Raw genomic sequence first — 143,492 nt, 5'->3', positions numbered from 1 at the left:
TTTCCCTCCCTCAATAGTCTTTCCAAAAATATAAAACCTCAATGGCAAACTTGGACATCACCATCACCATTTTTACAAAGGGCCATCCTTTATTGGGTTATAGATTGGTTTCTCTGAGTGTGATTTAGATTCTTCTCACATAAAGTTGAACTCGTTGTTGCTGTTGCTGCTTACATGTGCCATTTTTGATGTTTCTAAAATAATAAAGCTGTTGCTGTTCCTTTCTTGCTCCTCCTCTCCACCCCCGAAATTAAGGGCCTCTCAATTTTTGCTGTTTGTTTCCAAATGTGTACCCTCCTCCCAATTATCCATTAGAACCATTACAGTGTGGGTTTACAATCCCATGGTTCTCTCTCAAACTGCTCCTAAATTGTATGGTTTTACATGGAGGAGAACAAAGTAGCTCCTTTCTTCAAACCCAGGTACATATTTTTGATCAGCAACTCTGCTTCATGATTGTAATATCATATTGAAAAAATATGAAACACCACCCATAAGTTTGTTTATTGTCATTGTGGTGAGACTGGAAAATGGTTTTAAACCCAGAACTTTGGTTTTCTTTTTTGGAACAGGGCACTGATTTGGGAAGCAGGGGAGGCCAGAACCAGAAGTGGGTGATAGGAATTGAATTCCCAGGTCTTGCTTCTGTTGAATTTCAAGGTTGCTGTAGAAGACGTCTGATCTTTTTATTTTTTTATTTCTTTGACTTGCTTTGAACAAATGATGACTATTGTTCATCAAAAATGCAAATTTTGATCTGGGCTTTTTCTGGAAAGAAGAGAAAGTTTTCTTGAATCATCAAGTACAATTAGGTTGTATTCATATACATATATATATATAGAGAGAGAGAGAGAGGGGAAGAGATTTCTATAGCTGATTCTCAATGGAGGCAGAGACACCAAAATCTGAGCAGTCGCCGCCGGAGCAGCCACCGGCAGGGCAGCGAAGCTTGCCAAGGAAGAAAATGACAAAGCAGTTAACCGGAAAGCGCGATGATACACCTTTGCATTCTGCTGCGAGGTCAGGGAATATGGCTGTGGTGAAAGATATCCTTGAGAATACAGGAGAGGAAGAGTTGAAGGAATTATTGGCCAAGCAAAATTCTTCTGCTGAGACACCCTTGTATGTTGCTTCGGAATATGGTTATGTCGATTTGGTTAGAGAGATGATTAAATACTATGATCTTGCTACCGCTGGAGTCAAAGCGCGAAATGGGTTTGATGCATTGCACATTGCTGCCAAACAAGGGGATATGGGTGTGTGTTTATGGCAAACCTTTCTGTATTTGGTGTTACTTTGTTTTACGGGGTAAATGAATGTCTTTTCCTTGTTGCAGATGTGTTGAAAATCCTTATGGATGCTCATCCAGAATTGACTATGACCGTGGATCTCTCAAACACCACGGCTTTGCACACGGCTGCAAACCAAGGGCATATTGAGGTTGTGAACTTTCTATTGGAAGCAGGGAGCAGCCTGGCAACCATTGCTCGAAGCAATGGCAAAACCGCGCTGCATTCTGCAGCAAGAAATGGTCATTTGGAGGTTATGAAAGCGCTTCTCGAAAAGGAGCCTGGTATTGCAACTCGTACCGATAAGAAGGGGCAGACTGCACTTCATATGGCAGCAAAGGGGCAGAATCTTGAGGTGGTGGAGTTGTTGATTAATGCGGATTCTGCATTGATAAATATGTGTGATAATAAAGAAAACACAGCATTGCATATAGCAACTCGAAAGGGTAGAATTGAGGTAAATTACCTTGAACTATTTATAGATTTGCTATCATAAAATTGTTTCGCAGACATGGTAGTGGTGGTTTCATAATTTGTTAATCCAGTTGAATGCATCATAGCGAGTTATTAGCAACTTAAAATAATGACATTTCTGGATTCCAATTAATTTAAATGATACGTGATTAAGGTTGTTTCTCATCATCAAGAAACAGGGATTAGGCTGAGGTTTCTGTACAATTAGTTAAATTCTTTTTCCAATATTCGTTGAATTTCTGATAGCAGTCTTGTATACGCCCACTTTCACTTCGGCATCTTCATTGCTTCTCTATGACATTCTTGGTGTACTCCACCAGATTTGATTTTCTCCCCCAAAATGTTATGAAATCTAGGTTTAGTGGATTCACCAGGCTTCGTACCTTTTAATGTTTCTTTAGATGGATTTGAAGCTGGCATAATAACCTTTTCTTGTTGTATGTGTGCAGATTGTTAAGATGCTTCTCCAACACAGTGAAACAGAGGTAAAAACAATTAACAAGTCCGCAGAAACTGCCCTTGACACTGCAGAGAAAACCGGGAACTCTGATATCAAAGCCCTTCTGCAGGAGCATGGTGTCCAGAGTGCTAAAGATCTCAGGCCACAACCAAAAAACCCAGCTCGAGAGCTGAAACAAACCGTGAGTGACATAAAACACGAAGTCCACCACCAGCTAGAACACACTCGTCAAACGAGAAGACGCGTCCAAGGCATTGCCAAACGCCTTCACAAAATGCACACAGAAGGCCTCAACAATGCCATAAACTCCAACACTGTAGTTGCTGTCCTCATTGCCACCGTCACCTTTGCAGGCATTTTCCAGATCCCTGGCCAGTGGATTGATGACCCCAAAGAAATTCCTGACGGGATGTCACTTGGTGAAGCCAAAATTGCTAACCAAACCGCCTTTAAAGTCTTCTTCGTCTTCAATGCAATTGCCCTTTTCATCTCTCTGGCTGTTGTGGTGGTGCAAACTTCAGTTGTGGTAATCGAGAGCAAAGCAAAGAGGCACATGATGGCAATCATTAACAAGCTAATGTGGTTCGCTTGTGTGAATCTCTCCGTGGCATTCTTAGCACTCTCTTTTGTTGTGGTAGGAGCAGATGAAAAGTGGCTTGCAATTGGCGTAACCATTATTGGAACGGTAATAATGATTGGAACTTTGGGGACTATGTGTTTCTGGATAGTTAGGCATCGGATGGAGGCCAAAAGTTCGAGAACGGTACGAAGAAATTCGATAGGAAGCCAGCAGTCAAAATCATGGTCTTTGTCTGCAGTTATGTCTGAATCTGAGCTCCTGAACAACGAGTTTAAGAAGATGTATGCAGTTTGAAACTTCTACGTATACTGCGCCTTCCAGATTATTTTTTAAGCATTGGGGCGTCAAAACTGTGGTCTATATCATCCTATATGTATATTCTCCAAAGGAGTTGATCATAGTTTCTTGCTCCTGTAGAAATTTTTGGCTTTTGTTATTGGCTTATAACAGATGAGTAATATGAATAATGTACGCCTTTTAACTAAAAGCACTACCACCATATTTGAGGACTCAGAAGAGCACTGCAGCTCAATTTTAGTCGCTGCTGATTTATCGAGCTATGCTAAGATTTTAAAATTGCGTACATCGATCTTCTAAAAACTTTAGTAGCGTGTCAGATTTGAGATTGACGTTCTTTGATTTTTAGACATGAAAATGAAGGAGGCGTAATTATTGGTGAAGGTGAAGGAGGCGTGCAAATTTCCAAAATAATGATGAGATTTGACAGTCTGACAACTCAGGGATCAGAAACAATCACAGCAGCCGATCAATAATTGGGAAATTGTTCATGGGAATGGAAATGTGATGGGAACACATCTGACAATGCCAATAGTCACTGTCGATGGGGCTGCTATTTACAATGGTCTTGACTCTTGAGTATGGGCTAGGATCATTCAGTTGCAAAAATGTCGGGAATGTCTTCGGTGCTCCGAGCTCTCCATGCTCGTTTTGTTTGTCCCAGACACGTGATATGCACGTGTAAATTTATTGAGAGGAATTAGAGACGGGAAAGGCTTAGCCTGTTCCCGGTTGGTGCAAGTTGAATCTCGAGTAGTCGGGTTAATTGGGTGAAGTTAGGCCATCTCCAATGAAGGAGGTCAGGGCTATAATTTAGCCCTCAGAAATGTTATTCTTTATTCATGAACAAATGAACCATCTCCAATAAAGGAGGGCTAAATTTTAGCCCTATCAAGTATTTTATGATTTTACATTATATTTTTTAATTTTTATGATTTTATTTTATTTTAATAATATTTTAATTTAGACTAAAATTAATTTATGAGTAAAAAAATAATTTTTAAGGTGTATATTTGGATGTGGTATTGTTGATAACATGTTATTAATTTTTTTAGGAATACATATATACTATTCCAAAAAAAAAAATATTATGAAGCCAACGGCTAGTTGCTCATGTGTATAATTATATTCCTTAATTATGAGCCATTGGATTCAATTGTTTGCATGATTATGAGACATTGGATTAATGTATTGCATCACAAAGAGTAAGATTGGGCTGATTTTCCGTGGGTTCCACCAAGGGCTAAAGGGCTAGCCATAGGGCTAAATTTAGCCCTCTCCACCCACCTCTCCACCTCTAGCCCTTTGGACCTTCCCTTGTTGGAGTCCATTTTTTAGCAAAAATGGCTTAAGGTCACATGTAGCCCTCCTTATTGGAGATGGCCTTAGATTTACGGAGCCTCCCCCTTGTCATGTAGCACAGACGAGATCACGAGAACGGAGAATCCCACTTATGGGGTTATTCCAGACCGGAGCGAATTCATTTATCTCGGTACTAGCTTGGATCGAGTCACCATCCCAACACATTCTATCTATTTCTTGAAACTCATTTTCGTTTCAACTCGAGACTTTAGCCGGGATTTGATCGTCTGAATCATTGAGATCTTGAATTTCCAAATGAAATTGAATTCCAATACTTTGGCCTGCAAATCGAATATGGAACAAACAGAATTAGACGAAATAGCCAACCTCAACTATGAATTTTGGTGGAAAAGATTTTCAACAGAGACGAAATTGGGAAAACGAACGTGTTGAGCTTCTTCATCAATTGCATAGTCTGCATGCAATACCGAAATTCTGCAAAATCTCATGAATCCTTTTGAAATTCTCAATACCCAAATTCGTACTTGCATTTTCACCTAAAATTTGAAGGAGAGATTGGAATAGAGAGTAGTTATGTTTGTTTGCCTATTCAAGACGGAAAAAAGATGGGCTATTTTATACTTTGCAGCAAGAAGAGTTACTTGCAGTTGCAGAGGAAGAAAGAATTTTCGGTTCCTGAAGCAGATGGAGGAGAGAAGACCAGAAGATCAATCTTTTCTACTGTTATATACCAACGAAAATGTTCACCTGGTCAGTTGTTGACTAAGAAAATGATGCTCAATCACCCTTAGATGTAAATCTAATGACAGAGAGAATTATTATTAAGTTGAGGTGTTTTGTTTTCCACCTTTGGATGTAAATCTAAGGGTTATTGAGCATAAATTCTTTAGTCAGCAATTGACCAAGTGAACACTACTGTATATACCAAATGAAGAAAAATGCATCACCAATGTTGGAGCATGGTGGTGAAGCCACATACTAGTTGTGGTGGAATGCGGGCTCGAGCCCAAGTAGAAGTTTATTGTGTATTTGTTTTTATTTTCTGCCGAAAGCTTTTTTTATTTTTTTTGTTGGACTGCACTTTAATCATAATAAATTTTCAGAAAAGGAAAAGCAATGTTCGGCTTCGTTTTTTTTATTATTATTATTTTTTTTATAATAAACACTAAAATGTGTAAGAAAAAAATTGATGAAATAAGAAACCTAAGTGTGCATATTAATTTCAATTTAAAGCAAACTTTTTTCTCATTTTCTATTATTTTGTTGGAATGAATTATAAGCTTCAATTAAGTTACTATCAATTGCAGAGGGTTGAATTTGGCAATGGTTGAAATGGGAGGGGGATGCTTTGAATATTTTTGATTCTCTCCACTTTATTGCTCTTGATCTTACTTCTTTAAGCCATTTGTTATATTTGTAGAATTTAGATTAAAAATATGGTATTGCTTCGCTTTTTTTAAAAAAATAACTTTTGTCTAAAATGTTAGATTCTATCGTGTTTAGTAAATAAATAAAAAGCAGCTTTAATTGATCAATTTTTAATTTCGATTATTTGAATCGCACAAAATCCTTATATGTATACTAATGTTGTCTAACTTATTTATTAGATGTATCAAATAGTACACATTCCAACTATTTTCAAAATAGACCGTTGGATGTTATCATGATAAGAATATATGAATATGGTCAAAATTTCAACTATTTTCGTCATTGTTTGGGTCTCAATCTACTAGGTCAACCATAAACCCTAAGTACCGCATAAAACTAATTTGTTCATTATCGCTCATTCGCAACTAATATTTTTGATCTGTCAGCTCTCACACTCTCGTGGGTATGAGCTATATCAACTAATGTAAAAATTTTGGGAAGTTCATCTCTTCGTGGTTTAGCTCCCCTTAGAGAAGTAGAAGCATATAAAGAGTTGACCGCTTTATTTAATGTCGAAATGACGGCAAATCGGGTTAATTTTTTATACAGTGCTTATTAATACTCTATAAATAGATGGGTAGTGTCAAATTTATGGTTCCAATTTCAATTATTTGGATCGCACAAAATCCTTACACCATCTCCAATGGATGTGTTAAATCCACGTGGAGATCTCTACCGGTAACAAAAGACATACCAAATTCCTTCAACCCATATGTCTTATCCTACGTATAAATAACCTATGGACTTGGTCTGTCAAATTTGACAGAGGCAGAGAAACTGTCATTTTGTTTTTTTATTGTTTCTCTCTCCTTCTTCTTCTCTCCCTCTCTTCTTCTCTTCACTCTCTTTCTTCCAAATCGAAGCACCCCTTTCTCCTTCTCTTCTTCCTCTTCACTCTCTTTCTTTCTATCAGAACCCATACCAAAACGCAGCTACTGCAGCTGCCCAGAAATTCATGGATTTAGAAACAAAAGCTCACGAATTCGACTGAATTAGATCAAGCCCAAGAATAAATCGATGGAGAAGATTCTTACCTTGGTGATGGGTTGTTGGTGTTGGTTTGTGTTGAGATAAAGCTTATTGTGTTGACTGAAAAAGAAGCGGAAGAAGATGAAGAGCTGGAATATGGAGGACTTTAGTTGTCATGGGTTGTTGGATCTGTTCTTGGAATGGGCATTGATGTTTCTGGTAAAAAACCAAATGGAGAGTTGAGAAGGAGAAATTATTTAGAAATTAAGGATTCAATTGTGGCATTTGATGATTTTTCTGGGCATCTGATATTTCTCGTCAAAGAACCAAAAACAAAACCCAGAAGGAGAGGATAATTAAGGAATTAAGAAGGAGAAGTGGTGAAGGAGATGAAGAACAGAAGGAGAAGAAGTCGAGAAGGAGGAGGAGAGAGAAAAAAGGGATAAAAGAAGGTTAATTATTTGTAGATAAAATAATTTTAAAAATAAATAAAATATTGATATTATTTGACATATCTATTGGAGAAGAAGTTGAACAAAAATAACATTGCCACATCATCCTTCAAATTCAATTTTGACACACTTCAATTGACTATACTATTGGAGATGCTCTTATATGTCTACTAATGTGGTCATGTTTATTAGCTGTATCAAATAGTGTACATTCCATGAGGAACAATGTAGAGAAAATATATTTTATCAAAATTGACCGTTGGATGTTATCACGATAAGAATATATGAATATGGTCAAAATTTTAGCTATTTTTGTCATTATTTAGGTCTCAATCTACTAGGCTAACCCTAAACTCTAAGTACGAGATAAAACTAATATGCTCATAACCGCTCATTCGCAAATTATTTTTTCAATCCGTCAGCTCTTACACTTTTGTGGGTATGAGCTATATCAACTAATGTAAAAATTTTAGGAACTTTATCTCTTTGTGGTTTAGCTCCCCTTAAGGAAGTAGAAGCATATAAAGAGTTTACCGCTTTATTTAAGATAAAAAAATATACCTTCCATAAGCAACAAGGTGGAGGAAATATAATTTATCAAAATTGACCGTAGAATGTTATCATGATAAGAAGAAATGGTTATGGTCAAAATCAATTGTTTAGATCGCACAAAATCCTCATATGTCTACTAATGTGATATAACTTGTTTATTAGCTATATCAAATACGATACCTTCCATGAGAAACAATGTGAAGGAAATAGACTTTATCAAAATCGACCGTAGGATGTTATCATGATAAGAAGATATAGTTATGGTCAAATTTTCAACTATTTTCGTCGTCGTTTGGGTCTCGATCTAGTAGATCAATCCTAAACATTAAATACCACATAAAACTAATATGCTCATAACCGCTCATTCACAACTTATTTTTTTCAATCTATCGGCTCTCACGCTCTCGTGGGTTGGAGCTATATCAACCAATGTGAAAATTTTGGGAATTTAATCTCCTTAAGGGTCAGCTCCCCTTAGGGAAGTAGAAACTTTTAAAGGGTTGACCGGTTTATTTCATGTCGATATGACGGCGGATGTGAGACCCGAAAAAAAGTATCGAGCTTAGTGGAGATCGTACGAGAAAATTTAACGATCTCAATATATGTCAAAGTGCTCGAGAATATTTTTAGAAATTTTCATAAAGTGAAATCCTCGATTTAAGGATTGAATTATAAAGTACACGACACAACAAGTTCGTGAAAATTTTTGGGATACCCGAGCTATTTATCGTGATTTTCCAAAGTTATGAGATTTTAGAAAATTAACGGTGCGATCATGGCATTCAATTCCACCACCGCTTCATCCTAGCCATTGAAATAGATTGAACTTGGGGTTATAAATACCCTTGATCAGATCAAGGATCGAGATCATGTCCAGAGGCTTCAAGGTCTCCTGACTCGAAACCGAGAGCCAGCGACCCGATCCCCTAACCCGACCGGCGCTCCACCGTCAGGCCGCCTCCGGCCGGCGTACGAGCACCATCCTCTTCGTCTCGATGTCGCCTACATTAATGTGGCCTCGGATCATACATGCAGTGACTGTGAACGGAGAATCGACGATCCAAAACTTGAAGAACCTGCGGCGAGTTTCAAGAATTACGGCGACTCCGGCCACCGTTTGGGGTGCATGTGGTATAAAAATCACTCCTCTCATCATGCTCTACACGTTGGTGTACTTAGTTTTCGAATTAGATTAAGTTCTGATGATTTTCATTTGTGGGTTACTCTCGGCTCCAACATCGTTCTCCGACATCTGTGGTTTTCCGGCACTTCTTAGCTGGGTTTCTGGTTCGACTGCATCTATAGGCGAGGACTGACCTTGATTGAAGTTAAAGTCTGGAAATTTCGAGTTGGTGACTGTCAGATCGTACTTCATCACTAGTTGAGCTTCGTCGAGTGTCCGGAAAACGTTGAGGATCAAAATAAGGTTAGTTGAGTTACTCTCGGCTTTGGTGAATTGTGATTGTTGTTACATTGTTGATGGGTGTTATTTTGGTGGAGTTATAAATTCAGAAACTTTGAGTTGTAGACGTTGAGGCTTGGATTGCCAGTTCATCACGGGGTTCTTAGAGAGCTGTTGCAGATTGTCATTCAAATTGGAGAATCATCTCTCAAGATTGGATTGCAGCTTCTTCAGACTTGAAATGAGTTTCTGTCAATTTCTTCTTGGGTGTTTTGGGTTTGTATGAAGATGGAAAATAATAAAAGTTGGAGTTGTTGCTGGGTTTCGGTAGCAAAGGAAAAGGAAAAAGGAGATGACAAAATAAAAAATAAAAAATTTCAGGTGGCTTTCTTCTGTGAGCTGGGCAAATGTCCAAGCAAATTTGTATCCATGGAGAGCTGGTCACCCAGTTAGCATTTTCAACCATTAGATTTCAGATTTGATATCCAACAGTCCATATTATGCTGACGTGCCCAAGCATGGCAAGCTCGGAGCATTGTAGAATTTTCGAAAAATGTCCCCATAATTTTGTTTTGTTTTATATTTCAGGGACAATGCCATTTGTATTGCCTGTCTTATGTTTAGGATTCAGACTCTAATTAGGATTACTTACCATGTATCTATAAACAATTGTACACCAACATGTATAAATACCGGACAAATGTCTAGTTGACTTGCCTTGTGTAGGGACAAGTGTGCATTTATAGGTTTTCAGTAGCAATAATAATCCTCTTAATAAAACGCCAAATTAGGCCCAAAATTGATTACATGGTATCTTTAAAAGCTTTTTAGACTCAGATACTCCGTGTCAGGGATTATGTCAGAAAGTTTTTCCTCTTGGCCACCAATAATAGATTGAGATTTAACTCCAATAAGCGTCAATGAGATTCAAATCCAGGTGTATGTCATGTGCTCTCTGAATTTTAATGCGATAACCGAAATGCTATGGGCTTCGGCTGGACGACTGTTCCGGTCCATATGGAAGCCCAAGTTCATAGGAGCCCAAAAACCCGTTTCTTGGACTTTGATGTATGAGTCGGGTCGAAACGTCAAAACGGAGAGGAGAGAAGGCGAAGCCAAACCGATCCGTCACTCTCCCAGAGAGTCTCAAAACAGTGATCGGAAAAACAAAAAATGGACGACGAATTGGTGGAATTGCAGAAGCAATTCGAGTCGGCACAGCAAGCGAAATCGAGCATCAGATTGTCCGATCGAAACGTCGTCGAATTGGTCCAAAAGCTTCACGAGCTCCACATCATCGACTTCGACCTCCTCCACACCGTCTCCGGCAAAGAATACATCACTCCGGTAAAGCATTCTTCTCTCTGTTTTGTTTCGGAAGAAATTAGAAATGCTTTGGTCTATGGAAAGTTAAATACTAAGAGATTAGAACACGGAAAAATTCGTGTAATGCGCTTCGGTAATTTTTTTCCGGTGACTGTTTGGCATTTTAGTTCGAATTTCAGCCCAAAAATTTCTTTTATGTGTTTCTTTTATTGTCAATTTTAGTATTAATGTTGTTTTTCTTTTAAATTTAGAAGAAATTCTTGGCATTTTGGTACTGTGATTGTGTGAAATTGATTGTTTTGTATTTGATGATGGTGTGGGTTAATATAGGATCAATTGAGGCATGAAATACTGGTGGAGGTCAAGAGGTTGGGCCGTATATCACTGATTGACCTTGCAGATGCTATTGGGGTTGATTTGTACCATGTTGAGAAGCAAGCTCAACATGTGGTTTCTGATGATCCGGGGCTTATGTTGATTCAAGGGGAAATAATATCACAGTCCTATTGGGATTCCGTCGCTGAAGAAATCAATGAGAGGCTTCAAGAATGTAGCCAAGTTGCTTTGGCAGAACTTGCCGCGCAGTTACATGTCAGTTCTGAAATGGTGACATCTGTGTTGGAGCCGCGCCTTGGGACTACGGTAAATTGCTTTCCTTCTTTTGAGTGATAGTGGGGTGAAGAAAGGAGATTTGTGACTCCAGTGTTTGGATTCAGGTGAAAGGTAGGCTTGAAGCTGGGCAATTGTATACCCCTGCTTATGTTGCACGTGTCACTGCCATGGTTCGTGGTGCTGCTAGGGCTATCACAGTTCCCACAAACTTATCAGTCTTGTGGAGTTCTTTACAGCAGTTGCTGCAAGAAATGGAGGGAGCCAGTGGTGTAGCTGTAGAAGGTTCATTTTTCCAATCCCTTTTTAACGGGCTTGTAAAGGAAGGCGAGATTCTTGGATCACTTCGTGCAGGAGTTCATTGGACACCAAATGTATGTGTCATAATCTGGCTTCATTGGTTGGTGTGCTTTTTAATTGCCTAGAATGAATAAATTGAGAGTTTCATAATTTCATTAACATGGGCTTGGAAACTGTTATTGTGCACCTATGCAGAAAAAGCACTTTAGCTTGGTTATTATAGAATTACTTGAAGTTTGTATTTGAAAATATCTTAACTAAAGATGACTATACCTTAACAATATTTTTGATTTTAATGCAGGTTTTTGCCATTGCTCAGAAGGAATCAATTGATTCTTTCTTCTCACAGGTACCCTTTTCTCCTATCTACCTGCAATGATGTCGAGTCCAGTAACCTACCCAGATGTAATCTTAACTTCAAATTTTGGCAACTTTTTTGTTGAATCTAATTGCATGTGGAGTTATAGAGTTTAGTTTCCACCGCTGCATTTGGCCTTTTAACCTTCTTTTACTTTCTTAGATCTCTTCGGTCACCATCCAAACTGGCGCAACTCGACAACTGTAGTTTGATTGATATTAAACTGATATGTCAACTTGGCATGTCCACCTGTAGCATCAAGCCACTGTTTAGCAAGAATTTATGTTTTAAGAAGTTCAAATATTTGGGTTACTTATTTTCTAGATACCCATAAGTCTAAGGGATTTTATGTTTGTTCTACCGTTGAACATTTTTTTCTTTCAGGAATGGGGAAGAATATTCTGAAACGTTGATATCTCGTTTTCCTGATTTAATCATTTCTGTGCTGCAGAACTCTTTCATTAGCTATGATGTTCTGCAGAAGCTTAGAATTCCCCAGCCTGATCAGTTCTTGCAGGTACTTAATTTTTTTCATGTTGATGCTCTGATTCTGGAGCTCATAAAATATATATGTGAAGTGAACATTCTCTTCTCCTGTTTTCCATGTAATTAAAGTTTGTGGTTCTGCATTCCAATTTAGTCCAGATATCCTGAATGCATACCTTTGGTTACTACATTTATTCACCCATCAATGATTGAGATGCTTGATGCTGCTATAGAAGATGCTCTTGAGCATGGGAGCTGGTAAGAAAACACCCTAGACTATTCTATGGATTACTTTACATACTGTATCTTATCTCTTCAACTCAGTCTTATCACCTTTTACAACTTGCATATGAGTGTAGAGTAAAACTTTTTTTTTTTTTTTTCTATTGTAGTGTAAAAGTTGATCACTTGATACTGCCCTGTTTATCTGATTCCTTGGGCCCCATATAAGATTGTTACCATGGATAGAAAATTTCACCATCTTATTATTGTCATTGTGTGGGACTTATGCAATTGGAGGTCCTTTTCTTGTGGCCAATGGAGGTCATTTAATATGTTGTTTCAATGATTTTATTGTGTTTGAAACAATCCTTAAAACGTATTAAGATCCTTATTGTATATTATACGCACCTACAAAGATTTTTGATGTGTTCTTGTATGTATTTCTGTTGTACTGAGTTATTTGAAAGTATCACTTCCATTACTTTTTTTTTTTTTTTTTTTTTTGAGACTAGGGTATCCGAGTCTTTGACCCGACTAATCCCTAGGTCCCCGCCTGACCCCACAACATTTGGGGAACTGGAAACTCTAGCAATTGCTAGGTGGGTACCTTGGGAGAGGGTCGAACCCCAGACCACTTGGGAGCAAACCAAGGGCCTGACCGCTAGACCAACAACTCATTCATTCCTGGTATGACTGGATGTTAATGTAGGATGGATTCTCTTTCTATACTGCCAATGTCCTTTGGATCTCAAGATGCATCCAAACTTTTGTCCCTTTGTCCTTCCATTCAGCAGGGCCTCAAGGTAGCTATCTGATACCAAATCTGCTTCTTTTCTTAAACACCTTATCTGTTGACTCTATTCTGCATCCTGTTTTGCAGTCTGATAAGGCAATAATCTTCGGGGAATCCTTTGTATTTAGCAGTGCCTTTATCAAGGTATGCAGTTGTGAATTGATTTTATCATTTAAAATCTATTGGCTTTTAACTTTCAAATACAGTTGAAGTAAAAAAGTTTCAGTGACTAATATACCTAAAAACAACAATAATTATGAACATGTGTTGACATTCTGTAAAACAATTATAAACTTCATAACTTTCTTTTGCGGATAGCTCATTTTTTTGACCTGAAACCAATGAGCTGTTCAGCAATATTTGAAACAATTCTACTTTTTATTTTTTTGGCAATCATATAAAATCTAATGCTTTCAGTAATGTGTTTATGACTAGGATGTGTATGATCGCCTGGAGAAAGAAATGGAAACCTTTATAGTTTCGAGTACTTCTGGTACTATGGTGTCAGATGATTTGCAGGAGACAAAAGTTGGTCATGAAACAAGCAGGTTCACCGAATCAAATGAAACGGTTAGTGACAGCAGCAGTAATAAACAGACCATGGAGAAAGGATCAAAGAAGAAAAAGGGTCGAGTGGCCGGAAATATGGGAGCAGGTGCGGCCGATGGTGATCCGGAAAACCAGGACTCTGTTCCTACAAAATCTAAGAAAAACCAAAGGAAAGGCAAGAATTCCTCCTCCGCACAAGTTGCTGACTCAAAAGCATCTGCTAAGTTGGTAAAATCTAAAGAGGAAAATCTGAACATTCCTTCAGAAGATTGGATGATGAACAAGATTGCAACACTGGTTCCTGAATTCGAAGAACAAGGTTTCTGGGTTCTGACTCTAGCTATTTTGTCCATTTTAGTTTTAAATACCATTACCCATGCATTTGGTACTAAGTTTTGACAGAGCAATGGACAAATTTGGTAGGTCTTGATGATCCACAAACAATTATTAGACCTTTGGCAAACTATGTGAGACCTATGCTAATAAACTCTTGGAAGGAGAGAAGAAAAGCATTGTTTACTGAAAATGCAGAGAGAATGAAGCACTTGCTTGATAATTTGCAAAAGAAACTTGATGAGGTTAGTGCTCTCACTATGGCTGTTTTGACTGCAATAATTATTTCAGTTGTCCAATTCCTTGGTTCTTGCACTGGGTAATTTTCTCAAGATTTAAGAAGTCTCTGTTTGTAGTGTGCTTTTGCGTACCTATTAGTCTGGACTCTTCCGTATATTAAACTGCCTGTTCTTCCCTGCAGTCTTTCTTAAACATGCAGCTTTACGAAAAAGCTTTAGATTTGTTTGAAGATGACCCATCAACTTCAGTAAGTTTTACCTCTAGTGATGTGTATTAAGTTGTTGCAGTTAGTGATAATGAGGACTAAACAAGGCTCGTGTGTGATCCATAGGTCATTTTGCACCGGCATTTGTTAAGAACAACAGCTACTACTATTGTGGATATGCTTCTTCTTAATTTGGTAAGTTTCATGGCTTGTAATGTTCTGTTACAACATGTGACATGCGTGGAGAGACAGCATATATACAATAAATATATGTATCTTCGTATGTACTTCAATAAAATCTGCATGTAGCTGATTTATGTCATCTGATGTAGGACATGCACAACAAATTGAAGAATGGAGTTGAAGTTGAGGACACTCAGATTTCAGAATCTTCTTCACTTAACCCAGGAGAAAGAACTTCTATTGTATGAATAATTCTCTACCCAATTTTACTTCAGTTTGGAATACCAATGAGACTGCTGAAGCACATTATCCAATAAGAGATCCCAAGGTGGTCTAACTTTTATTATCTGCTTTTGAGGTTTTCAGGCGAAGAATTTTCCTGGATCTCTCTCAAAGAAGGCTCTTGTTGTTGTTGAAGCTTTAGAAGGAAAGGTCGGTTCTTGTTTGTGTTTTCTGTTTTAGGGATGTATTGCAATTTATTAATCGTGAACTCTTTTCAATTGATACTTGGAAGTTGATTGTGTTTTGTGGAGTGATTATTTCATCTCTTAACTAATATAGGCTGCAGCTTTAATAAGTACTTTGTCCATTTCAGAGTTCGGATTATTAATATTTTAGTTTTGATATTTGACGCAAGTCAAGTAGTAGTGTAGACGTGTAGTACACCCGTTCAGTTTCTAGATTAGTATTTTTCTCTCTGGAAGCTAACAACAAATAAAATAGTTCTTTCTGATCTTAAAAAAGAAAGAAAGAAATAATGTAGTTTAAAGTTTAGTTTCTCTTTTAAGAATATTCTTATTTTCTTTAATTCAACCTTTTAATTTGCATTTCTGCCTGTATCACTATTTTACTTTACATGAAATAAATAAAAAATTGTTTTCTTGTGTTCTGTTACTTCTGACATGAACTTACTGTAATGGTTTCAAATGTATAATTTTCTATGTGGCAGCGGGTGGAAACATTCATGACTGCTTTAAGAGACATAGCTGAAGAAAGGTACTTATGCGCTTATTTTATTGTGTTCCATTAAGCATTTTTTTTGGGTTAGAAGTTAATCAACATGCCTGGGGTTCATTTTCTAGTGGTTTACTCCTGAAAAAGCTTGACAAGAAGTTGGAAAGAACACTTCTGCATTCGTATCAAAAGGTAACCTCCTTTTGTAAAAGAAATTACTCTACTTACTATTCACAAATTCCTAGAATTGCAATTTGATTTTATGGAGACACACATTACAGTTTTTGGGGTTAAGTTTGTTTGGGAGTTTCTGGCTTATGTAGTTATGTCTTCTGTACCTATGTCATCTTCAGGATTTGGCGTCTCAAGTTTCTGCTGAAATGGATCCAGTCTCTGTTTTGGCCGAAGTTGTTTCCCTGCTATATGTACAGGTAAGTAAATTTTTTGCTATGTGCCTTGTGCATTCCAGATTCCTGTTTCTGTGCCCAATATAATAACATGAATTTAATCGAGTAGATTCACCATAAAGCTCTCCAAGCACCTGGAAGGGCCATCGCTGTTGCTGTTTCTCGGCTGAAGGTGTGTTTTTCCACAAAAATTAGTTACTCGGTCAAGTGCCTAGACCTTGAGAATCAATGTCATATAATGTTGAGTTTATATGATTAACTTAGCAGTCTAACAAGGTATAACTAGTTCAAGAGAAAATAATTCCCTTATTTGGAGAAGAAATGGGGGATAGTAGTTCTTTCTTGATTAGGAGTGTTTGAAGGAGTGAAGGGATTTGGATTAATGTAATTGGCTCACTTTTATTTTGTCTTTTCTATTCTTACATTTTCCCTGCGATTCCAAAATCCGGATGGATAATAGAACGGAAAATTTTATATGATTCATTTGACTAATATAAGCTTTAGGTTCCTTGGGTTTCACTGACAAATTTAACTTGCAAAGATTAAGATCTATAATCATGACCTCATCTAACATAAACTCCATTTAGACTTAAAATGTGCGTATTGAAAAGTAAGCTTTTTCAACATGTAACAGGTGGTGATTATTTTTACTTTTTGTGAATACGGTCCATTAGACTGTAAAAAAGGCTTACAGTTATTCCAATGTTAATTTTGTTCAAGTAAACTTTTAAAGAGAACATACGCTATTAGAGTTCTAACTTCGATTAGGTGGTGATTTAACAGTTGATCCAGTAAGATAAGAAAACAGACCAAAATTATTGTTATTATTTGAAGTTTTTGTGAATGTGATTTGTTTTTTTCTTTTGATATATTATTCTTTCAAATATGTTTTTTTTTATAAAAAAGTCCAATATTTTATTTCATAGAAGAATGTGTGATTTTTTAAAAGTGGAAAATAAGGAATTGTACCCTTGAGTATTTTCTTTTTCCAAATAGTTTAGGAGAGTTCCTAAGTTTGCTGTTGGGTTAATGGTGACTTGACAGCTGGTTCAGTTAGATAACAAAGAGGCACATGAAAAAAGGCAACTGTGGAGATTAATTTTGGTTTATTGGGAACATGATCCATGAGTCCTTTAAACAACATATACATTCCAAAATCTTCTTTATATTAAGATTTAAAGTTAACAAGGAGCTGTATTTTTGCCTTTTCCTAAATATCCTTGTGAGAGTTCCATTGTTTGATCTTTCATTTCAATACATTAAGTTCACTCTCCTTTCCCTTTTGATCCCTTTAACATCCAAAAAGGCAATAGAAAACATGTTCCCCTCTTTTGTGTCTTGAATGGAATAGCATGTGCTCTCTTCTCTTATTTTCCAAAGGATGGGTTCATTTTCTTTTCCTTATACGCTATATGTAAAATGGTAAAGACCCAGTTGCAGCTCTCATAATTGTTTCAGAGTCCATGCTATCAATGATGCGGTTGAGTGATTCTAATATTTCTGATCCCAAATTAATATCGTTATGAAAATTTCAGGATAAACTAGATGAATCAGCTTTCAAGATCCTGACAGAATATCAAACTGCAACAGTAACCCTCTTAGCACTAATATCCGCTGCAAGTGGAGATGTGAGTATACATTTTACACTTTGCTTGTCAGATAATTTGTTATGTATCGTAAGTACAATTGATCCATTAAGTCTCAGCTCTGAGCAGATGATATTGCTAAGTTTCAAGGTTTACGGGCAACTTAATATTAGAGTTTTAGAATGGCAATTGGTCTATGTTCTGCTAATTGGTTAAGCTACCAACGGCACAATTCGCATTATTTTACTTGGCTAAAATTCTTTATTATGTGGACGGATTATTCAACGTAAGCAATCTCCTTTGCATCAGGAAGAAGACTGTACATCTGATAGAATATTGAGCAAAAGGGAGCTCCTGGAAAATCAAATGCCTGCACTGAAAGGCCTGGTTTTGCGCACTGGCACCTCACAATCTTGACTAGGCATGAGATGAAGCTCCTGAATCTCACATGGACCTGTGAGGCTAAAATGCTTATTTTCCTTCAAAATGTGAAGTTGTGGGTTCCAGACTTACTGGTTAGTGCTCCCAAATCACAAATCAGAGGATATAGTTTTCATTTTAGATGAAGGCAGTGCCTATTTGTCCATCAATTTGTTGAGATTAGAGTATACCGTTGAAACATATCACTGCAGTTATATCTTGTAAAAGAAGTTATAAAGAAAAGGTATACAAATGTACCCTTGATGGGGTCATTTACCTTCAATCTGGTCTGGCTGTTAACTTAGTCGATGCAGTTGCTAATATTTTTAGCCAACTTTAATAACAGCCGCCTTACTAAGCTTAGCTTTCTATGAGTGGTTGTTGAGTAGCCAAGAGTGTTTTTTAATTATATTTTTTTTTAATAGTCTGAATTGTTGTTTTAGAAAAATAAAATGCTGGAAACTGAACCTAAAATTGAAATTTGAAAGAATTTTGGGTCATCGAGCAACCACAGTCGGTCCTAGGTTTTAGCTTACAACCTCCAACCCAATGAGCCTTAATAAGGTTTATAAGTAAATAAAAAACACGATGAGGATGAGGAATTATTCGTCCACAAGAGTCTCCTATAAGTAAATAAAATAAAGACATTCAGATGCCGACGAAATTAATGTTGTTAAAATACTCAAATAAAAAGGGACACAAAATGCCGACGAATTTGGAATTGCTGATGAAATGTCGTCGGAAAATAGAGAATTGCCAATGAAATTTTGTTGTCCCAATACTCGCAAACTGTTTGTCGGCAAGATGGGAATAGCCGACGAAACTCCTTAAAAGCCACGGATATAGAAAAAAGAGAGAAATACCGACGAAAGGATTCGTAGGCACATAAAGTCGCATACAATTGCCAATGAGATTAGTAGTCAAAATTCTCACATGGAAAATATAATAGAAAGGGATGCATCTTTTTTTACCAAAGTAATTCGTGGTTAAAAGACTTTCATAAAAAAATAATTATAATAAAAGAGACAAACTGTCGGCAGTCGCCATTCTCCACATAGGGTGCAATACTCCACTGCTTTGCCTATATATTCCTACAAATGTATTTAAATGGTATTGCCATATCGTAAAGAAGGAGAAAGGGCCTTTCAGCTTGGGACCACTCAAAGACAGGTAAGGTAAGGTCAAGAAAGGTGAGGGATTTCACGACTCCAAATTCAGGGAAGGTCAGATTCTATTCCATTAATTAAGAAGAAAGGTGAGGGATTTCACGACTCCAAATTCTCAACCGATCAAATGCCTCCTGTGTCTGTAGCATGAACTGTTGCAAAATCTGTTTTGTTAATTTCATTTAAGAGATTCACTAGTTCATAGTACAAATATTCATTTAACAAAACCAATCAAATAAGGACCCAGTGCTTGGACAGCAAAAGCACCCCCCAGAAACCTCCACAACCCCCACCAATAACCTGTGGCATGTTTGCCCACCAACGTGACTTTGAGGAATGTTTGCCCATTGCCTACCAAGAGGTGACTTGAAGCTTTAAAGCTATAGTCCCACACCTCCAGAATCAAATGTCAAGATTTCCAACAAAAAATGAATGACCCTTCATAAATCTCAGCCATTATCTGACAAATAAGAAACAACTTCATCTCCGATGACGTCCTTTTGGCACATAGTTATACTCACAGCTACTTTTGACAACAGTTGCCACCCTGGCAGTTCAATTGGTTGGTGTTGTGCCACAATTTAGTAAAAAAATACAAAAAAAGGTAAATTACTTAAATTGGCTGATCACTGCTACAGCCTAGAAGACTGGTAAAACAATTGCTTATAATTGCCAAATTGAAGGAACATCCTGATTAAGTTCTAATCAATGAAAACCATAAACTAAAACTTTACATTCTAAATAGAAAATATCAGTCAATGCTGCGGTAAGGACGGTCTCTTATCCAGTACATCATAATGCACAACAAAATTTTCCTGCAACCAAAATATACAATAAACTCAGGGGACTGAATTTGTCAAAAAGGTTCCATTATAGACAAACAACACCACAAGATGTGGAATGTGTATCAATCAGTTCTAACCTTTCGAACTATTTCAAATGTGTTGGGATCAAAGCAGTGATAAGACCCTCTCTCATATGTGTTTGTCTTGACAAGTGGCTCCATGTTGGGGACTCTTGCAATCCATAGATGGTGCTCCTTGTGATATAACCAGCCCTTGTTATAACTGTCAAAAATAGATCTCATACTGGCTTAGCATAGACCATTCTGCCTTGTAAACTTACATTACAGAATCCACAATGCTTTACACTACAATTTCAAACAAAGATCAGAAGGGATCTTTTACATGATTTAGTGGTTTTGTAAAAGGAGGGAGGGAGAACAAAAAAAAAACGAAAGAAAAAGAAAAAGAAGAGGTAATCCATACCAGAAGGGCGAAATATATATATAAAGCACATATACATATATAACATATACATATACATATTTATATAATGAAAAAACAGAAAGCTTACAGTTCATTTGCAGCATGTAATTGAGCTTCATCTTTAGGCATGCTGCAAAATATAAGATAATAGTAATGAGTGAATACTGTAAATTCATATTTAAAGACTACATGAAAAAGATGTGACAGAGGCCCAACAATTAGCACCTGTAAAATATGTAAAATAATGTTTCCACCGAGAACTTTGAAAAATATCCTTGCTGCAGGCAACAAAGATGAGATTAGAGTAGAAAGAATATACAAGATGAAAATCTAAATCTAAGAACACCTTTTTTCCAGTAAAAAGAAAAAGTAGCTCACATGTAGTGCAGGTGGTTGTTTAGCATAATAACATTGGGGAACACTAAACTCTGGATCACCCTTAGCTGGCTCGTCAGACCATGGGGAACCAAAAGTCTTGTGCAGATTTTCTGTTGAATTCAAGTTTAAGCCAAGCGTTGTCAAATCAATTCCAAGTGCAAGAGATGTTAAATCAGGATCACTCATCCTTATGACACTTAACAAACCAAGCAAACCAAATGGGTCCGGAGCAGATTGCGAGGTCTGCATCGACTTAATTCCCTGATCCCTAAATGATTGATTGACTGGTGACATCTGTTGCAGACGAAACTGTGACTGATTTTGGTGTTGTTGATACTGCTGGATAAGCTGGTCATAAGAACCCATGCCAGAAACTGTATTGGCTGAATTTAAAGGTCTCAATCCAATGCCAGGAGGTCCACTTGTCTAAACAAAAATGTGTACATATTAGATCCTACAATTACACAAATATAAGCAAATGCCCACAACTTGGTACTTTCCTGCTGATGTAAGAATATAAAAGAATTCATCTTTTATACATTACTAAAGCTGACTAATTCAAACTAGCAAACGATATCAAATCTGTTAATTCAAGGAAACATATTGAACCACTTGGAATGGCCTATATCCCTCGGTCTATGATCATATTTGAAAATCCAATATAAAAATAATATATAAAAAAGAAAACCAGACAAACCAGACTCCAGTATTGCCCAAACAGAAATCAAAGCAAAACTGCATATGGCAAGAAACCAGCATACCTGTGAATGATAGGTTGAATGCGATGATGGGAACATATCTGAGCCATGCAAATGGAGAAGATCCTGATTGTTTACTTGAGAAAATGAGACACCACTATTGCTGACTGATGGAGCATGTTGTTGTTGCTGCTGTGGACGATGAGATGAATAAGTCCCTCCCAAGTTAAATCCGGCAGATCTTCCCATCTGAAAACCAATATATGAAAATTTAAGGGTTAACCAATGACACATAAGACCCAAGTTAAAAAAAAAAAAAAAAAATAAAAAATAAATAATAATAAAAATAAAAACTGGGAAAGAATTTTGTATAAGTGAAGCTTTGAACCCACTGAGAAGTGCTGAGATTGCATCATTGACACGGTATTGTCATGGAGTTGTTCTTTCTGGTGCATATCCATTGGATAATCAGAATTACCACCTGCAAAAGATCTAATAGCAAGGTCAATAACTGTGGAATCAACCAAACAATAGACGTCCAATCTAGAGTTTGTTTGCCAACTGCAACAGGTATGTGTGAACATCCGCAATAATCAAGTTATGAAAATATTAAATTTTGATAGAGAACCAAACCCATATACCACTCATAAACAGTACATTTACTTTGATTCCCCGTCTAGCATAAAGCATATGTGCACACTGATCTGATAGATATGCACGCATTTGCACTTGAAACAAACTTGACTAAAAGCTACAAGTATATCTTTAAATTGCTACTATTAAGTCATGTAAAAAGTCAAAGTCATACAACTACAAATCGCTCACACCATCTTTTTGGCCCTCATAGTTTTGATTGGTGATTTCAGAACAGTAAAATGGGCCCTCGTAAGTCAAATTAACAATTACCATCGTAAATGATATGCTATAAGCCAAAATGAAATATCGCACCTTTAAATCCAGGCAAAGCCGGAAAATCTTCATTTTGGATGCTGAACTCTTGGTTTTGTTGAACAATAGGACTAACACCAAGACCTTGTTTTCGCAATGAACCTGCAATTTTGCATTATATTATAATCCAATTATATGAGAGAGGATACCATGCAATACATGCGAGCAAAACTAAATCTTACTCACCCAATTGCCCTTGAGGGCCTCCTGCAGAACTTGGCCGGCTTGTTAATTGAGGGAAATCATTCATGTCAAAAGGAGAACTGTCATTAGAATTTACATCATTCAACATTCCCATAGAGCTCAAATTATTCACTTGGACATGGCTTTGAGAAAGTGGACCTCCAGCACTTGGATAAGAATTTCCCAACATTGAAATAACCTGCGGGGACCCTGAAACCAGAAAATGTCATCTATGAAGGGGAAGATTTTTCAAGTGAAAGGTGATGAAAAATCAAGCAAGTAAATCCATGTCATCAACCAGCAGTACTGCAAATGCATGTGCCATATAACCAATACACCTCAGATAAGACTTCTTTTTCAGACTGGTATTTGAACCTTGTTAATGACTACATGCTACAACAATTTGCCACACAAGTTCTAAAACCTATGGAAACATTCCAACAATTACCAAACTAATGAGCAAAAACAGAACATTGTGAATGTTCTAAGGTAAATCACTGGTATACACATTTTTCACTAGAGCCTTTTCCATATACGGTAAATCAAAGTAATATACCTTGTGGAAGCACACCACCCATCAAGCGATTCTGCCCTTGGACAGTTAAGCTACCAGATCCACTATTTCCACTTAAATTTAGACGGGAAGTAAGACCAGGCACCGACAAGCCTCCACCAGAACTAATACTCCTCCCAATGTTGCCCCCACCAACCATGTTTCCCATGGAACTTGTAATCCGTGGACCTGCATTTCCCAAAATTTGGCCTACACCCAATCCGGGAACAGCATTACGGTTACCAATTGCAGCAGAGGTAGGGAGAATCCCAGGAATAGAACCGCCAATTCCATTTGTGCTACTACTAAATCCAGGGTTTCCAACTACACTTATACCTCCTCTATTAGTGACTCCTGAATGTCCATGAGAGCTTCCATGAGATAACTGCAAAACAAGTTTTTTGTTTTTGAAGGAAAAAGAAAAAAGCAATTAGTCAGGGGGGAGAGAGAGAGAGAGAGAGAGAGAGAGAGAGAGCAAGGGGGAGTGTCATGAATTAAGTCATACCTGAGACAGAGCAACAGGAAGATTATTTGATGAAAATCGTCCACCAGAAAGGCTTCCAGTTGGTTGTTGGACTCCACCAGAAGGAACATTAGTTAATGTTGAGTTTCTTGAAGTTAATGTACCAGGCATGTTCGGAACATTGAAGCTCCCATGAAGGTTATGCAATCCTTGAATAGATCCTGCAGAATGAAACTTGCTTCAATAACTTATGAAATTTACATAAGATAGTCAAGCAATAATATCCCACCTGCGTGATGAAATACAGGAGAGGCAGCACCCGATTGACCAGAGAAAGATGTGGCAAAACGTCCACTACTATCTGGAAGATTTGAGGCTGATCCGTTTAGAGAAGACTACAACCAAAAAGCATGACATGATTTAAATATTAGAACACACCAATTATTCATTACATACATAGCACGAGGCACGTAAAATGACATTTTTAGACCCGTAGAGACTGCTAAGTCCTGTCTTACTCCTAGCTGCATAAATAACTTTACTGATGATGGCATGTTATTTCTAAACAAGAGACATGTATGAAATGACCCAATCATTGACCAACACAAAAGGTAACAGTAATCAAATAAGAACCCAACCATTCACCACATGCAAGGAAAATGCAAACATCCAAAATAATATCACCAAAATCAGAGCTATATAAACTTCAAAGATACAAAAGAGACTAATAACAACTGCTTCAAAAGCTACAAGAAGACAAATAAACCACATATCTTTAACAAAATCCCCAGTGCAATCACTAAACAGTCCAAAACACCACAATTAAAAGATATGTTGAATAAAGATGACATATTAAATCAAGGACACATTGTCATAACCTCAAGGAAGTTATGTAGAGAAAAGACGATACATTAAGTAATCCCGACATTGCATGAGCATCAAAAAGTCATGCAAAAGATCATTCCTTGCTCAGAAATATCCCTTGTGTGAACAACTTGATAAAGCGTTTCTCTGTGAACAAACAACGTATGGCCTGAAAAAGACAACGTGACTGTGAGAGATAAGACCAAAGACCAGGAAGATAAGTAAACTAATAGAAACACTAAAAGTGAATGAAATAAACCCACTTTCCATAACCATTACAAATGCACGGTACTTAATAACCATGACGAAGAACTTTATTACAAACAATTAAAGATCACAGAGCCAGCACCCATACACATGAAAAGATGATTTTGAATTAACACTAGAATTGTACTAAATATCTTAGTGTAGTTTTCAGGTTCTTTTGTTACCTTAAAACCCATCAGCCTAGGTTTGACTAACTAAATCAGCAATGCAAAAACCCAAGATCTTCTTCTCTTTTCCCCTTTTTGACAAAACCCCATACGTACATAACTTCATAATGCAACTTCACCGGCAGCAAAAGTGCACCAAATTTTAATTTGCACTATGCAGTTTTCTCAAGAAATAAAAATTAGAGGATCCCGAATACAACTAAAATAACATATCAAATAACCGGACACATCATATGTAATGGTGTTTTCAATATGCATCAAGTTCAACAAAGTGGGAAGATAAGCTAAAGACAAAAAACAATATTATAAAAACCAACATCCAGAAGCTGCAAACATTTTTCCAAATGATGCCCGAAAACTTCACCATACTTTTACATTTTAAAATTGAATTGCTCATGACCAAAAAAGAAAAATTACAACAGAAACACCATTTCAATCACAAAACACAGTACATCAAAGCAGTGTTATTTACTTCACCAAATAAACTAATCTAAAATTCAAAAAAATTGGCCATAAATTTTCAGTTACTAAATGAAGAGAGATTCAACAACAACTAAGTTGTCCAATTTTTTTTTTTTTTCCTGACACATAAACAACTAGCAAATTCAAAACTTAGAGAAGGCTACAAATCTTAGCGAACCAAAATAGACGCACAGCCCATGAGTTGTACTACTTTTCCGGTTTCCATATTCTGTCCAGATTATCTCACCAACCAAAGCAAAATGCACAACCCGCAGTCTCAGTCGTTTCGACATTCGAATCTCGAAAACGAAGAATCTCTCTGAAAAAACCCTAGGAGAGAGAAAAGAACATCGGAACGGACCGGAAACCTAAAATTGGAATCACAGTGACAAGGGACGACGATCCAGAAAAGAAGAGCGAGCGGAGTGGGAGGAATAAGAGATCGAACTCGTTGGGAGTGAGGATCGAGTCAAAGAGGGAGAGGGAGAGAGTACCTGAGGAGCAGATCAGCGAAAGCGAGGGTTTGGGTCTCCGAGTCAAAGCGCGAGTTTGATTGCCCTAATATCACATAAAAAGGAGAAGGAGAGAGAGAGTCGCAGAGGATTTTTGATGATTATAGAGTTGTAATTGTAGGGGAGGAGGGGACGGATTTGGTGCGGCGTCATGTAGGTGTTACTAGAGTGGGCCCCTTTGTGCGACCTGTGATTGGCTCGGGCTAATTGCGTGTGGTTTTTGTTTGGGCCCTTAGTAGCTTGATAAAACTTAAAAGGTGTTTGGAATCTTTTTGTCCTACTGCTAAAAACAATTGTTTCTTGTTATTCAAAAAAAAAACAATTGTTTCTTGAAAAATAAACAATCTTCATCGAAAAAAAAAAATACTAAACAAAAATTTGTTTTTTTTTTTATTCCAAATAAGAATTTAATTAAGGGAGTGTCCCAAATATAATTATTAATTGTACAAATTCTTAGGAAAAAATGTATTCAATGATTTAGAAAAAAAAAAAAAATCAAAATTATATATGACACTTTTTCTTATTTAGAATGGTAAAAATGATGAATTAGTTTTTAAACATCATATCATTAGGTTGTTTAATAACCAAATGAAATTAGAACATAAAAAAGTCTTTGCTAATTAGTGTTTATTATAATACATTTCATTAGTTGAGACTCTTATTATTATCTCGAGATGTTTACCTTTTTTTTTTTTTTTTTTTTGATAAACCTTGACGAAACGAGGCTAATTTATTGAAAATAAATAAATAAATAAATACAGAGAGGGGGAACTATACCAAACCGCTTTACAACATCAACAGAAACGGAAATTAGGATGACTCATTTGGTCTCGGTTACAAAAACTATGAAGGATAGGCGGAGCCAAATCCCACCAAACTAAACCTAAGGAAGTAGTTCCAAAATTTGCTAGTGCGTCTGTAGCTTGATTCCCTTCACGAAATATATGAGTAGAACGAAATTGCATTTGAGAAATACCAATGTTCTAAAAAACGGCCTAGGCGCTAGGCGGCAAGGAACCGCTCCGATTTTGGCCTAGGCGTTTCCCTTAGGCGCTGGGCTACTAGGCGGGGACTAGGCGGTGCTAGGTGGGGACTAGGCGGGCTAGGCGGTTCTAGGCGGTCATAAACCCTAATTTATTCTATATTTTGACTATTTTTATATTTATAATTAATTTTTAGATTTTAAATATTGTCATTTATATTATTATATGTCATTAAAATAATTTAAAAATTTTATAAAAAAAAACCGCCTAGGCCCCTAGGCGCTAGTCCCTGGGTCACCGCCCGACTAGCGCCTAGCGTTTTTTAGAACCTTGAGAAATACTATGCAAACAATTACCCCATTCCACATGAAGTTGCCAAGGTACAAGATGAGGAGATTGTAGAAAATTGAGAACAAGTGTAGAGTCTACTTCCAACCATATGAATTTCCAATCTCGGACCCATGCTAATTCTATTGCTTTAATAACCGCCATGACCTCGGCTGCAACAGAATTAGGCATATCTAAATTGGAGCAAAAAGCACCCAAAACAACACCTTTATAATCCCGAAACAAGCCACCATAACGTGCTTTCCCCAAGTCACTTTTCCATGCTCCATCTGTGTTTATCTTGATCCAACCAAACAACGGAGGATGCCAATTAACTTCAATGATGCGAGGAGTCTTCCGCTGCCTACAAGGGGCATTAAACCTCTTCAAAATACATAGGTAATGAGTGGTATTATGCATGTGACCAGTGGCAATATGACTATAACCACAAATTAGATTCCGGAAAATCTTCGGAAAATAAATACGAATTTCCGGGGCATCACATTCCACCCCCCTTAAAGAAATTTAATCCCGAAATTTAAACGTACTAAACTAACAAGTACGAATAAACTCATCCCCAAAAACCCAATTCTCATTCCTCAACAATCTGTTCTTGTCTCACTGTACAACATACATAGATCAACAATAGATATAGGTACCCTACCTAGTATCACAACTCTAGGAATCCTTACCACACCATTTAGTGGTAACCCAATCATTTCATGGATCTCATCCTCGTACACTACCCAACAAAGACTCTGTGACTGCAGCACTACACACAGATCACACAAGAGTCCAGAATCTTGTTATCACAACAGTATCTGCATCATTTCGTCGATAATGCAACCCTTGCATTACAAGAATTGAAAATGAAACCTTCACTTCAACTCAATTCAACAACAGCTCACGCATCACAACCCACTAAGTGTCTACCCAACTTGAGACACAAAAACAAGCTAAGGTCTGGCCCCGCTTGACCCACACACAAATCATCATCTGTCATTGAAATCAAAATCAAAGTGGTATAGAACCTCTACTACCATAACAATGACGGATGCATCACACCACATGCCACAGTCAAAAGTCTAACTATAGACAACAGAAAAAACTCAACACAACACACCACATGGAAAGAAGTACACAACTATCACACATCATTCTAGCACACAAGCAAAATTAGATAAGGTACCTTCTTATCCTCACACAGAGCACCATTATCAAACTGATCATTACACAGATTTCACTGGTCATCACATAGATAGCGATCATCACACAGATTTCACCGGTCATCGCACAGATAGCGATCATCACAAAGATTTCACCGGTCATCGCACAGATAGCGATCATCACACAGATTTCGCTGGTCATCACTCAATTAGTGATTATCACACAGATTTCACCGGTCATCGCGCAAATAGCGATCATCACACATATTCCACCGGTCATTGCACAAATAGCAATCATCACACAGATTTCACCAGTCATCGCACAGATAGCGACCATCACACAGATTCCACCAGTCATCGCACAGATAGCGATCAACACACAGATTCATAGATTCATCACACAGATATTCCTGCACAAGCTTTACATGACAATCATCACACAGATTCCACCAGTCATCGCACAGATATCGATCATCACACAGATTTATAGATTCATCACACAGATATTCCTGCACAAGCTTTACATGACAATCATCACAAAGATTCATCATACTGATGTCATCGATTCATCATACAGATATTCCTACACAAGCTTTACATGACAATCATCACAAAGATTCATCATACTGATGTCATCGATTCATCCACAAATATTCCTACACAAGCTTTACATGACAATCATCACAAAGATTCATCATACTGATGTCATCGATTCATCACACAGATATTCCTATACAAGCTACCATATCTTAAATCTCACTTAAGATGGTCATATTATACCCATGGTATCTCAACACATGAAATTCTACAATCACAACTCAATACACAATTTCACCATTCTCGAGCAATAATGAACTCATTCCGATTATTGCTCACATCACAACAAAACCACCAATACATATAGTATTCTTCGGCCTTGTGCAACCCCTGGAAGTCTGGCCCATCTCACCTCAATTGAAACATCTCAAGGGTGCCACCTGCCCCACAGGTGCAGCCTTAACAGGCACAACTACTTCCCTAGCTGGCGCCTGTTGATGAGTCATGCGCCTCTTCCAGAACTCACCCTCATAATCCCTCACACTCTTAGTCCTTAGACTAACGAGATGAATTCCCTTTCCAACTGCTCTCAGCCTCGAAATCTCCTCAATAGGAGAGATCCTGCCCCTACCTCGGGCTCTACCCTTGCCCCTGGGTCTACCTCGACCCCTTGCTCTGCCTCCTTGTGAATCCATCACCCAAGGAACATAGCACCCTTGATTAATACTTGTAAAATCTTCAAACACAAGAATAAGTCAACGCTATGACTCGATTAACCACAACACTACGTCAGAAGATACAATTTTATCCCCTACATGAACCAGAGTTAAATCTAAAGGTCCTCATTCCTCAAAAGTCTTTAACTCATAGAAGCTACACCTATCTCCTACACTTAAGTTCACAACTTCACTAACAGCGCAGACCAATGCTCTGACGATTCTACATTCTAACTCACAACTAGCACTCCTACATACCCAGTGATTATATCAATACTTAAGAGCATCAGATGAGGATCCGCGGCAGATGGGCCATCACTCGAGTAGTACTGATTATCACCAAATATGTATCTTACGCTCTGATACCAAGCTATCACTCCCTTGATTTTTAACACAATTAAAAACCAATATATAATCTCATAATTATACATGCGTGATCGTTCAGCCATCAATACAAAATACCTAGAATTTTTTTCTTCTTTAAACCAAGTACATACTGATGCCATGAACCCTCAAACTTAATATACACTCGCTCATCACAGAGTTATATATTACACAAACTTACAAATTAATTTGCCAATAACAAAATAAAACGTAAATGCTCCTCATAGTTCACCACAAGCGGAAGTCTTAATAACGGTAAAGTCACAAAAATGGCTTCCTACCTTAAAGCTGCAAATGGTGCTACCCCAGCATCAACCACGATTATCCTGACCTGCAAAATTAACCTCTACACCATTTGAATAGTGCACCGGGTTGGCACACAACAAACCCGGTAAGTTTTTGCAAGCCCGTATGAGTAACTCAAACACACACGCACAACTCACCCAACAAGGAATCCCATCAACTTGTGAGTAAGGATCACACACTCTGTTTTCCCAACACAACACATTCTTTTCCCAAAAGAAAACAACACGAGTCACCCCGTGACCCAAATCATAATCGTTAACCTAACAATTCAATATGATAAATCGATCCAACCTGGATACAACAACAAATCGGTCAAACCTGGACAAAACATCAACACACATCAATCATATCTATTGTTAATCTAACAAATAGAATATGATACACACGTCCTCCCCGGACATTTAAAAGAAAGAATCCCCGAAACTCCCTTTTAAAACACATTCTCAAATCAACACAAGTCACCCCGTGACAAAATCATAATAATTGAAACTCTGACAATTAAATATGATACACACGTTCTCCCCGAATATTTAAAAGAAATAATCCCCGAAACTCCCTTTTAAAAACACGTACTCATGAGCATCAGATAGCTCCCCGCTACCCCTCATGATGTTCAATCCCCGCTACCCCTCATGATGTTCAATGGCAACAGACTAAAGTTCTAACTGATAGTAACCACTCGCCCCACCAAAGGTGTGATTCCCGCTTCCTTGTCTTGGTCACCATCTGTAACATATGATTTTAGACCCTGTATGGTCTTAAAATCAAACGTTAAGGTCACCATCTGCAACCTATCACCATTTGTGGCATCTGAACAGACCCATCTGGTCTTCAGACCCCGATCTTCACAGATCAAAACATCTCAAAGAAGTCGCGCTGGACTTAAAAGCGTTACAGCGATTACAATCACCATTTGTGACCTTATCCCAGTCACCATCTGTGACTCAATCTCCATCACCATCTGTGACCCTTGGTACTAAGACCAATACATTTAAAATAAGTCACGCTTGACTCAAATGTTAACATACCACTCAATACTTTTCAAACAATCGAAAACATCTTTTTGCACAATATGGTCTCATGAAAAGTCACCTTCAACAATAATATGAACACCATCATGCATATTATTCATCACACATCACTCACAAGAATATATATATTTCACGTAAATAAATAAATAAATATATATATATATATATATATATATATATAGATACACACACACGTAGTCATTCGCTCAGGAATGCCTACCAATACCAACTATAGTTTGCAGTTAACACACACACGTAGTCATTCGCTCAGTAATGTCTACCAATACCATACACACACACACACACACGTAGTCATTTGCTCAGGAATGCCTACCAATACCAACAATAGTTTGCAGTTAAATAAATAACGCCAAAACAATAATGGTAACTCCGTTCGTAAATGAATATTGTGAGATTACTCACCTCAAAACTCCCGTTGCGTCTTCAATACAGAACAAAGCAGCCAAACCACAAAACAACTGTCTAAAAATACTTCATCAAGTACGTGGAGTTCAAGCCAACTCGCCCTAGATAGCTGCCTATCGCCGCCCTGAACTGTTCACCTTGAGTTGATCCAATTCCAATGTGAATCGATCAAAACAAACACCACAGATCTATCAGGGAGGCTCCTAAGAACTCAACCAAGAAAACTTGAAGCAGTGACGTCGCCGAAGCAAGGATTTCCGATCGGGTCTCACTGCATCAAGTTTCATCGTCTTCCAGCGCCGCACACAATGAGAACCGACGCTAGAGAATACCACAGGGAGGACCGCACGGAGGAGGCGAACTGATCTGGGCTCGTCTGGTGGTCTGCCGTCGCCGGAGCTCGCAGGAAAAGCTGAGTCGGATCGTCCGGATCTGGGTCGGGTCAGTCGCAAAGAAGAGAGAGAACGGAGAGTTCAGAGTTTCCGGAAAAGGAAAGTGGAAAAATGAAAATAGTAAGTTTTCAAAAATGGAAACTATTATTTATAGAACTTTCCCAAACTTCCACAGACCATAACTGTCTCATACGAGCTCCGAATTCTACGTTCTACATATCCACAAACTCGTACCGACACGCTCTACAACTTTTGTGAAGGAAGTTTTCGGAGAATCCCAACGAATAAAAATTCAACCCTTGCGCCCCCCTAAAATGACGCTTCCTGAATAATTATTCGGCCGAAACACTTCCGCTCCATCCACGAGCCACGAAACCGTCCTATAACCACAAATTAGATTCCGAAAAATCCTCGGAAAATAAATACGAATTTCCGGGGCATCACACCCCAATCCAATGAAGGAGCACGGGGGCGTAAAAACTTGAAAGCTTCCTTAGTAGTAAGAGTACGTTCCTGATGCAGAAGGAGACCATATTAACTTATCAGTTGTTTGATTTGTAATAGTTATGGGTACCGTGTTCACAATCTCACACAAAGCGGGAAAGTGTAATGTGAGAAGAGGTGGAAGATCCCAGGCACCATCTTTGACATAATCTGCAACCATCCCTGTCATATAATTAGTCGCACCATGTGGAAGACCAAAGAAATTTGATAATGGAAGAACTACAAAATTGTCATGCCAGAAAGACACTCGACTCCCATCACTAATAAGCCATCTTCTGCTCTCTAAAACTTGTGGCCAAAATCTCTTTAATCCTGGCCAAATAGATGAGCTTGCATATGACCGTCTCAAGTTACCATTCCTCCAGAACCGAGCTCTCAAGAAACCAAACCTTTCAAATGAGAAGGAGAAAACCTCCTAGCTCTTTGTCAAAAGAAAAGACTTGTTAACTATCAAAAGTTGCTTAAATCCTAGTCCACCTTCTTCCAATGGAGAACAACAAATACGCCATGCTAGCAATGGAATACCTCGTTTTTCAATTGAGCCTGACCATAAGAAATTCCGACACCAAGTCTCCACCCACCTTAATAAAGTTATCGGCCATTCATAAACTTGAAAGCGCGCTATATACCAACATGCTAGAAATAACAAATTTAATTAACTGTAACCTTCCAGCCATGGATAACAGAGAGCCCTTCCAACTAGAAAATATGAGCCAAATCTTATCAATGATGGGCTGAAAATAAGATGTCAGAGGTTTACCACGAAAAATAGGAACTCCCAAATAGGTAAACGGTGTTGAGCCCAAAGACACACCCAATGAAGAAATTAAATCTCGTGATGTTTACTTAATGTTTATTATATTTTGGAGTTTAGGCATAATGTCCTCCCTCCTTGTATTTTGCAGTTTCATGATTTCATCAATGATTAAGGCTTGAGAGTAGGGCTGTCAATGAGTCATGCTGGGTTGGGTTCGTGTCAAGTCAAGGTATATGTCGTGTAACAAGAGACAAACCCAAACCCAACTCATTTATTAATCGTGTCAAAAATTTAAACTCAAACCCAACCTTTAAACGGGTTACCCGTTTCCAACCCACTTAACCTATTTAATAAATAGGTCGTGTCGTGTTGAACAAAATGACATATTTAATGATTAACACTGTGACCCATTTAACTAAAAAAATGCATAAATTGATTAAATTCACTAAAAACTTCATAAGACGAAGAATATAAATAATTAAATCTAATAATGATGAAGCAAAATATTTCAAATTGTCCAATCTTAGGATCAAATACTTCCAACATCCAAAATTTCAAGAAGAAGTATAACATAATCGGGTTATACGGGTTCACTTCGTGTTGACTGGTTGACCAGTGGCTGACCCGTTTATTAAATGGATCATGACGGGTTGACCCGCTGCCGACCCGCTTTTTAATCGTGCGGGTTCAACCCGCTTTATTTCGTGCGGGTTTCGAGTCTTATTATTGGGTCGTGTCGAAATTGACAGCTCTACTTGAGAGCAGCCGGATTGGCTCTACTTAAAAATAAAAATAAAAAAGGTTTTTGTCCATTTACCCCATTTTTAGAGATTTTTCTCCCACTTACCTCATTAAGTTTTTTTAATTCTTTCTTATCCAAAACACTCTAAGGAGGTCTTCTCTAATACCCATTAAGATTTTTTTTTTTTTTGATTTTTTTATTACCATTTTACCCTCACCCCTTTGTTACTTAGAGAGAGAGAGAGAGAAAGAGAGAAACCATAGGAGACTTTGCCGGAGCTCGATCACCGGCCGCCGGAATCAGGCCAACTTTGGCTTGATTCCGGTCACCGGCAGCTGGATTTCCGTCACTGGCCTCCAAAATCCCGTCACCAACTGCCGCCCACCATAATTTGCTGAAAATCTCACAAGAAAGGTTTTTTTTGCCCTCAATAGACATCTATTGCCCACTAATAAGAGTTTATTGGCCCAATAATCTATTGCCCCCTAATAGACCCCCAATAGATGACTATCAGTCATGTATTGCCCTCCAATAGACATCTATTGCCCCCCAATAGGACTTTCAGTCGCCAGAATGGGATCCAATCTCCCTAAATTTAGACAAATAAAACTTTGATTACAGAAAAAAAAAACAAGGAGATTACATCAATTCAAAACGTCTATTGCCCTCTAGTAGACATTCAAATTTTTTTTTCTTTCCTTCTGTCCCATTACTTAAAAAAAATAAAAAAAGATTTGGACACCCAGAAAAAGCTCTGGGCACCCACGTCTCTTCTGTTCTTCAGCGGTTGTTGACAGTCCCTAACTCTTGCATCATTGACGACCGGAGATCTCACTTCTCATCCAAATTCCAGTGTTCGTCGACCTCAACCATCGAGAACGACGAGTTTGCGCTATGACTGGCTGGTTTGGGTGAGTTCCAATCGGATTTATCCTCAGCTCCAACGAGTTCCAATCAGATTTATCCTCCAGCTCCGGAGCTTCCATGGCAGAGAGAGAGAAACCGGAGGGCAAGGACCCAGGGGAGGTAGAAGCCTTCAATTCGTCGCCGATGAGGTCGTTCTGGACCGCCGAGGAGGTCAATCTCGACCATCACTCACATCCTCGCCTTCTTCACCAGCTCTGACGGTATCGTTCTCGATAATCTCACCGCGTGGAAAAACCGAATGTAGCTTGTGCCGGTGTGCTGGGGAGGGAGGGAGAGAGAGAGAGAGAGAGAGAGAGAGAGAGAGAGAGAGAGAGAGAGAGAGAGAGAGAGACGAGTTGTGGCACAATGTTATTTATTAATTTGGCTGAGGGTAGGATAGTTATTTTCTTTTAAATTGGGTTGGTGGGAATAAAAATTTGTTGTTGGAGTAAGTGAGATCATTTTAGTTTATTTTGGTGCTTTGGGTCAAGGACCCAAAAAAGTAATAACAATAAATAATGGTTTTTATCAGTACCATTCACTAATTCTTATGATCGAATGGGAGTGAAAACTAAGGCCCCGTGTAGGATTGCTTCGCTTTAAAAAAAATAAGCTTTTGTTCAAAATTTTAGATTTTATTGTGTTTGGTAAATAAATAAAAAGAAGCTTTAATTGAAAGTTATAGGTCACTGGCAGCAGATTTTAGAAGCAGTCTAGAGTGTGCTTTTAGAAGCGGTTGTTGATCAAAACACACTCTGCAGTTGTTTTATGTACTAACAGCACTTTTAAAAATATTATTTACCAAACACGAAACTGTTTTAATTCACAGTTGATTATTCTCATAACACAGCAGCAACAGTTTTTTTTTAAAAGTCATCAGCAATCCCAAGCTAGCCATAAATTTTATAACTACAATTATGGATAAATTGGAATTATCGTGTAGTGATAGTGATTTTTAAGTGGTGGGGGTGATAAAAGGTGTGTGTAGGCGGCAATGGTGGTGGCAACAATGATAAGGGTTGTGGTGGGTATAAACCTAACCACAGTATTTGAACATGACTGATCTTTGTTCATGTTGACAAATCCATGCCAATTTTCAATGGCTCCGAGTATATGCACTCACTGCACTTCATAATAATTTTCTCTTTCCAAACTCCATTGGCAAACACATGCACCTTCCAATGTGTCATTCTTCATAAGCTTTATTAATTTGATCTTCACGACTTCACCTACTCGTGATGGAGAGCAACTGGGAGGAGGTTTGCTTTGTTTAAAAGACATTGAATCATTGTAAGCAATTGATCATATTCCCAGAGTGAATAATTTAATTCATTGATAGCATCATTCCTCCCAGTTGATGTAATACATGCATTTCATGAACATATCAAGAATTCACTTGAGCATTTCGTAAAGATCCTGTTAGTATATCATGTTTGGCATTCCTCACATTATCAAAACATTTCTACCCGAGAGTTAGAAGCCCAAGCCCATAATTGTTTAAATACAATTGTTGTGGTTGTCTTGCTGTCAAAAACTCACTTGAAGATCAGTTTGCTGCCTTGCTGTCAGCTTCCCTATCTTGGCATAATAGTTTAATTGCAACTTGGTTCTTCTTCTCTTTTGTGTGGCTGCCTTGCTCTCGAAAGCCAAAGGCCAAGTTTGAAGAATTAGTTCAATTACAACTTGCAACCTCATCTCAGTTTGCTGCCTTGTTGTCGTGGTTCCCAATCCCATCTCATCTTGCTATCTTGTCCAAAATCAAGCTTCAAACTTGAAGATAAAAAAAAGACCCCTCTTCATCATGGCTCAAGTAAGCTCATACATGACATCTCTTTCAAAAAGTCAATGGTTTTTCATGGGTCCCCTTCCTATGTCAGTTTTGATTATGGAGCTTGAGTGTTTTGGGTTCTTGAATTGGTTTCCCAATTGAAATTAGGAGCATGGGTTTACATGGGCAATCTGAAATTATGGGTATGGGTTTACCTTCTCCAATTGAGTTTAAGGGTTCTTTGAGTGAACTTTCCTTTCTCTTCCTCCTATATATATATGGGTTCTCTGTTCATTCTCAGGCATTGAAAATACTTTTGTGTTTCAGTCCCTTTGTTTATCAAGAGTTTATCTCTTTGATTTTCTGTTTTTCAAAATGACTTGTTCCATGTTGAAAACAATTTGAAAAACACAAAACCATTCATGCATATTCATCTCTTGTATCCCATGAGTTCAGTTGGGAATTGTAAGCTTCAAAGGTGAAATCTCCAAGTCGAACTTGCTGCGTTCATAACTTGTGTCATAGTTGAGATTTCTGAGTTGTTCACTTGTGTAAACAATTAGCAAGGAGTGATTACAACAGTCTAGTGAGTTAGTCTAGAAGGATTGCCGCGTCAGTGCAATCCCAGTGTTGTAAACTTGTAATCTGTTTTTCATTAGTGATTTGGTTTTGGTCTTTCAAGTGTAAAGGCCACGCAGATGTTTTCCCTTGATAGGGTTTTACTGCGTCAACAAAAATCTGTGTTCTTTAATGCTTTAGTTGGTTTGCTTGATTGTTCAATATATTTTGTTCAATATCAGCACTCAGGATTGATCACCCAGTTGCAATCCCTGAGAAAGTTTTGAAAAAAAATTGGTTGTGAGCCTATTCACCCCCCTCTAGGCTCCTTAGGATCTTCAGATCCATTACGTACCATGCTATTTAAATCCCACACGTCCTAGATACTAGTGATTGAATCAATAAATATAAACAAATGAGTATAGTATAGCTTAGCTACAAGTCTTATGCCAAGAAGATTAAAAACATATATAAATGGGATTTGGCTCTTCTTTGGTTCTTGTTACATGGTGGCAATTAATCTGCAGCTGTTGACCTCTTCTCGACATTAATGTATCTCTGCATAAAACTGTCAATGGAGTTCTAGTTTCAACTGCACATTGCCGAGCGAAACCAATATAGATGACAAGCGAGTGCAGAGATGACAAGCGAGTGCAGAGAAGATGATCGTAGTTTGGCAATGAGGTCTTATTCACTCAGCAGGAACAAAATTGGGCCGAATAAGCAAAATAAGGTGTATTAAATTGTTAGCACCGCATAAAAACATTCCTCCTAGAGTAGCTGTTAATACGAATAATAGAAACTCTGTTATAGCCATTTCTGTGGGTTTGAAAAGGAGAGAAGATGGCAAAAATCGCAAAACAAAAATATTCGATTCGAGGCGAAAAAGCAATTATGGAATGTAGTTAGTCTTAGATGAGGTGCATATAGCGGTAGCCTTTCCAATTTCAAACTTTATATTAAGTATCGAGATCAACTTCCTCATCCAACCTAACAGAATTGGAATCCAAGCCTTTTGAGTTAAGTAGTTGGAACATCGAAGTTAGAAGAAGCTAGCGTAATGGAATGTTTCATCAAGCGCAATGTGGACTTCGAGCTAATTAAGGTACTTGGTCAGTTACATGAAGTAGACAAAGCTTTTCAGCTAATTGGCTTCACAACTAGTCGTGCATGGGTTCACAAATAATATATATTCGAGTGCTCTCAACTACTTTACACAAAATTAGTTAAGAAATTTCAAGCACTACGTACTAAAAAATACAACTTCGGTCTTCGGCTTTAAAAACCTCATAAACAAAGGCTGAAGATGAGTGACTCAATAATGCAATCGCCTATCGTCTTGATCTTGTACATGTTCTGGGGTTACTTGTTGCTGATAATCTGGGGTTGCCTGCTCCTCAACGTTGACCTCGTACTGGTTCATCACAGCTTCTCCTAATTTACCAGCCATTTGCCCGTCCATTTGCACCCCTTGTTGAGCGCCATTAGGCATGTTGGCCACACCAATTTGTCCTAAAATGCACACAAACAATGTGTCACAGCTTTCAGAGCCAATTACGAATTTAGTTAGAAACACGGTAAAAATGTTAAAGATCATCGATCGCTCGTCCACACGGAAGAAGGGTGCGGTTTATGTATGTGGATCATATAAGGGCTGCCTTGAGATTTTTTAGGGGCTCGAGACAAGCTAATGGAATAAAACCCTTGTGCATATATTCAAAAGAAGAGTTCTAATTTTTTAGGTCAATTGTTAGGGTAATAAGGTTGTCTCAATATACCCCCTTCAAGTTTTCATTCACTTTCTTTTAATAAACTGGTTTTAGCTAGTACTTATTGTTAAGGCATACGTGAGGTTGTTTCAAGTACTATTTAAGGCACTGTAGTAAAAAGGATCATGCATGCGCTCAGGGCGAAGGTGCAAGCTAACCTGTGCCGATTGCTCCGACGGCTGCTTTTCTTCTCTTATTTGAAGTTACTACACAAACACACACTACCACAATAACCCAGAACGCCGCAAAAGCTGGAATTGCTATTCCAATAATTAATGGTAGTTTGCTGCTTTTCTTCTTAGTGCCACTGCTGCCTGATGAAGAGGGGCTATCATTTCTAGCAATTGTCTTACAGGACTCGCCAGAGGCACATAGATTAGGATTGCCAGAATCCCTTTATCACAAAAAAGAGAGAAAAACGTTGAGCCAAAGATCAAAGAATTAGGAGAAAAGTAAACATATATATGAACCCAGTAATTTATACTTACTCTAACTTCAGCTTGGTATTCTTTGAAATTGTGGAGGGTACTGGTCCACTCAGTTTATTGTCTCCTAAGTTCCTAGAATCATAGGAAATAAAATTCGGGGTCAATTAAATAGAAAATAGAGTATAAAACGTATTACCATATGTTAGCTAGGAGAGAGCCTAGCTTACAGTTCTTTTAGATTGGGCAAGGTGCCAAGAAAACTAGGAATTGCTCCACTCAGGCTGTTGTTGTGCATGTCTCTGCAATATTTCAAAGGAAATTATGAATGTGAAATTGTTAGATTAACACTATGTATTCAATTTTTTTTCTTTTTCTTTTCCTATACAACTTACATTGTGACAAGAGCATCCATGGAACTGAAGTCTGGAAGTTGCCCAGATAGATCATAGCCATTCAAATACCTGATAATTTCAACAATGAAATATTACAAACTAATCTATTAATATACAAAAATGTATAAGAAGAAAGTTTACTGAGTAAAAGAAAATTACAGTGCTGTTACTCGCGGTGTGTCATCAGTAGTACAATTGACCCAGTCCCATGTATATGGAGATGGGAGGCAAGGGTCTCCAGTCCATTCCTGTAGAATACTGAACTTTCCTTGCAATGCAGCCAACCCTTCAACTGAAAATTTACCATATAATAGGACTTCATTAAACATCTTCGCTATTTGTTCAATGTAGTATATATGTGTGCATATATCATCTGTATAGCAAAAAACGAGGACCTAATTAGTTACTTACCATCTTTGCTATTTGTTCCCTCTGTTAGTGGCCCTAGAAGGTAGTAAACTTCCATGGCATTGATCAGAGGAGGCAGCGTCGAATCAGTGGTGGCCACCAGAGAAATTGAGGTCTTCGAAGAGCCGGTCCTGTTTGCAATGTACATTTCTGTCACACCTCCATAGATGGGAATGATGGGATCTGAAGGATTCTTGTCATCAATGAAAATCTGAAAGGATCTGACATCAGTCGACGAATCAAGTAGATTCACTTCAGAGAAGAACATGGTGATGTAAATGGGGACTTCAGCACTTGGAAGACCATTGCCAATTATACCCAATGGTTGTGATGTTTTTGAGGTGGTTATTGCAGTTTGCATAGCTAGTTTTGGAGGCTGATCTTCCACAATGCCATCAATTCCTAGTGCATCACTTGTGACCTTCAGTATGCCGGTGACATCCCCTGATGGATCCCAATAACGATCATAACCATCATCTGGATACCTGAAAACCCCACATAGAGAGATAATTACAGTCGATGAATTTGTCACAAGAAATAAATTCAAGGGTATTGATAGTGTACGTAACATAAGATCTTTTCACAATGTAAAGCAATATAGTCAAACTCGGTTACGTCCGTTTCACTTAATTTTTGGATATTTAAGATCGAACATTGCTAGAAGCCTAGAGCCACCAAATTTATTTATCAATGATGTATTAATGCATATGCACATTCAACATACCTTATAGATTTAGTTGCACCAAAAGCAACCCTCCTTGTATTTACCATCATATAGTTCGACTCAAAATGAGAGTACATTGTTGGATCCAGGCCCCGGATCTCAATCGCGGATATAAATGGAAACTGGTTAGGCTTAGATTGAGCAAGACATAGCTGTATAGAGCCGCTTCTTGCGACATATATAGCTTCAAAATAAATAACATCCTCAGCTGTAGTCTGAATTGTGTCAAAAAAATTCCCATCCAAAAGAACATCAAAGGAAGGAGGAGCTGATTTTTTGTCATAGTTTCCGTAGTAGAAACTTCCACGCACAAGAAACTGAGCTCCCTTTTCTGCATCAATGGAGTAACAGTTTTTCTTCCTGGTTGTAAACACTCTCAAAGTGCTCATTTCTTGAGAGACTCCATTGGGGATCTGCACCACTTGAGACTTGCCGTTCTGAACAAAGGCGTCGTCTCCAACCCAGTTGATCAAATTTTTATCGGTGTAGGAATCAGATGACCCGCAATCTATGCTCAGAACTACAAATTCATGCAAGAAGAAATTCAAATCAGTTCCATACAAAAACTGATGAATGAAATAAAAAAGGACAAGGAGTACTAATGACTAAATGTGAGATACTTGATTAGTAAATATGATACAAGTAATGTATCAATAAATATGATTCAAATAATGTACTAACATAATGTCTTACTGATCACATTTTTCTCTGAGTGATTATTTTAAATAGATGAACTTTATATAGGTCTCTGTATCTATAACAGATATAATCAGTAAATGTGACTGAAAGATTGACTCACAATTATCGGCTGCCAATGCAGATAATAGAGCTAGAGCTAAAAGTGGGAAGAGTAAGACTACTATGGAGCTACTAGCCATGGTGAGCTATGCACTTGGGGATGCCATGCGATTGAGATAAGACTTGCTATATATAGACTACAGAGTGAGGGTGCTGACCCTTACATAACGGGGTTTGACTTGCGAAATTTCGCTGGCCAATGCTTCTAGTGCATGTGGCTTGATTTTAGGAGTTGAAATGTCTTCTCCTTTGTAGTTGTGATCAAGTAAGTACGAGTTCATTTTAAAGACTGGTACTACACCAATAGGAATACAACGTTGTCTGTTCAAGGTTTTGAGGACTGATTCTAATTGGTTCCAGAGCTTAAGCTCCTCGACCCTGGACTGATCAGATTGGGGCTTTGTTGACCTTGACTATAGTTAGAGCTCTCATTGATATGTATCCAGGAATCTCATGGGAAGAGTCGACTATCAGAACCAAGGAAGTAGTCAATATCAACGGCTGTCAAGAAATTTGGAATATCTGCCAGGGGAAGAGAGCTGACTTTGTGAGCTATATACTATGCTTGTACAGAGTGAAGACCAAGCTTCATGGAGATCAATGGGCTTGATCTTCTTATAATCACTGCTTAGGTAAAGAGTTGACAAAAGAATGATATACGTGCACCAATATGGAGACGAAATTTTAAGAATGCATTCACACAAGAGAGAAGCGGGATCGAAATGGTAGAAATACATGTCTTGCCACTAGACTAAATGTAAGAGAAGAATATAGGTAGGTGATATTGCTGAGTATGTTGATTTTGACTCAATTTGATCTTTTGCTCCTTTGCTGCTTGTTTTGTTAGAATCAACATGGATTTGTCACACATTAACATATAGTAAATTGATAATTAGCTTAATGTCAAAACTAGTTCAACATGGACACAAACTATAAATCAATACTAGTAGTTTAATGAAGCAGTGTATCAATTCATTAAGGATAGTAATCCATTGCTTAGTCTACAAGAAAGGCTACAAGATGTGATACATTAAGAATCTAACTAGGAAACCTAATCCGATAAGGAATGCTTTAATGGGAAGCTCCTTGAGGGTTAAGTCACCTATATATATATGGATGAATTGGTCCCTGTTACTACCGACGTTTTGCATAAGTTCTGTCCATTGAGAAGCAAGTTGGTAAGTAACAGAAAGCCTAGGCCTGGCATTTAAACCCGCAAACCCCCCGCACTCTAAAAACCCGCACAAACTCGCCCGTTTATTAATCCGGGCTAAAAAAAGCCCGCACCCAAAAAACCCCCAAATTAACGGGTTTTGCGGGCTAAACCCGTTGGAACCCATTGAAACCCGTTAACTCAAAATCATTTCCAAAAACCCATTTCCCATTAACCATATGGGTTCCCCATTTTTTTTTTTTTTAATTATTTTTTCAACCAGGCATTTTAATAATTTTTCTTATTCCGCATGAGGATCTGACAGTTGGATCTTCGTATAATTGTGAAAAGACGATTCAAAAGGAGATCAGTGAGGATTCGACCGTTGGATCGTCGTATAATTTTGTGAGGATGATTCTAAAAGCGATCTGGGACTATCCAACCGTTGGATCTCCGTATAGTTGTGCAAAGATGATTCAAAAGGCGATCCATGCGGATCCCACCGTTGGATCGTCATATAATTTTGTGAGGATGATTCTAAGGGCGATCCGGAACGATCCAACAGTTGGATCTTCGTATAATTTTGAGAGGATGAACCTAAGGGCGATCCGTGAGGATCTGACCGTTGGATCATCGTATAAATCGGTAAAGATGATCATCTAGGTGATATGTGAGGATCTGACCGTTGGATCATCGTATAAATCGGTAAAGATGATCATCTAGGTGATCCGTGAGGATCTGACAGTTGGATCGTAGTATAATTTTGAGAGGATGAAACTAAGGGCGATCCGTGAGGATCTGACCGTTGGATCATCGTATAAATCGGTAAAAATGATCCTCTAGGTGATCCGACCGTTGGATTATCGTATAAATCGATAAAGATGATCCTCTAGGTGAACTGTGAGGGTCCGACTGTTGGATCGTCGTATAATTGTAATTTGTGAATTATTTTTTGTCAAAAAAGGAAAGGAAAAAAAATCTAGAAAGATAGAAAATAAAAAATAAAAAATAGAAAACCAAAAAAGCTCATATAGAGAAAATGGCAAATGAGGGGTTATATACATAAGTCTTAATTGGTTTTAATTGCTTTGATAAAAAGTTAAAAAAAAAAAAAATGTTTACAGGTCTTAACGGGTTCTAACAGAAAACCCGCAAACCCGCCGGGTTTGGCCCGCGAAACCCATTAAGCTAACGGGTTTTTACCGGGTGGACCCGTTAAGAACTCAGCCCGTTAAGAACCCGCACCGTACCCGCACTATACCAGCACTTTGCCAGGCCTGAAGGCCATATTCAGTGATCGAGTTTAGCAGCTGCATAAGATGGAATCCATGCCAGTGATTTGTAGGTAAGCCTTGATCCCTTTTATGATTGTGTGCATATGTTGTGAGCATGTATATGGTTTTTACATGTTTTGCATTGATTTTTGTTCTTCTCAAACTTCAATTTTTCCATATTGGCACACAGATATATCAACACACTTGAATGAAATCTCAAAGAAAATTCTATATATCATCTGAAAATGGAAAATAAAAATGCATTTTAATAAATAAAGTTGGAAAGTGAAATGAGGAAAAGAGTGTTGGAATAGGGAGAATATCTCCGCTGTTTAACTTGATTCAAATAGAATCTAAATAGTTCATTTAAACAGATTCCTAGTCCTCAAATATCACTATGTAACTGTGAAAATATGTTCACAACTGGCAAAGAATACTTGCTGCCGATGCATGTATTCTCAATCAAGCACCTGTATATTTTAACATCACTTGTCATATGCCCAAGCAAGAAGGTAGACACTTGAAAAATACTTTGGAAGCAGAAGCTGCAAAGCAACGTTAAGGAAAAACAAATGACAGAAAAACTGAAGGTACGTAGAGGTCATCTCAAAAAAAAAAAACCATCAATCCATCCTCTCCAAATCCACATCACCAAACTTTCAAGCTGTGTCTTTTTTAACCAAAGAGTTCCTCCTGTCCGTGCAAATTTCTGTAAGACACTTACGTATGGACTCAATGACATTTATCTAAGTGATTGTGATTAGTTCAGTGACTAGGTGATTAAGTTATAAGAGTTTGTGATGAGTTCCACTTTTGTGTCGATATTGAGATTAATATCTGATCTTATATTGATAAGTACTTGATTAATTATTTGCTTATCTACATAGGCAAGTAAGAGATAAATACTGATGATGATATAGAGGATCAATCATAGTAAAACAGGGTCTCTCTTATGGGTAGAACTCTGTTGATGACACCTCTATATAAATGAGGTCCCTGTGAACTCTAATACACAAGTCTTCATCGTCTTGCCCCATAGAGAGACTCTTGGACTTTAGAGCTTCGCAGAAGATCTCGTTTGCACTATCTCTATTCCTGATCCATGGCTGCTCCAGGTACGTGACCATTAACTCCAATATGTACATGTTTCATAACTACTACAAACACTTGAACATAACTGTGTCTAAACTATTTGTTGGTGATCTTGGATGTTTGAATATAACTACACATGTATCTGCAGTAAAACTTGATTGTGTTTATATTCTGTGTTTAATCTTTCAATTGGTATCAGAGCCTGCCACAAAAATGTTTAGATCGTTTTGTGTGTTTGTACTTTAGATTTTGGGGTTTTTCAATAAATAAATAAAATGATGTAAAAATTGTTCCAGTGCCGAGGATATAAGGGCCTGCTTTAGTTTTCTGGTTCAAAACAACGTATGCGGGTTCTAGGGCCCAAAACCCATTTTATGAAAAACTATTAAATGAATTATGAACGGTTTTTGCCGACTGCAATTTTTTCTGGGTTTTGAGTCCTATTACGCTGAGCAAAATGTTTTTGGGGGTTCGCTTCTCAAATCGATTCAGATTAAAAGGTTTTGTTGTTTTGGATTGGAATGGTTGAAATAGCATGCTGCGTCAATGAATTATGCTTCCGCTAACGAAACTATATATGCAGTTTTTGATGCAGCTAGCTAAGGTATGTACTCATGATTCTTTTGAAAAATCTTCATGCTGGTTTTTGATTGAAAAGCATATAGGTGAAATGCCTAAACCTTGTTTTTGATCATGTGATATGAGTATGAATTGATTGTACTAAACTTGTTAAAATTGATTCGTATTCTTTTGACTTCAGAAAATTTTTTCAATTGAATGATGTTGCTTAATTGATAATATTACTCCCAGTATTGTCATATATGTGAATTCATATGCAACGAAATGGTTGTTTTCATAACATGTGAGAACCTTAATAAAACCAACTATGATTTGTAATTGTTTGAGGATTTTGACAGACATGGTGCACACAGCATTTTCTATTGAAGTTTTCAGATAATTCTTTGGCTTAACAGATCATGAAATTGTGTCTTTGCATTTTAGAGTTATGACTGTTTTCTTCCACAGAAGGGTAATGATCTTTACATAATTTTAAGATGCAAAACAGCACACAACAAGTTTGACAAATGCATATTAAGATACGTAGATTTTCTTCTGCCACACAGGTGATGAACTATCTATGGATAACATGTTTTTGTTAAAAATTTGGTTGTGTGATTCAGTACTTTTGTTAATGTTATGTCTACTGCCATACAGGTGTTGCTAACATTGTGTTGTAGTAAATAACTACAGCTGGGGTATCTCTGATATATATAGATATATATACTGATTGTATGTATATCCTTCTTGTTAAATTTTGGCTGGTAGTTTTCCTGTGTTTGTTCTTGTTTTTGGCTTTTTAAAGCTTCTCCCTATAAAAACCTAGGCAATCCAGAGGTACTCATCATGCTTCTAACCATATTCAATAGTGTTCTATTCTTCCTCTCAGCCACACCATTCTGTTCAGGAGTTCCAGGTGTAGTATACTGTGCTTTTATGCCGTGTTGCTCAAGATATAGTGCGAAAGGTCCTTTCTGCTGTCCTGCCTCAGTGTATGTACATACCTCCAACAATATGGAGTATTTACTACATCACCAAGCATAAGTAACACCTACTTTGGGACATCCACAAGACATGGCAAGGCCCAACCGAGACATGCATCGTGTAGCCCTATGTTCAGGCTACGCGGCGGTATCCGGAAGTCGCAAATCCGCCACCGGGAAGCCACCTTTCCGCCCTTGCCAAGATGCCCCCATAAACATAGCTTTCTACATGTTAAATAGACTAGAATAGTAACTTTGCTTGTCCCACATCGAAGAACAAGTAAATGAGAAGCATTCCTTCATCTGTAAAAGGAATGCCTCCTCCCACAACTCAACACATTCATTACATCTCTTGTAATCTTGTTAGGCCGCAAGGCTCGACACACTAGTATAAGCTTTCAAGTGGACGTAGTCTCCCGCTAAGGCGGGAGGTGAACCACTATACTTCGCTTGTGTCACTCTCTCTCTCTCTCTCTCTAAAGCTAACTAGAGATCCCGCTCAATCTCTAACGTTAACATTGGCGCCGTCTGTGGGAAGCCAACACAAAGGCTTCGTCACCTACCACGAACTTTGACCCGAAAATGTCGAGACAACACTCATTCAACATCAAATTGGGGTTGGTCAACGCCCGACGGGGTTGGTCAACGCCCAACATGGCTGGTCAACGCCCGGCGGGGTCGGTCAACTCCCAGGATGGCTGGTCAACGCCCGGCGGAGTCGGTCAACGCCCAGCGGGGTTGGTCAACGCCCGGCGGAGGCGGTCAACTCCCATACGGTCCGGTCAACGCCCGTCAACATTTGGTCAACGCCAACTCAAGAAAGTCAACGTTGCACTATTCAAAAAAAAAAAAAAAAAAGGGCGGCAAAAATTTCTTTGGACACCCAAGAATTTGTTCTCCACACCCACGTGCAGCGCTCTCCTTCTACCGCTCCGCCCAGCTTCTTCTTCTGCTGCAATTTCCTGCTGCACGTCTCCGCTAGCCACACCAGCCAGCGACTGCAGCTCTGCAACATCACCTCTGCGCGCCCAACCTCAGCGCCGTGCAACCACTCTGCTGGTTCCAACCGCTCCGCTAGCCGGCACGAATCTTCCGCCGGCCTCCAAGTCTGCCACGACAGTCCGCCAGGGGACCCCGCCGGCTTCCTCCTCCGCCGAGCTCCTGTTTCCCTACACCGAGCTCCTGTTCGCCGAACGTCCGCCAGGGGACCCCGCCGGCTTCCTCCTCCCCCGTCCGCTGCCCAGTTCCACCGGATAGCCTCCGCTGGCATCACCTCAAGCCCAGCTACGCCGAACTCTTGAGTCTCCGCTGGACTGTTCACCAAGGCTCCACCACTGAGCTCTCCTCCGCTGAACTTCAGCGCCGAGCTTCACCGAGGAGCCAAGCTTCACCACCTTCCGAGCATCACCGCTCCGCCGACCAAACACCGCCGGCACTGGGCATCTCCGCTGAGACCCTCCCACCCTCTTCGGTCCAGCTGCAAAACTTCTTCCATAATCTCCCATGATCAGCGTCAAGTGCTCCGCCCAACTTCCATCTCCGCCGAACTGGTTCCCCGCCAAACGGCCCAGCGCCAGTCCAAACATCCCTACCGGACAGTAACTCACCCCCGCTGGGAATCACCGGCAACGGCTCCGCCAGCCACCACTGGCTCCAACCATCGCCGCTGGGCTTCCTCCGCCGATCGGACACCGCCGGAAGGGCTCCACCGCCACACTTCTTCAGCGGCATCTTCCGCCCCACTCCATCAGCGGCAAAGCTCCATCATCACCGTTGAACAATGCTCTTTTCATCACCACGCCTGCATCTTCACTCGATCCGAGTTAGACCCATTGCTTGGATATCAATTGCAGCGGCCTCCGAGCGTTCAAACAATTGATCAACGTTGTCTGCACGGCAAAGCTGAGTGTTCCTCCATATATAATTGAAGCACCACGTGCTTCTGCTTTCTCTCACAATTTATGGCCACATACACTTCTGCCGCATGGAACACTAAACATCCAGATAAGTTTCTTATCTCTTATTTGGGACACACGTGCCTGTGCCTTCACACAGGTCAACAAAAGCATGATTAGCAATATATGCTTGGGCCATATGAATTATGCTTATCTTCTGTGCACACATATAATACACTTATATATGCCTTGATATATTCAATTATTATCATGCATGCATGTATCTGTTAGCCAATAACTTGACAAACCTGTCTACCCATGCACACATATATACTTTGTGCAATCACATTAATTTTGTGCCACATGCCAGTATATAGGTTCTCAACTACACCTTGCTTACGTACACTATCTTGCCTATTGATAAGTGGGTTACTCAATAATGGAAGCATACGTGTAACTTTTCTGTGAAACATTACTAAGTGACCGCACATGCTGAACTCTATCACACAAAGACTAGCTGGTCATGCTTTCATTTATTTGCTTGTTTAAACTTCAATGCTTTGAAGTTTATCAAAGTGAGCTTACAATTTGTACACTTTGCTTACAATTTTATCAACGTACACGTGCAAGTTATAGGTGTCGATTTTACAAATCCGCATATTAATCATCTATTTTGTTTCAAGGAAATTCAACTATTTCTATTGAGCATTCCACCGCGACTACGAGTTGGCGGACATTATCGGACTACTTTATCCGCCACAATGCAATGGAGCGTCACGCTCGGCCAAACTCCGCTAGCCTCCAAATTGGCACGAGATAAGTCACTTTATCTTATCTTTTACGCTCTTTCAATTTGAGCTACCGCCATGCCAATACCATGCTTTTACTAATTCTAAGCATGCTTATAGAATATCACACTTGATATGCTTTTACATGCTTCCGTAAACTTTTGAGCATGCCAACAACATTTCGTAGATTTGGCAACACTTTCTAGACCTCACATGCTAGATATGCCATGCTTCACATACCGATCTCAATGACCCGTTAGCATATCTACAAAAAATGCAAAAATGATATTAGCATCCACATTACAAGTACATGCTATACACATATGCCATGCTTCTATTTTAATTGCAAAATTAAATAAGTATGGGACACTCAAACAAAATTTTATTACTTACTCTATGTGTTTATCATTTTTTCATTCAAACCGCCAAGCGGTAAGGCAACGCCTCATCATGACAATGACCGCTACGCGGCATTGCAGTCAAGTTTCTCTTCCGAGAAAACAGCTAGGGACTAGTTAACACAGCCCACGGCAGCCATTGATCCGGCAGTTAACCCCGACGCTTGGGTATCTAAGATTGGGCTCGCTACCCAACACCCTCTGCTCCGCGCAGCTCCCCTCATCAAACAATTTTCCGACCATACGGAGGTCTATAGCCAGGAGTGGGGGACTCCCTGGCGGGCCTAGCAGGGGCCCACCCGAAAGGGCAAAAGCGTTCGCTCCAACCAATTCTAGATGGACGACGCACTCGCACTAATTATGCTTGATATACGGCACAAAGCTACGCTTTGGTATCAACCCGCAAGAACACCCTCCTTGACTGGGGACTTCGGGGACTTGTACATACAGCCTAGCATAATTAGCAACGGTCACGCTCATGCCTCAGGGCATCACCTTCGAGCTACCCGTTAAAGCCTCAGCGGCACCGCCACGATTTCGCGCTCGTGCCTCAGCGGCACCGCCACGCTTTCGCGCCCGTGCTTCAGCGGCACCGCCGAGCTTCCGCTCACGCCTTCGCGGCACCCTTGAGCTTCCGCCCACGAGCTTACCGCTCACGCCTTCGCGGCACCCTTGAGCTTCCGCTCACGAGCTTACCGCTCACGCCTTCCCGGCAACCCACGAGCTTACCGCTCACGCCTTCGCGGCACCCTTGAGCTTCCGCTCACGCCTTCGCGGCACCCTTGAGCTTCCGCTCACGAGCTTCCGCTCATGCCTTCCCGGCACCCCGAGCTTCCGCTCATGCCTTCCCGGCACCCCGAGCTTCCGCTCATGCCTTCCCGGCACCCCGAGCTGCCGCTCATGCCTTCCCGGCACCCCGAGCTTCCGCTCATGCCTCCCCGGCAACCCTTGAGCTTCCGCTCACGAGCTTCCCGCTCATGCCTTCCCGGCACCCCGAGCTTCCGCTCATGCCTTCCCGGCACCCACGAGCTTCCCGCTCATGCCTCCCCGGCAACCTTTGACCCTTGAGCTTCCGCTCACGAGCTTCCCGCTCATGCCTTCCCGGCACCCCGAGCTTCCGCTCATGCCTCCCCGGCAACCTTTGAGCTTCCGCTCACGAGCTTCCCGCTCACGCCTTCGCGGCACCCTTGAGCTTCCGCTCACGAGCTTCCCGCTCATGCCTTCCCGGCACCCCGAGCTTCCGCTCATGCCTCCCCGGCAACCCACGAGCTTTCCGCTCATGCCTTCCCGGCACCCCCGAGCTTACCGCTCATGCCTTCCCGGCAATCCTCGAACTTTACACATGTCTACTCGACACACCACACGTTAATGGAACATTGAATTCTTCTACCATTTGTCGCCCGTGACAAATTGAATTCTTTTCGCGTTCCATTAATATGAGCGACAACCAAACAAACTTAAGCGTTCACGTATTCATCATTCACGAATTACAAACGTTTACCTTCGCAGCGCTCATACAACTTACATTTATCATATGCAATCCATATGCTCACACGACCATACGCGCTCTCGAGTTTGTACGTCATATTTGATCGTACTCGGCGCCATACATCAACATGTATCACGCACCCCATACGTTCATATATGCCAACGCATATCATTGCAACTCACATTTGTTGCCCAATGCAACGAGCATTCTACATATGCCTGTTTTTTGTCTTTGTTGTGCAGGTTAACGAGTCCCTTCTTGCTTACGGAGTTCGGGGACTTGTAGGGGCTTCGTGCCGCCCGGTTACTTATGCTTGATGACTTCGTGGTTATAACTCCCCAACCAAGAAGCTCCTCTTACTCGGGGACTTCGGGGACTTGTACATACCTCCAACAATATGGAGTATTTACTACATCACCAAGCATAAGTAACACCTACTTTGGGACATCCACAAGACATGGCAAGGCCCAACCGAGACATGCATCGTGTAGCCCTATGTTCAGGCTACGCGGCGGTATCCGGAAGTCGCAAATCCACCACCGGGAAGCCACCTTTCCGCCCTTGCCAAGATGCCCCCATAAACATAGCTTTCTACATGTTAAATAGACTAGAATAGTAACTTTGCTTGTCCCACATCGAAGAACAAGTAAATGAGAAGCATTCCTTCATCTGTAAAAGGAATGCCTCCTCCCACAACTCAACACATTCATTACATCTCTTGTAATCTTGTTAGGCCGCAAGGCTCGACACACTAGTATAAGCTTTCAAGTGGACGTAGTCTCCCGCTAAGGCGGGAGGTGAACCACTATACTTCGCTTGTGTCACTCTCTCTCTCTCTCTCTCTAAAGCTAACTAGAGATCCCGCTCAATCTCTAACGTTAACAGTGTATTTTCCATAAAACTCTCCCCCTCTATCTGATCTCACCATCTTTATCTGCTTACCAAGCTGTTTTTCCACTTCCTTATGAAAGACTGTGAAGGTTTCAAGAGATTGGGATTTCTCAGAGATGAGGTAAACATAGCAGTACCTAGTGTAGTCGTCTATGAAGGTTATGAAGTATTTGTTCCCACAAATGGTTCTAGTTTTGAAGGGTCCACATATATCCGTGTGTATGAGTTCTAGTGGTTCAAGACTTCTAGTGGCATTTTTCTTCCTAGAATTTGTGAGTTTTCCCTTAATACACTCCAGACAATCACCAAGGTCATCAAAGTTTAGGCTCGGGAGTATATTCTGTTTAATTAGAATTGACAGTCTCTCTTTCGAGATATGTCCTAGTCTTCTATGCCAAAGGTATGCTGATTTTTCATTTACCTTTGCTCTTTTAACACCTATTACAGTGTTATGGTTATTATGATTATCAACATTGTTATTAACATATAAAATTTCTTTTGTAGGTAAAGAACAATGTAACTGTAAATAATCATCAACAAAAGAACCAGATGCAAATGGTAGGGAATTTCGGGATACTTTTATTCCAAAACTATCTATATAAAAACAGCAACCAAGTTTTGTCAATAATGACAAACTTAACAAATTCCTTCTTAAGGAAGGTACATAAAAGACATTGTCTAATTCCAGAAAATTTCCTAGGCCTAAATCCAAACTAAGAGTTCCTACAGCCTTGACAGCAACCCGCATCCCATTTCCTACACAAAGCTGAAGCTCCTCACGCCTTGGTGCTCTCCTGTTTGTTAACCCCTGTAAGGAATTGGTGATGTGTAAGGGTGAGCCACTATCTATCCAATAAGAATGAGTTTTGGAATGAACTAAATTAATTTCAATGGAAAAGGAAGGTCTAAGGTTCAATTCTAAGTTACCTCGTTTTGTTAGCCAATCCTTGAAACCCTGACAGTCTTTCTTGAAGTGTCCTGGTTTCCTACAGAAGAAGCACTTGGCCTGATAGGTCTTGTTGGCCTTATGTGCAGTAGGTGCAGGAGTTTTGGTAACTACAGCCATAGGACTCTTCTTAGTTTTCAGCTTGGATTTCTTCCATTTCTTGGTAATCAGGTTCACAGGTTTACAAGGGATTGTTGTTTCAGCCCTAAGTCTGGCATTTGATTTTATCAATAAAACCTTCTTTTGGTGATCTACTGATCTTATTGTTCTCAGAAGCTTATTTTGCAATTGTATTATTTATATTTGCTTCTGTGATTATTTTTCAGTCAATAGCTATTCTTTGGACTTTGCATGAATGGAGTTGTACTTGCTGCAACAATGTTTTGAGGAAACACATACAGAAATCATTCATGCAGGTATGCATTGTGTTTCAAGATTTTGAAAGTCAAAATCCTTCAGTAGGACCATACTCTATATGCTTTCAGTTAGCAGATATATCAAGCATGAGTATATATATATATATATATTTATTTCTGTTATGACTTCTGTGGTCTGCAAGGAATTGTATGGTGGTTTTGGTGTGGTGTATCTTTTAAGGTACATTTTTCTCTTAGCCCTGTATTAATCCTTGTTGCATTGACTGAGTCGGAATCAAGTCTGGAAACATCACTCTACTCACGTGCACACTTCAGTTGTAACTCTATCAATTTCATTGTCTTATTACAAATTAAATGACATTGGTCCAAGTGGGAGAATGTAAGACACTTACGTATGGACTCAATGACATTTATCTAAGTGATTGTGATTAGTTCAGTGACTAGGTGATTAAGTTATAAGAGTTTGTGATGAGTTCCACTTTTGTGTCGATATTGAGATTAATATCTGATCTTATATTGATAAGTACTTGATTAATTATTTGCTTATCTACATAGGCAAGTAAGAGATAAATACTGATGATGATATAGAGGATCAGTCATAGTAAAACAGGGTCTCTCTTATGGGTAGAACTCTGTTGATGACACCTCTATATAAATGAGGCCCCTGTGAACTCTAATACACAAGTCTTCATCGTCTTGCCCCATAGAGAGACTCTTGGACTTTAGAGCTTCGCAGAAGATCTCGTTTGCACTATCTCTATTCCTGATCCATGGCTGCTCCAGGTACGTGACCATTAACTCCAATATGTACATGTTTCATAACTACTACAAACACTTGAACATAACTGTGTCTAAACTATTTGTTGGTGATCTTGGATGTTTGAATATAACTACACATGTATCTGCAGTAAAACTTGATTGTGTTTATATTCTGTGTTTAATCTTTCAATTTCATCTTCAACCAGAACAATGTTGATGATTTATAGAAATGGTTGTGCAAAACCTTATAGTTCATTTGTATCCATTCTCCGGAAGCCTCAAAGATGATGTAACATCAAGTGCAACAGCGAACGAGCTTATTTACCAGCAAAACTTAACTGCCAACTCTTGGATTATCTCTCCAAACCTGAATCCCACTTGCTTCAACACTTTCTTCCCATCAGTACTATTACTGATGATGCCATGGATGTTTTTCTGCTTTTTCACCTCATGGTGTTTAACTGCAGAGGAATTGCAATTGCGATCTCTCTATCACACATGATTGTTTTTGCATCAGCTTTGTCCACATTTGTCCGTAGCTGGACTGCCATGACTTGTGACAAGTATGATCACAATCAAATAGTGCTTCCAGAGTTCATTAGACCGTCTTAGCTGCCATTTCAGATATGTTGATCATTAACTCCCCTGCAACTCAAACTCTCACCACAAGGTGGTTTGTGTTCAGCGCCTCAGAGATGGCCAGACTCAAAGGAGTAATAAGTGTCTTAATGGTGGAACTAGAATCTGCAGTTTTGTTGAGATGTGCTAGTTCTGCTTCTGAATCTACGTCAGAAAGATCATTATCAAGCCCGTCCGTACAGCTTCAAGCAATGAACCTGCAGAAAACGATGGACCTTCCACTACCTAGCAATTCTGTAGGCAACCTGATTTGGAAAGACCAAGGTCCTTTCAAGAAAAATGATATGTAATTAGAAGTATTGTCAAGATTACAAGACTTCTGAACAGAAAATACAAGAGGTGGCTGTATAAATCAAAATTTGACAAAACTATTCATTTACATTTATCTTCAGTTTCCTATACAACTTGCATTATCTCAAGAATAGCAATGGGGCAGAAGTCTGGAAGTTGACAAAGGAGACCGAAGCCACCCAGAAACCTCAAAACTTAAAAGCTTGCATTGCAAAATTACCAATGTTACAATGGAATCTGAGCTATCAATCCAAACATCTTACTGAACAGACAGTCCTCAAAAGAGTTGAAAAGTTTGAATAATGGGGGAAATAACTGAAATATGGTGGGATATAAAAATCATAACACAAATTTTGTCATCATGAAAATAGACAGACATATGCAAGAGACAAATAGAGTAATGACATCATTATAGCCAAGCTAGAAAAATCTTCATCTAACTTCTAAGACAAATTACACATACATGATGGATTAAATATATATCGGTTACCTAAGCTTCAACAGTTTCAAAGTTCAACGTGACAGTGAGAATGATCAGTTTGAAAATTCAAAGATGTTAAAAAAACTTCATAATGATCTTTTTGTCAATGGCAACAAAGCTGGATCTACTTTATCTCTAGACAATAAATCAATTATCATCTCCATTGTTGATGCATCCGCGGAGAAACCCTGCTGCACCATTTGATGAATAAGACCCATTGCCTTTGATGTCTCACTGTTATTGATAAGCCCTCGAATAAACGTGTTGTAGCTAACACCGTTTGGAGAACAGCCTCTCTCTTCCATTTCTCTGAGCAACTTTTCTGCTTCACGAACTAGGCCTCCCTTGCAAAATCCACGAATCATTAAATTAAATGTCTTAACATCGGGGTGAAGTCCCTTTGATGATAAAGAGCAAAATAGATCCCTTGCAGCTTCAACTTTTCCAGCTTTGAAAAAATAATCCATAAGAACATTGCAAATTATAATATTTGGATGCAACTTCTTGCCTTCCATCTCTCTCAGCAATTCTAATGCCACAGAAAGTTGTTGGTTTTTGCAAAGCCCATCCAATAAAATAGCATACGTTAGAGAATTGGGAAGTTGGCCACAAGCTTGCATCCTAATGAACAACTTCTGTGCATTTTTTTTCTCCCAAATTTGCAGAAGCCATCCATAAGCGTGTTATATGTAACAATATCTGAAACCAGTCCCGTACGAGACATTTCCTGAAAAAGAGTCACAGCCTCTTTGATCTTGTTATGCTTGCAATACCCGTTTATCAATATGTTTTAACTAAAAGCATCGACCATTGAGCCCTTGGTAGTTGGTACCCATTAGATCGAAGACTTCTCTTGCCTCCTCCATCTCTCCTCTCAAACAGTAACCATCCATAAGCGAGTTATTTGTAACTGTATTAGGTTCAGGATCTCTTTGAATCATCATTTCAACTATGGTTTTTGCTTCCACAACCATTCCCTCTTTGCAAAATGCATCTACTGACACATTGAAGGTGCACACATCTGGATAGATATTTTGACTTGCCATTTCACTCAACAACCTCGTAGCTTGTTTCCACTGGCCTAATTGGCAAACTCTATGGATGAGAGTGTTATAGATAATAACGTCTGGGGCGGTACCCTTACTGATCATTTCTGACAAGAGGTTGAATGCATCAGCAATTAGTGTATCCTGACAATGGTTGTCAATGACGGTGTTATAAGCAACTAAATTACGATTACGATCTGGAGATAGTTCCATCCTCCTGAGCAGTTGAATAGCTGCAGTATTGTTGCCCTTGATGCAGAAGCCCTTTTATTAATGTGCCGAAAGTAACCACATCGGGCTTACAAGTACCTCCGCCCATCATTTTTCTGAAAATTTGTGTAGCCTCGGGTAGGCCTGGCATTTAAACCCGTAACTTGCAAACCCGCACTCTAAAAACCAGCATAAACCCGCCCGTTTATTAATCCAGGCTAAAAAAAGCCCGCATGCAAAAACCCGCAAATTAACGGGTTTTGCGGGCTAAACCCGTTGGAACCCCATTGGAACCCGTTAACTCAAAATCCTTCCCAAAAACCCATTTCCCATTACCCATACGGGTTCCCCATTTTTATTTTTGTATTTTTTTTTTCAACCAGGGCATTTTTATAATTTTTCTTATTCTGCAGGAGGATCTGACAGTTGGATATTTGTATAATTGTGAAAAGACGATTCAAAAGCAGATCAGTCGGGATCCGACCGTTGGATTGTCATATAATTTTGTGACGATGATTCTAAGGGCGATCCGGGACGATCTAACCGTTGGATCTTCGTATAATTTTGAGAGGATGAACCTAAGGGCGATCCGTGAGGATCTGACCGTTGGATCATCGTATAAATCGGTAAAGATGATCATCTAGGTGATCTGTGAGGATCTGACTGTTGGATCGTTGTATAATTTTGAGAGGATCAACCTAAGGGCAATCCGTGAGGATCTAACCGTTGGATCATCGTATAAATCGGTAAAGATGATCATCTAGGTGATCCGTGAGGATCTGACAGGTGGATCGTAGTATAATTTTGAGAGGATGAAACTAAGGGCTATTCGTCAGGATCTGACCGTTGGATCATCGTATAAATCTGTAAAAATGATCCTCTAGGTGATCCGACTGTTGGATCTTCTTATAATTTTGAGAGGATGAACCTAAGGGCGATCCGTGAGGATCCAACCGTTGGATCATCGTATAAATCGATAAAGATGATCCTCTAGGTGATCTGTGAGGGTCCGACTGATGGATCGTTGTATAATTGTGATTTGTGAATTATTTTTTGTCAAAAAAGGAAAGGAAAAAAAATCTAGAAAGATTAAAAATAAAAAATTTCAAAATAGAAAACCAAAAAAGTTCATATAGAGAAAATGGCAAATGAGGGGTTATATACATAAGTCTTAATTGGTTTTAATTGCTTTGATAAAAAGTTTTTTAAAAAAAATTGTTTACGGGTCTTAACGGGTTCCAACGGAAAACCCGCAAACCCGGCGAAACCTGTTAAGCTAACGGGTTTTTACCTGGTCGACCCATTAAGAACCCGCACCGTACCCGCACTATACCCGCACGTTGCCAGACCTAGCCTCGGGCAACTCTATCGCGGAGAAGGAAGCCATTGGTCAAAGTGGTGAAGATGGTGACATTTGGTTCAAGTCCAGATTTGAAGAATTGACCCAAGACAGACAAACTGAAGCCCATTTGGTTCAAATGACAATAGCAGTTAATGATGATAGTTAGAGTATAAACATCAGGGATGGATTCTCCTCAAACCCATTTGTTTGTGCAAAGATATGGTTTCCGAATTATGCTTCATTTTCACGAGTTGACCCAGCACTTGGGTGAAACGGATAACCGAAGGCAGAGGACGCCTTTGAAGCATTTCATGGAAGACCTTCAGGGCATCCTCAATATTACTCACTACTTGGGGCTTTGAAGATGGGTCTCTCACTCTCTCAACATGGGTGTTCCTAGATTTACATGGATTTGAGGAGCGAGAATGAACACTGTTGAGGAACACATCAAGTGTAGAAGTAGAGTGAAGGAGAAAAGGCATACCTCTTCTTCTTCGTTGTGAGCCGCTGCAACAGTAGGAATAACAAGAAGAAAAAGCAGTTGCCTTCATCATCTTCGATCAGATAAAAGCAGTTGGGCTCAAATGGCTTTCTTTCACATTTCTCAATTCTGAAAAACAAAGAGAGACAAGTGAATGACGCAACTCTTCTTGTATACAGAGGACAGTATCAATTAAAATAGCCCTTAAAATTCTCTCATCTAATGGCGCAACTCTTCTTGCAAAAACCAGTCATAAGAGTGGTATAAGTGACAGTGTTTGGAAAGAATCCCTCACAATACATTTCCTGAAAAAGCATCACGGCCTTGTTGATACTTTTGTGCTTACAATAACCGTTTATCAATATGGTATATAACTACGAGCATTCACCATTATTCCCTTTCTAACCATTAGATCAGAGACTTTCTTTGCCAGCTGGTCCATCTCTCCTCTCACACAGTAACCATCCATAAGTGAGTTGTATGTAACTGTATTAGGTTCAATATCTCTTTGAACCATCATTTCAATCACGCCTTTTGCTTCCACTGCCATCCCCACCTTACAGAGTGTATCTACCAAGACATTGAAGGTGCGCACATCATGCTGCGGCTAATTGGAGTTTTGGTTTTTGGGTGTTCGATTGTTATCTTTTCACGTGGCCCCGTTAGGTTTGGGCTTCTCTTGGACATTGTCATTTTGTCAAGTTTTCCACGCCCTCCCCATGAAAATTTCAATAATTATCTCTCCTTCTTTTTTGATTTTCTCTCTCTCTCTCTCTCTCTTTATCAAAGGCCCAAGGAAACAATAGGAAGAAAGATATTAACCCAAACAACCTGGCACAAATATAGCAACTTTATGACATGTATAGTCATAAAAAATAATAATAATAATAAATAAACTTTATGACATGTATTAATAACAAAAGAAAAAATAGTTCCATTCTTTTTTCTTTGTTGTTTGAAAATTCAGTTTCATATAATATAAAGTAATGTTAGATGAACTATATTTTTGAGTAATACACTAATACCAGCATCCTAACTTATGTGACAACAGATGCAGCACAAAATCTAGTCTATTAGAGAATTTTATAAAATTAACTGTCATATAAGGAAGAATGTATGTGAGATAACTAAAAAAAATTTCATCTAATTTTGTTTTATACTTAAAGCTCTGAAAGAACATTTGTTCTCAAAATTATGCTCGTCTGAAATTGAAACTATGTCTCGAGGTACCTCATCCTACATCACTAGGTTCTGTTTAGAGCTAAGAGATATCGGACGAGACCACGGCCGTCGGAGGCTAGTTTCATCTTCTCCAATAATGCCGGTTGCCGCGGCCCCAAGGCTCCTCTCCCACGTTATGTTTTCAAGTTTCGTGTGCTTGTGCGTCTCTTCTTGCCGTTTTGCACACGGCTGAATATTTTAAGCTGCTAGTAGTAGCTGTCTTCTTCTTCGCAGAGCCTTCTGGGTTTCCTCATGTATTATAGTAAGCAGTAGGTTTCCATTTGCCAACCAAAAAGAGGAGGCACCGCCGCTACTAAACTAGGCCTACTGAATTATTCCTCTAATTTCGTTTGGGTCAATGCGATTAAGACACTAAGACGTGGTGAAACTGACAGCAAACAAGAGTTGTCAAACATTAAAATAGGTGGTTGATCAGTTTATTTGATTTGTTTTATTTTTTTTGCTAATTTTTTTATGTCCTATTTGTTTTTGGTTAATGATTTAGAACACCCACTTTGCATTAATTATTGTATTATTACTTCCTTTGTTTTGGAAAATAGATAGATAGCAAATGGATGGATTTTCACACCCTTTCTTTTTTTATGAATCGAGTAAAACCGTAAATAGAATTGGGCATTCTGGTTGGTTAAGTGTCATTTTCTCTAAACTTGGTGTGAATAGCATTAAACAAAAGAAAGTATTTAAAGCTTGCTTTCCTCATAAACGATTAAAAAACAAAATGAATGATGTTAGTTTCCATTTTCTTGTTACATTTGCTTTGGTTGTGCAACTATTTTAAGAAATTGAGCAGTTATTACGTATTAATCCATATAGGTGACCCATAATTAAGCATTTGTGTATGTAAGTTGGAATTTAGGTACTGGATGTGCTTTCCCAATCCTTTGCAAAATGTTGATAACATTAAATAAAAAACACTAAATTAATCTCCAATACGTGATTTATATGCATGAGTAACACAGATTGAAAGAAATATGCAAGAATGTTAAATTGATGATACTTCTATGACAGATCGAGTTCTAATTTTTCGACAATTAAACTCAATAAAGAAAATATATAATGATAAAAAAGATCCAAAATAGGACATATTTCAAAATACATAAGAACTTTTTTTCATGGAATAACAAATTGTGTGCAATTGCTCATATTTTCTTTATAAGGATGGTAAGTCTGCATACGTGCATATTCGTAAAAATAAGTTCATCGTGTTGGTTATTTAGAATTGCTAACAATGTGGAGGTTACAAATTCAAACCTCACTAACATAATGAGACAAGAGGTAAAATTAAATTCATCGTGTCGGTTATTTAGAAAAACTAACAGTGTAGAGGTTACAAATTCCAATCTCACTGATATTATGAGCTGAGCTTCGAGGGATGTAGGTAATAATTGTCATTTCTACTTAACAAAAAAAAGAATATCAGAAAAATTTAAGTGTGTAGACAACTTTCCATGTAAATATCTGTTTTTTTTTATTTTTTGGTCAAAAGCCAATGTAAATATCTATATGTAATGCAACTGTTCAGTTCTAACTCATAGGTCATGACTCATTTACTGTTTACTCTCTTCCTTCTTGGAGTTGCCTTCCCCGTATTTATTACTGGTAAGTTACTTTTTTAATTGAACCGCTCATCAGAATTCATCAATTCTGCTTTCACTCTCCCAAGTCCCAACAAGATCTCAGCTCTCTCTCTCAAACCTGGCCAGTTTTCCTCTTTCTTCACTCACCTACCTCAACAATTTTGACCCCCATTCCATTTGTTTTCTTTTTATTAGTTTTATGCAATAAAAAAGAATTAAAGCTTTGAACCTGTCAGTATCCATCTGGGGTTGCCATCTAGTTCCTACCAGCTAGCTTGTGCTCTGCAAGATTTGAGCCGAAATTAACTGTTCTCCTCTCATTCTCACCATAAAGAAACAAAACCGCTCTTGGACTCTAAAAGGGTCTCTCAGATTTGCTTTGCTTTGTGCTCTGGGATTCACACATATCTCACTCTACTGGAGTTCATTTGATCTCCAAAGGTCACATCTTTTCACTTATTCAATCATTTCTCTTGCTGGGTTTTTGCTTAAACTTTGTTTCTGATTGATAAGTAGAAACTCTGTGTTCCTTTTTCTGCATAAAAAAAACCCAGATTTCAGTCCTCTATAAGCTCAAACAAACCCGTCTCAATAAATTTCCCATCTTTTTGATGATGGGTTATAGAAAATTTGATCTGTGCATCTGGGTTTTGTCAATCTTGAGTTTTGGTTGCTTCTGTAGTGGGTTTACTCCTGTAGACAATTACTTGATAGATTGTGGTTCACTGGCCAATACTTCAGTGGGTAACCGTGTTTATCTAGCTGATAAGTTGGCTTCAAATTTCCTTTCAACCCCAAAAGATGTTCTTGCCAGTAGTCCATTGAAATCAATCACTTCCTTTGATGATTCTCCGCTGTATCAAACAGCTAGAATCTTTACCGGGTCTTCAAAATACACTTTTTCAATAAGCCTGACTGGTAGGCACTGGATCCGCCTCTATTTCTATCCATTTGTTTCGGGTAGTTATGATCTGAGCAAGGCCAAATTCTCTGTTTCCACCCAAAACTATGGCCTGCTTAGTGATTTCAGTGTTCAGAACTCTTCTGTGATGAAAGAGTTTTCGGTGAATGTGAATTCGGGTAGCCTTGTTGTCACTTTCACCCCTTCTAGTGGTTCATTTGCATTCTTGAATGCCATTGAAGTTGTTTCAGTCCCCGACACACTCATTACCGATGATGCCACCACCACCACTCCTGGTAAATTCCAGGGTTTGATGAGTCAGGCTCTGGAGACAACTTGGAGGGTGAATATGGGTGGACCATTCGTGTCTTTCGAGAATGATACCCTGTGGCGAACTTGGGTTCCTGATCGAGATTATCTAGTGAGCAAGAACTTGGCCAAAGATGTCTCAAATGTTGCGGCTGTTGAATATGGCGAAGGTTTGGCAACTGCAGATAGTGCTCCCAGAACGGTTTACGGTACTCTCACAGAGATGAACTCAGCTGGTGATCCCAACACCAATTACAATGTGACCTGGGAGTTCAAAGTGGATTCAGGATTTCAATACCTTCTTCGCTTTCACTTTTGCGACATAGTAAGTAAAGGTCTAAATCAGCTTTACTTCAATGTGTATTTTGACTCTTGGATTGTTGCTCAAGATCTTGATCTGAGTACTATAGCAGTTAACAAGTTAGCTACACCATATTACTTGGATTATGTTACAACATCAGTTGTCAGCGATACAATTCGTATCAGTATTGGTCCTTCCTCTCTGAATAATGCTTATCCCAATGCCATTCTAAATGGGCTTGAGATTATGAAAATGAACAACTCAGATGGCCACCTCGGTGGAGCAAGCGGTGCGGTTAATTCAAATTCAAGTTCAAAAAGTAATGTCGGAGTTATAGTGGGTGCCACTGTTGGATCGCTTATTGCAGTGGTGTTGGCTGCTATTCTCTTTATTCTGTGCAGAAGAAGGAAGGATAAGGCAAATCAGGGTCATTCTAAGACATGGGCTCCTTTCTCCATGAATGGAACCAATTCTCACACCATGGGAAGCAAGTACTCATATGGAACAACTGCTAGTGCTGCTTCGAACTACCAGTATCGCTTTCCTTTTGGGGTAGTTCAAGAGGCTACAAACAACTTTGACGAGAGTTGGGTTATCGGAATTGGTGGTTTTGGGAAGGTTTACAAAGGAGAATTTAATGATGGAACTAAAGTAGCTGTCAAGAGGGGAAACCCACGGTCTCAACAGGGGCTTGCAGAGTTCAGGACCGAAATTGAGATGCTTTCTCAATTCCGTCATCGCCATCTTGTGTCATTGATTGGGTATTGTGATGACAAGAGTGAGATGATTCTGATATACGAATATATGGAGAATGGGACCTTGAAGAGTCATCTCTATGGCTCTGGTCTACCCAGCTTAAGCTGGAAGGCAAGGCTTGAAATATGCATTGGATCAGCTAGAGGACTTCACTACCTTCACACTGGTGATGCAAAAGCAGTTATTCATCGCGATGTGAAGTCTGCGAATATCTTGCTTGATGAGAACCTCATGGCCAAGGTTGCTGATTTTGGGCTTTCCAAGACTGGTCCAGAACTTGATCAGACCCATGTGAGTACTGCAGTGAAAGGGAGTTTCGGATACCTTGACCCTGAATATTTTAGAAGGCAACAACTGACAGAGAAATCAGATGTGTATTCATTCGGGGTGGTTTTGTTTGAGGTTCTTTGTGCAAGACCTGTCATAGATCCATCCCTGCCAAGGGAAATGGTGAACTTGGCTGAGTGGGCGATGAAATGGCAGAAGAAAGGGCAGTTGGAGCAAATCATAGATCCTACACTAGCGGGAAAAATACGACCAGATTCCCTCAGAAAATTTGCAGAAACTGCGGAGAAATGCTTGGCTGACTATGGTGTTGACAGGCCCTCAATGGGAGATGTCTTGTGGAATCTGGAGTATGCCCTTCAACTTCAAGAGGCAGTAATTCAAGATCCTGAAGACAACAGTACCAATGTGATCGGCGAGCTATCTCCACAAGTCAACAATTTCAATCACATTGACACAACTGGTTCTCCTGGACAGTTTGAAGTCTCAAGTGTGGATGATCTTTCAGGTGTTTCCATGAGTAGAGTATTCTCACAGCTGGTAAAGTCTGAGGGTAGGTAACTGTTCTTCTCAGATAGACTGTATACCACGGGTTTTAGCTTCTCTTCTGATAAACTTTCATGGATTAAACCTCATGAAGCATTCTGAGTTCTCTTTTGTACAGAAGGAGTGGTGGTTTGAGTGTGCTTTTGGCCAAATTCATACGGATTTTGTATTTCTTATTAACTTTGCAAACCATGTGAAGCGAACATTCTAGAGTGGGATAGTTCCATACACTTTCTTCTCTCAACTATGCTGCTTCTTGTTTGTGGGGTGATTGCGAGAGGAAGATATTTCCAGTCCGATGAAGTCTTTTGTACGAGAACCTGGTACAATAGGGTACAAGGTTACTCTTTCGTTTGCTGGTATCTTTCATTAGTAGCTTCAAGATTTTTACTTCAGTAGACACTAGACACGCTCTGCATAAGAGTGCAAGATTTGTATTAATTCGACAGTTATTATTTTTCTGGCTTGAACCTACCTACGAAATCAAAATTTTAAATTTTCCCTTGGAAGTCCTAGTGTTTTTGGTTTTTTTTTTTCAAAAGAAACGTATATAGCAAAGAATTTTAGAATTAAAATTATAATTTTCTGTTGAATTTCCCATCAGTATATTTATTCAAAACATAAAAAAAAGTATATAGCGAAGACTTTTTAGAAATAGAATTTTCTGTTAAATTTCACAATTGGCATAAAAAAAATGGCCCATACAGGTCTCGAACCTGTGACCTTCGCGTTATTAGCACGACGCTCTAACCAGCTGAGCTAATGGGCCATTGTTGTGATGTGAAAGAAGATTTACTTATTGTTTCAAAGCATTAGAATTGGACATCTGTAACATAATTATGGAAGTGATAATTATATCTTTCAAAGTCTTTCAGTGAATGATTTTAACTGGGTCGTGATCACGCAAAATCTAGTTAACTATATCAGTTAAACTTCTATCATCTCTTGTGATATTGCCATATATAGTAAACTTCTATCAGTTCCCATATCATCTCTTATGATCAGTGATCACACAAAATCTAGAGAAAAAAGGAAAATGTCTGCCGCCGTTAGTAGGACGGAATCTTCCATGGAAGACCAGGGTACTCATGGAGTTCGGATCCCCCCTCTTCCGCGCCGCAATGCGACCCAACATGACCCTCAACCGCCGCCTCTTGACTCTGTTCGAACCTAAAACCGCCGCTTCTTCCAAACCCAAAAACGGCGTCGTCTCCTTCGACGCCGCCGTCGACCCATCCCGCAACGTCTGCTTCCGCCTCTTCACCACCAACACCTCCGCCAAGCTCCCGTCATCTTCTTCATCCACGGCAGCGCCAACGTCTTCGGCCGCCGCCTCGCACGCCAGCTCTCCGCCGCCGTCGTCTCCGTCAACTACCGCCTCGCCACGGAGCACAAGTTCCCCTCCCAGCTCCGCGACGCCCTCGACCGCTTGAAATACCTCGACGATCACCACAGTGACGACGCTTTCAGCTGTGCTGACGTCAGCCGGTGCTTCGTTTGAAAACCATGTGAAGCAAAAATTCTAGAGTGGGATAGTTCCATGCACTTTCTTCTCTCAACTATGTCGCTTGTTGTTTGCGGGGTGATTGCGAGAGGAAGATATTTCCAGTCTGATGAAGACTTTTGTACGAGAACCTAGCTGGTACAATAGGGTACAAGGTTACTCTTTCTGTTGAATTTTCCCATCAGTATATTTATTAAAAAAAAAAAAGTATATAGTGAAGAATTTAATTTTACATCGGCATAAAAAAATGGCCCATACAGGTCTCGAACCTGTGACCTTCGCGTTATTAGCACGACGCTCTAACCAGCTGAGCTAATAGGCCGTTGTTGTTATGTGAAAGAAAATTTACTTACTGTTTCAAAGCATTAGAATTGGACATCTGTAACATAACTAGCATAGGTGCCCGCAGCAACACATAACTAGCATAGGTGCCCGAGCGTTGCTGCGGGTGTTCAAACAAAATCTGCTAGTTTGGATGGCTAGAGACTTATGTTTGCAACAAACATTACCATGAATGTTCTGATAATGTGCAAATATACAATACAACTGCTGTTAACACATCTTGTCAAAAATATACTGTTCTACTTATAGGCTAAAATATATTGTCAAAAACATATGATTTGTCTGCTGAAAAGAGGCGTTGATGTTTGTCACCACATATCAACGGAGGTTCTTCAAAATGCTGCTTCCTGCAGTTACATTTACATTTATACCAAAAGTGACAGCAGTTGTTGAAGAGTTGTTAGCCTAGCCAAAAAGGTGCTAATTAGTTGTGGAGGTTGTTCAAAAAGGTGTTTACTCGATCTATTTGTATTTACACGAAAAGCGACATGACACTTCAATCTATTTTTTCTTTGTTCAGAGTGTCTGGTGTTAAGGCTGCTGATTCAATGCTTGTCTCTGTATCACTGTGAAAGCAAGAAGTTATAAAAGGTGTGGAAGAATTTATGAATGGAACAATGGAGTTGAAATGTTTGTAGTTGTTACCAGCGGGGTTTTTTCTCTGGATTGGTAGCAAACAACTGTTTCTTGCTTCTATCAACCATTTTTTTTTTTCATACAGTGGATGAGCTGGTGTGCTGGTATTTGATTGATGATCTGTGTCTGGAAAGATTCCTTTTACTATTCAGTGATTTGGATTTGGAAAACATGGATCTGCCCGTGTTTGTAATATCTCTAGTGGCAGTGTTTCTTGTGGTGCATAGGGGCACTTGTTCAAGAGTTCTTTGCAAGTTATTCCGAATAATTGTTTAGTTGGTTTGGCTACAAATGCATATTCAAATCTAAATACCATAAACAACAATGAAAAATTAAAGTGGAAAAAAACAAAATAATGAGCAGACCATATCACTGGCAGACCACTTCATCTTTTTGGTTGTCATTCATCTGCTGCTCAAAACAATTGCCTACATATCCAGAAGAAGAAATAATCAGCATAGATTATAAAAAGGAAAACAGACAAATAAGAACAAATGGAACATTACTTTTATTATTTATGTCCTATTCATTACCTATTTCATCTCTTTTCCCAGTTTCCTGATTACTGTAAAATAATAGTAATTTCAGATCTTCCTTCTTGCTGTACCCAAATTTTCCTGCAAAACAGTAAAAGGATTAGACATCTCAGATGAACCAATCTTACAACAATTAATCAAATCATATTGATTATCTTATCAAGCTTTCTTCACATGTCATTAAAATTGGTTTGCAGATTGTGAACAAACTCATTCAATAATAATTAGCATCACTCTTTAAATTTTATTAGCAACATCATTTAAACATTCGTACCTGAATTCAAAATACTTGCACATTTTGATAGCTCACTGTTCTCGATACCTACAAAACAAAAGAAGACCACTCATTACAACTACTAATACTTTCTTTGTATGAGAGTTTTAATTATGTGTAAAATCCGGCCAAATATGATTGAAGTCTTTTTGAAATGAAGGTTATTTTCTAAACAGGTTGAAAAAGATTTGCAATGCAAATGCAACACAACCTTTGTCAATTACAGATCATTATATTGCCACTTAATTTCATGTGTAGTCATCTCACCAGCAACATGCACCATCGTCTTTATCATTTTACTTTCAGGTACAGGGATTCTTAACCTGTGAAAATGAACTATTTCAATGTTGGTTTTTGGTGTACAGCCTCAAGATGTCTTCATTTTTTAACTGCTGAAGGTTCTGTTTTATCATACCAATGAAAGTTGAGAAAGGAAGAGCTGTATTACAAAATCAAACAAAGGATAATCTTACTCTAAGTTGAAGAAGAAACTGACGACGGAAGACAAAATAAATAAGGAAAGTAAGTAAGTTGAAGATTTTGATTCAGAGGAAGATTTTGATATGCTAGATATAGACGCATTAGATGTTTCTACCAAATTAAGAAGAATTGTGAGTATGCTGGGAGGTGGGATATTTGAAGAGAAAAAGGCGAAGACCATGGAAGATTTTGTTCAGAGGCTTTCTCAATTCTCAGGACCATCTGATCATAAGAAAAAAAAATCAACTTTTTTTTTTTTTTTTTCCATAAACTAACGAGGATTAGGCGATATTAGCTCCTCTACAATGATCTGAAAGGGGTGCCTAAGCACCCACACAACCCCGAAGGGAACCACTACAACTGGGGGCCCACCGCCCTTCCCTCGCTAGGAATCTTATTAATAACAGGTAGCCGAAAGGCCAAAGTACATGAGGAGGGGGACTAGGCCAAAACCACCTCAAAAAAGAAAAGCTACAAATATGAAGGTACTGCACTAGGGGACTCGCTAACTTGAACAAGAAAGTAACAACCCGTTTAAGCAAACCGGTAATCTGTTCTAGTAGTAAAATCATGACCAAAAGAACTAATTAAAAATTGAGAAATTATGCTCCACCAATGTGTACCAATATTCAGGGCACCGTAATTTGCAAGCTCATCAGCAACACGATTTCCTTCCCTATATGTATGAGAGATATGAACCTGCTGTTGGTCAAAAGAGTTCATTGGTACGTCTAAAAGATGCACAACTTAAACCTTGCACTCAAATATCATCTTTGGTAATATAGTGATCAAGCAAGGGTCATTATCCGCTGAAGATTGTTCCTAAACTGCTAAACAAATGTCACAAACTACTCTAAACCATGCTACTGAACAGTTAACGAAAATAAATTATTTAACTAATCTAGACTCGATATAATTTTCTATAAATTTTACAGGACACTAAAGACACATTTATTAACACGAATACAAAATTTCAGAACAATCGGAGTTGATTTGATATATGAAATAATTCACGTAAAACTGAACACAGTAAGATAACAAAGCAGAAACAGATTTTATAACTTTAAAACTATTGACAGAAACAAAGCTAAGAACTCATTCTCCACCACCAAACACACTCAATCATATTAAAGCTCAGTTATGGAATCCTAATTCTCAATTGAATTTACCTGAAGTTAACTCACAAGCTCGAATTAACCCATTACCCTTTCTTAGTTCCTCGTTAAGTGAATACAAGCTCACCACTTAATCTATTTCCGATTATGCAACCTAGACACAAGCTCGCTAAGTTTAACATATCAAAATCATTAAGCAAGAAAAGGGTTTGGATAAATCTAGGGTCACAAGTACATTGGTAGTCTTGCTAAACCTAGGGTTTGAGTCACATGTAATTCAAGAAAACATTTTCTACTCAATTGGAATCAACACACGACATATACGAATCTAGTGTTACTCATAGCATTAGAACCCTAACCTATTCATTTAGTTGCGCACCTAAACAAACAAGCAAAGATTCATCTTGTAGACACGGTGAAACAAACACTCAATTGATAATATAGAAAACCAAAAACTGAATTGTCATCAATATGAATTGAACATGTTCGGGGCTTTGAAATCGCCCCTACCTACAAAAGTATTTAGCTAGACATAGTCATGAAGAAAACAAAAACTAGAAGAAAGGAAGAGGAAGAGATGGCGGCTAGTTGATGGCAGAAGATGTCGTTCTTTCTTTCTCTTGTGCAGCCCTCCCCGTCCAAACTGATCACGTCCCTCTTTTATTGCTTAGGTTAGGAGATTTTCACTTCTTTTCCTTTTAGGAATCAAGTAGCTTCTCCTTTAAGATTCCTAATAATTTTCCCCCATAAAAATATGCCATATATCTCTAATAAACAGAGATATTCAGTTAATACTCGTCGGTGGGCTTCTAAAAGGAATTCGGGCCTCAAATCATGGATTTCCATCAAAGTGTCAGATTCTCAGACTGCTCGACCTTGCTGTACTAAATCGGACATAACTTTTTGTAGAAAAATGATATGAATGAACCGTTAAAAGTTCTGGAAACTAGACATCCGAAGCTTTCGAAGCATATAAAGCTCACTGTCTAGTTCATTCTGAACTGATCTCAGTTTCATGTTGAAATTGACTGATATGCACAGGCAGATTTACTGATTTAGCTTCCTTTCCTCTACTTTGCTCCATAACACCTACAAAACATAAAAATAAAGTAAATGACTCAAATAGATGGAAAACTAGCTAAGAAAACATGAAGAAATCAATACAAAATTACGTACATTTATGAGCTTATCATTCATGAAATTCTTCCAACGGGTGCGGAGACGCCAAGGGACCATGCTATGATGCCTGAAATAATGCAAAACCAACATGGAATCTGTCTCAATCCACAAAGGAAACCAGTTCCTCCCACGAGCCACCTTAATTACCTCAATAACTGCCAGTATCTCAGCATCAATAGCCCAAGAGACAGATGATTTACAAGAGAAGGCACCCAAGAATGTTGCATCGCTGTTTCTAAAAACTCCACCATATCCAGCATGGTCAGTATCATGAAAGGAACCATCTAAGTTCGCTTTGAACCAGCCTACTGGTGGAGGGTTCCAGACCACTGGGATGTACCTAGGCGCAGAAGATAGCAAAGGAGATAGGCCCAAGAAAGAAAAAATGGGCAGTACTGATGAGGTGGTGGAAGAAGATGCAAAAGCCAAGCCTGTAGATTCTCTTAGAGATAATACAAAGAATTGCTTTCATTTGACAAGACTGATTTCTCCATTGTCAAACTTCCTTTTATTCTTTTCATGCCAGAGGCACCATAGCAAGTTACACCCCGACATGTACCACAGTAATTTTGAGGAACTATTAAGAGAAAGAAAAAAAAATCAACTTAAACAAACCAATTATTGAAAGCACAAGCTGCAGAAAAAGTATTAGAGGTTACTGCTGAGACAATCATGGCTGTGGGGAAAGGCTCGAGGCCCTGAGCCCTCTCTCCTTTGAACATTGCCACTGCTCTTCATCGAGTTGCTAAGAATATGGAGAAAGTTTTGATGCTAGAGACTCGTAGGTTGGCTTTTGTTGATCATGATTTTTGAGAATAAAATGCAGACATGAAGGGCAAAAAATGCTAGAGAAAGGTTAGATCACTTTGTTGATCATGATCTTTCAGCGTGGTAAGTTAATTAATTAAGTATGTTACCAAATTGTAGATTACTATTGCTATGTGAGGAAATAAATGCATATACATGTACATTAGCCTAGATATCTTTAACAATTAGAGAATGTAATGCACTCTAATGATTACATAAAATGCAGATCGACATGAACGGCAAAAAATCATACTTATTTTTCCTAAGTATCAAAGTAAATGTATAAAGTTTATGAAGTTAATAAAAATGTAACAAAAGTAAGTTGTTACCGGTGGAGTTGGAGGACAACCACTTATAACATGCAAGAATTAAAGAAATACAATAAAAATAATAATCAGTAACCATCAAAGAGCATTGGATTCTCTAATCAGAAAAGACAAATTTTATTAGAATCTCTATCAAAACTTGAGTTTAAAGTTAGTGAAGTGCATGGAATACTTATGAGGAATCATTAGAATTGATCTGTCCTTCTGGGCAGATTTTTATTGTGGATTTATGAGTCTTTAAATAATTTAGAGCAGCAGGTCACGTTCTTAGAGAGAGAAAGAAAGAAAACCAGAAACCCAGAAAGCCAAAACCAAGCAAAACCGCAATAAGGCTCTCTTTTTCATATGTACCCAACTCAACCTCTCTCTCACTCTCTCACTATCCCTATATCTTCATTGACTGTGTGATGTGGAAGTTAGTCTCCCAATTTCGTTCTTGACATGATCGCGTACTTTCAAAGCCTCAAGACATAAACAAAGATTCAAAGTAGGGTACTATAGTTTCAATTACAAACCAAACACAATTGATACACTCCATAGTTTCCATCATGGACAAAACCCATGTGATAAAATTTCAATGTCTTGAACTGCTTAAAAATTTTACCTTATTTTATTCCAGCAATCAAATCATATCGATTGTCTTATAAAGGTTCCTTCACATCTAGAAGAAAAAATTAAGATTAACCTAAAGCCACCAACATACTCCAGAACTATTGGAAATAAATCAAAGAAAGCCAGAAGCGTCAAACAAAGTAGATATCAGGCCAGAGTAATCTACCCATCTACCCACTTAAACTAATTAGCAGCACAAAAATACACTTCCTCAAGATCATGCAAAACATGATTTTCCCAACATGGTCTTCATTTTGAGCATTAATTCAGCCCCCTATGAAGAACCCTTTTTGGACTTTGCCTTCAGAAAGTGTAAGGACGATGTCAAGGTCACAACAAACAATAGATCATAAATTCCAAGGGAACCCAAGAATTTAACTCATCACCGAAACCCCAAATCAGTCATACACAAAGAAGGGAATCGAATTTGACAAACGCTAAATCTTTCTTATCTTCTTTATATCACTCCAACCACACATTAATATCATTCAGATTCAAAGATATCTCCCAAGGGGGGAAGTTTCAAACTCTTAAGGCAAACCAGCAGTTAGCTCTATCAAGCAAAGTAAAAAGAGATTACGTGAAACCCAAAACATTTATCCTCTCATAAACAAAAATAACCTGCTAGATTAAACATCATGTTACCAATATATCAAAATCCACATCATAACTGCGTAAACACACATATCAGTACATCAAATAGCTTCAAAAAGACACATGAACAAAACTCACCAGTGATCAAAGATATGACAGAAGAAAACCGCTTCAAAAAGATAACCCCTGCCTTTCAACCTTCCAACCAAGATGATGAACGTAGTTACATGGGTAGTGCTTGCCCTGCATATAAACAACTAACAAACATAGATACAACTTATGAACAACTGAGTCAAACAGTTTGAACTTAAAAAACAAAGACAGAATAATCAAATCAATTTTTTTTTGTTTTCGCATTAAGATTTATGTTATGATAAAATTCACACAATTCACCTTGCTAATCCTGCCAAACACAGGTATAAAATTCCCCCAAATTTACATGTAACCTTGCTCCTTGACACTTTTTTTTTTAAATCCCAAGCTCTCTCTTTGCCCTTCAGTCCTTACTGTAGAGACCCTTTACTAATACTCAATCTGCCAAGAAGAACAAAATCATGCTTTCCCCAATACCCACTTGCTCTCCTGCGACTGTTTCATCCTTAACCTTCACTTAACTCATCAGTTTCAATTGTACTACCCCCAGTATTTGTTCATACCCTTGAATTCAATCCAAAACTCCTTCTCTGTACTCTTGCGTGTTTTCCACAATACCCATAACACCATTAACACCATCCATCCCAAAATAGATCCAAAAACATGCAAACACAGAATACCAAAAACCCAATTCATAACACCATAGAAACCATCTCAAAAAAAAAAAAAAAAAACAGCAATAGATAACTCACCTTAAAGAACTTCTGATAACCAGCTTTGAAGTCGAGTCTCTCTTGATGAAGCACCACTAAGCAACAGCCTCACTAATCACATACACCCAACCCTCTGACAAATCCAATTTCACAACCGTAAACTCCTGCATCACCGAAAGCTGAAATTAATCACATGCAAGCAACAAACAAACCCCAAATCGAAGGAAAACAAACATGATGAGGACATGCAGAACCTATTCTCTGCAATTCTCACCCTCTCTTTCACTCTATCAACAAAACAAAGACCTCAGCCAAGAACAAAGAGAGAGAGAAGGGATCGCGTCCATCAGCTCAGCACGTTTTATACCCTGGTCAAACAACAAAGCACAATTAAACCAACAGACGAATGACACTATCTACCTCTCTGTGGAGTGAGGTATCATAGACACGATAGCACTGAGAACCACCCCAGGAGTCGAGCAAGAGAGATGAAACAGGGAAAAAATTGTCTTTCAGCCATAATCGGCTCGGCTGGAGCCGTCACTGTTCATAAGCTGATGAACAGTGCGTTGAGAAATAGTATATAGTAAATTATGGAAGTGATAATTATATCTTGGGAGAATTCCACAAGTGATCACTCAACTATGACTCATTCGACACTTTGGTCACTGAAGTTTCAAATATATCACTTTAGTCACTCAACTATTACATTGTCAATCACTTAAGTCACCCAAAGAGTATTTTTTATAATTTTTTTAATGAAAAAAAATTAACAAAGTGACTTAAGTGATTGACAATGTAATAGTTGAGTGACCAAAGTGATATATTTGAAATTTCAGTGACCAAAGTGTCGAATGAGTCATAATTGAGTGACCATTTGTGAAATTTTTCCTTATATCTTTCGGAGGATAAGACCAATATCTTTCGGTGAATTATTTTAACCGGGTCGTGAACTCGTGATCACTTTTTGCATCTAGTTAAACTATATCAGTTAAACTTCTATCATCTCTTGTGATATTGCGATATAGTTAACTTCTAATATCAGTTCCCATATCATCTCTTATGAATCTAGAGAAAAAAGGATAATGTCCGCCGCCGTTAGTAGAAAGAATCCGTTGCAGAATCTTCCATGGAAGACCTGCAGGCTACTCATGGAGTTCGGATCCCCCCTCTTCCGCGCCGCAATGCGGCCCAACATGACCCTCAACCGCCGCCTCTTGACCCTTTCCGACCCTAAAGCCGCCGCTTTTTCCAAACCCAAAAACGGCGTCGTCTCCTTCGACGCCGCCGTCGACCCATCCCGCAACGTCTGGTTCCGCCTCTTCACCACCACCACCAACACCTCCGCCAAGCTCCCCGTCATCTTCTTCATCCACGGCGGCTCCTACATCTTCGGCGTCGCCGACTCCTTCGGCCTCGACTCCTCCTACAGCCGCCTCGCACGCCAGTTCTCCGCCGCCTCCTGCCGCCGCCTCGCACGCCAGCTCTCAGCCGCCGTCGTCTCCGTCAACTACCGCCTCTCGCCGGAGCACAAGTTTCCCTCCCAGCTCCGCGACGCCCTCGACTGCTTGAAATACCTCGACGATCACCACAGTGACGACGCATTCAGCTGTGCTGACGTCAGCCGGTGCTTCGTGGTGGGAGAGAGCGCGGGAGGGAACCTGGCCCACCACGTGGCGCTGGAAGCCGGAGAGCTGGAGTTGAAGAAGGTGAGGGTGGTGGGGCTCGTTTCGATTCAGCCGTTCTTCGGCGCAGAGGAGAGAACCGAATCCGAGATCCGTTTGGGTCGGGGCCCGCTGGGGTTGGACTCTACGGACTGGTGTTGGCCCACTTGGCGGGCTGTTTTACCGGACGGGCCGGACAGAGACCACCCGTTTGTGAATGTTTCGGGGCCCAATGCGGTGGACATTTCGGGTCGTGGGTACCCGGATACGCTTTGTTTTATTGGGGGTTGGATTCGTGGAGGGATTGGGGGAGGAGGTACTGTGAGTGGTTGAAGAAGAGTGGGAAGAAGGTGGAGGTTGTGGAGTATCCGAATGCGATCCGTGGGTTTATGTCGATTCACCGCCAACCAGAATATGGGATGTTTATAGAAGAGGTGAAAAATTTCATGCAGAAGCAGAACATGGCGAAATGATCTCTTTCTCATTTGATTTGAATATTAGTTTGGATGTGTTTTTTTTCTGGGTTTCATTATCATGGAATTCTTTTCGTTATATAGATTATTTCATGTTGAAGCGGTTATTTTCCTTTTATTTTATTTCTTGAGATTATGAGCTCTATTCTCTCTGCTCAGAAAGAATAGATGAGAACATTACAGTTTCAGTGAGTCATGGTAAACTACAATGAGTTGATTCAGCCACTTGTTGTAAACCTCATTTCAAAGCAAACCGCCTAATTTTCTGTCACTCTCTCAAAGGGATGTTATAACATTTTAGCCTAATAATTGATAGGCCAAGTGCAGCATCCATCGAATCCTTGGTTCCGATCGGTTTGGGATCTGGGAATTGGATTGACGATGACGAGAAGTGGCGGGTTTGCTCACTTGACAAATGGCAGCAAGCCATACAAAGAGTTAAGGCGGCATGATGTTGGGTGTGGGCCTTTGGGGTTTGCTCTTTTTGTATTCTGTTGTTCTGAGTTTGTGTTATGGATTTCTCATTTACCTTTACCTATCGTTATGACAAGTTATTTTGGCGATTATATAATTTCTCGTACCACAACTGTGTGTATTGGTAAAGACTAGCAGATGCCAGAGCCAATGGTGTAAAATTACATTGCCAGTAGTTTCTCATGTTTTCATGTTCTTTTGGAATAAGTGTGATGGGCAGTTCTTTAATAGACGTTACTTGCTAGGGATTTTCTCCATGTTAGGCCAAATAGGCAAGGCATTTTGTTGCTTCGAGGCCTTAGACTCTGGTATATGAAATTTTCTGACAGTGACTCAAGATAGTTGTACTAATTATAAATATTCATTCCACTAAAAAAAGAAAAAAAGAATGCATTATGTACAACTACAAAGTTTAGGTATTAAATTGTAATTTGTCCAAATTTAAATATACTAGCAATATGCCCCCGTTTCTCGCGGGTGATATTATGATATTAATGATATTAGACATAAAATAATGGTAGTTTGGCTAATTACACTTTTACAGTTTTATCTATTTATATTCTATTAATTTAAGAGAGTTTCTATTGGGACCTCCAAATCTGCTCACTTGACCTCACTCTGTTATGAATTATTAAATGACATATATAACCTATTATAAAATGACTATTAAGGACAATAATTATACCCAAAAAAGTTTTATATTTATTTTATGTAGACTTTCCAATTCAATAATAATAGATTGTATTCCTTATTATTTTCCTTATCTATTTTTATTTTCCAATTTCACTACAAACTCATTAAAGCATTCATATATATTTAATAAGAATTAAAAATATGATTAAGATCATGTGACATAACCATGTGGTGTGGTATGTTGGTCGAACGGTCTAGTCTGGAACCCCTAGGTCTAGAGTTCAAATCTCAGCTCCATCCCGTGGCTAGCAGATTTGAGGGACCCTTTGGGTTCGTGCGTCTGCTGTGCCGAACAACCAAGCAACATTGTTAGTTACTTTATTCCAGTAATGAGTAATTTAAACATACACGCTTCGATAAGGCATAAAATACAAGCAATCTTAATCCCTTTAAACATTTCCATTAAAAAAAAATGTGCTTGGGAGGCAAAGAAATTTAATAAGGGACTACCCCAAACACCGGCTCGAGGCCATTGTTCAAAAAATGGGTATGACAAAAATAAGAGCCCCGGAAGGCAAAACCCCTAACTAAGCATCAGGGTGACCACCACTTGCCCCTTCCTCGGGTCTGGCACTCTGGCTTCCTTGTTCTCTCCTCTTAGCCTCCTGTTCTCTTTTCTTTTCAAGAAGTCCCCACCTGAATTTGGCTTCATCCAGGTACCCGACTACCACCCACTCTTTATACTTCATAATCATGACCTTGTCTTGAGCGGCGAGTATTATATCAATAAGCTTTTGGGACTCTTTGTACCCGGCAGTGTTCTAAAACTCAGCCGCCTAGGCGCTGGGCTGGGCAGCAGCAGATCGAAGCGAGTTATGGCAAATAGGAAGCTTTAGGTGGATAGGATTTGGGCGGCCGCTTAGGCAGCCTGATCGTCCGCCTGGGTGGTCTGGGCGGTTTACTCCTCTTTCTTCTTCTTGTTTTTTTTTTTTCCCTCCCGAAACCCAAACTTGACAGCAGCAAAACCCAAAATCCATTCGACCCCAAAACTGGAAAAATAGACCGCACCTTTATTCGCTCTCCCCACCAAGCCACCGTGTCTCTACTCCACACGTCCACCAGAGCTCCCTCCGGCCCCTCCAGCCACCGCAGCTCCGCCTCTATTCTTGGTAAATGATTAATGCATTCTGTTAATGAAAAAATGGATGAAGAGAGAAGGTGGAAATGGTGGCTAACTGGCTACTGGTACCGCAAAGGAGAGAGAGAGAGAGAGAGAGAGAGAGAGAGAGAGAGAGAGAGAGAGAGAGGGGAGTGAAGGTAGAGATGGTGGCTATTGGTTTCGCAGAGGAGAGAAAGAGAGAAGGGAGGGGGTGGTTAATTATGGAGAGAGAGTACAATTGTGGCAGAGAGAAGGAGGATAAGATGGGCACGTGCAGGCCATCAAGAAGTATAATTGATTAATTGAATACTGCTTCTTTTTTTGTTGGCTAATTGATTGATTTAACTATTTAATTAAATAAATAGTTAATTAAATAAATATTTAGTTTATTTTTTTGTTGAGTAGGATAAATATTTAGTTTATTACTCTTTATAAATTTATAAATTTTAGTTTATTACTCTTTGAGTCTTTGTAAATTTATATATTTTTAATTACATAAATAAAAACTATAAAAATAAAATTAAAATTAAAAATATATAAAACCGCCTAGGCGCCCGCCTAGACGCCTAGACGCTCCTCCCTAGCCCACCGCCCGACTAGCGCCTAGCTATTTTTCGAACCTTGGTACCCGGCAATGGCGCCCTGCCTTTCAACGGGAAGGCGCTCCTCCAGATGCTCTGCCTTCGCCTTCCATGACTTGGCAGATTCTGCAGCTTCCGTCTCGAAGTCCCGGGCACTCCCCAGCTCATCCTTTGCCCCAGCAAGTTCACCCTCAAGGTCCGCGATCTTCTTCTCGGCCGCCTCCAGCTCGGCTACCTTGGGAGTTAAGGACTTTACCTTCCTCTTCAAGGAGTCCCACTCTTGCTAACCTCTTCCTTCAACTGAGTATCTTCCTCACTAGCATCGATCGTGTACACGTTGAATAGTGCCTGTAACACCCCATTAGTACATACTAATAGTGCAGGCAAAGTTCATCAAACAAATTTTAGAAATTCCAATACCCGTATCATTGATTCCCAGGCGATACGACAATTTGCTTGGGGAGAGTTGTCCTTCGCTCATACCCAGTAGAGGTCGATGTCTTTCAAATCGGCCAGCATCGAACCCACGAACTTCTCGTCAGCAACCCCGTACTCGCTCAACAGCTGCTTAATGGGCTTCTTGGGGACAACTGGTATACCCGGAGACAGAAGCGCAAGCGACGGAGATGGTTTTGGTCCCAAATGACTCTTCTTTTGCCTCTTGGGTCCCTCCCCTTTGACATCCCGGTCGGTGTAAGTGACCTCCTCATTATCCCCGCTCCGATGGTGATGCCTATGGAACCTTCTCTTCTCACCAGGAAGCAAGACGTCCTCGCTCCCAGCTGACCCGGTAGACCGAGAAGAAATAGAGCAGGAGACTAGCGCCTTATCTAGTCCTGTATCGACAACAGTAACCACATCACCAGCAACAGGCTCCTCGGCCAGGATAATGGGAGCTTCAGGATCAGGGTTCCCGTACCCTGTGTCACTGATCTCTAAAAGAACTTCGTCAACAGAGCGACCCGTAGCTTTCGACGCCAAGTCAACCTCAATGTGAAGGGTGTCTTCTCCTTGGCTCATCAACATTTCCATCAACTGATTGTCATCCATCCTGTCGCCTTCCGTACCTTTCCAGGGTTTCCTCTTCGGCGCTTTCACTGCAAGCAATCTGAAATGTCAATCATCAATTACAAAATATACATATGTAGGTAGTAATTGAAAAGTCAGCCTCACCAGGGAGTCTCCCTAGGCCTAACCTATCTAGTATGGAGTACCGGATGAACCTATAGGAGCTTCTTTCTTCTTCACTCCATACAGCGTATACCCGGGCTATCCGTTTTCTCTCGACCTCGGACAGGAAGTAAGACCGGTCCCCGATGGCCTGAAATGTACCCGTTAGGTGCCATTTCTTATTCCTAATCTGCCAATGTCCTCTAGCAAGAAACACTTTATTCCTCCACCTCTTGCTTTGAGAGGTGGGCATATCGGTAACTAGGGGCTTGTAGTCCTGGGAGGCGAATGTCACGGTCCCTTGACAAGACTGTTTCCTCAAGTATAAGACTAGGTACACGGCTCAGAATTCGTTGATGGTAGGCCACCCTTGCTGGCACAAGTCCCACATGGCCATCATACTCAAAATTTGCCACCAGGCATTCGGAGTCAACTGCCCCGGTGACAGGTTCAGCATCCGCAGGAGATATCGTAGGCACAAGGGCAGCGGCAACGATAGCCCTTGGTGGAGCTGGTTCTCGTGCAGCGCCACCCATCCCGGAGGAGGATTCGTTGCCAGCTCCCCATCCCTCAGAGGCCTAAGTTCTTCCTCGTCCGGTATTCCCTACTTCAGCCTCATCGTAACGATCTCCTTCATTGTCATACTTCTTCTGGGCTCGTGGCACACTGTCCCGTCTGCTAGGGCATACCTAGGTTTAGGTATACCCTCAGGAATAACTACCGTAACCAGCTACATCTCCCTGGCAACGTCCTCGCTTTCATCTCCATCGGTATCCTCGCTACGCTCCGAGAACACTCTAGTCGAAGATCTGGTGTTTTCTGCCAACTCCGTACGAGTACTACTGCGGGCCAGGTACCGATCAATATTTGCTTCCGCTTGTCTCGCGGAAGATTGGTACGACGATCCCGCATCCCCGGCCTTGGTTTCTGATTCCATCCTAGATATATGTCAACCTGGGCCTCAGATCCGCTATCTAGAATCAGAAACACAAGGATTAGCCTAGGTCTAGATCTACTACTTAAGTGAAGCGCGGATCATCCCCCCACTTCCAAAACCCAGAAAACCAAACAAACCCAAAAATCTAAAACAACAACAACAAAGAAAACCCTTGAAAAACCTAGTTTTTCTCCATATACTACCTATAGGCAACCCACACTAGTATTATTCCTGTTCTTTTTCCATTACACACGCAAAAAACACACAGAAAAGCAAGCGCACAACAGAAAGCATCCATGGCAGAAGCAGAAACGAGAGAACAAACAAAGCGAGAGAGCTCTGACCTTTTCTTCAACAGGCGATCGATCGCTCACTCCGCAAGTATGCACACTACTTCTCCCTTAGCTCTTCCTCTTCCTCGCTGCAAATCCACAAGGTTTTCTGAGAGAGTTTTTGCCAAAGTAAAGGGAAACAGTCAGTTTCCCTCATAAATTCAATCCTCAAAGCATCACATACAGCCGTTGAAAACAAAAGGCCTTCAACCATAGGATCACTACACGTGTCCCATGCATCTCTCCACGCCTCGAAACCATCAGTCGATGGGATGGGCATTTATTGCACAGCCCACTCTGCCCCACGTGGCTGACATGAACCACCAACCCTACCGAGTACCAAAGGCCCAAGGCCATGAATACCCTATCGGGTACGAGACACCAAGCTCCCAAATCCTACCAAGATCCAAATCTCACTCACCTCATCGGGTACACGAGGCCTCGAGCCTATCTACTCCACTAGGTGTACCAGATGCTCAAGCCCTCATTCTACCCTATCGGTGTACCAGAGGCTCAAGCCCTTGTTCTACCCCATCGGGTACCAAAGGCTCGAGCCCTCATTCTACCCTATCGGGTACCAGAGGCCCAAGCCCTCGTTCTACCCTACCGGGTGCCAGAGGCTCAAGCCCTCATTCTACCCCACCGGGTCCCAGAGGCTCAAGTCCTCATTCTACCCCACCGGGTACCAGAGGCTCAAGCCCTCAAAAAACCCCACTTGGTACTGGAGGCTCAAGACCTCCAACGGTACCCAGAGGTTTTCTTTAACCTTTATGGGTTAAATTGGGAGCACTGTAGATTAGCTACCTACAGCGTAACCCGCTCAAGACGTCTCTTGCACGCGAACTTGGGGGACTCCCTACAGGCAGACCAGTGACAAACCTTGTGATTAAAATATCAAGTCCCCACCCAAGAAACATCTTGAACTTGGGGGACTTGTACATACTAGGGAAATCTTCACTAGGTTTGGCACTCTCGGCTGGGGCCCATCGGGATACCTAGGTACCATGCCATGGGTCGGGTTCATGACCCACCATGGTGGGGCCCATGTAGGATGTCACCCCGGACACCCAGGGCTTGGAGCATGGCTAGTACAACCCATCTAATTACACAACAGAGGGCTGATATGGTATCAGAAGAACAACCTGCGTCCCACATCGAAGATAGGGGAAACTCCTTTCCCATGCTTGAGTATTAAGGCATCAACACAACCACCTTTTACGAATAGTAACTCCTTTATCTACTATTACTCGATTCAATTATATATTAGTATCTTACTTAGGCATCGAAGAGGCGTAAACCGTCCGGTACGGTTTACCCCTCTAATGCTGTGTTCTTGGTTCAGGATTTAGGAGTTGGATCGGTACCCCAGGTAGTACAGCATTTTGTTTGAGGTACCCGGAGAAAGCTGTCAGGACCCACCCCTGAATTACCCTCCTAACTCCAAGATGAACCTGCAGGGCCCACTTTTCTGGAAAATTCGACAGAACTTCCCCTAAAAGTGGACAACTCTAAACCTGCTGAAACCACTTCTAAGTATAGTAAATTTCTATGCTTGAAGCCACCCTGCTTCCTAGCAACAATCCGCAAATTTCCAAGTATAAACATCGCACTACACAAACATACCACTTATATAAATTACAACCCAGCAAATCAAATCTTTCAACTTCCTCCAATGTTATACAACTCCCATACACTCATAATTATACAAATGTATAAATCCACCCTTTTAAAGTAATCAGAGCAATCTAAAGAACACACTCGAAATATAATACATAAAGTAGGTTAATAAATAACCTACTGAGGATAGATGGCAAAGGTGGTGCTAGCCTCTACTCCTAAGCCGGTCAGCAACGCTGCGATCTGGGCAATTGAAACCAAAGGGCCCAGGGGAAAAGTACATAAAAACGTTAGCGTGAGTGGACAAAATAAATAAGTATAAAGGAAGAAAAGTTTATACTTTCCCACAAATTTCAATTATAAAATCTCGATGCATGCAACGTTTATAAAACGTATTTCTTTAAATTCAAAAACTCGTGAAAAACATACCAGCCTCGCTGGTTAAAAGAAATCGGACTAGCCCCGCTAGTCAAGTAATGATAAAATATGGGGAAGAAATTTCACCATACAAAAGAAGGGAGCCTCCCAGGCTCGGGTCGGAGTGTCCCACACTCTGGAGCATCCCATGCTCTGCTCTTACTCACCCACAAACACATAGTAAGCAGGGAGGAGTACTAATAGGCTAGCTAGTAATAAAATATAACGACCCAGGTATGGTGGGTAAAAACTATTAAAACCCAATAAATCTTTAAGGCTTCCCCATGTCCCACGAATAAAGAAAACGCGGGTACGATTCCCAACCGTACCCGGAAATTCTCGTAAAAAGACATATAAACCAACAGCGTGTCCCACACGCTAAAAGGATAAATAGATTATCAATAAGGCATTCCCAATGCCAAAAATCGTAGATCGATAAATAAACATGAAAATTTACTCCAACAAAACTCAATTCTCAAATAAGGTCTCAAATCGACGAATATAAATATAATATAAATAGTATAAATCCGGAAATCACATCGAAAATAATTCGTCGAAAATCAACATCAATTATAAATTCGAATCCGAGCATAACAACTTAATAACCGAAACTCACAACCGGTATAAATCATAATTATTTCATGAGAATCATTATTGAAAGCAAATCCACAAGATAAACCGCAATCAAATTCATATGCTCGGAAAATAATATGTTAATTAAATAGAACATACTTTAGTAAATAAATGCATGCATCACTTATTTAAAAACAAAAGTCCACTCACAGTGTACGGCTAAGCTTGCCGTCGATCTGAACCCTCCTCGAGGGAATCCTCCTCACGTCCTGTACAATATAATGTCCATAAACCCATAATTACAGGATGGAAACTAAATTACGATAAGTAAAACCAAACCCTAACATTATCTTTATATGCCTAAAACCTCCCACTCTTATTCACTAATGTCATTCCCTTAAGGTATAGGCTTTAAGGCCGAAACAAGGAAATCTGATGGGTGGATTTCTCGCAATTCAATTAACAATTTCCACCTTTGAACAAACATCAAATTCATATTCATTCCATCTCCAATTCTATCCCAAACCTGCAATTATGAAACTAGATGTATAATTGACTAATTATCTCAACAACAGAAGTCAAAGTCAGGCCAAATACAGTCTCACGCGCCACCAACCTCCACCACCGGCTACCAAATTCCATGTATAGCTACAACTCAACCCACTGATTAATTTTCTCAACTACAACACATCCAAATTTTACCTGAAAATGGTCAAATCCGGCTGGTGAAGATAACCCAGAAATTCAAGAACCCTAGGTTGTCGATTCGGCCTCTACACAGCAAATTGGGATCCAAAACCTTAGGGGAAATGATCTCCGTCGAAAACCGAGCCTTCGACGCCGATTTGGTGACTGGAGATGGCCGGAATCGCCGGAAATCGACAATAATGGCGAACTGCTACAGTAACCTTCCCCACTCAAAATCGAGCTCCTCCGGCCAAATCTCTACAAAATACCACCACAGATGCGTCAAGGGGGAGGAGACGAGCTTGGGGATAGCCGGATTTCGTCGTGGGTCGGCCGGAGGGGAAAGAAATCGAAGGGAGAAGATCGGGCCGAAAGGGAGGAAGGGTCGGGGAAGGAGAAGAGAGAGTTACAGGGGGGGGCTAGGTAGATTTTCTGAAAATGGAAATCTACCAACAGTAACTTCCATATATAAATTACCATGAACAGTAACTTCTACATTTTTGGCCATAACTCTCACATACTAAGTCCAATTTTTACGCACCACATATACACGCGCTCGGTTTAAAGTCCTCTACAACTTTCATGAAGAACATTTCCTCAAATTTTGACCCGAACAAAAAGTCAACTTTTAGGGCCACTAAAATATCGATAAAAAGTAAAAATTGAAAGTATTCGACAATTACCGTCCAAATAGTGAGTAAATCGTTAATTCTAGGTTCGGAATAGGGGTCATCATGGGCCGGGCTAGGGCCGGCCCTACCCTAAATTTTAGGGCTTAGGGTCGGGCCGGGCCGGGCCTAGTCAAAGTCAACAAAATTTAGGGCCGGGTAGGGTCGGGCCAGGGCTTAAATATGCTAACCCTTACCCGCCCGAAAAGCCCGATCCGTTAGGGCCGAAAGGGCCGGGTCGGGCCGGCCCTCAAATAGGGCCAAATAGGGCTGAAATGGGCCAAAAAGGGCCTTATTTTGTTTAACAAAAAAAAAACATTATTTTTTTCTTCTCAAAATATGGCTTAATGGTATATATTGGTGATATAAGACTCATTGTTTTTTATTGAACATATTTTATATTAATATAATACTTGTAACTTATAACATTTATTAATATTACTTAAGGTGGTTATATTCAATTAACTATCTATATAAATCTCCCAATATTAATTGTTGTCTAACAAAGAAAATAGAAATTAAAGAAAACAAAACTTATGAAATCAATTACAAAGAAAGAGATAAATTGCATATTATAGAAAAAAGAGAAACGTAATTAAAAAATAGAAGAAAAAAAATATGGCTTATTCGGGCGGGTCAAAAATTTCGAAATGGAAATTGATCAATCTGACAATGCTCATGGAGGGCAACAAGCCTAATAAACTAATTATACTACATTACGAGGCATATAAGGATTATGTGCGATCCAAAAATTTTAAAATGAAAATCGACCAATCTGAAAATTCTTATATGTTTATACAATAGTGATAGGTATTGTGTAAAGAAATTAGGCCGATCCGCCGTGAATAAGACGTCCAAAGTAGCGGTCAACGCTTTGCACAAGCAAACTTCCCTAAGGGGAGAGGCATCATGCGCGGACAAACGTTGCGGAATTTTGACATCCGTAAGTAGACCCCCTACCCATGAGAGTGTGGGAGCTGAAAGATTGAAAAAAATGAATTGCCAAGGACCGATTAAGAGCATATTTGTTTTATGTTCTATTTAGGGTATTGAGTTGACCGGGTAGATCGAGGTCCAACCGAAGGCGGAAATTGCTGAAATTTCTACCACTAACATATATTCATATGAAAAAAACATCCAGCGGTTCATTTTAAAAAATTCCATTTCGTCCCCCATTTTGCTCATGGAGGGTAACAAGCCTAATAAACTAGTTATACTACATTACAAGGCATATAAGGATTATGTGAGATCCAAAAATTTTGAAATGAAAATCGACCAATCTGAAAATTCTCATATGTTTATACAACATTGATAGGTATTGTGTAAAGAAATTAGGCCGATCCGCCGTGAATAAGGCGTCCAACGTAGCGGTCAACGCTTTGCACAAGCAAACTTCCCTAAGGGGAGCGGCACCATGCGCGGACAAACGTTGCGGAATTTTGACATCCATAAATAGACCCCTACCCATGAGAGTGTGGGAGCTGAAAGATCGAAAAAAGTGAATTGCCAAGGACCGGTTAAGAGCATATTTGTTTTATGTTCTATTTAGGGTATTGAGTTGACCGGGTAGATCGAGGTCCAACCGAATGCGGAAATTGTTGAAATTTCTACCACTAACATATATTCATATGAAAAAAATATCCAGCGGTTCATTTTAAAAAATTCCATTTCGTCCCTCATTTTGCTCATGGAGGGTAACAAGCCTAATAAACTAGTTATACTACATTACAAGACATATAAGGATTATGTGCGATCCAAAAATTTTGAAATGAAAATCGATCAATCTGAAAATTCTTATATGTTTATACAATAGTGATAGGTATTGTGTAAAGAAATTAGGCCGATCCGCCGTGAATAAGGCACCTAATGGAGCGGTCAACGCTTTGCACAAGCAAACTTCCCTAAGGGGAGCGGCACCATGCGCGGACAAACGTTGCGGAATTTTGACATCCATAAATAGACCCCCTACCCATGAGAGTGTGGGAGCTGAAAGATCGAAAAAAGTGAACTGCCAAGGACTGGTTAAGAACATATTTGTTTTATGTTCTATTTAGGGTATTGAGTTGACCGGGTAGATCGAGGTCCAACCGAGTGCGGAAATTGTTGAAATTTCTACCACTAACATATATTCATATGCAAACAACATCCAGCGGTTCATTTTAAAAAATTCCATTTCGTCCCCCATTTTGCTCATTAAGAAGTTAACATTACATTGGAAAAAAGGTTTCAACTCGACCAATTGATTATTTTTAGTTATGTTGATTACTTGATTTATTTCAAAATTGGTATTACATGAATATATTGTCCAATTTGAAATAATAGCTTTGTAATTATTACAGTTAATTAGTTAACAGTAATTATTGATAAATATTAAAATACCCATAAGATTATATTAAAACGGCGGCGTTTTTGCCGAATTAACGGTTAATTCTTTAAAAAAAATTATTTTTTTCTTCTCAAAATATGGCTCAATTTAAAAGACTCATTTCCTAATATGGTAGATTGAAATAATTTTCTACACTTCCATAGTTTTATTACTTTTATACATATAACACATGTAATAGAAAATAACAAAAATAAAATATAAATTTTAGGGCCGGGCTTTAAGGGCCGGGCTGGGCCGGGCCTAGCCCTTACGGGCTCAATCGGGCCGGGCCGTAGGGTAGGGCCGGGCTTTATTTGTGTGACCCATACCCTACCCTAAATAAAAAAGGGTCGGGCCGGCCCGCCCTAATGGAAGGGCCGGGCCGGGCGGGCTTAGGGCCCAAGGGCCATATGATGAGGCCTAGTTCGGGACGTAACAAAAGTCACCAGAAACACTCATTACAAACAATGAAGCTAGCATCGCTCTCCCAAAGGAAACTCATATGTAGTACTTTGTTCGCTTAGGCACGCAGTTATGGCAGAAATATCATTTTGGCGAAATGAATAAGAACTCACAAGTCACAAAAGAACACCAATAGAAACTCAACTTTGAGAAAATTGTCCAATTTTAACCAAGAGAATCACGATTCTAGTTACGCTGGAATCATAACTGATAATCTAATCAAGACGGTCAATTTTAGTCAATCAGTCATAAAAAATAAAAAAGAACTCTGATGTAGTTAAAAAGCAACCACCACCATGAGAGATGAGACCCACACCGATTTTCAAAACGGGCAAAAAAGTAGTGCATCATAAAACTCCCACTCCGGTGGACGACTACCAAAAACACACCATCAAACCTCCAGTAAAAATGTCAAAGGCTGACTAAAAGGAGAACGACGAAGACGTCGTTGGGTGTTCATACGACGAGGAGCGCCATTTGGTTGCCCGGTTGAGCCGATGGGCCCCTCCCCGGTTTCTTAAAAAATAAGATAGAATATCCAAAAAAGAACAGGACAATGGTCCGTAACAAGGAAACCACAAACCCAAAAAGCACAGAATCACATATAAAATAATCACTTTGTTCGTGGCCCACCATCTTCGGACTTTTCACATCATCTGCTTACGTGGCGCGTCCTCATCGATGTTCATTTTACTTTCACGGTTCTGAACATTCTCTCTCTATCCCACCACGCCACCCCCTTGAATCGCTCTCTCCACTATTCATCACAAAACGAAGTTGACAAATCAAACAAAATAGAAAATCCAATCACCTTTCCTCCTCTTCTTCTTCTGCAAATCAATCCAACCAGAATCGAATCTGCTTCTTCTCGCACGTGAATTCTGGTAACAATTCTCTTTGTCCCTCTCTGGCTAATTTTCCTGGATCATTTTTCTCAGTCACACCAAATTGCAGGTAATGAAACACTGAACTAGTCGGACGATTCAATCATCCAAATGGGAGAGACTGAGAAGTCGGCGGCCACCAAAACGGAGTCGTTTCCGGCGTGGTCGAAGGACGTGAAGGAATGCGAGGACGAGTTCAAGGTCAGCCGCGACTCGGGGCTGTCGTCGGAGGAAGTCGAGAAGCGCCGGGCAGTGTACGGATGGAACGAACTGGAGAAGCACGACGGCCAGTCGATCCTGAAGCTCCTGATGGATCAGCTCAGCGACACGCTCGTCAGGGTTCTGTTGTTCGCGGCGGTTATCTCCTTCGTTCTCGCATGGTACGAAGGCGAGGAGACCGGCGAGATGGACATCACGGCGTTCGTGGAGCCGTTGGTGATCTTTCTGATCCTGATCGTGAATGCGATCGTCGGAATCTGGCAGGAGAGCAACGCCGAGAAGGCGCTGGAGGCCTTGAAGGAGATTCAGTCGGAGCAGGCGGCGGTGGTCAGGGACGGGAAGAAGGTGCCGAATTTGGCGGCGAAGGAGCTCGTTCCTGGCGATATTGTGGAGCTGAGAGTCGGGGATAAGGTTCCGGCGGATATGAGGGTTTTGAGTTTGGTGAGCTCGACGGTGAGGATCGAGCAAGGGTCGTTGACCGGAGAGAGTGAGGCGGTTAGCAAGACGGCGAAGGCGGTGGCGGAGAATTCGGACATTCAGGGGAAGAAGTGTATGGTTTTCGCGGGAACGACGGTGGTGAACGGGAATTGCATGTGTTTGGTGACTCAGATTGGGATGAGGACGGAGATAGGGCAGGTGCATTCTCAGATTCAGGAGGCTTCACAGAGTGAGGAAGAGACTCCATTGAAGAAGAAGCTGAATGAGTTTGGGGAGATTTTGACTGCTATAATTGGTGTCATTTGTGCTTTGGTTTGGTTGATCAATCTCAAGTACTTTCTCAGCTGGGAAATGGTTGATGGGTGGCCGACGAATTTCGAATTTTCATTCGAGAGGTGTACTTATTACTTCAAGATTGCTGTGGCATTGGCCGTGGCGGCAATTCCAGAAGGCTTGCCTGCAGTGATCACCACCTGTTTGGCGCTTGGGACGAGGAAGATGGCTCAGAAGAATGCACTTGTTAGGAAGCTGCCAAGTGTGGAGACTCTAGGTTGTACTACTGTGATTTGTTCTGATAAGACCGGTACTCTAACTACTAATCAGATGGCTGTGTCGAAGCTTGTGGCTATTGGTACTAGGCCTGGTACTCTTCGAGCCTTTGATGTTGAGGGAACTACATACAACCCTTCTGATGGGAAAATACCAGACTGGCCGCCGGCTGGTCATATGGATACCAATGTTCAAATGATTGCGAAGATCTCTGCTCTGTGTAATGATGCTGGAGTTGAATTGTCAGGAAGTCATTATGTTGCCAGTGGAATGCCCACAGAGGCAGCCTTGAAGGTGAGATGACATTCTTTTATGTATATTTCTGTTTTTTGTTCTTTGGAATTTTGCATAGATTTACACAAAAAGACACAAATACCACACTTTATCACTTACAAAATCTGTGTTCTTTACCAGTGCTGGCAAAATCCCTATATGAAAGTGCCCTGAGTACTGCAGGATATTATTATCAGATTACTTCCAATTAGTTAACCACTACCATCCTGAAGTTGCTGAAGAAGTGTGTGTGTTCTTTTTGCTGATGTGTTTTTGTTTCAGGTTCTGGTTGAGAAGATGGGAGTTCCTGAATCACTCAATACTTGTTTCAATTCAGGTTCGAAGGATATACTGCGTAAGTAACCGACTCTTAAATCATTTTTTTGTTTCATAATTTTTCCTTGGGACTAAAGTTTTCTTTTTCTCATATCATTATCACAGGTTGTTCTACACTTTGGAAGGAAGTTGATCACCGGATTGCAACACTTGAGTTTGACCGTGACCGCAAATCTATGGGTGTAATTGTGAATACTGGCGCCGGAAAGAACTCTCTTTATGTCAAGGTATGTTGCTATATAATGCAAATCTATTGATTACAGTTATTGACTTTTTCATCGACTGCACTTAATAGGAAATATTGAACTTACGCAAGGAAAATTTTCTCTTATATTGACAGTTGCAATGTTGCACCAATTGATCCGAGAAAATTTTATTTTCCTATTATTCCTTACTTATAGACGGATATAATTCACTTATTGCTGATTTCTAATTATTAGCCCCAAAGCAATCATTTCTTTTTTGCGTCTTCTTTTCTTTTTAAATATTCACATTTTACAGATTTGGTGCAAGCGTTTGTAATTTTCTGGTTCCTCTGCTACATCCTGATGAAGCAAAATCTTCGGTTTCAACTGTTTTTGCTCTGAGTTTTACATACACTCTACTATTGTATATTTCACATGCTGAAATAATATATTCTCTTCCCTAGTTCCTGCCACTTTTCTAGATAATTAACGATTTCGATGAGTATGTTGCACTCATCTTTATCCACCTAGATGTGCTGTTTCACCACAAAATTAGTTTTATCTGTATTTTGTGCTCTGCCTTCCTTTCTAGGTTTATGATATTGCCTGTTTGAGATTTAGCACTTGTTATTTGTGAGTGATGTTGAGTAACTCTACCAATCTCATTGTTTTTAATGGAACATGTATTACTATTGAGTAGTATTGACCAAATCCCACTCGCTATTAAACATTTGCAGGGTGCAGTTGAAAATGTATTGGAGCGAAGCTCATCCATTCAGTTGGTTGATGGCTCCATTGCAGAATTGGACCAAAATTTCAAAGATCTTATCTTAGGCAGCCTTCATGAAATGTCTAGTAGTGCATTGCGCTGTTTGGGGTTTGCATACAAGGAGGACCTGCCAGAGTTCGCAGGTTATAATGGTGATGAAGACCATCCAGCTCATGAGCTTTTACTTGATCCTTCCAACTACTCTTCAATTGAGAGTAAACTTGTTTTTGTTGGCTTTGTTGGTCTAAGGGTGAGTTGTTCCTGTCTTTTGTCTTTTTTCACTAATCTGTTACATTTTGTCGTTTCCTTTCCATATCTTTCTTGCTGCTAAAATTTGTGAATGTTCTGACTTCTGACAACGTACAATTGTAAATTGTTAAAGGATCCTCCACGAAAAGAGGTCCGTCAAGCAATTGAGGACTGCAAAACTGCTGGAATCCGTGTTATGGTTATTACGGGAGATAACAAGAATACAGCTGAAGCTATTTGCCGCGAAATAGGTGTATTTGGACCTTCTGAAAATATCAGTTCGAGAAGCTTAACGGGGAAAGAATTCATACATCACCATGATCAGAAAAATCATTTGAGACAACGTGGAGGCCTTTTGTTTTCTAGAGCTGAACCAAGGCATAAACAAGAGATAGTGAGGCTGCTAAAGGAAGACGGTGAAGTGGTTGCTATGACTGGTGATGGAGTGAATGATGCACCTGCCTTGAAGTTGGCTGACATTGGGATTGCCATGGGCATTGCTGGGACAGAGGTATATGATTGATGTTTGTTCTCTCTTTTTCCTTTTTCATTTCCGATTAGTCCAGTTTGTTGAATATTTACATGATCATGGGAGTCCTTCTAGTTTGTATTTGCACACACATTGTATTATGTTCATCACAAATTGATGACTAAGCAAGAGTTATTCAATAGCTTTCCAGTAGTTAATTTAACAATAATATTAGATAATTGGATATTTCACAATTCCCAAGTATAAAAGATCCTTCTGCCACCTCTGTCTGGTTACAATCGTCTGACACCCTTCAACACCTTACTTGTGAAGTGGTCATTATTGTTATTTGAAAGCCATTTTAGTGGACTGTTCCACATTTTGTTTCCTTATGTGCTTACTCCAAGTTCTTTATAATTACCTTCTCATAGAATCCTCAACCTTCATATGTTATAATGCTACTTAATCTTCCCGTCATGGATCGTCCACTTGTTACAGGTTGCAAAAGAGGCCTCTGATATGGTATTAGCAGATGACAATTTTAGCACCATAGTTTCTGCTGTTGGAGAAGGCAGATCTATTTACAACAACATGAAAGCTTTTATCAGGTTTGATTCATCTCTATCTAAGATGCCCTCCAATAAGAGACTTGTTTTTGAATAATAAATGTAACTATTCCTGTCCAATCTTATTTGAGCTGGCATTAAGTTAGTATTCCTTGATTCTCAGAAACTGCAGTTACTACTGTCTTCTCTAATCCCCTTTCTGTAATGCAGGTACATGATTTCATCAAACATTGGCGAAGTTGCCTCCATTTTTCTGACAGCGGCCCTGGGAATTCCAGAAGGCATGATTCCAGTTCAGCTTCTGTGGGTCAACCTGGTTACTGATGGACCCCCAGCAACAGCTCTAGGATTCAATCCTCCAGACAAAGATATAATGGAGAAGCCCCCTAGAAGAAGCAACGACTCATTGATCAGTGTGTGGATCTTATTTCGTTATCTGGTACAAGAACTATTAATATTTCCCCATCAAAAACATTTCAGCTAACTGTTGTCTTGTTCTACTTTATAATTCGTTGTGAATTCTACTCCAACTTTCTCATGAGATACTGCTACATCCTTTTGGATCTTTGCAGGTGATTGGAGTCTACGTCGGTGTTGCAACAGTAGGGGTGTTCATTATCTGGTACACCCATTCCTCATTTTTGGGCATTGACCTGAGTAGAGATGGCCATAGTCTTGTGACCTACCATCAACTTGCAAACTGGCACAAGTGCACTTCTTGGGAGGGGTTTTCAGCATCTAACTTTACAGCTGGAACTCAGGTGTTCACTTTTGACACAGATCCATGTGAGTATTTCCATTCGGGCAAGATTAAAGCCTCAACTCTCTCCCTCTCAGTCTTGGTTGCCATTGAGATGTTCAACTCCCTCAATGCCCTGTCTGAGGACAGTAGCCTTCTGACGATGCCACCCTGGGTTAATCCATGGCTCCTTCTTGCCATGTCCGTCTCCTTCGGGTTGCACTTTTTGATTCTCTACGTGCCATTCCTTGCTCAAGTGTTCGGCATTGTCCCCCTCAGCCTGAATGAATGGCTCTTGGTGTTGGCAGTTGCTCTTCCAGTTGTCTTAATTGATGAGGTGCTGAAGTTTGTAGGAAGATGTACAACCAAGTTGCCAGATTCCGCTGTAGAGAAATCCAAGCGCAAAACAGACTGAGCAGGCAAGCATCTGTAATTTGATGACCTAAGTTCAGAAAGCCTAGGGATTGGTTTTGGCCTCAAACAACCAGTTAGACCGATAGAACAATAGCGCATTTTTGTCCCCACTATGCTAAACCAAAAACAGAGTCCATTCCTCACGACATTGTTACCGTATTCATTAGCATTTAAAATTTTGTATTCTACTCTTTCTCAAGTCAATTTGATTTCAGAAATAGCACCATACATTTAACATTTGCAGTAGTGATGTTTGCCAATTGCTACAATATGGCTACCCCGAATTCAAATTACAAATTGGATGAGACAAATTTAATTGAAATTAGAAATATTGAAGACATTAAAGATGGAAATACAAAGATTATAGATAACAAAAGGAACAGGCTTTTCAATTTCTTCAGAAACCGCAATTCAGAGAAGGAATTGCAAATTACAAACCAGGAGAAACCCATTCAGATTCCCAGAAGCCTAAACCAGACTACTAATTACAAAATAGAAGACCATAGAAACCTAAACCCTAATACCCACTACTTCTTCCATTACCAACCAACACCACTGCTTAATCTATTCTTGACGGCAAGACTTTGATCCCCAGAAACCCTAACCCCCGAACCCGTAAAGAGTCCTTCCTTGCCTCTTGAGCGCATACACCACATCCATGGCGGTGACGGTCTTCCTCCGAGCGTGCTCAGTGTAAGTGACGGCGTCACGGATGACGTTCTCGAGAAAGATCTTGAGCACGCCACGTGTCTCCTCGTAGATCAGGCCGGAGATACGCTTGACGCCGCCACGGCGAGCCAGACGGCGAATGGCGGGCTTGGTGATGCCCTGGATGTTATCGCGGAGGACCTTCCTGTGACGCTTAGCTCCTCCCTTACCCAAACCCTTGCCTCCCTTGCCGCGGCCGGACATCGTTGCTCAGCTCAAATCTGAAATCAAAACACGAAATCGAAGAGTTAGAGAGACGAAATCGATGTGGAATTTGAAAGTACGAAACCCTAATTGAAATTAAATTGGGGATAGAGAAAGAGAGCGAACCAGAAATTGGATTTGCTTGAGAGTGAGAGAGAGAGATTGGTTGCTTTTGCGGATGGATGGGAGTGATTGGAATTATCGGGGGTATTTATGGGAGGAGGTGTGGGTTTGGGAAATGGGGGTCGATCTGTGTGATGGTTGAGAGGAGGGTTGTGGACCGTGGATGGGTTTGATCTGACGGTTCAGGTGGAGGAAGGGAGTGGTGCGGATCGGTGACGTGGATGAGCGAGTGGTGGGTTTTCCTTTGTTTTTGTGTTTCTTTTGGTTTGATTTTTGGAGTGAAAAAAGTGCGGGGGGCAAATTGGCGCTGTTTGGAAAGTAGCCGGGAGTCGTTACCTGAACCCAAATCCCAATTAGCAGAAGCCCACAACCAAATATATACTTTTCTCATTCTTTTTTCTCAAAAGAAATGGAACTTTTTCATTAATGATTTTTCCTTAATCAATTACCATCATTTCCCAAGTAATTTTTTTGGAGCTAAAGTTAAGAATTACCAACTAGTTAGTTTGGAATAAAAGTGGTTGAATTATAAATATTTTAACTTTTAGCTTATTAAAGCTATATAAAGATTTAATTGTGACGAGATTAACATTGAGGCTCAATTTAAGTGATAAGAACATTTTTTTGCTACGAGTGTATCAAGTCTAGTCATTTGTTGCCACTTCATAATCAATTAGTTGAAGGCGAGGGAAAATACCAACAATTACTTGTTCATGAGATGAATGGAATAAATATGATCGCTAAGAGCATCTCCAATGGATTGGTTAAATCCACGTGGAGTGCTTGAACGGTAATAAAAGACATGTAAACCCTCTCCAACCCTTAAGTCATATCTGATGTGTAATTGACATTTCGACCAAGTCTGTCAAATTTGACAGAGCCATAGTCATCTGTCTTTTAATTTTTTATTGTTTCTCTCTCCCTCTCTCTCTTTCCTTCTCTCTCTTTTCTTCTCCTCTCTAATTCTCTATCGTTCTTCCCAGACCAAACCCATCAGATTCCTACCCAGATCTCCTCACCATGAATAGCTCCTTCTCACCATGAATAGACCAAAATCTCTATGTCCTCAACCTCACCACGAGTAGCTCTTCACCATGGATGAGTTCGATTTCAACTAGAGTTCTAATAAAATCATAAGAAAATAACATACTAAAACTCTCTCTCTTTCATCCTACCCAGACCAAATTAATTCATGAAAAACCTTTCATGATAGATGTTTGTCTCAGTGGTGGCGGGATTTGAAGATGGTGGCTGGTATGGTTGCAGGTAGGATTTGCTGTTTGGCACCAAAGAATTGAGCTTTTTTTGTGATTATGGGAATTGGGTTTGTGAATAAGGATTTATTGGGATTTGAGTTTATGAGAAGTGTGGCATATCTGGAAATTGGGGTTCGAAACATGTGGAAGAAGAAGGAATTGGTGTTTTGTCAAAACTAGTGTATTACCACTTACCAGAGAGAGATGCAGTGGAGTTGTGCGGCAACAAGAAGAACAGAGAAGAAGAAGTGGGAGAAGTAGAGAAAAAATGGTTTATTTTTGTTATGAAATATTCTTAAAAAATAATATAATAATATTTAAATTTAACCTATCCACTGGAGTAGAAATTTGTCAAAAATGACAATTGACACATCAGCTTTCAAATTTGAATTTGACACAAGCGTTTAACTACTCCATTGGAGATGCTCTAAAATAGCATGTCACGATCTCAATAAAAGAAGATAGATGGGATAATTATGCTTTGGTCTCAAAATACCGTCCAACCTCTATGATGCATTGTGCTAGGCCTTTCAGGTATTTTGTACTCTCTCTTCTGGAATAAATGTCTCATAATTTTGTGTGTTAGAGAAAAAAAAAAAAAAAAAAGGGGGAGGATGATGATCAAATTGTTGTAAAATTTCTTGTTGAATCAAGGCATGTTGAGGGTGGCCTAACTATGTTCACACAATGTAGCCATTCTGCTACTATGGTAGTCTACGGATGTAAAGCCTGCATATAACTAAGTGCATCACTATTACCTCCCAAAAAGAGGTTACGGTTAACCCGAGTGCAATAATAATAAAAATAAAAAAAGGTAAGATGAAAAGAGTAATATCGCCTTAGTAAATAATAGCAATTGTTAGTACCATTCTCTCAATTACTTTTGATTTTCACTGTTTTGCACCCACTTATTCACCTTATGTGACAGCTCATGGCCCGCCTCATGTGATATATAAACCTAAGGCCTGCTTACCTAAGGGACAGTTTTTAAGGGACTGTAAAGGACAAGTAAATCTGATGGCTTAAAATAAATGCACAGTTTTAAGTTGTTATAATTTTTGCTTTTATATTTAATACATGTGGTTGAGATGCACTTATCCCTCACAATCCCTTAAAATTGTCCCTTAAGTGAGCAAATCTGATATAAACCTTATCAAAGTGATAAAACAATGTGGTTTTCCTTATAAAGTGTGATGTAAAGATATGATTCACTTAATATTATCATTTGATTTTGGGTTATATGCAAAAATATCATAGTGAAGATGCTTAATTTTCTTTTTTCATCACGTTCTCTCTCTCTTCCACTACTTCTCAACATCATTCAACTGTGAAACTTTCTCACATAACTCAAATGGAGAATTCTTTACCTATTTTATCTTCTTATAACTCTGAGACAACCGAGATTTATATTAATATTTCTCTAATTTCATCGTACGGAGAATAACACTATCAAAATTACTTTTAAAATACTAACTGAAATTACTCAATAAAAAAGCTCAGAAATAAGAATGCGCAAATTAAAATGTAAACGAAATAACAAGCTAAGAAATACCAATGCTTAATTAAAAATGTAAATCAAACAACACACTTGCTTTCAAAAGGATAATTTATACCTCTTACATTCAATCAATCAGTTTAACGCCGTATTTTGCTACTAGGCTCGACATCTAAAATATTTTAAAAACTTGCTTTATAGGGATGAACAAATTCTTCAAAATCTATGAACTAAGATTATAGATTACATATAATCGTAACATATATTTCAAAAAAAGACGTGAAAACAATTTTCATTCTACAGTCGATATTCTATATTTTTTTTTAGGTATCCTAAAATTTTGTCATTTTCTAAGAAGTTTATAAGAGTGAATCCTAATTTAGGAGAATTATTATAACTAAACTAACTACCTTGTCTCACTTTTGCCTACAGATTTAAATTTCAGAGAAAGTTTCGATTTCGGTGGAAATTTCGGTTAAAAATAAACAAATCACATTAATTGCATTTATAAAATGATATTTTTAAATAAAACTTTTACATAGTCCAAACTAACCTATAATAAACCTATTTACAATGTAATATCTCTAAAATTGTACGTTTATAATAGAATTGTGATATGTGGAGCCAAGACTCGAAGAACAAAGAACAGAGAACATTTAAAGAGAACCTTTGTTAATGTAACCTATACTAAACCTATTTACAATGTAACCTATAATAAACCTATTAGAGGTTACATTAACATATAACAAAGAACAAAGGTTAACTTTATTATAGGAACTCAATGTAACCTCGTCTTTTTGGCTATTATAACAGAGAACATATTTATGCAATTAACAAAAGTTAAAAAACAAAAACGTCACCCAACAAGTCATTATATTGAGTTCCTATGTCTATTGAGTCAAAACTCAAAGAAAGTTATTCAAACTCATATAGAGATAAATGCTTATCGCGTCTTCCTCGTGTATGTATCCCCCATACTAGATTGCAAATAAAATTAAAATTTCATATTTCTCTATGAAAGTATGAAGTAAAAAACATATTATCTATGAAGATTTGGAATGGAAACGTGTGCTAATGGTGAGGTTCCAATGTCTAAAGGGGATATGTTGACAAAACATCTATGTCTCCAAACCAATGTTGAGAAAACTAAAATGGAAACAATACCATATGCTAGATTAGTAGGTAGTTTGATGTATACACAAGTTTGTACCAGACCAGTCTTGTCTTTTGCAGTTGGAATGTTGTCCAAATTTTAGTCAAACCTTGGGCATGAGCATTAGATAGCTATTAAGAAGGTATTAAGGTATCTACAAACAACCTTTTAGCAACATGCTTGCGTATAAACATGTGAAAATGCTTGAACTAGTTGGATTTACATATTTTGATTTTGCAGGAAATTATACTACATCTATGAATTCCACTTATGGTTATGTATACATGCTTGCAAGTGAAGTAGTAGCTTGGAAGACAATGAAACAGTCTTTAATAGCTATTTCCACAATGGAGTGCACTTGTTGATGGGAAAATAAAAGAGGCTAAAATGCCCAATTTTGTCCTCGTACTGGATCGAGATGGCCTAACCTCCTACAATTAAAAAGATAACCCCCTCTATATTGCTAGCTGGTCTCACAGACTGTTTGATTACTACTTTATATATATATATATATATATATATATGACATATAGATAGTATATAGGATTAGATAATAGTTTTGGTATGTGACAGCTTATATAGTTACACAATGGTTTAGACAGGTTATACTATCTATCTAGTGTAAGTTGTCAAGAAAGGATTGATTACTACTTTATCACCTTACTTCTAGGTGGACGTCTTAAGTCCTTTCTTGGTTTTGGTATGCAGTTCATGGGACCATAGAATTTCCAACTTTGTATGCTAAACGTTGCTTTTGTTACTTAATGGCCCAAGAAGCTCTTAGAGATGCAATGCATGAACAACTACCATAGCCTAAATGGCTAATTGCCTTTTATCTTAAAGCAGTTGGCCTAAAGAGCACTGTACACTTAAGTGTCGAAAACTCTATAAGTTGGCGCACCCTTGGAAGATAAAAGATATAGCAAAGTTGAATGTCTATAGGTGTTTTCCTCCTTTTGTTTAAAACTGGTTTTATCAATTATGTCCATGGGATTTGACTTATCAGGCATAATAATGGTACCCACGAAAATTCTTGTATACACGGCGATGCAAGTCCATATACAACAAACATGCAATCTCAACCGTCTATATGTGAAGTCAGTTATTTATCACTCAAAATCGTCCAATCTCAATGGTTATTGATACTCAAAAAATCACACGACGAATTAATATGTCGTCACAATAGAAACTAGCATAAACACGCAATTTGGATAAAATTCTGTACAATTATAGAATTTTATATCCATCCCTCGACTTTAACCCACCAAGCAAACGCACCCTAAATGTGGACCCAAGCCACATCCACGCATCTTTAGGGCTTGCAGAAGTGGGTATGGTGTGGAAGGTTACGGGAACACATAACTCTCGTCTATCGATTTAGAGTCATCGGTGGTCTCCTTCTTGGGCCCGAGATCTAAGCCTGGTAACTTAAATCAATAGCGAATTGGTGAATATGAGATTTAGGCCAACCTGTTTCCCTCAAAACTCAAAGCCCAAAGAAAAGCCCAAACCCAAAGGAAATAAGATAGTCCTGGCCTTCCCTATCTTTCTTCTAGCCTCGTTTCCTTTCCTCGCAGCTGCTAAATACACTACTCAACCCAAAAATCCAGGAGAAATATCGATCCATCCTGTCAATTGGCGAGGAAACTTTCCGACTGGTAGATGGATATCCCCTTCCCCCTTAAACGATGAGCTCACAACTCCCAAACTTCCCCGTCAACCTCGTTCCTGGTTTTGTGCCACCACAGCTGTTTCTGCTGCAACAGCTATCCATGACTACAATGATCTTCTCCTTTTCCCAAGATTTCATCTCTCAAGTAAGCCCTCATTTCCTAGATTTTAAGGCAGAAATCCTGTACGAGTTGAAGGAGAAGTATTTTACCCAGAAAACTAAAGGCTCTGAGCCACCATAACATCCCTCCAATTGAGCCTATAAAAGGAGAGATTTGGAACTGAAATCATCATCGAGCAACAACCCAGAAAGCTTAGAAACATTAAAAAGCCTCCAACCCTTCACGCTTCCAAGCTTCTAAGCACAAAACCCAGCTCTTAGCTCTTTTTCTCCCAAAACCCCCCTTCAAACTCATCTTCCAGAAACCCGAATTCAAAAATCCCTATATCCTCTCACCGCAGTGTGTTTCTAGCTCCCACACCGTCCTCACGTTGTCAAGCCTCACTCAATATCTGAATCATGCACAAAATTCTCTCATTAACATCAAGTTATTGAGTTAATTTTGGCCTAGTCTTGCTTAATTCAAAAGAACCCTCACATTTTGGCCACTCTGCTAGGGATTAGGTTGTGATTCAGATCATGGCTCTATCCCACACAAGCAGGAAAAACAAGAGCACACGTTCTCAAGAAGCGGTCAGTGAGTCTGCTGCAAGACCCCAATCCCAGCAAGAACACGAAGGGCAGCAGCAAGAAGAACAAGAAGAGGCGACGAAAGAACTAACCATGTTGGACCTTGTTTGTGTTCTAACCAAGTTTGGAGACACACAGAAAGGACTCATATAAGCAGTGAAAGAATTGAAGAACCCAGTCCCTGCATCGAAACCGGTCACTTAGCAAAATGACACAAGGGAGAAAGTTTCGCAAGAAGAGTCAGCGGCCAAAGGGTCCGAGTAGAAAGGACCGTCTTTTGTTACACAGGAGGATGTAGTTGCCATGCTAGAAAGGGAGTTACAGCGCACAAATGAGGATTAGAAGTATGTCCCTCAACCCCCTTATCCATCAAGCTTAACTTCCTTGCCTTACCCCAAGGGGTACGAAACACCAACTTTTGTCCTCTTTGATGGGAGAAAGGGAAGCCCCAAAGAGCACATTAGTAGTTTCATCGACGCACTTGGACCTCATGCAGGGGACCATAATCTCAGGCTTCGTGAGTTCTCAAAAACACTCATTGATCATGCCTATACATGGTACACTACACTTGCTCCAGGCTCTGTTCGAACTTGGGAAGAGTTGGCAAGTAAATTCTGCAAGAAGTATTTCGAGCATGAAGAAAGAGTTACCATTACTAAACTCAACTACACTTGTCAAAGGACAAGCGAGAACCTTGTTGACTTTGTTCGCACGTTTCTCGACTTGGCCCTTGATTGCTATGATGAAAAAGGAGAGCAATCTCTGGTAGAAATTTGTGTCAGCAACATGCTACCAGAATACAGAGTCTATCTGGAGAATGTTGGTATTGGCCAATTTTCTGGACTGATGGATGCAGCAAAGAAGACGAGCATGTCTGTAAAGGCGTAGAAGAGCTGGCGGTCTGACAAAAAGGATGCACACCAAACCCTCGTAATCGAAGATAAGTCTTCTTATAAAAGAAAGCGAGAAACCTATCCAGCCAATCCTTGCGGAAATGAAAAATTCCATGCCATACTAGATTCCATGTTTGCTGACAATGTCATCAAGTTACCACGACCACAAAAGCCTCCGACAAAGGAAGAAAAAAGTGATCCTTGCTACTGCCGTTACCATCAATTCGCTAGACATCTGAGTCCAGCTTGCCAAGTTCTGCGAAGAATCCTCCATGAAAAGATAAATGACGGGACACTTGAATTATCTACCAGTCCACAAAGAATTGATGAAGACCCACTACCAAGACGAAAAGGAAAAGAGACATGCACTGTGATCACCGCAGCCAATGATCGCAAGGAGGAAGATATGATGCAAAATGCAATATGCCAGTACCAAGGTTCACAAACCTTTGACCAATCTTCTTGGAGCAGGTACTCTAACCCTTAAGGTTACAATACCCCATAGCCTCACTTGGATGAATGCGATAGGAGTGTGAGTTTCCCAACATTTGGAAACCAGTACTTAGGGGCTACAGCCGATCATGCTGATCAAGGCAGGGATGCAAATCAGACATATCATTACAATACAGCAACCATGGCTTATTTCCGCTGTGAGACAAGTCAGGCATGTTATGTAACTGAAGTTGATGATGTAATGGAGCGTTATCTTGAAAAAAATCACTAGCTCACTGCCACGTAGACACTCCAACAAAATCCTAGGTTCAAATATCTTTTTGATCAGTTGGAGTATGGTCCGCAAGCCAGGAAGGCTGCTGCTGAAGCCCTGATGCGCATCTCTGAAGAATATGGACCGTAATGCTTTGCTGCGGAAATAAGGAGAACAATATCTGTACTAGAGAATGACAATGCCATAATCTTCACCGAATCAGACATGGAGGTATCATATCCAGACCATAGGAGACCTCTTTACTGAGAGGCTCAGATCAATGATGTGTTTGTGAGAAGGGTGCGCGCTTGTTGACACAGGGTCTTCGCTCAATATCATACCACTCTATGTCCTTAAAGCCGCAAGCATCCCACAATCAAGAATTGTGAAAACAGAGATGAAGATATTTGGTTTTGCAGAGGCAGATGAGACGTCTATAGGCTACATACAGCTGGATCTTAAAGTAGGACTAATTCGGTCCTGGACCAAATTTAAAGTCTTGAATGTGGATACAAGCTACCATGCTTTGCTAGGACAACCATGGCTCAACAAGCACAGGCTGATACCATCCACCTATCACCAATGTGTCAAAGGGAGAATCGGCCTCAACCCTATCAGAATACCAGGGAATCAGTTGTCGTTCCATCAGAGTGAGGCTCACTTTATTGAGGCTGAGTACTATAATGAGTTCACAACTGATGGGGGATATGTTCCTTCTAAAGTTTCAGGCATGCCTTTGCTATCCTGGCCTGATATTAGAGATATAAGTGATGGAGATCTTTTTGCGGTGATAAGTCAAGGAAGGGAAGCAAATGCTTGTGCTCAAGCTCCACCATGATGTTCCAAAGTTGTGTTGCCCAATGGGTGCACCATCTACCGCTTATGATTGGTTACGGGGCCTGGCTGCGACCTGCAGGAAGGCCCTATATAGAAAGGTGTCATGGAGAATGTATGCAGCATAGACGAAGGGATATCCATGACACCTAAATCTCCTACCCTTCAAGAAGCTTTGCCGGCACCGAAATGCATGCAAGATGGGTCCACCGCAGTGGCTGAAGAAGTGGAAGCTGTGAACCTGAGTGACGACCCTGCAATACAAAAGCCTATACTCATCACCAAGAACCTGTCACCTCAAGAAAGTGAGCATCTTGTGGCATTACTCAAAGAATTCAAGGATGTATTTGTTTGGAATTATGATGAGATGCCTAGTTTGGATCCGAATCTCGTATGCCATACGTTAAATATGGAACCAGAAACTAAACCAGTGGTGCAAGCAAGAAGAAATTACCATCCAAACGATGAAGTACAAATCAAGCAAGAAATCGAGAAGCTTCTAGCTTGTGGTTTCATCAAGCCCATCAAGCACCCCACATTGCTTGCGAATGTTGTTCCGGTAAGAAAGAAAAATGGTCAGGTCAGAATTTGTATCAATTATAGAGATTTGAACAGAGCTTGTCCGAAGGATGAATTTCCATTACCAAATATGGACATGCACATCGACTCAACTTAAGGTCAAGGCATGCTATCCTTTATAGATGGCTTTAGTGGTTATAACCAGATCAAGATGGCCACTAGAGATGCAGAGAAGACCGCATTCCGTACCCCTTATGGAAATTCCATTATACGGTCATGCCATTCTGTTTAAAGAACTCTAGCGCAACATATCAACGAGCCGTGACCGTTGTTTTCCACGACATGATGGGAAAGGAAGTTGATGATCTAGTGGTGAAGTCCAAAACAAGAGAAGAACACTGGGGTATATTGAGAAAAGTGCTAAAGAGATGCAGGCTATATAATATCAAGATGAATCTTAGGAAGTGTTCATTTGGAGTATCAATTGGGAATTTTTTTGGCTTTGTGGTGTATAGCAGAGGAATAGACGTCGATCCGGACAAAGCAAAAACCATAGCCTCCACTCCGCCACCATCGAACCAGAAAGAATTAAAAAGCTTTCTGGGCAGGCTATCATACATTAGGAGCTTCATTCCAGGCCTAGCTGAGGTGATAAAAGTCTTCACTCTTTTCCTCAAGAAAGGTATCAAGTTTGTGCGGAGTGAAGAATGCAAAAAGGCTTATGAAAAGGTGCAAGAACTTGTCACCAAGCTGCCAATTATGAAGGCACCAATCACTGGTGTCCCTCTCAAGCTATACCTAGATGCAACTGACACTGCAGAGGGGGCTTTACTAGCCCAAGATGATGAAAATGGAGAAGAATACGTTGTGTACTATGTGAGTCGCTTGTTGGGAGAAGTTGAAGCACTCTATCCTAAGACTGAAAGGATTTGCCTTGCGCTTATCTACGCAGCACAAAGATTGCGCCACTACTTTCTAGCTCACAAGCTCCATCTCATGGTGAAGACTGATCTAGTAAGGTACCTACTCACAAAACCAATCTTATCTAGCCGATTGGCTAGGTGGTTGCTACAACTGGCAGAGTTTGATATTGAATGCGTAACGCCCCGCTCCATTAAGGGGCAAGCAGTAGTCGACATGCTTGCTTTATTCCCTGGAAGTGAAGAAATTCCACTCATGCAAGACATTCTTGTGGAATTACCAAAAATGGTAGGAATGCTCACAGATGAAGAAACAGAGGACCATCAACCTTGGACTCTCTTCTTTGATGGGTCGGCCATGAATAATGGAGGTGGAGGTGGAGTTGTGTTAATAAACTCTGTAGGCAATACTAAAGCTTTGTCATTCAAGCTAAGTTTTCCATGCACCAATAATACAGCTGAATATGAAGCTTTTATTATTGGCATGTCTACCACAGTGGAAATGGGTGTGAGGAATATCAATATTATTAGGGCTGGGCATGGGCCGAGACGAGCTAGATTTGGGGTAAACCCGATCCCGGGCCCGAAATTATAAGTCGGGACGGTAAGGGGCTTTTTCAGATTTGATATCGACGTTACCGAACTCGACCAGTTTCGGGCCGGGCCCGGGCCCATTACGGGACTGAACCAAAAAAAAAAAAAAAAAAAAACCGAAGTTGCAAAGTTGCAAACCACACTTCTGGAGTTCTGGGTTTTGTCCTCAGATAATCAAAAGCATTCTTTTCTTTCTTTTTTTTGCCTCAAAACAAAAACACAAATTAACAAAATTTAGTGCAACCCACTAAATCAAGTAATCAACAACCCACTAAATCAACTTTGTAAAGGAAACAAATTCTAGCAACAAACAATTTCTGCTACCTAACATTCAAACCTAAACCCATAAACAAACACAAAACTTTGATCCACCCTGCAAATTCTTCACATTCTATTTTCCTCATTGAACATGCACAATTTGACAAACACAAATCTTAAAAAAGATCATCCAGATTGATGGGGACAGATCTGGGCAACGTTTCTTGTGGGTGGTGCGATGATGGTGGTGCTACCCGTGTAGACTGAAGATGGTGCGGTGGTGATGTCTAGAGTGCCGATATAAATTTGAAATAGAGGCTGAATAAAGGATTAGGAAGAGAGAGATGAGAGTGAACAGAGAGGGAGGGAGGGGATGAACAGAGAGAGAGTTATTTTTTTTTTCCTGATGACAAACAGAGAGAGAGAGAGAGAGTTGCGAAAGTGAGAGGTGCATATAGTCTGATGGTCCCATATTCCCATAAGAAGATAAGAACGACAAGATATTGTATATATATGTATATAATATATAAATAAATATATATATATATATATATAAATAGGTACGGACCGGGCCCATTCGGTATTTAAAACATTAATACGTATCTCGTCCTGTTTTATTTAGTTCTGTACGGGTCGGGCCGAATAGTGATTTTCATATTTTTGATACCCTCCCGTCCCGCCTATTTTCGGTATTGGTTCGAGATGGGTTCGGTATTTCGGTTTGACCTGCCCAGCCCTAAATATTATTGAAGATTCAAACCTGGTTATTAGCCAAATGAGAGATGACTTCACAGTAAAAGAAGCAGCCTTGGCACCATACAGGACCTTAGCCCATAAATTGATCAGAGTGTTTGATCAAGCAACTCTGGAACACATACCCGGATCCACTAATAGGTATGCAGATGCCTTGGCTACTCTCGGGTCCAAGCTGTCATTCACAAAGGAGCAGCCAAATGTCATGGTTACCCAGAAAATCAAACCATCCACAAAAGCATTAGCTCTTTCAGAACTACTTAAAGAGGATGACTGGCGAAAACCCATTAAAAGTAGCCTAATGTGCCGAAGCAAGAGACACAATTTGAAAAATGTGAAGGAGTATGTGATCTAGGCAGGTGCATTTGTGAAAAAAAAGCCAAGCAAAGATTGAGTGAAGTACACAAAGCTACCTGTGGATTGGAGCAAGTAATCAGTCTATACAGGCGGCTAGAATGAAAAGGGTATTATTGACCGAAGATGAAAGAACAAGCTTCTGAAGTATAGGCTGCATGCTCTAAATGTTCTATGTTACCCTCAGAAGGGGAGGTCCTTACTGTAACAGCGGCGGACGATTGGAGAACCCCGTATTTAGAGTTCCTGCTTGACAAAGTCCTGCTGGTGGATGCAAACCTTAGATACAAGTTAAAGAGGACATCAAGAGGTACTTTATGGATGGGAGAGTGATGTACAGAAGAGGATTCAACGGGAAACCACTGCGATGTCTTGGAGCTACAGAATCACAGCAAGTGTTAGAAGAAATGCATGCAGGAGAATGCGGTGAACATCAAGGTAGAAGAAAGCTTTACCGCCAGTTGTTAAGTCTTGGATATTATTGGCCAACAATGCAAAGAGATGCCCACCTAAAGGTGAAGAAATGCCATACATGCTAAGCACATGCCAATCAAATTCACAAGCCATCAACCACTCTTCAAGACATGCAAACACCTTGGCCCTTCCACACTTAGGGGCTCGACTTTGTAGGCAAAATCAATCCAGCATCCAATGGATGTGTTTGGATCATTACAGCAACATAATCATTCACAAAGTGGGTGGAAGTTGTCCCTCTTCGCAAGGCCACAGGATTTGCAGTGTCTAACTTCATAAGGGAATACATTGTTTGCAGGCATGGGATCCCCTACAAGATTATCACAGACAATGGAACCCCTTTTGTGAACCAAGAAGTCAGCAAAATGCTCAAAGGATATGGGATCAAGCATTGTAAGTCCACTCCTTACTACCCTCAGGGAAACGGACAGGCAAAAGCTACGAATAAGACATTGCTAAGAATTTTGAGTAAGATGGTGTTCGAATATGAGCAAGGATGGAGTACCCATCTTCCAGATACCTTATGGACCTACCGCACCTCACTTATAACTGCTATAGGTTTCTCCCCTTACTCGCTGGTGTATGGATCATAAGCTATTTCTCCAGTAGAACTACTAGTCCCAACAGCTAGAGTACTGACAGTAAATGACACAGAATGGGATGCGAAATCTTGCTCTGATTGGCGGCTCATAGACTTGGAAGCAGCAGATGAACAAAGACAGCAAGCTGAAGAAAAGATGGCAGCATATCACAACAGGGTTACTCAGGCCTACATCAGGTTAGTCAAAGAAAGGACATTTAAGGACGGTGACCTTGTGCTTAGAACAGTCGACTGGGTGAGAAAGCAAGTTTCTGTCCCTTCAAAGTTTGCACCACAGTGGGAAGGGCCATTCATCATCAAAGAATCTCACAGCAGCGGCTATTATGTGCTTACCTCCATTGCCGATGGAATTCCCACAAGTCCCATTAATGGCAAATGGTTGAAACTCTACTATTGCTAGTCCCGCAATTTCAGTTGTTTTATTTTCTACAAGAATTGCTTCTTCAGTATTTCAATTCCAGAGTTTTTGTGTAAACACACCACCATGGTGATGTTACAAGTTTGTAATCTTTCCAGCAAAGAAATGAAGAAGCACTTATAAATAAGAACATCTCTCTCATTCTACTTTCCTGTACATGCACAAGAAAAAAAAATGCAGCAAGTGCAAAGTCATTTACATCCAACAAATACAAAGTTGTGAGAGTTGAAGTCACAAAATCTCTATTCCAAGTCTTACAAAAAAAAAAAAGAGCTGCCAAAGTCACAAAGCAAAACTAATACAGGCCATAAGTTGCACGGCTTTGAGGAACCCAAGAAGACTCTAATATCCAAGACATGCTATCTGAGCTAATGTCATCGCCAAGTCTAGTGCATAAGTTTTCTCGCGCCTTTCCTAATTGTTGTTGAAGGTGCTAAAGCTCTTTCCTCAACTTGGATACAGCTTCCTCCATTTGAATGATCTCCCTGCAACTACTTTCTGATCCACTGGGCCTGAGCATATAACCAAAGAAATCTCTACCAGCTTGCTTCAAATGATCAAGCATAAAGTCAACTTTAAGCCCCTAATCTATGATGTCATGGCATGCATCCTTCCAAATTAAAAAAGTCTCCTCATTTTTCACTTCCTCAATCTCCATGCTATACAACACAGAACCAAACTCCTCAACTAATTTTTGTTTCTGACCGGCACTCTTTCCATCTGCAAACAAGCTAGAGAAGCTACCTCCACCGTACCTTTCAGCGAATTTAGTGATTGGAGCCACGAACTCTGAAGGGACTTTTCCACCCTCAAATGAAGATTGGGAACCGCTCAATGGGCGCGCAATATCGTCAATAGTGATACTTAAGCAATCCTCAGTGTCAAAACAAGCAATAAACTTTCTAAACCACATCTCCAAATCAGCTTTTGACACCATTTCTGATTTATCTGAGTTAGGAGCAAGAGAACAAGCAGAGGTAGCGCAAAGCGGAGCCCTTCTACTGACCGGGATTATAGCAGTAGCGCAGTTGTCCCCCGGTGTTGTCTTAGGGAGGTGGGGCTCAAATGATGTCCGTCAAACTATCAACAAAACTGATCCACCATACAAAAAAAAAAAGAGTGAAAAATTCATGATAAACGCGCAGAACGACATGAACACAATATGCAAAACTCGCAACAAAAAAACCTTGATTATGTGGACTCTATCTATCTCTTACCATACTCCACATAATCATAGGGGCTAAAGTTGTATCCAAAACACACTGCAGTCAGCGCCAAGTCATGCAATAATAATTCAGAACACTACATACCCGCTCATTATGGTCATCCTAGCAAAGACTACCGTCTGCAGCAGATTGTTTCACCAAATCATTGATACCAATGTCCTAACAAGTCACATATGAGCAAAATGTCAAAAAAATGCAATACGAAACTCACTGCAGTCAACACCCAAATAATGTTATACCAACTCCCGACTTTGCACACCTGCTTGTTACAATTATCTGCACAAGGACCGACATTTATAGCAAATTCCTTCATTAGAGTACTAGCACCAGCTACCTAACAATACACATGCAAGGGGAATGTTAAAAAAAAAAGAAAAAAAAGAAGAGAAAACATGCAGTAAGCCTTGGTCACATATTCCACTAACATTATGCTCGCGATTCTCCATTGAGATAGCAGCATGAGCTTCCTGTGAGGCAACAAATCAACCTCTACACAAACAAAAAATAATAACTCATGCAAGAGTACAGAAGCCCAAGTTTGGTTGCATACTTGGTTATTACCGCAGCTATCCTCTTTCATTAAAGCTGCGGTTGGATTACTCTGCAAGGCAACAAATTACTATTCAAGCATAGACACCATACCAAAAGCAAATGCCAAGGTCATGTAGCAACATGCAACATGCAAAGAAGCAAGTATCCTCACACAAAATTACACAAAATTCTCAAGCATATACAACTCACCTGATCATCCTCATCTTTAAAGGACTCTGCTTATGAGGAAAGGAAGACAGCAAGTAAATCGCACGTCATGCAGCCAAAAAAAGAAGAACAACAAAGCTAAAAAAAGAAAAAAAAGAAGGTCGTGCCAGAAAAGGATACCTAGCTACCGTCATCGCAGGTCTTTCCCCTCATAAGTATTAGACTCATTCTCCTCATGTGTACTGACATTATCACTAAGGGGGCTACCCTCGCAGTCATCGTTTGACGCGTCACTAAGATCAACATAAACAGCGCCCTTAGAAGACGGTTTACGTTTAGCAAAACTCATATTGGCGACACGAGAACTCCGCCTAAGGACGGCAGGTGAGGCATCATCTGTATCCTTTCGCATAGTAGCTCCGCTTGGTCTCGAGGTAGAAATAGCTTTCATCTTCTTCCCTTTTTCATTAGCCTTCCTCTTCTTCCCTTTTTCATAAGCCAAACTCGACGGCTGTATCACTCTAATACCAAAGGCACTCTTGACTACTGGAAGAGGGATGCAATCCTTTGCCACCTTAGGTTTGAAGAGGCAAACCTTCCTTTTACTTTCTTCTCTATCCTCGAAAGCCCTGACTTTGCCCTTTGTTGCACACTTGTTACCCTTCTCCATTCCAGAAGCTGGCAAGTCTACCTCGGAATCATCCCTACCTTTGCCATCCTTGAGATGACCGACCACACGCTTTACACCATTCGAGTATACCTCAGTATAGGGAAGGTTAAGTCTAGACATGACACCGATGACAGTGCTACTGCGGAGCAACCTCTTGTTCTCACTATTTACTTTCGAGCACAACCTAGTACCACCAGTCTTAATAAACCTCCTGAACTCGCACCGCTGTAGCTCCCAAAATCTCAAGAATGTTAATGTAGGGGAGCCGACACTGTCCTTTTTCCCGAGACTATCAAAAAGTATACCACTGCAAGAAAAATACCATCTGTCCGAGTGAAATCCATGATGCAATTCCCGAGATGTCCACCGTAAGATAGATGCGATGACACATCCTGATCGATGCCAAATTACCTCTTAACTCTATGAGGGGAATATACCTCCATCGCAAGGTCAAAGAAATCACCATATGCTATTATGGACTGCGCATTAGTGGCTAGAAGCTGCTCGACGGAACCCAAGAAAGGTAATGAGTTACCCTCTAGATAAAAGAAAGGAAATGTCTGGAAGATGTGAGCAGTAAAATACGCCTTGAAATTGAATTGTCCGATGTCATCCAAAATAGCAGGTCTAAATGTACCCTTCTTGACTTTTCTTCTGAACCATCTGCAGCACAATGGGAACCCTACTACATTGAAATCTCTTTTGCCCCCCTTAAGTTGGTGAAGGGAATTAGGGGTTACAGGTTCCACGGCCAAGCCTTTGAATCTCTCCCATACGAATAGTTGAAGGAATGAAGCTAGATACTAAAGAATCAATGCCATACTGCCCTGCACCTTCTTTATCATCCTTTGAAATTTGATCAAGCTTCCTGTATAGGTGACTAAGGAAGAGAGGAACAAGCGGGAAACAAGTATCAGCTGCTAGCATAATGGCCAAGGGAAGACTCGCTGCTGCACATTCTTAGAGGGAAAATTTGTAAAAATAAACCTGCTCAACCAGTAAGCAAACATAGCTTCCACCCAGCAGCCATAATCAAAACCTGCACCATGCTTACACTTGCCTCCATCCGTTGAGCCCCAAAAGTGTCTTACCCAATTGCAAAAACGGAACACTTCTTTGGAATCATAAACACCCTTTTCCAGAACCTATAGCTTCTTCTTCTGCACCCTATCCAGCTCTATCTTCAAGGGATTATCGTCCCCAACGATCGAGATTCTCATAATATTGCAAACATCTTCCAGAGAAGGTGTAAATTCTCCCCAAGAACATTGCATTTCTTAACCTAGCCGCATGCTCTGCTAGGGTTTTCAGAGAATTTTTTTTCTTCGACCATACTCCACAACTCGTCCCTGATCTCAATGGTGCAGATTAGGGCTATGGCTGCTCGTAACCCCTCTGACTCTGCATGGGTCAAGCTGGGAGCGGCGGCGCTGTAGGATACTCACTGGTATATGGTTGGGCGCCTACTCGGGAACAAGACTCGATTCCCTGGTTTCAAAGGGACTATAACTTCGATCTAGCGTGTGAAATTCGGTCTCTCCGTCCAGGATGTCGGAGATTGTTTTCTTTTTCAGTTTGATCACGAAGTTGATCTCAATAGGGCTCTGCATGGCTGGCCGTGGTTTTACAAGAATACGATGTTGTTGGTTGGAGACTATGATGGGATTGCTTCAGTGGAGACAATCTTGCTGTGGAAGTTGGAGACTTGGGTGGTGGTGAAGGGACTGCTAGTTGCCCTTCGTAACAAAATAGCCCTAACCCTGATAGGGTCTGCGATTGGCCATGTCACTAGATTTGATCAGTCGGCACTCCGATGGAAGGAGGAGGAACAGAGGATCCGACTGGTGATGGATCAGTCCGTAGCTGGATGTTTTTCGAGTTCTCGCCTATAGTGCAACCTGAGATCTTGCTGGTTTATGAGAAAGTGAAGGGCTTTTGTTGTGAGTGTGGTCTATTTGAGCATAGTGAATCGGGCTGCGATGGATTCCTGGTGGCTGAGAAAGCGGAGTTTCAGCAAGGGCCGCCGGCAGCAGCTATGGCAGGATTGTCGTTGGCTATGGGTGATATGTCTCCGAGAGATGCTAGTAATCCAACAAAAGAACATCAGCTGCCTTTTGATGTATCTGGAGTGGGAATGGAGATGGTGCTGCAGCAAGTGGACTCTGGTGTTGATGGGCCGGGTTCCAGGATTCTTGGAGGGGTGGTAGCCCATGTGTCATTGGGAGAGGATAGGTCGTCTAGACCTAAACAGGGTGAAGATGTTATTGGTACGTCGCACGATATGATAGATTATGGGGATGTAGAATGGATCAAGAATTGGAAGACTTTGGTTCCGGACTACTCTTTGACCAAAGTGGTGCCAATGTCGGGTTTCACTAAGGTGAAGAAAGTAATTCTGAACCCGGAGTCGGATGTGGGATCATCTTGTTTGGCTCGAGTGGGGACAAAACGAAGAGCGAGTATTGATCTGATTACGGTAGGTAAGCGTCTGTTGTCACCGGCTCATCTTGCTCTTAAGGTGGATGAGAACATGACTCTAATGTTGCAGCATAAAAATGGCAAGATTATCATTTCTCCAAGGAAGAAGAAATTGGGACGCCCTCGTGGGAGTAAGAATAAACATAAGGCTGCTAGGGTTTTGGAGCCGGAGTTACAAGAGAGGAGACAACGCAAATGGAAGAGCCATATTGATTCCCAAGGTGAGTATGCAGATTGTTTGCCTACGGAGACTACTTCTCCTAAAGTTGATGGAGGGGACAAGATAGGCGAAATGGAAGAAGAGGCTACGGTCCCTCTTCCGGGGCACATTTCAATTTTGTTAGGTCACAAAGATCTTAGTTTCTGAGGGTTTTTTTTATCCTGCTTCGAAAGCTACTAGTCTTTGTTTGCAATAAAAGCGCTACAACTGTCTAAAAGGTGGGTATAATGGGGGTATTGGGTTCTTGTTCTTGTGTAGAATAGGAGTCTCAGGGTACTCTGATGAACGATTCTTTCTGTTGACCCCTTAGGGGTGTTTCGTTTTTGTACTGCTTGCTGAATCTATATAATGGGCTGACCTCTTTTGAAAAATAAAAATACGCATTCAAAAATTAAATATGAAGAAATTGTATTGAACCACTTTTTTCCAATTCTTAAAAGCGATTTGATAAAATATCTCAATAACGGATACGGTTATAATTGGAAAAGTATCTCAATAGTGGATATGATCATAATTATTTTCAAGGTTAAGGAGAATCTCGCTATGATTTACAATTTATGAATTAGGAGTCTATGCTTAAGTCAAGCAATAGAATAAAAAGAGGAATGGTCAAGTGGTCAATAATGATATGCCTTCACAAATTCAATATGATCGAAGAAATCGTATCTAGCCACTTTTGTTCAATTTTTAACTGCATGTAATTTAATAAAATATCTCAATAGCGGATACGATTATAATTGCATTTGCATAATGTAATAGTAATTCTTAGTGTATTCACTATATGGCCTTGTTTGGTTAGCAGGAATGTCAAAATAGGAAAAGAATTTCTAGACCGATATAGAATGAAATATGTTTTGGTATTTCCATGTGAGTGTTTGGAACATTCTGGAAATTAAATTTTGGAATTAATTTTCCATTCTTATTGTAGTGTTGGTAAGAGCATGTTTAGCAATGCTAGCTATTTTTATGTCAAATTTTAGCCAAAGTAGCTAAAAAGTCGTTTTAGCTAGCCACTTTAGAAATACGTCTGCATCAGTGCTCTATATTTTAATTAGTTTTGAATTAATATTATTTTTTAAATGTAGATTAAATAGTTTAAATGTATTTATAAATTATATAAAGTAACTTAAAAGGAATGTATTAAATTATAGAGAGCCTCATCTCGCTCTCTATATTTAGGAGCAAGATAGCTAAAAGTTATAATGGAAAACCACTTAGGAGTCTGGTGCATCTGTCAAAATAGATAAAAAGCTAAACGTGCTCTCCAACATAGCTAAGAGCAACTCCAACAGCTTTCCCATATCTTGATTTTTCTCCATTTTAGGGAAAAATTTAGCTGTTTTGCTCCAACAGATTTCCTATAATTATCCATAAAATAGAGATAATGATGACAGAGAAAATAAAATTCCCTATATTTACAGCAATCTGTAAAATTTTAGAGAAGGATTTAGGGAAGAATTATGGAATCTATAAAATAGAGAATCTGTTGGAGTTGGAGCAGAATTTTTTTTGGAGATTTTAATTTTTACTTCCCTATAATAGAGAAATGGGTTATTATCACAAATGGTACCTGAACTATACCTCAATCTTATCGATGGTACCTGAACTTCAATTTTGATCACAACCAGTACCCGAACTTTTCGATTTCATTTTAAATGATACCTAGAGCCACCTCGGTCACTATTCCGACTAAAAATGGCATGGGAGGCAATCATAGTGATGATTTTTGATGATTTCAAGGGTTGCAATCATATATAGTGATGATTTTTTGGTAATAGACTTGCCTTGAACTTGTTTTTTAATTTTTTAGATTTGGCTTTTTTGGCCGGAATAGTGACCGAATGTGGCCTTAGGTACCATTTAAAATGAAATCGAAAAGTTCGGGTACTGGTTGTGATCAAAATTGAAGTTCAGGTACCATCGATAAAATAGAAGATAAGTTCAGGTACCATTTGTGATAATAAACCTAGAGAAATTATAGGGAAGCTGTTGGAGATGCTCTAAGAAGCCAAAATAGAGAGTCTGCTAAAGATGCTCTAAGTCATAAGAATAAAATATAAAATTATAATTTCAATAAAGCCCTTTTACTAATTAAAGTACAGATATGACATCAGCTTATAAGGAATATTGATGAGGAATATAAATTTTTTACAGGGATAATTAATATAATTGTCTTTGATGGTGGGAAATGGAAATAGAATACCACCCATAACTAAGTAATTTTATTCAAGCTTTATGAGGTAGTCAATTTTTAGTCAGATCTCATTTTTTATTTCCTTTCCAATATCTAATTACAACCAAACGGCACAACTGAATAGAAAATGAAATAAATTCTCATTCTATACCATGTTTTCCTGCCATCCAAACGGGACCTATATGAATTGGAATTGATTGCATTAAAAGAAAACGAATGATCAGTTACATGGTCAATAACCATCAAATTCACACATTTAATATGATGAAATCATATCTAGCTATTTTGGTACAATTAATTAAATGTAATTAAAAAAAATCTCAATAACGTTACAATTTTAATTGAATTTGCATAATCTAACCATAATCCTCACTGTAATCCACTATATAAGAATTACAATTGTTCGCAAAGTCAAGCAATAGAAGCAAACAATCGAGTGATTGGCAACTCTAGCCAACACATTACAGACTAAGAGAGTTGTGAGACCTCATCCAATCCTTGGCAAACACTACATATGTCGAGATATTGTGAAGTTCTTTCAATCCCATTGCATTTTTCCTATTGTAAGATATATCATTTCTCCAGAGGACCAAAGCACATAAACTTCTCTTTGTTTCTTAATCAAACATTTAAGGTTTATATCTCTGTTTGAAGAATAATATTCAATTATCTCTTCTTTGTTTATGGGGCTAATATCTATATTTTATTTTTTTTCATCACCAAATCACACAAACTCTTTTGAAGTAAATTATGAGAAAACTTCTATTTCAAATTCCAATAATCGAATCACCGATTGACCATATTATGGTATGAATATCTTATTTTTTAATTTTTCTATCGAACAAATTAACATGCGAACTTAGAAAATATAACAAAATTAATAGTGATAAGTTATGCTACAATTACATTCAGTTTTACTCCTAATAATTCTCTCTACATCTACAACTTCAGTAATTGTATTGACCTGATCAGAAATAAAACAATAACTCAACCATTAACTTGATGAAACCATTAAAAAAAGTCTTATTATTTGAGATGAGTTTCTTTCTCTCACGGAAAGCTAGTGGAACCCAGTTCTTTGGGTCTGGGGCCAGCTTTTTCTTCTTCTGTGGAGTAGCTACTTTCAGGCCAGTGTTCATCTTCTTATTCTTTGCCGGGCCTCCTCAAGACCTAGGCTTAGGGTAATCATCGGACCCTGAATCCGTAGCAGCAGCATGTGGACGTGGTGGTTCCAAACCCACAGATTTAAGAAGTCCAGATCATAAACCCTAAACCTCCAAAACCCCTGAAAATGTTTGGAGCGATGCTACCCGCTGTTCATATCCCGTAAACCATAAACCCCTGAAAATCAAATCTCTAAATCAACTCCGAATTTCTCACTTCTCCCCAATTCTCCAGCCATGGGCTTCTTCGACCTGAGCGTACCCTACACCGACCTCCCGCCGCCGGACCGCTCAACCCGCGCAAAGCTCGTGACCAAGGCCCTCCAGCTCGGCTACTCCGGCGTCGCCTACAACCGTACGATCAAGGGCGTCATGTCCGATCGCGACCGTTGCTCCATCCCCCTCCTCACTCTCCCTTCTCTCCTCAAACACTCTCCTCACCTCACCTCCTCCGTCGGCTTCCACCGCGACCTCCTCGGCGTCCCACGCTCCACCCCTTTCCGCCAGTACACGCGCCTCACCGTCTGCGCCGAAACCCCTGCCCAGGCTCAGACCCTCAATTCCGGCAACCCCATTTTGAAGACCTACGATTTGGTGGCTGTCAAGCCCATGAACCAGTCCGCTTTCGATCAGGCCTGTGAGAAATTGGAGGTTCGTGCTTTACACCGCCTTGCATTTGTGTTCAGTTCAGTTTGGTTTTGCTCGGAAAATTGAGGACGAATTGTTATTTCTTTGGTGTAGGTAGATATAATTGCGATTGATTTTTCGGAGAAGTTACCATTTCGATTGAAGCAGCCTCTGGTTAAAGCTGCCATTGAGGTTCGAATTCCGTTTTCTTTATTCATTCAATTTTTTTGGTTAGGTGATAAGAGTTTGTATGTGTTGGATATGCAGCGGAAGGTGTATTTTGAGATCACATATGCAGGGCTTATTGCCGATGTTCAAACTAGAAGGCAAATTATAACCAATGCTAAGGTGAGTGTTTGTGAAGTTAGTTGAATTGTCAAAGCAATAGGCACCACTGAATCGGAAGTCTACTTATAGCATGGTTGTTGAGTATTAGTTTGTATTTGTTACTTTTATCTACATATAATCTCTTCCTTGCTCTTCAGTTATTGGTAGATTGGACTCGAGGAAGGAATATAATTATCTCTAGTGCTGCCCCAACTGCGAATGAATTTAGAGGGCCATATGATGTTGCAAACTTAATGTCATTGCTCGATCTCTCCATGGAACGAGCTAAGGCGGCTATTTCAAGAAATTGTAGGTATGACTGCTTCCATAAATGTCATAGTGCTGTTAATCTGGAAATTTGTTCCTCCCTAAGTTTCTTGAATGAATGTCTTGCAGGACTCTTATATCTAATGCAGTGAGAAAAAAACACTATTATAAGGAAGCCATTAGAGTTGAAGTACTACCATCAGGTCAAGAAAGTGATGGGAACAAACCTTCGTCTAGTGACTCTTTTAATTGGGATCCCATCTCTAGTGGTGAAGGTGATTTGCTTTTAGATGATTTGGCAAAGGCTTTCAGTAACTCCAGTACTAAAGCAACCAAAACGGTCAAAGCCATTGATTTTGCTTCAGTTATTGACAGCATGCCATCACTTGGATTTCAAGTTAACGATCTTATATCTGGAACTAATGTGGTTGTGTCACAACCATTGGCTACTCAGAAAAACATCGTTTCTGCTCCCCAGTTAAATGTGCAATCAGTTGCAACTGATGGAGTACAAGAACAATCTGTTTTATGTGATACTATGTTGGAGTGGCAAAGGTTCAGAAGCAAAAATCCTCAGAAATTATATTCATCTAGTGATACTACTAAAGCTGTTAACAATGTTATTCCAATTGAAGATCCTTTGATAACCACTAGAGCAGAACCAAATAGTCCAGATGAAACAGATGGGATTGCCACAGATATTCATGATGTGCAATCACAGAAGTCTGCGATTGCAAATGCTGTTAATGATGTTATGGAAATTGAAGTTCCTACAACCACTGGAGCAGAACCAATGAATTCAGCTGAATCAATGGGGATTACAAAAGAAATTCATGATGTGCAATCACTGAAGTCTGTGACTGCCAAAACTTTTAAAGATGCTATGGAAATTGAAGCTCCTACGACCACTGGAGCGGAAACAAAGAATCCGGATGGAATAGATGGGGTTACTACAGAAATTCTTAATGTTCGATCACAGAAGAGTATGACTAATTGCAAATTGAATGTTGTGCCATCTCAGGTTAATTTAACATATCATGCACTAGACATTGGGTTGAGTGTTGCTTGTAATCCTGAATCAGGAGTTCAAGTTCCCACTAATTATCAGGACAGTGATATTCCCGGTCGTCATAATGAAGAGGCTGATAGTATTAAAAATAATGATATACAAAGTGATTTAGTGGATGAAGTTCTAACAGGTAAAGAAAAAAATTTTTTGCCTCTGGATTCAGCATTGGATAAAAGTATTTCGGAAGTGGATGAATTGACGGAACCTGGAGATGATGTAGTTGTACTTGCAAATCAGGTTCCTGTTCTGGATTCTAGTGATGAGATGACAGCAACTGATGATTATTCAGTTGCAAATCATGAGACAGCAGAGGTAATAATGGATGAGCAAGAACATGGGAAAGCTGACATTGAATTGAGCTATCCAGCCTTGGTTCAGTCTGAATCAGGTATGACTTCTTTTCTTATGTGTGTTTTCAGATCATCTTCCGTTTCTTTTGTATTGTGATATTCTTTGTAGAAATGGTTTTTTCTGTTATGCAGTCTGACTTGTGAGATAGACTATCTTTTTAGAAAGTAGTAATATACACACATACAACCCATGGACTTGGGAACCATGTAACTGTTGCATGCTCTGGGTCCTTCATGGTGGTTAGATTGGCCTCAAGGCACATGCAACTGCTTTGTTGTTTATTGTTTTTCCTTCACAGAATGTGTTCCTGAGTATAGATTGTTTTGTTGTTTTTATGTCTAAAAACAAATTTAATTATTATTCTTTTCCTTTTTAATGATTCTTCAAGTCGATTTGGTCCCTTTAACTGAATATCAAATGTCGACATTTTTTCCCCAGTTAATTCTCAGTAATTATTTAAAAAAAAATTACATCTTCCCCCAATTTACAGCTTTGTACCTGTTTGAAAATTTTCTTATCCATCATCCGTTGCTTATATGTTTATTGGCTGCAGGGAAATCCAAGGCAAAAAGGAAGAAACCTCATCAGGTGACATTTCTTCCTCTCAAGCGATTGCTGCATGCTACACCTTTTAAGAAGGCTCGGAAAAGTAAAAGGAGACATAAGATGGCATAACTATGCAATATTTCCAATATTAATATTATTGATTGTCGAAGTAGGTGAGCAAAGTTTGTTTCATATTTATCTTTCTTGATTATTTGGTATCCATTCACGTGTAATGGATGTAAATTTGTCATCGGCCCCAAGGGCCCTTACTGATGGTTTCAGTCTCAAATTTTGATCTTAATAGCAATTTTGCCCATGATTGTATTCAATCTTCTATACAATTCTATTTAGCACTGTAGTAACTCACCCTTAAAAGTCATATCCTAAACTTAGTGTACTTGGTTTGTATTGTTGCTTATTATCTTCATTCTTATAACCAATTTACTCATTTCTTGCATATGACTGTACTTCTCTTCCTACTCCATCCTCATGACATTTGCATTCACATCTGGGGAGTTGGTACTATTTCAGGGTGCGCACTGTTTCCTTTATCCCTTGGATTTTCTTCCCAACACAATAATATGTACGTCTTCTTGTAGCTATAGTTTTTTTTTATGATAATTGCTTTTGGATGTGTCAGACATCCATATCCATTATGTTATCAGTTTCCATTTCTATGAGATGTCTGTGGAAACATGTGAATCTGCCGGGTGTTTTCTTAGGTTAATTTGCCCCCTTCAGATATATGGATGTGAGAATGCGTGGTTCTTGCTCTCTTTTTCACTTGTTCTTTGTGGAAAACCTTTGCTGTGTATGCTACTCAAGTAGCCTCTTTGCAAAGGTTGAAAATGGTGTAAACTGTAAAGGTGATTACTAAGTAGTAGCATCTGGCCTACCAGACCAATATGGGTCCAGACCAAGGCTGATTTTGGTTGAATTCACCTTTCTGGACCAAATGAGTGCTGTCCAAAACACTTCACAGAAGTCTAAACCTAAAACTCACCTCCCCTGTAGCTCCTGTGCACCCAGTATGCCAAAGTGATGGCTTAGTTCACCCACGATTGTGTGAAAGGGTTCTTTTATAGGCGTCTGGGTCCTAATGATATTAAGTTAAAGGATCAAACTCAAGACTTTGTAATGATTTAGGTGGTAGTTGTTATCAAAAAAAAAAAAAGATTTAGGTGGTGGTTGCTGCTGTTCATGTGCTACCGCACTTGATTTTGGTGTTTCTATATTCTGACTTGAATAATTGCCTTATTTTGTCTTGTTGACAAGACGCTTCTTGTCTTTTTACTGAATCAAAGGTCGACTTTCTCTTTTTCCGAGCTAGTCGGGGGCACAGCCAGTTTTTTTCCTTCCCTTTTTCTTCTGGCTTTTGTAAGAAACAAATTTCAGTGAAAAGTTAGAACCTTACTATGATCAAGGATTTAAGGGGCAAAAACTGGCCAGTAAAATCATGTGTTTTAAGTATATGCAAGGGCCAAAATCGAGCCCTGTTTATGCAGAGGGTTACCCATCTAGGGTGTCCCATTTTGGCTCCCTTTCCTTCCTAAACCCTAATATCGAGTAGCATATTGGGTCATATGACGTCTGCCAGGTGGCCATTCGAGCGTTTATGAACCACACTCAATGTCACCATTTCACGAATAATCAAATGTTCAGTACCTCCAAAGCTAAATGTATGCAGTTGGACAGAGCCGATGTAATTCGAATTGTTTTGTTCTTCTCGTAACTCAGATTCTTATGACAATTGGTATCATCTTATTCGCAACTCCTAGAACCTTATATATATGTACTAGACGCACGCGCATATTAAATTAGTTTCCATGCACAAGACGAATTGTTAATCATTTATTAAGGAGTGCAGTTATGAAATCGTGCTTAGTGAACTTTCTGGGCTACAGCCAGGAGCTGCATTTCTAGTTTTCTAGGATTATCATTAGCAACTTCTGTATTGGAGTTCATTGAGAGTAATTAATATATAATCAATATTATGTTTGTACCCTAGCTTAGCTTGTTTAGTGGTTTTTCCACCGCCGGCCGACAAAAATCAAGAGCGCCGTTCTCCCTACCTTTTGTTTACAAGTTGTCTCACCAGAACTATAGCCTTTGGTTTAAGAGAAAAGTGGGATTAGAAACTTAATCATATATTGTAATTTTAAAATAGTATGCATCACTACTCATTCAGTAACATGGAACCAAATGATTAGCAGAAAGCTTTGATTACAAAATTTGGCGTTTTATGATCAAAGTCGTGTATGGTCTGTGGAGATGATTAAAGTGCGATTAAGGAGCTGCTTCAGCCTTGACCATATACGCGGCGTATGCCTTTAATATACATAAGTTATGCTAAAAATAATCGAACATGATCCCATGATTGTTAACTAAGAGTGTCCACGCAATATTGGAGATTTTGAGTATAGAATGACTTTCTGAAATCAGAAGAACATTGCTGAGGATAGTGCGTAATTGTGAAGTCCACGCAATGTATCGTAAATTTTGAGTATAGAATGACTTTCTGAAATCAGGAGAACATTGGTGAGGACGGTGCGCGATTATTTTTCTGATGACTTTATTGCGATTGCTTTAGGGTGGAGGTTGATTTTAGTCCGTGGGTGTACAAGTTGGTGATTTGTAGGGTAACGTTCTCAACCACAAATTTGTAGCTTTAGTAAGGATTTGATCTCAGCTGATGTTAGGTTTCAGATTCGTAATTAGCTCGAGTCTTCTGTTTAGTGTTATAGTTTGCAGTAGCTCTGTTTAAGATGCTACTCAGTCTCTCTATGGTTCCTTGGTGCACTTCAGTATGAGTTTGATAATAAAGGACTAAGAGCACCTTTTATTTTGATAATATGAGGTTGATTGAGATGACATTGATAAGTACATATCATATCATGCGCACTTTCCCTCTTTGTCGATAAGGCGGTTCCTTATGATCGATCTATAAACTGATAGTTACATTCCATTGCTAACTAAGAAACTTGGATGTAACTGATTCATTCCCTTTCCTCGCCTCACATAACATAGATCAGAATGATTTGTCTAATCGATTGATTTGGTAGGCGGTCTAAATCTGCAACTAACATTCTGATATTTACCATCAAATAAAGATTCAAACAATACATAATTTGCTATGGAATTTGTTTGATTTTCTCACAAAATATTAAAAGGTTGGCGGACATTGATACAAATTTATTTCTCATAACGATCAGGGAGAAAAAAGATGACCTGCTACATGTGAAAATGCTGCTAATAGAAAAAGGAAACTGAAACAATTTTCCAAAAATCGAATTCATTACATTATGTGAACCAAACAAGGAAAGTCACCGAGTGACACTATCCTTGCAATCATGATGAATAACCCTATACCAATATCAAAGTACGCAATTTCGTGGCCCACTATACTTTGCAACACTGAGATCCCAGCATTGTAGGCTTTACCAATTTGTAGGCTTATAAAAATGATTAATTTCAGTTTAGCCTCCTGAGGTTTCGAGGTGTCATCATTTCACCCCCTTTATTTTTAATTTTGAATTTTTACCTCATAAACTTTTCAATTTTAATCAGCTGTGTCCAATTTATACTATTCCGTCCAAATTGGACTTTAAGTTTGAACCTTGAGGGTTAAAATTGTCATTTCAACATAAAAAAATAAAAATAAAATTTTTTTTTTCTTTTGTTTTTTAGTTTTTTTTTCTTCTGTTTCTTCGCTTTTATTTTTATTTTTATTTTGTGTTTAACCTATACACCACAAGTTATAATAGGTTTATAAAAACAAAAAAAATACTCTAGGTGGTTGAAAGCTGCTCATTGGTCTACGATATTTGTGACATATCTCCGATAAAGTGAAGAATTTAGGATATATCCCCAATAAAGTGAAGAAATATCTGTAAAAAATAATTTTACACTTTATCTGTAAATAAATATGTGTAAAAAATGATTTTACACATATTTCTTCACTTTATTGGGGATATATAGATATTTACAGATAAAGTATAAAATCATTTTTTACAGATATATCTTCACTTTATTGGGGATATATATATCCTAAAATTCTTCAATTTATTGGAGATATATCACAAATATCGTAGACCAAAAATGATTTTACACAGATATTTCTTCACTTTATTGGGGATATACATATATTTATTTACAAATAAAGTGTAAAATTATTTTTTACAAATATTTCTTCACTTTATTGGGGATATATCCTAAAATTCTTCACTTTATTGGATATATATCACAAATATCGTAGACCAGCGAGCGGCTTTCAACCACCTAGAGTATTTTTTTTTTTTATAAACCTATTATAACTTGTGGTGTATAGGTTGAAGACAAAATAAAATAAAATAAACGAAGAAACAGGAAAAAAAAAACAGAAAGAATTTTTATTTATTTATTATTATTTTTTTATGTTGAAATGACCATTTTAGCCCTCAAGGGTCAAACTTAACGTCCAATTTGGACGGAATAGTAGAAATTGGACACGGCTGATTGAAGTCGGAAAGTTTAGGGGGTAAAAATTCAAAATTAAAAGTAGAGGGGGTGAAATGATGACATTCCCAAACCTCGGGGGGTAAACTGAAATTAATCTTAATAAAAATCAAGCACAGATTTTTTGCTGCTACTTTGAACATATATCCCAAATTCACACTCATGATGAAGGTGACTGTCACCATATATGACTATCTACTAAGCTCCTTTGTTTTTTTTTTTTTTTTCAATGGTAATGACTTTCGTTTTCATCTGTTCTCATCACCTGTCACAGTAATGTTTATCCTTCAAAACACCAAAATAAAGCATGGGAATGACCATATTGACTAATGAGTTGATCGATAGTGAAAAACTTCAGCATTGATTAGAAGCCTTAAGATTCAACATTGTCATTCTAGGAATGATACAATTACCTATATTTACATCACCTACTTCAAGCTTAATAGCGCTTAAAGTACTGCATTCTGCATAATAAAACTTCAAACCAAGCAGCCTAAGTTTAATATGGCTAGTAGCTACTTGCTAAAACATTTGACATAGAGTAGTTTCATTGTCCCTAGATTAAGGAATTTGATTCGATTGAAGAGAATGCATCAAGCAGGTTGATCCAACCATCGCCATCCTCTTCATCTTCCTCCCCACTCATTTGGCTCCACTGAACATTAGGGGAATTCTTCTGATCAATTTCATCATTCCTTGCAAATCGCCCTCTGATGCGCGGCCTGCTGTCCGCCAATGTCTTCCTACATGCATACTGAATTCAAAAAGGGGGAAACAGATTAAGGTTCTCGATTCAAATTTATGTAAAACCAAAAATAGCAGAAATAACATGATGGACGGTTGATCTTTAATAAAACTTGTCACACCTTTTAGCTAGGGGAGTAGAAGTTCTAATATGCAGCATATTTTTCATGGTTGTACCTTTGTGACAAAGGTTACCCTTTTCTCAAGGATAAGAGGACTCATCAGAACATTACAACACCAGTGCTATATCATGATTTAGAATGAAACAATTGCTACATGATCTAACAAATTAAAAACAATACAAATGTACCACTCCCTTGGGAAAGTTTACTATTTCAAACAGACATCCAAGAGTAAGACAATAGAGAGAGTTGAACGTCTGTTTATAGGACCTGCATAGACACAAAGAGGGAATGAAATCTGGCCAGGATTAAGCATCAGATACAAAGTTATTGGCCAAAAGAAAAATACAAGTATTTAGTCAGAAAAGTATCAAAATAAAGGGTTTCGGACTCATAAGAAAGGATTTTTTATAAAAAAAATTTCCTGCACATACAAGATACAGTGCGGAAAAAGAATATTGAACTATTCACCTACGTACAGAGGCCATTTAATTGAGATTAGGTTTAACATTTGCCATGCAAATATTGATTTTGATGTATAGTTTTGTCTAGTTTTCAATCTATCTTATGCCAGCTTATCTTTATCTTTAACATTTTAATAATGTACGCAAGAAAACCAACTTTCATGTCAAAGTGTCAAACCACATTACACCATCTCTATGATCCACTATTTGGATGTATTGATTTAGAATGGAAACGATGTGGGATGTGACAGTCACACAAAGGCTATAGAAATGATAGCACAAAAGAAGTAGAGCTATAGTGAAAGTAAAATGATACATAAGAATTACATGTAAGAAATCGTGGGCCCAAAAGCAATAAACGAGGCCACCATACCGGCATACCCTATGGCCATAAAGCTTAAAGTACTAGTGGGTCAATGAGCAACTACCGAAGAATGCTAAAGATATCACGTCTTGATAAAAGTAAAAAGAGGAAGAGACTAAAAGATTGAGAAAGGTGTAGCAGAATTAACCAAACCTTAATCGTTTTGTTGAAGTTCCTGAGGTTTCTCTTGCTTCTGTACCTCTCGATTCTCTCTTTCTTCTCCTCAGGACTGTAACGACAGGCTTTGCTCATTCCTTCAATGATCATACTGCTCTCGCTTGACAATGGACTACTTTCTGATGATGATCTGTAGCTGCTATGCAATTGCTGCACTTGCACCCCATTAGTATTGTTAATCCTCTGCATGCCATCAACACCGAAAAACATGTTTAGCAAATGTAAAGAGCAAACATCAATTTTCCGTATACTCTTACATGTTCTTTTGTCAGACTATGAATGTAGATGATCAACTCTAAATAAGTAATAATTTACAATGTTAGACAAGAAAACAACATACATGTTTTATCTCGTAAATAATAAGATTTATGATTTCGTAATCGCAACAAATAATAGTCTAAAGTTTCACTATGTTATAAAAAAAAAAAGATTTCACATTTCATATAATGACAAGACATTTCACCGAATTAATTATAGTCAAGATTAAGCTCCAATTATCAGTCTAATTAGGCAATAACATATGAGACTATTTGATTTGAAAGAACAACATTTTCCCTTAATAATAAATATGCCGCACTAAACCCTAACGCATATATATACTGCCTGGTAACGATGTCGTCTCCCAGGAAACCTAATAATTTGCACTCCGATCAATTTGTATGTTCCTGAGAAACCTAAAAGCATGCAGAGTCATTTGGATATCAAACCTGCAAATCCAAGTCGCCGGTGCTATAAACCCTCCGGACGGGGCCGGTCTCGAGCTCCAGCAAGTCCGAGACGAGCCGGTGGGTCCCGATGTTCTTCTGGAGCGAGTGGCTGCTCACACTCCTCTGAATCATCAGGCTCGGCTCAACCTCATGATCATGAATAGTCGTAGTGGTAGTGGTACTCGCATAGGTGGGCGAGCCACCGTAGCTGCTGCAGCCACTGCTACAGCTGTTGTTGCTGAACTCATTCGCCGCCGCGCCGAGGTGGTGGTAGTCATTGTTGTATGTCCCGAAGGGCAGGGCCGGCATTGGCAGGCCCTCGAAGTCGTTGGCGCGTGGGAATGCGTTGCCGTTGTGACCGTACATGGCGCGTGTGGGGAAGTCGGTCGAGAATTTTTGGGAGTTGTGGGAAGGTTTGAGAGGAGTGAATATACTGGAGGAGGGATGGGGGGTACTTAAAGCAAAAGGGCGGGGGGCCATAGAGAACAGGGACGACGGGATGGGTCTGCAGGTGACGTGGACGATGACGTCACGGTTTTTGGAGAGGAAAAGCTAAGCGTTGACCTGTGGAGAGAGCTTGGTGTTGGATTTCTTCTTTTGCTGGTGCTGGAGATAGATGAGACGCGAGCCTACCCCAGCCAGTGTGCTGATCATAACGTGTTGACCACACCTAAATCTCTCTCGGGTGTATATTGTGCGCTCAAGATGTCTGATGAAATGCTTAAATATAATATGTTGAGGGAAGTTGAGTCGCGATGTTCGACCAGAAAGATTGAGATTTTTTTTGTTGCGACAAATTTCAAACTCTTTTTGAGTTGTCAAATTGATAGTCTGATCATATAATAGATGAGTCGACATTTTTGCATATGAAATAAATTAGTCGTGTCGTATAGAGTTGAAATGGTAAAGTAATTGATGCATGCGTGGATAAATATTGTTCGAGAACATGGGAAAAAGCTAGCTAGGGTCAGGCGTTTGGAAGCCTTGCAGCTAGCCGATGAAATTGTGCTTGTATGGTATAAGTTGTAAGCAAGTAAAATATGGAAGCCTGCGTCCTGTGCAAGGTTAAATCTGCCTAGGCAAATATGAACAAGCTTCTAGTTTAGTACCTACAAACCCATATGAATGTACCGGTACCAGTCCCAGGGCGCAAATAATTCGATCATTGGTAGTTCACACTTCACAGTGAGTCAAGAAGGATATTAATCAACTGTACCAGGATCTGATCTAAATGTGAATATATCCAGCTACTCTCTTGGTTCTAGCTAGAGCAGTTATTAGGGGTCTTCCTTTCATTTCTATCAGTTCATTTGAACTTATATATATTGATCCTGTCTTCTTGTTTTGATATTGTTATTGTTGGTTTTGCATCTGCGAATGAAAATGTTGTACCCTTTGGAATGGTAGTTGACAAGAAAATAATGAAACTCTCGATCTATCTAGTCAATTAACGGTGGAAGAACATAATATGTGTTGAAAAATGTTGATTTTCAGTGTGCCTATCAAACTAGGATTAGTTTTATAGCTGTAATAGGAGAGAATTCCTACTTCAAGTTAGATTAAGAATCCATGTACTTCAAGAACCCTGTATATATAGGGCTCCTATTATCAATGAAAATGATGCAATTCTCACACTAATTCTCTCTTTGCTTTCAATATCCTAAAACACGTTATCAGCACGAGCCCTAACCCTGAAATCAGAAGCCAAATTTTTTTTTTGCAAAGCATCCTGCTACGCAACACAAAACCCTAGATACCTGTGCACACCATCATTTGCCGTGCACCACCTCCATCGCCGCAAGCTCTCCTCCTCCTACGCACCCATGTGCCATCATCTTTGAGTTCAAGAACAAGAAACGAAATCCAAGTAAGTTTTTAATTCAAGTTCTTGCTTTCTGTTCTTTAATTCTATTTCTTTTCTTCGGGGACTTGCAACCTCCCTTCTTCTACATCCCACCTTTCTATAATGTGGGTTCGATTCTATAAAAGCGAAATGGTGGGGATTCACGCTATACGAACTAAGAGTGTGCATAAACTACGAACTAAGAGCATTCATGAGCATCAAAATATTATGGACTAAGAGTGTTCGTAAGCTACGGACTAAGAGAGTTCATGAGCATCAAAACTTAACCATACAAACGTCATTGTTTTCAATCCAAATCTAAAATTTGGAAACTATCAACAAAGACAGTTATAACTCTTTCACAACTAGGCTCATCCATTTAAGTGTGATGTCTAGGAAAATAGTTGAGATAAATGGTACTTAAGCGAGCTTTGCTCCAACGACATCTCCTCTTACTTTCCTGGTTATGCTCAATTGGAGTTACCAAAAGGATTGAGTAACAACCATTAGTCGAATATTGATTATAATTATTTGGATTAGAAATTTTGATGTAATCATTGGATTTCATTGAAAAAAAGTGTCTATTTTGATTCGAACTTTATTCATTCAAGTATGTTTCCCAGAGAGCTAGAATGCCTCATGGATAGTGCTACTACGCACACCATACTTCGAAATAGGCAGTTATTTCTTGAGATGATGCCTACTCGATCTTCAGTGACTACGATGGCAGGGTCATCTAAATTAATTCATGGTTGAGGACCAGCCCAATTCTTGTTGCCAAATGGCACAATCATTAATGTGACTGAAGCTCTCGAAGCTCCTAGGGCCGGAAGAACCATTTTGAGCTTTAAAGATATAAGAGCTAATGGTTTTGGTTTTCATGTGGAAACACATTGTGAGAATGGACAAGAATTCATTTGCATCACCTCTAATGATTATAGACATAAACGAGTATTAGAGAAACTTATGTGTCGATCTAATGGGTTGTATGCAACCACTATTCGAATCATTGAATCAAACCATGTCATGAGAGATGGCTTATAGGATTCCGATACATATAGGCTTTGGCATGACCGTTTGGGATACCCAGGTCGTGACATGATGATCTGTATATTAAAGACTTTAAACGGACATCCATTCTTCAGAATGAAGAGAAGTAAGAACTAAAAATTGGTTCGTGGAGCTGCACCTGCGCCTCACGACGCCATGACTGTGCATTACCGGCCACATATGGTCGGTGCCGCCTACCCCTTGCGGCCACCACATGGCATTGACACCATGCACTCTAAATCATCTCCTTCTTTTACTTCTACAATCAATTGTGACTTCATGGCTCAACCAAAATCATCATTGGTTGCTTCTAATGCCCATCTTTTGTTCTGCAAAGCCTGCTCTTTAACAAAATTAGGATCGAGACCATTCTATGCAAAGGACACTAAAGAAAATATTTCATTCTTGCAAAGAATCCAAGGTGATATTTGTGGATCTGTTCAACTACCTTGCAGATCATTTAGATATTTTATGGTGTTAGTTGATGCATTGACACGCTGGTCACATGTCATGCTTTTGTCCACAAGAAACGCTGCATTTGCTAAACTCCTAGTACAAATCATTAAGTTAAGGGCTCACCACCCTGATCATCCTATTAAGTCAATATGTCTTGACAATGCTGGAGAGTTTATAACAAAAACTTTTGATGATTATTCCATGTCCATTGGGATTGAAGTTAAACATCCAGTTCCTCACGTCCACACCCAAAATTGTCTCGCAGAAACTGCCATTAAAAAACTTCAAATGGTCGCTAGAGCATTGGTTATACGCTTCAATCTCCCTGTTTCTACTTGGGGCTATGCAATATTGCATGCAGTTGTGCTTATTTGTTTAAGGCTCACTGCCACTCAACCCTTTTTTGCATCCTAGATGGTGACTAGGTATGAGCTTGATGTCTCACATTTATGCATTTTTGGGTGTCTAGTTTATGTGCCAATTGCGCTACCACAACGCACCAAAATGGGTCCTCAAAGACGATTGAACATTTATGTTGGATATGACTTTCCAACAATTATCCGCTATTTAGAGCCCTTGACAGGCGATCTCTTTACCTCTAAATTTACGGATCGTCACTTTGATGAGACAGTCTTCCTGTCGTTAGGGGGAGATAATAACACAAATGTTCAACAGGAACGACATGAATTGTGGTGGTCTGTCCCCACTTTGTCTCATCTTGATCCCCGAACAGCACAGTCCGAAATTGAAGTGCGGAGAATTCTCGATCTTCAGAATGTAGCATATTCGATGCCTGATGCATTTTCTGATATCACTAAAGTGACAAGATCACACATACCTGCTGCAAATGTGACTGCAAGGATTGAAGTCCTTAAAAATAGAGGACATGGCGCGGTCCCTAGTGTTATTGGGCACGGCGCCGCTGCCCACAATGGTGATGGCACTGCGGCTTAGGCTGGGCTCCCTACAAGGAAACACGGGAAGCCCAAATGATCGATGAATTCTCGCCTAAGAAAGAAAGCGAGTTTGGCACAAAATAATCCATTAATCATCGATATAAATAATCCATCTCATGAGAATATTCCGGATTATGGTTATGTCCAAGAGACATCATTAGGGGACGCTCTAATGTCAGAACCAATTCTAGAGAATAGAGAGTTGTCCATGAATTACACTATTGTACATGAGACGATGAACATAAACTCTATTTCTATTGATGATGCCTTTGCATATTCTGTTGCAAAAGGAATTATAGAGTATGATGATATCGAACCTCGCTCATTTGAAGAATGTAAACGAAGAGCAGATTGGCCTAAATAGAAAGAAGGGATCCAGGCTGAATTGGATTCACTAGCAAAGAGACAGGTATTTGGGCTGGTAACGCTGACACCCCCAAGTGTAAAGCCTGTTGGACATAAATGGGTCTTTGTTAGAAAGAGTAATGAGAAAAAATGAGGTTGTTAGATACAAAGCCCGCCTTGTGGTACAAGGTTTCTCAAAACACCCTGAAATCGACTACGAGGAGACATATTCTCCCGTAATGGACGTCATAACGTTATGCTACCTTGTCAGTTTGGTACTTTCTGAAAAACTTAACATGTAGCTTATGGATGTGGTTACAACATATCTATATGGGGATCTAGATTCAGAGATATATATGAAGGTTCCAGATGGATTTTAATTACCCAAATCAAGTGGCTCTAAACCACGGAGCATGTTTTCTGTAAGATTAAAACGTTCACTATATGAATTATAACAATCCGGACAGATGTGGTATAACCATCTAAGTGACCATGTTTTCTGTAAGATTAAAACGTTCACTATATGAATTATAACAATCCGGACAGATGTGGTATAACCATCTAAGTGACTACTTGATTGGGAAGAGATGTGTCAACAATAAAGTATGCTCATGCGTGTTCATTAAAAGGACAAGTTTAGGATTTGCAATTGTAGCATTTTATATTGATGACATGAACCTAATTGGAACTCTAGATGAGTTAAATGAAACTGCTAAGTACTTGAAATCCGAATTTGATATGAAAGACCTTGGGAAAACATAGTTTTGTCTTGGTTTAAAACTCGAGCTCCGTAGTGATGGGATTTTGATCCATCAGTCTGCATATACTTAGAAATTACTAAGGCACTTTAATGAAGCTAAAACAAAGCCTGTAAGTACTACTATGATTGGCGTAGTCTTTAGCCCGGAAGAGATCCATTTCGTCCAAAGGATGAGGACGAAGAATTATTAGAAGCCAAAGTGCCCTATCTAAGTGCAACATGAGCATTATTGTACTTAGCTTAATGTACAAGACCGGACATCTCATTCGCAGTGAACTTATTAGCTAGACATACGTCTGTGCTAACACGCCTCCATTGGACTAGTGTAAAGACAATCTTTTGATACTTGAAAGGTACGATTGATATGAGCTTATTTTATCCCTACAGAGAAAAAAGGAATGACGGAAGAATAGGATTGGACCCTATTAGGCATGGCGCCACCGTCCATACCGCCGTGACCGGCAATATTGTCGCCGCCGGCGCCGTCATCGCCACCAAGGGTAGCTGGCCTCACCCTCCTCTCTTACATCAAAACGATGGTGATGTTTTGATGGGTTTTGCTGATGCAGGGTATCTCTCTGACCCTCACAAAGGTTACTCCCAAATGGGTTATATCTTTATAATGGGAATCAATGTGATATCTTGGAGGTCTACAAAACATACCCTTGTTGCTGCTTTCTTGAATCATGCAGAGATTATTGCTCTACATGAAGCTATGCATGAATGCATATGGCTAAGATATGTAATTAGACATATTCGAGAAACTTGTGGTTTAAAGTCTACCACATATGAACCTACATGAATTTATGAGGATAATGCAGCTTGTATTGGACAAATGAAGTTAGGTTTCATCAAGGCCGACAACACCAAGCAAATATCGCCTAAGTTATTTTATAATCAGCAAAAACAACCACTTCTAAAAATTGAAGTAAATCAAATCCGATTATACGATAATGTAGCGGATTTATTTACTAAATCGTTACCTAAATCCACATTCGAGAAACATTTGAAGAGCATTGGATTAAGAAAGTTATCCGAACTCCCATGATTGTGGTAATCAAGGGGAGATGTCGACATCAGGGGGATGTATGATGTCTACATGTTCGATCTCGAAGAGTGAAGGACGTGTTGTACACTTTTTCTCCTCCTCGAGATTGTTTTTGTCCCATAGGGTTTTTATTACTCGAGCAAGATTTTTAACGAGGCAACGATCAAAGCGTCATCACCAAGTTTGAGTGGCACAAGTGGGAGTGTTGAAGAATGTTGATTTTCGGAGTGCCGATTAGTTCTATATATAGTTGTAATATGAGAGAATTTGTACTTCAAGTTAGATTAGGAATTCTTGTACTTCAAAATTATGTACTTTGTAATCTCTATATATAGGGTTCCTATTATCAATAAAAGTGATACAATTCTCTCATCAATTCTCTCTTTGCTTTCAATATCCTAAAACAATATGTACAATGTAACACACCGGTGCATTGTAGAGTGTTGGCATAATAATATATCCAACTCCACTCTTCCTGGGAAATGTACGTGTATTCTTCTATTTAAGATGTTTTAGTGGCTTAGCCTTGCATTAATATACTAGTTTATATTTGTCTCCATCTTTCTTCTCTATAGTTGACAAAGAGTTCTTTTGGCCGAACTTAATGATCTTTCACTTTAGAGGTTGGTGCCTGAAGATTTAGATATTTTACTTAGACCTGTGCTTTAGAGGGACTAGGTTTTCTTTGTTGAAATATTCTGCAATATTTTCTAATCATTCTGTAAAAATGAACCAATATATATATAGTGGCTTTCTGTAGCAAATCAACTAGCAAGAGTTGTGCACTTTGAGTCTTTTTTTTTTTATCAAATAATTGCACTTTGAGTCTTTGAGGTGGTCCTGGAGCTAGAACCTCTGTACTTCTTCTCTACCAGTTTATTCCAAGACATTACCAGCCAGAGATCTCATCAAAATCTTACCCTACTTGCATTTCCAAACCAAATGAAAAATTTGACCCTACCAGCACTTAGATCCACATGAGAGCTAAAAAGAAGTGAGAAAGATAGTATATTTATACATCTCCATGTGAGCAGCATTCAGAATTAATCCCAATCTTATGAATGAAATTGAAAATAACTAGATTATGATGATTATATATAATCCATAGGTTACAGCTAGTCATATATATAATGAGGGATCGATGTAGAGACATACCGGCCAACCCTCTTGTTAGGAAGGATTATATATAGGGTTAGGATCTTAAGCATGATTGAAAGTGCCATTGTCTTGCTTCTAATTATCATCATCATTACAATAACATTATTATTACTTCCTGATTTTTTTTTTTCAAATTATTTTGATGCCTAATATGTGTCTGCAAACTTAAGTAGGATTTTTTTTATATATAAAATATACATGGAACCCATTTCTCAAAGTGAGAAGTGCTTTTAGAAAAAATTTGGACTTCTTTCTGTAGTTTTTCCGAGTATAGGGGTGACTGTCATATCAGATAATAGGACCTCTGCGAAGGAAGAAGTTTTCAGAAGCAATACTCTCCATGGAGAGGTCAATTTCTTATACAAGAAAGTCCTCATGAGAATGTGTTTGCAGAAAATAACACTAACTAAAGTACTAGATATAGTTTTATTGTAGACTTTGACCCTCCCTCTTCTTCTTTTGTTGGTAAAAAAAACTAAAAATGAAGGAGGCTAAAAGGGTGGTGGGGGTAAAGTTCAAATATATTCAGAAAATTTGTGGACTTCTCTTGTAATTTTACCATGTTTGAGAATCATTAAACTCAAAAGGTTAGGCTCTGAACAAACAACAATGAATCAACAATAAATATACATTCCACTGATTCCAGTTTCATTAACCACTAATCCCCACTGAAGACGAAGTGGATGCATGAGTTTGCCTAATTTTGGTTTCCCATCTATGCTCTTGAAACCAATCTGGGGCCTAAAAGCATATGCTTGACTCTGAATCCTTAGCGATGATGCAGACTCTGAAAACTTTCACACGATCAATGAAGATGTACATTGACCCCGAGTAGGGGACCTCCTCAGCATCTTCTTCCATATACAATTAGCATCTGTAGGTCCATGAGAATCATCTATATCACTTCAAAAAGGAGGACTACGAGTATGATGAGTATCTTGTGATTTGTCAGAGAACAAACTCAGTCACCCCAAATCAATTGCCTCCAAGACCTTTAGATCGATCTGCTGCTGCACATACTAGTGCGCAGAGTAACTAACTGGTCCAACGAAACGTTTCGGGACTCGGTTGGTCGACAACTAAGTTGGAACCCGATTCCAGCCAATCGGATCGAACTAAATTGCATCCTCTGTTGCTGTCCAAGAAAGCTATAGTGATTTGCAGGACTTTGTGCACTGCCGTTGCGTAACATAACAACGGAATTGTGTTACGTACTGTGCTATTCTACCAACTTGGTGATGTACCTTGTCCCCATGGGGCGCTTTCATGCATCGTTTTCCTTCTCTACTATTATTACTTGCATATTTAGTACGTGCCATACTCAAATTGTATAATGATTTTGCACTTTGCAAATGTTGATGCACATGGTGGCCTCAAACATGAGGGGGCTTCATGCGTCTTGATCGGTTGATTCGGTTCTAATGTGCCCAGTACGTGTTAAACTTCCCGAAGTTGTTTATCAGATAATGAGACTACGTTTCTTTTGTTTAAGTCTGTTCGGTCTGAATTTCGTTTATTTCGCACGCTTAAGAAGGCTCACATATGGATGACTGGCTCTTTCTTTATATCCAGATGATGTGGCAAAAAAAAATTTGCATGATTCACAACTCCGGCTCCCAATCGCTAATCTAATCTTACCCCTTTTAATTGTTTTGTTTGTTTAATTATTGGTTTATTCAGCAGTCTTCTACAGATAAACAAATTTCAGTGAGCATTCGAGCATCAAAAAATATTTGAGAGATTATACGGATATTCTAAATTATTCTTTTTTGAATTTCAATTGAACTCAAATAAGATTCATCATATAACAATAAGTCGTACTCATGTTCACTTTTTTCTTCATCTTTACTACTTTGTTTTGTTTTTTTTTTTTCCGAAAAGAAAAGCATCTTCACCATCCCAATTAATTTTGCTAGGCTATGAAATCGAAATCATGCATGCCTACAATCCTAGTAGGCAACTGTGCTCTTATTCCTTCCTATGGTGGACATTTGGAAAGTATATGTAGGTGGGGTATTTTCTTCTAGATTGATAACGAAATTGGGCATGTGTGTTTGTCAAATGGGGTCAACAAGAAATTAGAACAGTTTCCCCACTACCATGAATCCATGATAGTGATTCTGTAAACCAAGTTGGTTAATATTATTATCCTCAAGCCCAGATGTGATATTGCACTACTTGAATAATTCAAAAAACAAAAATAATTAGGAACTCAGTATCTCATTGACTTTGTATATGCATTTTTGTTGGTTAGTCAATCAAGGTCTAATGATTGATTTAATGAGCTGAAGAACTCTGATCTGATTTCTAGGATGGATCCCTGTGAATTTGTGTGCTCAGTTGTTTCTAAGGCCTTTGTATATCAGTTGGTTGAATTTATTGTCTAAATTTGTAAAGAAGGCAGAGAAAATATTCTACCTAGTCAATTTCAACACACGCGTTATTATTTATTTATTTTTAAAGAATAAGGAATTAGGCGATATTAGTTCATCAGAGACAGATAATGTAGGCACGGCCGACCCTGAGGGCTGCCGCCTGAGGCAGGGGCGGAACCAGGATTTAAACCTTAGGGGGGTCCAGATAGAAGTATAAATTATCAGAAATAAATTATTATAAAAAATTTGTTTGTAAATAAATACAACTATAACAATAATTTAATAAATTATGTAGTATATAATTCATAAGCCAATAATTAAAACTAAACCAATGATAAATCGAATGAATAGCTCAATAAATGAAGATAAGATGACTTTTAATCAACCAAGTATCAAAACTAATTTGACGATCAGCAAATAAGGAAAAAAAAAAAGAATTAATCACTAATCATCCTTTATTTCTGTATATTTATTTATGGTTATGTTATTTATCATAATCCAAAATACTCCTATGGTCAATCAATCAAATACTACTACTATTTTTATCAGTACTCACCTGAGTTGTTAAAGAGCTTGGGGAGGGAGGGGGGTCCAGTAGCAGATTTTCCTTAGCAAACTCAACTTTTACTGTTTTCATTATAAAGCTTAAGCATAATTAAGAGCTAAGTGAAAAAGGCTGGGGGGGGTCTGGACCCCGTCGGGCCTGATAACAGGTCCGCCCCTGGCCTGAGGCAGCCGTCTCAGGCCACCCGTCTCAAGGGGCCTCTAAGGTTTAATTATGTATATATCATACTATATAGGGAAAACATCACCAATGGTCACTGAGTTATGACTTATTCGACACTTAACTCACTATATTTTCAACAATATCACTTAACTCACTCAGTTTTAAATCCGTCTTTCACTTAACTCACTGTCGTTAATTCTGCTGTTAAAAGCTATTAAAATTGAGGGTATATTTGTCTAAACACTAAAAAAATGCATTTATAATTTTTTTTTTAAAAAAAAGACAATTTTTTTCAAATTATATTTAAGTTAAAAAAATCATTTTTTATTAGAAATCTCTGAAATTTAAAAAAGTCTAATAAATGTAAATTGGGGGTATATTTGTCTAAACACTAAAAAAAAAAGCATTTCTAACCTTTTTTTTTAAAAAAAAAAGATAAATTTTTTTTTCAAATTATATTTAAGTTAAAAAAATCATTTTTTATTAGAAATTTCAGAAATTTAAAAAAATTGAAAAAAAGTCTAATAAATGTAGTTTTTTTTAAAGTTAAAAATGATTTTTAAGTGTTTTGACAAATATACCCTCAATTTAATGGCTTCTAACGGTAGAATTAACGGCAGTGAGTTAAGTGAAAGAATGATGTAAAACTGAGTGAGTTAAGTGATATTGTTGAAAATACAGTGAGTTAAGTGTCGAATAAGTCATAACTCAGTGACCATTAGTGATATTTTCCCTACCATATATGGATATATATAATTTTTGCTGACAAAGAACATCAAATCATCTCGCACCAGCGGTAGCCCAGGTACTCTATCTACCTAACAACCTAGGTTCGAGTCTTCGCTTCTTTTCTTCTGACACACCATGCGGCCCAGTTTCCTATTCCTTTCCATACAAATAATTTTTGTATTTCAAAAATTTATGTAAGAATAAAAATTTAATACTTTTATTTAATTTATTTAATCAAAACACTTTTTTTTTTTGGATTGAGTTCAAAACATGCACATGATTTTATATTATCATTTGGCGAAAATACGCACACACACACACACACACATATAGGGTGGTGCTATTCACACAGCCTTTTCCTTGACGAAGTGGTGTTAGTTCAGTGGTTAGAGCATCCACTACCTATGTACGAAGTTATGGGTTCGAGTCACCATGGGGGCAGGAGTGAAACCCTTTGATCCTCTTATAATCAATTATAGAAAAAAAAAAAAAACACACACACACACACCCTTTTCCTCTATTCACACACCCCCTCTATTTTTCTATTACTTTAATTCAATTTTCTTTTAAAAATTACCCTAACTACCCTTCCTTATAATTATGTTTCTTTTTTCTATTTGGCAAGTCAATCATCCTCAAATCCTAAGCCTTTATTTTCCGCAGACACAGAAGACTTCAAAACTCTTTTCGATTCCCTATTTTCTTTTTCATCAAAAACTTCTCTAGCATAATCATTCTATCTCTCTAATATGATGTTTTGAAGTTTAATCATGGTAAAACAAGAAACTTTAGACCCATCTTTTGTGAAAATTTTACATTTGATTTGCAATGGAGACATGAAAAAAAAAATATGAGTTCAGTGATCATTCAAGCTTCTTTGAATCTATTATTCCTGCTAGTAAGATTCTAACTGAAATTATTTGGTTTATTTGAATCTATTGAGCAACTATAGAACTTTACGACAGCCTAATAATGATGGCCTTTTGATTATAAACATGATTTATTCTACTATATTATGCTAGTAGAACATAATTTTGTCTCCACATGAAGATTGCAACTCATTGCATTCAATATTATGTAGAGCATCTCCAAATTTTGTGTACATCATCAACTATAGTGTGGAAGATTATGGCTGAACCGCTAAAGTGGATAAAATGCTGATTCCATTTTTTTAAAATTTTATTTGAGGATGATGTACCTGGATTAAGAGTCAAAAACAAACAAGCATTGAGTTTCGTACTTTGCAAAGTATGAGGACAAACTTTAGACTTTGGATTCAGTTGGGTGAAGACTTGAGAAGTATATTCTTTGTCTAATAATACAGGTCATTCCACTTAATAAATGTATTATTTTTCCTTCATTTATAGGTAAAAAAATTTGATTTATTTTATAATGATGTTTGATTCATGATTGAATTGCCAAATAGAAAAAAGAAAAAAGAAAAAAAAAACATATTTATAGGGGAGGGTAGTTAGGGTAATTTATATAAAAAAAATTGAATTAAAGTAATAGAAAGGGAAAAAATTACAAACAGTACCCAACTTATGGGCCACTCTGAATTTCTATATCAAAGCTTCCGAAACTATCACAATGGTACCCCAAATATCCCACCCGACCCAACATTCGTACCTGCCGTCATGGACGGCATTAACTATCATGCCACGTGGCATTTTCTTAGGGGTAAAACTGACCCTCTGTCTTTACCTCTAGGGAAAAAAATACAAATAGTACCCAACCTATGACCGACTCTGAATTTCTGTACCCAAATTTTCAAAAACTATCACAATGGTACCCAAGTTATCTAGCTCGACCCAACATATGTACCCGCGTCCCACGCTTGCGCAGCCCACCCAGCGCCCCGCCCCTGCGCAGCCCACCCGTGCCCAAGATGATGGGAGAGTTGGGAGGAAGAAGAAAATGAAGAGAGTTTGAGGAAGAAGAAGAAATCTGGTGAAAGGACGAGAATACCCCTCAAAGTTTGACAGTTGACTAACTCCGTAACGGCCAACAGTGTTCTAGGTACTAAAGTTGGGTCAGGGTCTGAACTTCAGGTACCAAAGTGATAGTTTTGAAAACTTGGGTACAGAAATTCGGAGTCGACCATAGTTTGGGTACTGTTTGTATTTTTTACCCTAATAGAAAATTAGAAGAGGTGTGTGAATAGAAAAAAATGGTGTGTGAATAGCACCACACACACATATATATATATATATATATATATATATATCTACTTGAGATGCCACATTTTTATTCTTCGCCTCAGGTCGTTAGAATCTCAGGACCGGCCCTGAATGTAGGGAACATATATGTCCCACCCTCAAACCTGGAAGCGAAGGGCCTGCCCCACTATAGGAATCTACCGCTCGTCCCCCTATTCAATTTATTAATAATAAAGAAAAAATACAAAGTCCAAAAGAGGTACAAAAATGTCAACGAAAGATGAGAGAAAGGGAGCTTCCCCCTCATGTACAATTCTAAAAGAAAGAAATAGCCGGAAAATTAAAAATCTAGCGCCCAAAATATGCCAAAATTTCCCTTGCAGCTTCATGAAGTTGATCATGTAGCTAACCTTGCGCACAACATCCTGGAAATAAAAGCCTCTTCACAAGGTGTGAGCAATAATAACAAACCAACATAATCATCTGGGCAACCATATAAACTTCCTTCATCATGCCGTTTGTAGACTTTAAATAAGCAACCCAGTAATCAAAATGAAAAACGATAATTTGGGAGCCCCAAAAAATCAACTTACAAGTACCTGTGAAGCGCCATATAGGGCTAGCATACCAAGTAAACGAGTCACTTGAAATACCTAAATTTTCCATCTTGTTTGCTACTGCATTCCCTTCTCTGAAAATATGAGTGCTATAAGATTGCATTTGTTGAATTTTCTTTAGACAATTTTGCCATCTAACTCTTTGGTCACATTGATAGAATCGCTTTTCAACCATAGAGTAAACCAACTTCTAGTGAAAGCAATTTCAATAGTCACAATAATAGCATAAAAAGATGAATTCTAACCTAGAGATTGGCAAAAACTCCCTAAAAAAAACCCCAGATGCATCACGAAAAACTCCCCCACAAACTGCAGGACTAGGATTACCTTTCGCCAAACCATCGGTGTTAAATTTAACCCAAGGAAAGAGATGATAACCTTTCCACCATAAGCCTTTCGGTCCAGTAAGTTGAAGCATTTAGAAACTGTACCAATACACTAAGTAATTCACATACCAGGCAAAAAAGCAGATTGCTTAGGAGAAATTATACGTGCAACAATAGACCCCAAGCGAGAAGCCAAAATCTTTGGAATAATCTTGAAGAGAAAATTGGCTAAAGCAATTGGGCGAAACTGAGTAATAAGCTGAGCATTTGGGGCTTTTGGAATGAGAACTAAGAAGTTGCAATTCATGTTAGGGAAGATCCAATTTTGCAGAAAAAATTGTCGTACACGTGCAACCACATCAGGACCAACTATGTACCAGCAAGCTTGATAAAAGACCCTGAAAAACCATCAAGCCCAGGAGCACTCGAGCCATCCATAGAAAAAACAGTGTTTCTAGTTTCCTCTGTGTTAGGAATTGCTGATAGCACAACATTTTCATCATCTGTCACCAGTTATGGAATAATTAAACAAACCTGATCCAAGTTTGTAGAAGGGGGAGGAAATATATATAATATAGATTCTGATAAAAAGCCACAGCATGTGTTGCAATGTCTGAAGGGTCAGTAAGTAACCTCTCCCCATCATGGATAGAAGACATTTGAGCCTTAGGTGCACGACCCTTGGCATAAGCATGGAAAAAAGAAGTACTTTGATCCCCATCAATGAACCATTTAACC

General features: G+C 39.3%; 10 protein-coding genes, 1 long non-coding RNA gene, 3 other non-coding genes and 1 pseudogene across 19 annotated transcripts; 7 read left to right on the top strand and 8 right to left on the bottom strand.

Moving 5' to 3' along the window:
- The first annotated feature begins 20 nt into the window (after positions 1–20).
- Positions 21–3,140, top strand: LOC112165908 (ankyrin repeat-containing protein At5g02620). The gene is made up of 4 exons (XM_024302611.2): positions 21–422; positions 573–1,256; positions 1,337–1,746; positions 2,213–3,140. Exons 2-4 carry the CDS (start codon positions 884–886, stop codon positions 3,095–3,097), a joined length of 1,668 nt encoding a protein of 555 aa, XP_024158379.1. The 5' UTR covers positions 21–422; positions 573–883; the 3' UTR covers positions 3,098–3,140.
- Positions 3,141–10,281: 7,141 nt separating this feature from the next.
- On the top strand, positions 10,282–18,480 carry LOC112165195 (E3 UFM1-protein ligase 1 homolog). The gene is made up of 20 exons (XM_024301639.2): positions 10,282–10,573; positions 10,883–11,194; positions 11,269–11,535; positions 11,763–11,810; positions 12,271–12,336; positions 12,460–12,563; positions 13,237–13,330; positions 13,408–13,464; positions 13,756–14,188; positions 14,293–14,447; positions 14,624–14,689; positions 14,774–14,842; positions 14,980–15,072; positions 15,197–15,262; positions 15,780–15,826; positions 15,913–15,976; positions 16,138–16,215; positions 16,301–16,363; positions 17,727–17,819; positions 18,087–18,480. The coding sequence occupies exons 1-20, from the start codon at positions 10,400–10,402 to the stop codon at positions 18,192–18,194; spliced, it is 2,457 nt and encodes an 818-aa protein (XP_024157407.1). The 5' UTR covers positions 10,282–10,399; the 3' UTR covers positions 18,195–18,480.
- Positions 18,481–19,787: 1,307 nt separating this feature from the next.
- Positions 19,788–26,255, bottom strand: LOC112165161 (probable NOT transcription complex subunit VIP2). 4 transcript variants are annotated; one of them, XM_024301597.2, is made up of 15 exons: positions 26,109–26,255; positions 24,765–24,887; positions 24,144–24,249; positions 23,897–24,075; positions 23,728–23,776; positions 23,395–23,601; positions 22,842–23,048; positions 22,656–22,757; positions 22,100–22,188; positions 21,771–21,956; positions 21,010–21,435; positions 20,857–20,909; positions 20,720–20,761; positions 20,286–20,430; positions 19,788–20,178 (listed from the first exon to the last, which is right to left on the bottom strand). In XM_024301597.2, the coding sequence occupies exons 2-15, from the start codon at positions 24,780–24,782 to the stop codon at positions 20,119–20,121; spliced, it is 1,869 nt and encodes a 622-aa protein (XP_024157365.1). In that variant the 5' UTR covers positions 24,783–24,887; positions 26,109–26,255; the 3' UTR covers positions 19,788–20,118. The 4 variants fall into 4 exon arrangements, with proteins under 4 accessions (XP_024157365.1, XP_024157366.1, XP_024157364.1 ...); XM_024301598.2 differs by having other exon boundaries at positions 23,395–23,776; positions 24,733–24,887; XM_024301596.2 differs by having other exon boundaries at positions 23,395–23,776.
- Positions 24,144–24,221, top strand: LOC112168559. The gene has a single exon (XR_002924320.1). It is a non-coding gene; the product is annotated as a small nucleolar RNA snoR35 (small nucleolar RNA).
- A 12,386-nt stretch (positions 26,256–38,641) lies between the features above and the next one.
- On the bottom strand, positions 38,642–42,253 carry LOC112201386 (uncharacterized protein At1g24485). Its single transcript, XM_024342265.2, has 9 exons — positions 42,150–42,253; positions 41,351–41,870; positions 40,630–41,111; positions 40,378–40,510; positions 40,219–40,287; positions 40,054–40,125; positions 39,887–39,958; positions 39,557–39,792; positions 38,642–39,141 (listed from the first exon to the last, which is right to left on the bottom strand). Exons 1-9 carry the CDS (start codon positions 42,226–42,228, stop codon positions 38,945–38,947), a joined length of 1,860 nt encoding a protein of 619 aa, XP_024198033.1. The 5' UTR covers positions 42,229–42,253; the 3' UTR covers positions 38,642–38,944.
- Positions 42,254–53,219: 10,966 nt separating this feature from the next.
- On the bottom strand, positions 53,220–53,823 carry LOC121049580. Its single transcript, XR_005800811.1, has 2 exons — positions 53,597–53,823; positions 53,220–53,477 (listed from the first exon to the last, which is right to left on the bottom strand). It is a non-coding gene; the product is annotated as an uncharacterized LOC121049580 (long non-coding RNA).
- A 2,425-nt stretch (positions 53,824–56,248) lies between these two features.
- On the bottom strand, positions 56,249–56,677 carry LOC112163900 (pentatricopeptide repeat-containing protein At1g12620). The gene has a single exon (XM_024300163.1). The coding sequence runs from the start codon at positions 56,675–56,677 to the stop codon at positions 56,249–56,251; it is 429 nt and encodes a 142-aa protein (XP_024155931.1).
- Positions 56,678–62,119: 5,442 nt separating this feature from the next.
- Positions 62,120–65,660, top strand: LOC112164520 (receptor-like protein kinase HERK 1). Its single transcript, XM_024300732.2, has one exon. The coding sequence runs from the start codon at positions 62,672–62,674 to the stop codon at positions 65,171–65,173; it is 2,502 nt and encodes an 833-aa protein (XP_024156500.1). The 5' UTR covers positions 62,120–62,671; the 3' UTR covers positions 65,174–65,660.
- Positions 65,661–65,853: 193 nt separating this feature from the next.
- On the bottom strand, positions 65,854–65,927 carry TRNAI-AAU. Its single transcript has one exon. It is a non-coding gene; the product is annotated as a tRNA-Ile (tRNA).
- A 983-nt stretch (positions 65,928–66,910) lies between these two features.
- Positions 66,911–66,984, bottom strand: TRNAI-AAU. Its single transcript has one exon. It is a non-coding gene; the product is annotated as a tRNA-Ile (tRNA).
- An 8,418-nt stretch (positions 66,985–75,402) lies between these two features.
- LOC112167942 lies at positions 75,403–76,960 on the top strand (annotated as a pseudogene).
- Positions 76,961–89,294: 12,334 nt separating this feature from the next.
- Positions 89,295–94,914, top strand: LOC112202432 (calcium-transporting ATPase 4, endoplasmic reticulum-type). The gene is made up of 9 exons (XM_024343448.2): positions 89,295–89,465; positions 89,536–90,965; positions 91,227–91,299; positions 91,386–91,507; positions 92,203–92,484; positions 92,617–92,994; positions 93,451–93,560; positions 93,729–93,957; positions 94,091–94,914. Exons 2-9 carry the CDS (start codon positions 89,577–89,579, stop codon positions 94,670–94,672), a joined length of 3,165 nt encoding a protein of 1,054 aa, XP_024199216.1. The 5' UTR covers positions 89,295–89,465; positions 89,536–89,576; the 3' UTR covers positions 94,673–94,914.
- A 118-nt stretch (positions 94,915–95,032) lies between these two features.
- On the bottom strand, positions 95,033–95,856 carry LOC112202433 (histone H4). Its single transcript, XM_024343450.2, has 2 exons — positions 95,710–95,856; positions 95,033–95,600 (listed from the first exon to the last, which is right to left on the bottom strand). The coding sequence occupies exon 2, from the start codon at positions 95,581–95,583 to the stop codon at positions 95,272–95,274; it is 312 nt and encodes a 103-aa protein (XP_024199218.1). The 5' UTR covers positions 95,584–95,600; positions 95,710–95,856; the 3' UTR covers positions 95,033–95,271.
- Positions 95,857–117,831: 21,975 nt separating this feature from the next.
- Positions 117,832–121,462, top strand: LOC112167694 (protein GAMETOPHYTE DEFECTIVE 1). The gene is made up of 6 exons (XM_024304739.2): positions 117,832–118,597; positions 118,688–118,765; positions 118,841–118,921; positions 119,059–119,213; positions 119,297–120,624; positions 121,141–121,462. Exons 1-6 carry the CDS (start codon positions 118,184–118,186, stop codon positions 121,260–121,262), a joined length of 2,178 nt encoding a protein of 725 aa, XP_024160507.1. The 5' UTR covers positions 117,832–118,183; the 3' UTR covers positions 121,263–121,462.
- A 4,487-nt stretch (positions 121,463–125,949) lies between these two features.
- Positions 125,950–128,896, bottom strand: LOC112166690 (zinc finger protein CO3). Of its 3 annotated transcripts, XR_002923380.2 has the most exons (4): positions 128,206–128,895; positions 127,475–127,681; positions 126,494–126,763; positions 126,240–126,381 (listed from the first exon to the last, which is right to left on the bottom strand). XR_002923380.2 is itself a non-coding variant. In XM_024303574.2 (3 exons), exons 1-3 carry the CDS (start codon positions 128,683–128,685, stop codon positions 126,184–126,186), a joined length of 852 nt encoding a protein of 283 aa, XP_024159342.1. In that variant the 5' UTR covers positions 128,686–128,896; the 3' UTR covers positions 125,950–126,183. The 3 variants fall into 3 exon arrangements, 2 of the variants coding, with proteins under 2 accessions (XP_024159342.1, XP_024159341.1); XM_024303574.2 differs by lacking the exon at positions 126,494–126,763 and having other exon boundaries at positions 125,950–126,381; positions 127,475–127,648; positions 128,206–128,896; XM_024303573.2 differs by lacking the exon at positions 126,494–126,763 and having other exon boundaries at positions 125,950–126,381; positions 128,206–128,892.
- Positions 128,897–143,492: the final 14,596 nt, after the last annotated feature.

Source organism: Rosa chinensis, chromosome 5 (assembly GCF_002994745.2).
Source record: "Rosa chinensis cultivar Old Blush chromosome 5, RchiOBHm-V2, whole genome shotgun sequence".
Taxonomy (NCBI): domain Eukaryota; kingdom Viridiplantae; phylum Streptophyta; class Magnoliopsida; order Rosales; family Rosaceae; genus Rosa; species Rosa chinensis.
The sequence above is the reverse complement of the archived record's forward strand: the minus strand, read 5'-3'. Positions and strand labels throughout refer to the sequence as shown.

Coding starts and splice junctions, on each gene's coding strand:
- LOC112164520 (XM_024300732.2), top strand. CDS start 62,672: ATGATGGGTTATAGAAAATTTGATCTGTGCATCTGGGTTTTGTCAATC.
- LOC112165195 (XM_024301639.2), top strand. CDS start 10,400: ATGGACGACGAATTGGTGGAATTGCAGAAGCAATTCGAGTCGGCACAG. Junction 11,195..11,268: donor AGCCGCGCCTTGGGACTACG/GTAAATTGCTTT, acceptor GTTTGGATTCAG/GTGAAAGGTAGGCTTGAAGC. Junction 15,827..15,912: donor AGAGACATAGCTGAAGAAAG/GTACTTATGCGC, acceptor TTCATTTTCTAG/TGGTTTACTCCTGAAAAAGC.
- LOC112165908 (XM_024302611.2), top strand. CDS start 884: ATGGAGGCAGAGACACCAAAATCTGAGCAGTCGCCGCCGGAGCAGCCA. Junction 1,257..1,336: donor TGCCAAACAAGGGGATATGG/GTGTGTGTTTAT, acceptor TCCTTGTTGCAG/ATGTGTTGAAAATCCTTATG. Junction 1,747..2,212: donor CTCGAAAGGGTAGAATTGAG/GTAAATTACCTT, acceptor GTATGTGTGCAG/ATTGTTAAGATGCTTCTCCA.
- LOC112166690 (XM_024303573.2), bottom strand. CDS start 128,685: ATGGCCCCCCGCCCTTTTGCTTTAAGTACCCCCCATCCCTCCTCCAGT. Junction 127,682..128,205: donor CCGGCGACTTGGATTTGCAG/GTTTGATATCCA, acceptor GATGGCATGCAG/AGGATTAACAATACTAATGG. Junction 126,382..127,474: donor ACTTCAACAAAACGATTAAG/GTTTGGTTAATT, acceptor TTTTGAATTCAG/TATGCATGTAGGAAGACATT.
- LOC112163900 (XM_024300163.1), bottom strand. CDS start 56,677: ATGGAAGGCAAGAAGTTGCATCCAAATATTATAATTTGCAATGTTCTT.
- LOC112165161 (XM_024301596.2), bottom strand. Junction 22,189..22,655: donor GGCTTTGCCTGGATTTAAAG/GTGCGATATTTC, acceptor GATCTTTTGCAG/GTGGTAATTCTGATTATCCA. Junction 20,431..20,719: donor TTACATGCTGCAAATGAACT/GTAAGCTTTCTG, acceptor TATTTTTGACAG/TTATAACAAGGGCTGGTTAT.
- LOC112202433 (XM_024343450.2), bottom strand. CDS start 95,583: ATGTCCGGCCGCGGCAAGGGAGGCAAGGGTTTGGGTAAGGGAGGAGCT.
- LOC112202432 (XM_024343448.2), top strand. CDS start 89,577: ATGGGAGAGACTGAGAAGTCGGCGGCCACCAAAACGGAGTCGTTTCCG. Junction 90,966..91,226: donor CCACAGAGGCAGCCTTGAAG/GTGAGATGACAT, acceptor TTTTTGTTTCAG/GTTCTGGTTGAGAAGATGGG. Junction 92,995..93,450: donor TGGGCATTGCTGGGACAGAG/GTATATGATTGA, acceptor CACTTGTTACAG/GTTGCAAAAGAGGCCTCTGA.
- LOC112167694 (XM_024304739.2), top strand. CDS start 118,184: ATGGGCTTCTTCGACCTGAGCGTACCCTACACCGACCTCCCGCCGCCG. Junction 118,598..118,687: donor AGGCCTGTGAGAAATTGGAG/GTTCGTGCTTTA, acceptor TCTTTGGTGTAG/GTAGATATAATTGCGATTGA. Junction 120,625..121,140: donor CTTGGTTCAGTCTGAATCAG/GTATGACTTCTT, acceptor TATTGGCTGCAG/GGAAATCCAAGGCAAAAAGG.
- LOC112201386 (XM_024342265.2), bottom strand. CDS start 42,228: ATGGCTAGTAGCTCCATAGTAGTCTTACTCTTCCCACTTTTAGCTCTA. Junction 41,112..41,350: donor GGTGCAACTAAATCTATAAG/GTATGTTGAATG, acceptor TGGGGTTTTCAG/GTATCCAGATGATGGTTATG. Junction 40,126..40,218: donor ATGGATGCTCTTGTCACAAT/GTAAGTTGTATA, acceptor GAAATATTGCAG/AGACATGCACAACAACAGCC.